Here is a 144,179-nt window from a genome sequence, read left to right on the forward strand (position 1 = left end):
AAAAAAATAATGCAGTCTTGGTACAAAACTATGATTTTCATTTAAGCTTTATAAATTTGCTATTTATGAAAAGTATTTACAAATGTGGATTCTCAGTCTCATGCCCCCAGAAGAAAAGTAACATTGCAATTTTTTTCAGCTGTTCTCTTTGTACCTCTTCCTTGATCCTACGTCGTAAAGTGAATCTCTATTTTACACCTTTTGCAAATATTTAAAAGCAACTTAATTCCTAGTTACAGGTCCTCCCCAGTTTGCAAACATCTGATTTACTGTATGTACAGCCCATACATAGGAACAAGTGTTTGGGAGACTAGTGGGATGGATTTGCCATATGGTACAGGGCTGCAGGTGACTGGTCTGAACACTAGCTGGAACTTTACCATATTGAACCCAAGAAGAATACATTCTAGTTAACACATTGATGTCCATTTTACAAAGCTTATCGAGAGACACGCCATCCGAGCCACCTTTTTTAAAACATCAATAGCATTTAAAAATATGTCTGCATTAAAATCTTTTAAAAGAATATCATTAGCTTCAGGCTAAATTTGTTAGTATAAGCTTTATTGTTAAGAATGGCAAAATGATATTTAAAATGCTTCTCCAGACTATCTATTCCTATGGGACAACCCATCTCCGCAGGCATCTTCTGCTGTATGGGAACTTAGTTTGCAGATGCATTTCTGACTTGCTGAATTACGAACAGTTCTCAGGAATGAACCCTGCTGTAACCTGGGAAGGACCTGTAGTTGGTTTCATACTTAACTCAGCTGACTGTGTCTCCCAGCATTTCTCAGTAAGGATTATTCGTCGTGATTGATTGAACGACTTCCCTGCTGCTTGATCAGTTCACAGATGCCTCAGATCCCTTTGTAGAGAGTGCTTAATGCATACAGATGCTATAAGAGTGGAAATTTCTACAAGCAAACTTGTAGCTGCTGAAGCCATCGATACAAATCTTGCATCTTTGTTACTCATCAAGCCATAACTGTACTAATCAGACACATGGTTGTGCTTGAAATATGCAACTGAATTTCACAATCAAGCATACTTTCATGGCAATGTATACATTTAGTTTTCCCGTGGACACTTTTCTAACGGCATCTGATCTTTAAGCTCCTTATTTACTGTGACTGGATCACTCCAAGCCAATCTTGAGGTGGTGATCAAAGATCCTATTATTAAATGATAGAAACTTCTCTCCTGCTTCAATATTTCAAATGGAAATGTTTGTAGAAATACGGTGAATCTGTTAGATTCAGAAAATTACCATTCTGACTGGATGCTTTCAAAGCCCAGAATCGATATGCAAATTAATCTAATCCAACTTCATCTACCCCATACCCATACAATGAACTTCTCTGAGATGTGCTTGTTCCAGTTGTCAGTCCATATGGTGTATGCCTGGCACACACACACACACACTCTCACACACACACACACACACATACACAGAGCTTTGTCTCAAGGGATCAGATTGTGAACCTTGAATATTGGCAGGAAGTGAATGCTTTGAGATCTGAGAATCCTTCTTTCTGATAATGTTTTTGTTTTATGTTGGCAATGTGTGCACTGAAACCTGAATTTAATATTTATTCAAAGTTGCCCAAAGATGTTGATGTTGCCCTTCTAAATGACTGGCTAACTTGACTACTCTGGTTGGCATTACAAGTCAACTACATAATATAAGGGTAAAACACGATCTAAATAAGAAACAGTTGACAATCATTTTCATTTTCTCTGGTGACTGCCCATAATTTAATGGACTCATTAACTTTCTGAGCAATGACAAAGCAAAATTTGCACATGATCTCTGGGCCAGCAAAAGTAATCTGGCAATAGAAACTGAGAGTAAAACTAAGGAATGGAATATTATATAGCTAAGTGGGAGTTGTTTATGACTGTTAACTTTGATAATGTAGCAGGACACATATATGCAAAAAACAGAGAAGTTGCTGCAAAAGTACTTTATTATATCCTGACACTTCAATTTTCACATAGATCGGGAGAAGCAGAGCAGGTTGAGTTTCAAAGGTGGCAACTTTTATTTGATAATATACTTGACAGTTTTCTGGAACATTGCGTCCTTGGACCAGTATGATTTAATTATAATTTATGAGCCTGAATATTCAAGAAAATGACTTTAGGGGAAATCCAGCTAAAAGTGACATTAATGCAGCTGAATTCAAAATTAGTTTTAAATATAGATGAGCTTCACTTCGAAGCAATGAGCCAAAAATGGACCAGGGTCATCTTAATAAAAATACAAAATAAGCAATGTGTTCAACGCAATAAAAGGAAATACTGGGAACAGAACTATTGGCATTAATATGAATTAAAATAAAAAAAACACACAACCTATCTTCAATTGCCTCTTCCATCCACATCAGGGGAGTCACACTACATATACCAGCCATAAAGCAGAGGGGCAAATATATCTGGCTCCTCAGCTCAGTATGACTAAACTCTCTAAGCTCCGTTCCTGCAGTCCAGCAGAAGGTCAGAAGATCTCCATCTCCAGCTCATTCCCAATTCCTGTGCTGCAATGTACAGACACAGATGTCAGGAATGCACTGACTTGTGAAGAGAACCACTGCCTAAATCTACGTGCATTTCAACCCATTGACTCTGTTTCCCTTTATACAGATGCTGCCTGATCTACCGAGTGTTTCCAGCATCTTCTGCTTTTATTTCAGATTTCTAGTATCTGTAGTTTTTTGTTGATTTTCAAGACAGAGGTGAGGCTATTTTTTTCTCTCAGAGGGTTACGAGTCTTTGCAAATCTCTTCCTCAAAGGATGGTGGCAGCAGTTTTTGATTTTTTTTAAGGCAGAGATGGAGAGGTACTTGATAAGCAAGGGTGGGGAGGAGGAATGTTATTATACGTAGGTAAGAATGCAGAGTTAAGGTTGTAATCAGATCAGCTATGATCTTATTAACTGGTGAAGACAGCTTGATGGGTGAAGTGGTCTCCCCCATTCCTAATTTTGCAAGTTCATAATCTAGAATTTCCATGTTAAACCAGTAGTTTAGCAATCATTGTGATCGCAATACTGAGTCAATGTCAGTTAACTGAAAAATTGGTAAGTATGGCAAAGATCTTTTTTACTGTCTTAGAGAAATAGTGGATTGACAGCCTTGCTATTGTTACTTTTACATTTGCTGCCACTATTTGTTCAATAAAGGTAACATTTTATATTCTGATTGTTCCAAATACAGTAAAATATTGATAGTCCACTTTCCAATTATTTGAAAATCCTGATGGTCTTTGGCTTACTAGCCAATGTTTCCTAGTATTCCCTTTAAACAACACTTGGGCCAAATTTCCTCTCCTCTCTTTAAACTCCCCTGCACCATCATCTGTTCTATTTCCCATGTTCCCCTTAAACACAGTAGTGCTCCATTTACCATACTATAACCTCACTGGGACCATCTTCTCTTGAAACTCATCAAGTTCACTGGAACAATTTATTATACTACTACAATTACAACAACTATTACAATGCAACATCTAAAAAATCTAAATGAAAGCATTTATTTACAGGAATAACATCCAACAGTCTGATCTTGCTTTCTCTTCAGAAACTCAAATAAAAGATTAGTAGCTGGGAAATTTAAACAATGGTTTGGTTAAGAAATGGCATTATCAGAAGTGGTGAGTTTGCCTCTAGTGTTACAATTCTTCATGTTATCACAATTTCTAAATAATTTCTGTTATGTATTTGTATAGGCAGTACATGACAATGTATGGGATAAAATGAAGATACAATAATTTCACCAGCAGGAAACAAGTTTTTCAGTGGTGGTTAATCAATATTAAGAGTGCCTCATCATTGACAGGGGTACTGATGACAAAGGCAGAAAATACTAATTCAAAACCAGCAACAATGGAGTTGAAGTAATTAACTCCATTGCTACTATAAACAAAACAGCTCAGATGAAAGGTCATCAACCTGAAACATAAAGGTTCCAGTTTCACATATGATCTGCTTTCCAGTACTTTCTGCTTTAATTGCAGAATCCAGTATCTGGAGTATTTTGTTTTTGAATTTATTGGTAGCATTTAATTGCTAAACCCACAAGTCATACATGATATATGAATAGCCTACCATAAGTTCACCATACTACGTAGCATATAATAATCTTATGGCACTAATACATTTTCATCAGTTTCTACTGCAGACTGAAATTGGCACTGGGTCACTGGGATATTCAAAATGCCACTTTCAGCCACAGGATGAGATAGAGTCTCCACTATGGCCTCTTGACAAAATGGAACAAGAGAAAGATTAAGGTCGATCTCAAAATGTTCCCTGGCTTCCCCATCGTCTTTTTCAAGATAGAACTGGAATTCACTGAACTGTAAAATACACTTCTTTGGTAAATCAATCCTATTGAGGTGATCCAAAACTGCACCATTGACATTTAGTCGCGTCTTCAAGCTTATATTTTTGATTTCAAAACAGAGCTCTGAGCTGTCGTTGTGTCGGAAAGATTGTATTTCAAACTGAATTCGTGAAGCACGTTTGTCCAACAGAGGAAAATGGCATACTCTGGAGTCACGGCCAAACTTTATCGATTCTTCTGCTCGGTACTTCTGCTTCTCATTGAAATTCAGGGACTTAAACACGGACGCCTGTGGATGGTAGACTTTTATATGAAGAGAAGTTATCATCTCTTCTGTTTCAGTAGTTTCAAAGGACATACTTTTGTTAGTTTATGTTTCTGTGGAAATAATAACTATCATTAGTATTTCCTTCCCCTACAGCAATGGTTGCATCACAAAAATACATTAATAGGTATGAAAATACATCAACTGCTATCAGTCTTTGGGAACTCCCGAAGTTTTGAAATGTAAATATAAATAGCTTAATTGATATTGTAAGAACAATGAACAAACTATTCATCCAAGTGATCGAATGTTTGGTATTTGAATTTATTAAATGAGCTCTTCATTTTTAATACATTCTGAATAGAACAACTAATGTTCAAGTTAAAGCTTTTATTTTGTTTGAGCTCCTAAGCAAATTCTAGACTCTTACTCCCACTTTTGCAAGTTCCCAAATTAAAGGAATAAATGGTCTTCTTAAAATAGAGGTTGCAAAGAAAGAGAATTTTAAAATTGAATGTACATGCCTCTTCACATTGGAATTGGGGCAGCATGGTAGCGCAGCGGTTAGTGCGACGCTATTACAGCACCAGCGATCGGTGTTCGATTCCCGTCGCTGTCTGTAAGGAGTTTGTACATTCTCCCGTGTCTGCGTGGGTTTCCTCCGGGTGCTCCGGTTTCCTCCCACATTGCAAAGACGTACGGGTAGGTTAATTTGGGTTTAAAATGGGCGGCACGGACTCCTTGGGCCGGAAGGGCCTGTTACCACACTGTAAATAAAAATTTTTTTAAATTACAAAAAAATTTAATTACTGCACAAAATGCAACCACACAACTATAACAACGTAATTCAGCTAGCTGCCACATTTCAGAAAGGATATCAAGGATTCTCAGAGAAAGCAGAAGGTATTTGCTAGACTGGTACTAGGAAGGCTGGGGGAGGGGGGCGGCTTTAGCTTTGCGGAGAGACTGCAGGAATTGACGATGATCACCTTAGATGTGCTTAACTTCATTAATGGTTCTGATATACTAAACAGATAGAAACTATTTCTCCTAGAAGAAGGTTCATTAACCGGAGGGCACAGATTTAAGTTGACTGGCATAAGTATTAAAATTGAAAAGGAAGAAAGCTTCTCTTTTACATTATGAATTATTGTGATCCATAACCATCTTCTGAATAGGTGGTGGAAAGTGACTCAGAGCAGCTTTCAAAAGGGAACTGGATAAATACTTGAAGGGTAATCATTTATAGTGCAGGTATAGTGCAGAGAAGAATTCATTGATCCAGCTCAGGCACAATGGGCTTCATCATTTATTAATTCTGAATTCTCTATTTAGAATACAGCACAGAGTTTAGATAAAGCAAGTCTAGATCAATCCTGTACAGGTTATAAAAGGTATTTTTGGCACTAGAAATTGTAATGGACAATATCACAGTGCAATTAAACCTTTTGATCATTCTACTGTAGAAAGATGTCTTTTGTTTTCTGTGAATCAATATCCAATCAGACTATGGAGCAATCATTTTTTTCAGCAATGAAAAATTCAGCATTATTTTCAGATCTGAATTGCCTGTTATCCTAATGTTCAGTGTCAACCACAGAACTTGTGGATTAAATCAAAATGCTCCCATAGTAAGCACTACTAAAAATTCCTGAAGGCTCATAATTTGCAGCTGTAACAACAGCAAAGCTGTCAATGAAAACCATCCTTTTTCTTCAGTAGTTCCTCAAGATAGTTCTCCAGTTTTGTGGAGACTGTTGAGGTTAGTGTGGGAAGTGCAGACTGCTTCACAGATGAGGCAAGAAATGCCTCACAGGGCTGGCAGATGGGTAGTTCCTTAAGGTCCTCTTTTACACAGGGCTTCTGTCTACACTAGATGCATGGACTCAATTCTCAATACCATCCAAATGCTCCTTCTCCAATTTGAACAGACAAGAGCCAGAAATTCCAAGAGTCAGTAGGGATATTGTATTTTAATGAGGAGGCTTTGAGAACATCCTTACAATTTTTTCCTCTGTCCACCTGGTAATCTCTTCCCATGACAGAATGCAGAAAAGAATATCTGTTTAAGGAATATAGTGTTGGGCATGAAGCAATGTGGCTGATCCAATGTAACTAAACTGAATGTAAGCAGGTCCTCAATGCCAGGGATATTGGACCAGGAGAGGGCATTGACATTGGTTTGCTTATCTTTCCAGTGAATTTGGAGGATTTTGCTGAGACAGCATTGGTATATCTTTCATCTGCCTGTGTAGGTAGTCAGGGTCTTAGAAGCATAAAGGCAGGTAGGGATTACTATGGCCCAGTTGACCATGAGTTTTGTGCCAGGTCTTGATCTTCAAACACCTTTTTCCTCAATGAAAAGCAATGTTGATGCCTTGAAGGCAATAGTGAATTTCACCAATAATATTTATTGTCAGAGGGCAGAGTTGTACAGCAGAGGCAGGCTGGCAGATGACCTTGCCTGTGGATGTTGTGTGCAAGGCCCCTCCTCTTGTATACTTTAATGAAGAAGTTGAGGACAGCTTCGAGTGCAACCTGCAACCAATATACTGCAACTTAACTATTGAAGTGTGCGTAATCTTGATTTTGGACTGTAGTCATTGTAGGGTGAACAGTTACTCATTAGCTCTGAAGATTAGCTCCACTCCTGCAGAAAATGTATTAGAAGTGAGGTGCAACACTACAACAAGAAAAATAGAAAAAAAATTTTTGGGGCAATAATGCAGCCTTCACTGAGATTGGCTCTAACCAGTGGTTAGAACCAGTTGCATGCCATCATGAAGCAAACACAAAATAATGACAAAATTCTGTGGGAGTCAAATTTGAGGGCATTCTGTAGTTCTTTTTGATTGATGTGGTCAAAAGCTTTAGAGAAAGTGTTAAAAAGTCAGATATAGTGATTCGTGCTGCTCCTCAAATTAGTATTGGGTGATGATCCTGCCACTAGTTGGACACATTCCATGCTGTAATTTATGGAACAGTTCTTCAGTGGGAGGAGGCAGTTGAGGAGAATCCTGGCAAAGACTTTCCCCATGGCAGACACCAGAAAGGCCTCCATATAATTACCACAGTTGTGCTCATCTCCTTGTTTGATGATGGTCACAATTACAGCATCCAAGGTTCATTGAAAATATCCTCTTCTTCCCGAATGTGGACAATTGTGGATTTGTGACTGAAGCTCATACCAACCAAGTTTTAGAACTTCAGCAAGCATATTATCTGCTCCTGAAGTCTTGTTTCTTTTGGTTGGAAAGTAGCCCTTTTGACTACTCATTGGTCCGACTTTATCCAAGTTCTCAGAGGGAGTGTTAGCCAATGTAGATAGAATGAAACTAGTAAATGCAGTATATTTGGATTTTCAAATTGCATTCAACAACATATCACATGAAAGGTTACTTCACATGAAAGGTTACTTCACATGAAAGGTTACTTCACATGAAAGGTTACTTCACATAAGAGCTTATGGTGTTGGAGGTAATATGTTAGCATGGATAGGGGATTGGCTAAATAGCAGGAAGCAGCAAGTTGGGATAAGAGAGTCATTTTCAGGTTGGAAATCTGTGATCACAGAGTTGCCGTGGGGTTGGTGCTAGAAGCACAGTGTTTACAACATATTAATGATTTAGAAGGAGGATTAAGTATACTGGAGCCACATTTGGCAAATGATACAAATGGGGGCAAGGGAAAAAGGCAAGTTGAGAGGAGGATACAAACAGTTTACAGAGAGATATTCATCAGTTAATTAAGTGTGCAAAAAGTGAGTAGTAGGAGTATAATGTGAAATTGTTCGCTTTGGAAGGAAGAATGATAAAATTTAAATGGAGAAAGACTGTAGAAAGCTGCAGCACAGAAATCTGCAGGTTCTAGTAATGAAATAGCAAGTTAACATACAGGTGCAGTGGGTAAATGGCAAGGCTGGTAGAATGCAGAATTTTATTTTGTAGGTTGTAGTCCTACAAGGCATGCAAAAGACCATACTGCAAGCATGTGTACCATTTTGGTTCCTTTAGTCAAGAGAAAAAAATCATGAGGTCACAGGTACAAACAAAGGGAAAGAGAATCAAAACTGGAATGAGGAAAATCTTCTATGCCGTTTGTTGGAATCTGGAATGCACAGCCTGCATGTGACAGAAGCAGGCTCCATTATGGCCTTCAAGAGGAAATGGGATAAATACATGGTTTAAGAAAAGCAAGCCAGAGAAACAGCCTATGCAGATATGATGGGCCAAATGGCCTCCTTCTGAGCTGCAAGCATTGATTGATTCAATGGAGGCAGATAAGGAAGGTTCACAAGGTTGATCAAGGATAGAGGGAACACGAGTCTGCAGATGACGGAATCCAGAGTAAAAGAAAACTGCTATCAGAACAGCAGGTCAAGCAGCATCTATGCAGGCAAAGGGATGGTTGGTGTTTCCGACCTTGCATCACATCTGGGAGCATAGAGGGAAGGTAGCCAGTTTAAAGAGGAGAGGGGGAGGGGCAAGGCAGAGGCTGGCAGGCAAAAGATGGAACCAGGTGAGATGGGGTTGATGGGCAGATGCAGCCAGCTGGAGGAAGGAGATGAGGAAAGGGAGGTCAAGGGAGAAGTAACACAGGCAGATAGACATGTGGGTGATGGGAAGATAGAACCAGCTGGGGGAGGGCAGCGAGAGAGCACACCAGGTGGGTGGGGGGAGCTGGTGGTGGGAGTGGGTTACCTGAAATTGGAAAGTTCAATTTTCATACCATAGGAGGCACTGTTCTTCCAGTTTGTATTTGGCTTCACTGTGGCAAATGGAGAAGGCCGAGGACAAACAGGTCAATGTAGGAATGGGAAGCTGGGGAAGGAGTTGAAATGACATGCAACCGAAAGCTCGAGGTGGCCAGACAGAACGCAGGTGCCCTGCAAAATGGTTGTCTAGACTACACTTGGTCTCGCAGAGGCAGAGGAGGCCACATCAAGAGCACCAAATGCAATAGACGAGGTTGGAGGAGGTGCACACAAATCTCTGCCGCATCTTCTGAAAGGTCTGCTTAGGTCCCTGGATAGAGGCGAGGAAGGTAGTGTAGGGACAAGCGTTGCACCTTCTACAGTTAGAGGAGAAAGTTCCAGGAGACAGGGAGGGATGAGCAAGTGATCCTGGCAGAAGGCCAGAGGGTGGGGGTGGGGTGGTTGGAAAAAGAGGGCTGTGACTGGTGGTGAGATCCCATTGCAACTGCCAGAGTCCAAGGATATGTTTGATGTGATGGCTGGTATGATGAAAGGGAACTATCTCTGTTCTGTCTGGGGTGGATGGGTGGTAGAGCAGACATCCTGGAAATGGACGAATGTGAGTGAGGCTCCATTAACTACAGCAGAGAAACCATGCTTCCGGAAAAAGGAGAACAGTTCAGAAGGCCAGGAATAGAAAGCCTCATTTTGAGAGCAGATGCAGCAGAGAAGCTGAGAGAAAGTTTACTGAGCAAATACAAAATCGTGAGGGGGGGAGGGGAGGTGGGGGTAGGTAGGGTGAATGCAAACAGTCTTCTCCCCGCCCCCATCCCCCCCCAGGGATAGGGAATCAAAAACTAGAGGGCACAGGTTTAAGGTGAGAGGAAAAATTTAAAAGGAACCCAAGGGGCAACTTCTTCAGAGGGTGGTGAGTATATGGAATGAGCTACCGGAGGGAGTGGTTGAGGCAGGTACAACAACATTTAGACAGGTACATGGATAGGAAAGGTTTAGTGGGATATAGACCAAACAAGACTACCTTAGATGGGCACCTTGGTCAGCATGGATGAGCTGGGTTAAAAGGCCTGCTTCCATGCTGCATTAATACATGATTCTAAAAAGTTATGGCATCCTTACAGGAGACAGGGTGGGAGGCAGCGTCGTTGAGGTAGCTGAAGGAATCTGTTAGTTTGTCTCTCTAGATGGGGAGACATCCAGAAAAGGGAGAGAGGTGTCAGAAATGGTTCAAGTGAATTTGAGGGTAGGGTGGAAGTTAGTAGCAAACGTGATAAAATTGCTTTTTATTGGTTTTATTGTTCTATGTAGCTAACAACAGGACATGTGTATCTGGGGCTCATGCAGCTGTCCATGGCTATATCTTTGATTTGTAGAAAGTGGGAGGAATCAAAAGCAAAGTTGTTCAGGGTAAGAACATTCTGTCAAACAGAGGAGACTCTTTCTCCGCTAACCACAACTGCATTGGTGCTACTTCCTCACCCCCAGAGGAAACAGATGTAGACTTCCCTTGGGCTTCACCACACTAGCCTCTGCATCCAACATATTGCGATTTCTGCTAACTGCAACAGGATCCCACCACCAATCACATTTTCCCCTTTTCTTCCCACAACCCCTTTCCTGCAGGGACCATTCTCCATGACTCCCACCTCCTCTCATTCCTCCCCACCTACCTCTCCGTGTCTTCTGGCACTTTCACCTTTAATTACAGGAGGTGCAACATTTGTCCCTACACCACTTCCCTCACCACCATCCAGGGACCTAAACAGGTGAGTCAGTGGTTCACAATGCATCTCCTCCATCCTCATCTATTGCATTTAGTGCTCTTGACGAGGCCTCCTCTGCATCTGCGAAACCAAGTGTAGACAGTGCAACAGTTTTGCAGAGCACCTGCGCTCTGTCTGGCCACCGAGCTTCTGGTTGCACGTCACTTCAACTCCCCTTCCCATACCAACCAGTCTGTCCTCAGCCTTCTCCACAGGAAAACACAATTTAGAAGAACAACAACATCTCATAGTCCACTTGGGTAGCCTACAACCCAATGGTATGATCATTGAACTTTCTAATTTCAGGTAACACACACCCCCCACATTCTTTTTTCCACTCCCATCAGTCCACTTAAGTTCTCTCTCCCCCTTTGTTCACCTTTTCCATTCCCCCCTACCTAGATTTGTTATCCTCCTCCACCTGCCCATCACCCACACACCTGTCCACCTGGGTTTCTTCTGCCCTGGCCTATCTTTGGTACCGACTCCCTCATCTGGTGCCATATACCCAATATCCCTCCCCTATCTGCTTCCACTTACCACCTTCCAGCCTGTCTCTAAACTCCCCCAACCTGGCTCCTTCTGCCCACCTCACTTGCTTCCACCTATCGGTCCCTACGTCACCTCTTTATATTGGCCACCTCCACTCAATGAGGTCCTGATGCAGAGACTCAACAAAAAAAAAGTCACCTCTTCCCCCACCCCAAGAATCTCCAGCAGTTAAGTTTTTGTTGGCAATGCAGGGATTGCTTGAGGTCTCTATACCCATTGGAGTCAAGAGAATATCTTATAGTGATACAAGATTCTTTGGGCTGAACAGGAGAAACGTTGAGGTGGTTTCTTCTCAAAGTGTCTAGGACCAGAAGGCATGGTCTTAGAATAAAGGGGCATCAACTTGGGCTGCTGGTGATGCTCCAGGTCGCATCTGCATACCCAGCCCTGGCTATAAACGTGGCCCCTATTACCAAACCCAACTCCATCCACACCCCTCCAATTACTGCGCCCCCCCCACCCCCCCCCCTCAGATTCCAGCCATATTGCAGGCCCTGGTCCCAGCTCTGGCTGTGGCCCTAGCCTATGTTCTCAACCCTAGTTCTTCATTGCTCTCCAAACCGAGCAGCAACTTTGGACTCTGCACTTACAGTTAATGGAGAAATCCAGAAGTTGCCAACTCCAACAACTTGCTCCTCCACTGGGTACCCTGTTGTAGCAGACACAAGCCACACAGAAGCTGTGATTTAAAAAGAAAAGCAATCACCCACAAGCAAGATAAAACTAAGTTTTTAAAAAACAAAATTACTATTAAACAACTTCTCTGGCTGACACACTAATTTTATACCATTCACTCTATTCTTAAATTTTAAAATATTACAAATGTTTTTGAAGTTTGATTTAGTAGCTTATACCCCATGTATTTTTTTTATTTGTCCAACATACAGCACCAAAACAGAAATTTCACTAAAATATTGGCGAGACCAACAAAGAATTGAGAGGGAACTGTATTTGTCATTAGCCCCATTCCTCTCAGTCAACTGTCCAAAACTAAGCCAAACTATTCAAAGCTGCTGTTACATCCCAAACTAGGATGAATTATGGACCCTATTTCCCTTCCACCACAAACATAGCCTATTTACCCCTCCACTACATCAGCAATTGCAGGCTCTGCCTCAGCTCATCTTCTATTGTCTGTGTTACCTTCTAGATTTCACTATTACAATGCAGTCCTGGTTGGTCACACTTGCTCTACCTTCTTTAAATCCATCATCCAAATTTTCACTGCTCATTCAAACTTCCAATAAATCCCACTGTCAACCTCATGTTTCACAGGTAACTCAATTATTCCCAGTTAAAACCATTTTAAAAATGCTCATCTTTTCTCCCCCTCCCATCTCCCTATCACCTCCAGCCCTGCAAGTCTCCTAGGTTCCTATACTCTTCAAATTAGAGCTTTTAGATTCTCAATGTGATTGCTCAACCATTGCCAGTCAAGCTTTCCACTGCCAACACCCCAGACTCAACAATTTCAATTTAAACGTCTTTCAGTTTCTTTTAAAAACTTTGATCAAATTACAAGGCAGCAGCCCCAATACAGTCCATCCTTCTGCCTCAGTGTCTAATAACATTTGCTAAATAAATGCAGACGTTTGTTGTTTATCATACCGGAAAAGAACCTGTTAAGCCAGACCAATATTTTCATATGGGCACATCAAATCTTGCATAACAAATACTTCCCAATAACAATAGCATTGCCATCTGCCGCTATCACACCCGCAGAAGATTTATTGCATGGGGTATTGTTCGGCAACCGCCATGTGATGACTGGCACAGTGGGCATTTGCTAGTAAACAAGGCGGCAGGGCAACAACGGAACCGTTGCGTTTGACCTCAGTGTCCCCAAGGACAGGGGAAGAGTCGTCAACCAAACTCATCCTCACAAATCTGAAAGCAAAACTGCGTGCGAGCGAGCAGGTAAAGCAGCAGCGCGACACTGCACCACCAGTTTGGCGGGGAGTGGGCTGCGAGTTAAATTCTTATCGGGTCTGGAAAAGAAAACAAAATTAAGAAGTCGCAAGTGTTAAGGTTTGATGAAACATCCAAAAATCGATCTTCATTGGAAACCTCGGAGTCTGTCAACTGAACCGATAATATATACTTAAAGTAAAATCACTACAAAGTGCAAAAGTATCTATTAATCACAAGACCCGACGAATGCAACACCATCAAAAGAACGAGCGACCTGAACCAGCGCCCCCATCCTCCCACCCTAACCACAGAACCCCATCGGATAACGTTCAGCTACTCCCTCCGTTAGTTTCGGTTATCAGCACCAACCTGCCGCAAGTCGCAGACCTGTTCAGATCGCCTCCACGATGGAAACACGCACCAACGCCTCACCAGCAATATCACTACTCCGAAAGCTCGTCCCCAGCTCTTTAACTAATACTCCAAGATCGAGGGCAGGCCTCTTTTGATTGACGCCGGAAATATCCAACCAGAACAAAGTTTGCCTCTGATTGGCACTTCCCATTGTTCCTCGCTCTGGGTGTGATACTTTCTGACTAAAACTGCTGGTGCTGGAAATCTGAAATAAAAACTGGCACCCTGCCATTAGTCATTTCTTAAACCTTACAAATTGTCTCGGACTCAGTTTGCAATTTGTTTGGGAAATCTTGAAATGTTAGCTCTGTTTCTATTTCTACAGTGTTGCAAGCATTGTAATGGCCATGCCATCTTCGCGCAGCTACCATCGGGCAGGAGTTACAGAAACCTGAAGTCCCACACAACCAGGTCCAAGAACAGCTACTTCACTCCAACTGTTCGGTTCTTGAACCAACCATCGCAACCTTAATCACTACAGATCAGCAACACTATAACCATTTTGATCACTTTGCGCTAAAATGGACATTTTTTGTTCTAATTGTGTTCTTTCTTGTAAAGATTGTGTATAATTCATGTTTATGTTTTTCTTGTGAATGCTGCTTACATGACGCTATGTGCCTGTGATGCTGCAGCAAGTAAGTTTTTCATTGCACCTGTGCACACATGTACTTGTGCATATGACACTAAACTCTACTTTGACCTTGACTTCATACTTTCTTGCTGTCCTTTTCCTCAAGCCCTTTGTTCCCTAGAAAAAAGGGTGTGTGTGTGGGTGGGGGGGAGGGGGGGTGGAATTCTGCAAGTCATATGAATTTATACTAAAAATAAAGTTTTTTTGTGTGCAGTTGGCACTCAGTAGTTTGTAATGCAGTGAGAGGCCTCTTCTATCCTGGACATTGACTTAGCATAGAGAAACAGAAAACTTGGAGCTGGTGAAGTCAATATAGCCCGTTGAGCCTACTCTGCCATTCAGTATGATCGTGGCTGATCCTCTATCTGAATAACACGTTCCCATTCTCTCCCCATATCACTTGATGCCTTTTGTGTTTTGATATCTATCTCTGTCTTAAATATATTCAGTGACTTGGCCTCTACATCGTTCTGTGGTAGAGAACTCAACAGGTTCGCCATCCTCTAAGTGAAGACATTTCTCCTCATCTTTGTCCTAAACATCTTACTTTGTATCCTGACTGTGACTTCTGGTTCTAGAACCCAGAGCCAGGGGAAAATCCTCCCTGCATTAAGCCTGTGGAGCCCCGTCAGAACTTTGTACAATTCAATGATATCTCCTCTCACTCTCTTCTGAATACAGCCCTTGTCAATCCAATCTCTCCTCATGTGAGGTCCTGTAATCCCAGTAATTGGTCTAGTGAACCTCAAATGCATTCCTGCTATAGTAAATATGTCCTTTCTTAGGAAAGGACACCTAAACTGTGCACAATCGTCCAGGTGTGGTCTCACCAGGGCCATGTATAATTGTAGTAAGACATCCTTGCACCTGTACTCAAAACTTCTTGCAACAAAGGTCCACATAACATTTGCTTTTTTACCTGCTTGCCTGCTTGCCATACCTGAATGTTTACAGAGGGGCCTGAGAGGGATTGAAATCCCTGGGATTTCAATCTACTTGATACATGCCTAGGCTCTGCTCTCTCCTCGTAATGGCTTCCCTCTTCCAGCTCAGCTTTCCTAAATCTTGACAGGATTTTCTTGGTAATGGCCTTTGGCATCCTGCACATTTCTTTTTGTAAAATCGGAACATGAATATTAGTGAAGAGACAAAGCTCCTATTTCATGCCCAAGTGACCTTATGTTTCTCAGATGGAGTGGAGAGGCACAATGTGGCTAGCAAATTCCCAGCAAACCATTAGACATATGGACATCAGCTATTTCTTAAGCCAAATGCAGTGGCTCAGCTTCAGTTTGTAACTTCTTTAGGACAGGATGGAAGCCAAACATACAGTGCAAAAATGAGCCCCAGTGCTGGTTTCAGCTCCATACCTCCTATGATCAACACACTCTGTTAAATTAGCTCTCTTTGATTTCGAGATTGACTTGTCAAGTTCTGATCGTCCTCTGTGACAATTACAAATTTTAGTTCAAGAATGTTAATGATTTTGATACATGCTGTGTAAATTTCATGTTAGTCATTAATTTCCCTGATGCCAATAGAAGAAGAGAGGGAAGTGGGAGGGAGAATTCAGAGAAGGCTGGAGGGTGGGAGAGACAGGTGGAGCAAAGAGGAAGATGGAGGGGAGAGGGAACAGGAGTGAGATGATGTGAATGTAAAGGATGAGAGGGATAAAGGGAGAGTGGGGAAGGGAAAGCAAGACATTAAAAAAGTAAGGAGAAGAAAAGGAGAGTGGAGAAGAAGGGGAAACAAAAGACTTATATTTTTATTGGAGCCTTCATTCGCTTTCTGGATAGCACTAGGCACTTTACAGTCAATGACGTGGTTTTAAAATGTGGTAACATAATACAGGAGATATAACAACCTAATTATCTATAACAGTTCCAACATCTGTAATCTGATAATGATCAGATGATCAGTTTTGCAATATTTGGTGAGGCTTAAACATTGACCAGATCTCAGGAGATAACGACCCTACTCTTCAAAATCGAAGTTAAAATCAAAGTCCAGTTTGTTGTCAGATGCACAAGTACATGTATGCACAGGTGCAATGAAAAACTTACTTGCAGCAGCATCACAGGCACATAGCATCAGATACACAACATTCACAAGAAAGACACAAATTAAACATAATCACAGTTTTTACAAAAAAGAACACAATTTGAACAATAAAAAACAAAGTCAGTTGTAATGCAAAGTGGTCATAGTGTTGCTATACTGTGGTAAATATTTAAGGTTGTGCAGGTTGGTTCAAGAATTGAATGGTTAAAGGGAAGTAGCTGTTCTTGAACCTCGTGGTGTGGGACTTCCAGGCTTCTGTACCTCCTGCCAGATGGTAACTGCAAGAAGATAGCATGGCCCAGATGGTGGGGATCTCTGATGATAGATGTTGCCTTCCTGAGGCAGCGCCTCATGCAGATACTACTGATGGCGGGGAGGGATATGCCTATGATGTATTGGGCTGAGTCCATTACTCTTTGCAACTTCTAACATTCCTGAGCATTCAAATTGCCATACCAGACCATGATGCAACCAATCAGGATACTTTCAACAGAAGTTTGCTGGAGTGTTTGGTGACAAGCTGAACCTCCTTAACCTTCTAAGAAGGTAAAGACACTGGGGCACTTTCCTTGTGATTGCATTTATGTGCTGGGTCCAGTACGGGTCAACCGATAGGTTAACGCCCAGGAATTTAAAGCTGCTGATCCTCTCCACCAATGTAGATTGGCACATGTTTGCCCTCCTTCCCCTTCTTTAGTTTTACTGACATTAAGCAAGAGGTTATTGTTGTGGCATCACTCAGCCAGGTGTCCTATCTCATTCCTGTACACTGACATGTGATTCGTCCAACAGCAGTGGTGTCGTTGTTGAACTTCTATCTGGCATTGGAGCTGTGCATAGCCACACAATCATGTGTGTATAGGGAGTAGAGCAGGAGGTTAAGCACATAGCTTTGAGGTGCACCTGTGTTGAAAATGATGAGGGATTTTTATCTCTATGTGAGAAAAACAAAAGGTTGGCACCCCACCCTCCTCCCCTAGTCAGCCTGGGATCTTGTGCTTGTCTCAGAAGTGAAAATTAAGCACAGCCTTCAAACTCTTAGGCAAATGTTCCACGGCTGTTATAGGGAAGGGGGGGGAGAGGAGGATAAAGGTGAGGGGGAGCTATGGAGGAGGGTAAAGAGAATGAGCTAGAAAGAGTGGTGCAATGAGAGGAAACTAGGCAGAGGGACAAAGAGAGAGATTTGGGAGGGAGAAGGGAAAGTGATGAGGATGAGGAGAAGAGACAAAGCGAGTGGGAGATAGGGAAGAGAGAAAAGATAGTGATAGTGAGCAAGGTAGAAAGAGAGGGGGGACAGAGGAAGGGGGTTGGAATGGTAGGTTGGGGGTTGGAAGGGGAGTTGGGGCAGGTTGGAAGGGGAGGTTGGACGGAGAGGTAGATGGGGGGGGGGTTGGAAGGAGAGGTAGGTGGTGGGGTTGGAAGGGGAGGTGGGTGGGGTTGGAAGGGGAAAGGTGGAAGTAGAGAGAGCGGCTGGAAAGGGGAGATCTGCTGGTAGAGGGTTAAGATGTGGTGTGGGAGGAGGCAGTGAGGTGACAGCCACTGCCGCTGATGTGGTGAAACACAGAGAAGCGGGAAATCCCCGGCCTGTGTCACTGTCAGCGACCGGTGGGGAAAGCTTCCGAAGGCTCTGCTCCAGCCGTTGACTGCAACGCCTCTGGCGGAGCCAGGGACCTTCCGCTTGAGTTCGCGAATCCACAATAACCCCAAATAAAACCATTGTGTTCACGTTAAAAAAAAATCCAGCAAGAATGATCCATCGTCTTGTTTCGAGAGCCGGAAGGGAAGTATGTGAGACTGACAGGAAGTCTTAAAAGAAGACGCTTGGAATCCAGGAAAGGTACGGCCCATAGTCTCGTCTCAGGAGTGTTTATACTGAGCAATGGTTGAGAAAGAAACGTAAAATTCATGACAGGTCTTAAATAAATTAAATGCTGTAGTGCTCGTAGTATTTTGCAATATTGTGTGGAAATTCCTACCGTGCATTTCAATTTTAAGTCACCACTACAGATGAGAGCAGCGGCTGGTGAGTCACCCACTGCTCACCTGGCCAGACGTCCTTCCTCAGCGGTGTGCCCAAAATTATGCTGCATTTGACAAATGTTGCTCTGCCCAGGGATTTGAATAATTTTAGCAAAACGTTTTCTCTTTCTCATTCTTCAAATTCTGTCAGCTAAAATTACCTTTGGGAATTAGAAAACAATGCTGGAAACACCCAGCAGGTCAGCCATCTGCAGTTTTTTTTCATTGACCTTATGGATCACGTTTTTAACCATTGCATGTGTACCAGTACTCAAAAGCACTAAAACAATGATGTGGTATGATCTTTTATGGTGTATTCCCCCCAACCCTGCTCTGTCTAATTTTTCACAGAATGCTTATCAGATTTTTCCTTCTACTAGGAACTGGACAGCTTTGATGAAAAGAGTGAAAGGTGTGATAAAAAGAGTTCGTGCTGGAGATATTCAGCAGGTCAGGTGGGATCTGTGTAGACAGTCATGTAGTAGTAGAGCTGTACAGCCTTTTGGCTCACCATGTCCATGCCAACCATCATGTACTATCTATACTAATCCCATTTACCAGCATTTGGTCCACAGTTTACTATGCCTTGGCAATTCAAGTGCTTGTTTAGATATTTCTTAAATGGTGTAAAAGTACCTGTGTCCACTAATCCCTCAGGTAGTGCACAACAGATTCCAACCACCTCTAGGTGGAAATATTCTCCCTCAGATCCCCTCTAAACCTCTACCTTTGGCCTAAACCTCTAGTTTTAGACACCTCTGCCATGGGGAAAAAGTTTTCTAATATTTACCCAATCTGAGCCGCTCATAATTTTATATACCTCCATCAGGTCCCACCCCTCAGCCTCCTCTGCCCCAAGTAAAACAAACCCAGGCAATCTAGTCTCTCCTTGTAACTACACCATCCCAAACACTCCATCCCAGACAACATCCTGGTGAAACTTATTTGCACTATCTCCAGAGCAATCATATCTTTCCTGTAGTGTGGAGACCAGAACTGCACACAGTACTTAAGCTGTGGCCTAACCAATGTTTTATAAAGTTGTACTATAATGTTCCTGCTCTTATGCACTGGCTAATGAAGGCAAGTATCCCATAAATCTTCTTCATCACTATGTCTACCTGTGCTGCCACATTCAATGATCCTTGGATTTGTACACCAAAGTCCCTCTGTTTCTCAGGATTGCATAGAGCCCTATAAGAAACAAAACAGAGTCAAGGGCCAAACTTACTGGCCTGCCCCCAGCACCTGGGATTACCAACCATGTTTCTGTATTGCCCGTACTGACCAGATACAGATACAGAGGGCATGAAGAGCTCCTCAATTCAAACCTGTGCACAAAGGTAAGGTCAGAATCAATAATTGTGCATTCAACAGCATATAAAAGCCCACCCCAACTATGCTGATTGTGAACCATTTGAATGTTGTTAAATAGTTTTTAAATGTTCTTGAATATAGGATCTACTTAAAAGGTAGAAAAAAATGAAGTAAATAATTTTTGAAAGTGCGAACAATTACTGAAATATTTTTTAAGATAAACAGAACTAAGACTATGTAAAATAAGTAAATAGTTGACCACATTAAACCAAATTAAACTAATATTGGAAAAGGTACCTAGAACCTCCATAGATACTATTAGGGTCTTGGATCCTGCTGCGGAATTGGAGAAGTGATTCCCTGAGTAAGTGTTTAGGAATCTCATCAAGGTGGAGTTCCACCACTGAAGTCCCCAGCTCCAAATCTGTCATCAAATTCTGGACTTCACCTCGGGAGATGCATGTACAGAGTTCTAAGACTTGCTTCCAATTAAATGGGTAAACACTTGTAGTTCCATTTGGAGCTGCTGCCATTCACCAGCAAAGTCTGGGCTAATATTTTTGATCTGGTTTCTTGCTCCAGGAAGGCTTTCATACCTGCTGATTATATTTTAGTAGTTCTCACTTCACCTTTCAGTTTTCATCCATGTAAAGACATTCTGGAAAGGATCCAGATCTTGGCATGAAAGAACATAGAATATTACAGCACAGGAACAGGCCCTTTGGCCCCATGATGTTGTGCCAAACTAATTAAACTAGTAATTAAATGCCTAACTCAGATCCATATCCCTCCAATCCCTGCATATTCATGTGCCTATCTAAGAGCCTCTTAAACAACTCTATCATATTTGTCTCCACTACCACCCCTGGCAGTGCATTCCAGGCACCCACCATTCTTTGTGTAATACAGGAAACATCATATCAGTCATGTCAAAATTGGCACAGATCACCTGGCAGCAATCAGCTGGAGGTTTCCATGCTTCTATTTTAATTGATGTCCGAAGACTTCAAGGGGTCCAGAATCAATAATGAGGAAACATAGTTCACTTCATTCCTGGTGAGTCTGCCCTTTTGGTTTTACTGGGTACACCTGATGGAAGAGTGATATGCTGGCTGATAGGTATGATTCTGTGTATAACTGTGTCAGGCTTGACTAGTTTGTGGGACAACTCTCTCAATTCAGGCATGAAGCTCAGTGAGGACTTAGCAGGGCTGAAAGATCTGGTTGTACCTTGGTTGTTTTTGGATCTGATGCCTATCTGGATATTGAGGGGCCAGTCTGTTATACACTAATTAATTTTTTTGGTATAAGTAGCCATATGCTGCCAGCATAGATATTTTCCATCAGTGAAGTAGATTCATAAAGTTATGTAAAGTGTCTATGTAGAAAGATGTGCCAGTGATCACTGACCTGACGCCAGTGTTCTGCAATATAACAAGGAGCAGACCAACCAAAAAGCAAGCTTCATGAAAGTAAGGTTGCAGTTTTTGCAAATTGATTGCAAAAACTGTGGTTTCCCTTTTACTAATGTTGCAATGATGATAAATTAAGTACAAAACAGGAAGCCTCAATGTTCTAATCTAAGCAGAAAGTAAAGCTTCCAGTTGTTGACAACAAGACAATACAACCAACATCAAATCATGAGGACCAGTGCAGGAGCTTGCAGGAGGACAGAGGCAAGTTAGCAGAAGGAGCAGATTCCTGGCAGATGCAGTTTAGGGAAGGAACCTTCTGCACTCAGTTGTTTTGTGCTTCACCAACCCTGCCAATTGATTCTTAATGTCCAAGAGGAAACAAGAATGAAGAGTAAAGGTGGCCTTGCCAGTTACATCTACATCCTGAGAATAAACTTCCATTTTCAAGAGTCAGCTTCTTATCAGAATACAGAAGGAGAAAGATCTTGGAGTGTATACATCGATTGTTAGGGATGACCCTGCATACAAAGGTTATAAAGAGGCAAATGGGATTCTGAGTTTTATACAATGGATGACTGAATGTTAAAATGAGCTTATATGTAGTTCTGTGCCCTCTAGATGATGCCATGAATAAGAAATTATAGCTTTGTAACTATTAGAGTAACAGATTTAAGGGGCGAGAGCTTTCTGCCTGTGTTGAGCCTCCTGCACTTACCCACGTACCTCTGACATACATATCAACCAAAAACTTGTGCTGGCTGCTTGACATGATTCTACTGTGGCAGGGCCGTACCGAATGCAATGCTGTTGGGGAAAGGGGGGGCGGATGGGGTGGGGTGGTGGAGGTGAGCATATGAAGTCTCACTGATGAACTGGCTGATAAATACAATAACAATTGGCTAAGCCATGACCCTGGGACTTTGAATGTTCCTGAGCATCCCATTTCAGAAACTATTAAAAATCAATTCCACAATTTAAAAAATTGTTAAAATTAAAAATTAACACTTAAAAACACTGCAGGCACTTTTACACAGGTAAAAATATTTGAGAAATCCCAATTAATTCAAATATAAATTACATCAACTTATCCTCCTTCATTGTCATTTCCCTCCTTCAAATGAGCTGGCTTCATATGACTATGATACATCTATCTGGTGTAGGTTTTCAGTGGGTAGTCTTTACAGTGTAATTGCTGGGAAATTACAGTGAACTTGTGCTCCGCTGTTAGCCTCCATGTGGAATTAATTGCAGACTGCTGGAATTTCCCAGCAAGTTCTATCCAAGAAATATATGCAGAAAATACTGGAAATATTCATCAGGCTATTCTGCATCTGTGGAGAGAGAAATAAATGTTAACATTTCAGGCCAGGGACCTTTTGCCAGAACTGGAAAATGTTACAGATGTGTCAGGTTGAAAGCAAAGACAAAGGCAGAGAAATGGGATGGTGGTGGAGGAAAGACAAAAGTGAATGCCTGATACAGTGTGAAAGACAATAAATTAAACAAGCAACAGAGCCATCACTAACATCTCCTATAAAGAAAAACAGTGAAAGCATTTGCTATGATCCAAAACTTTGCGCTGGGTGTTGTCCAGAAGGTTGTAAGTGTAAGATGAGAATCTGTTTGTTGACATCCTGTTGACCTTTATTGGTCCACTGTTGAAAAATGAGGCCAGAGGGGTCGTGATGGGAGCAGGATGGCTCTCAATGGAAAGCAATTGAGGTTCAAGGTCAGTCATTCACAAGAACACAAGAAAATAGGAGTAGGCCACCTGGCCCCTCAAGCCTGCCCCACCATTCAATATGATCATGGCTGATCTATGCTGCCCTAAACTCCTCTTCTGTGCTTTTCATTGGATCATTATGTAAGTTCTGCCTCCTTATCTAAGACTGCATTTGAGATGTTGTAACATGGGAGAAGGGCAATTCCACATGCTCAAGGTAAATGTATGGTGGTGGAATCAAGAATTCTAGGGATATTCATTGCCCCAAAATCAACAACTTGTATTTTTGCAGCATATTGAATGACAAGTGGATTATGCAAAACCATCAGCTCCTTTAAGAAAGAACTCGTCCACTGTTGAAATCCTAACTGTGCCCTTGTTACCTTTTGAACTGACTATTCCAATGTACTTTTAAGCTGGCCTCCCTGATTCTATTCTCCGCAAAGAAATCATCCAAAGACCAAGGGCTGAATCGAGCTTTAGAAAATGGTCCTGTGGGCTAGAAGAAGAGAGGTGAGATAGAGGGTGATCAGAGGTGGGCAGCACCAGAGTCAATTGACTGAGTGGTCTCGAGTCATAGAGAGATACAGCATAGGACCTTTGGCCCACCAGGTCTGCGCTGACCATCAACCACCCATTTAACTAATCTTACATTAATTCCATTCTTTTTACTTCTCCCCACATTCTCATCCCAGATTCTATGACTCACCTACACAACAGGGACAATTTATAGTGACCAATTACTCTACCAAGCTGGTCTACCAGCGAACAGCTGAATCTGATATCTGCCAAAACTGTCCAGTTTTGCAAGCCTTGAATACTGCTTATATTATGCTATGTGCCTGTGATGCTGCTGCAAGTAAGCTTTTCATTGCACCTGTGCATACATGTACTTGTGTATATGACAATAAACTCAACTTTGACTTTGACTTAATACTGGGTAACGAACAGGTTACGAGTTTACAGACATCTGTAAGTCAATTTTGTCTGTATGTTGGAAAATACACTAAAATCACTTGATATGGCAACCACACCTCCACAGTATTGTAATGGATGGCATCAAAAGCACATAAGACTGATAAGAAGGAACAATTACCAGAAGTGGGGAGAGAGAGAGAGAGAAGAAAGTAGCCCTGCCACTTGTAGGAATGGACGTATATATGTATGTGTGTGGGACTCGTGAATTTAATAATGTTACAGGAGCTCATTTGTATGTCGAGGTGTCTATAAGTCAGGTGTTCATAACCAGGGATAGGCTGTAGTGCTGAGATGAGGATTGTACTGGTGTAGACTCAATGGGTTAAATGGCTGCCTTGTGTGTCATAAGAAAATATGAAAAGATATGAAGTTACATATGAAAAATGTATCCATGCCTAGTTGGCCCTCTTGGATACACTCCTCGTCTCCAGATTGTCGTGTATATGGATTTCTAAAGGGCTTTTGATAAGGTGCAACATAAAAGATCAGTGCACAAGGAGCTTCTGGAAAAACATATCAGCATGAAGAGAGGATTGTTCCCCAAATAGAAATTTGGGATAAATGAGTCATTTTATAAAATGGGTGGTTGATGGTCAGCATGGACTCAGAGGGCTGAAAGGCCTGTTTCCACGCTGTATTTCTCTATGACTATGTATGACTATTTTCAGGATGACAGGTGTACTTTGTTGGGTGCCACAGGGTTCAGTGCTGGGATCTCAGATCAATCTATACAAATGAGTCTGATTGATCATATAAATGAATAGACAAAAATTTGGTTCATGGAGTATAATATAGGGAAATAGAAGGCTGTTCATTTTGGTAAGAATAGAAAAGCAGAATTTTGTTTACATGGAGAGAATATAGAATGCAGAGAGAAGTGAGTGTCCTTGTACATTGAACAAAGCACAATTAAAAACAGAAATTGCTAGAAATACTCATTGGGTTGGGCAGCATCTGTGGAGAGAGAAGCTGTTAATATTTCAGGTCAATGACCTTTCAGCAGGGCATGTAACACTGTAAGCTAAGTGACAGCTCATTGAAGTGAAATGTTAACTGTTTCTCTCTCTGATGCTTTCTGAACTGCTGAGTATTTCCTGTATTTTATGGTTTTATTTCTGATTTCCCATACTTCAATTTCTGCTTTTCAATTACTTACTAAAAGTTAGCCTGTAGATATAGCATTTTTTAGGAAGGAAAATTAGATGTTGGTTTCTTTTTACAAGTCAGGGGAAGGGGCAGCTACATGCTGGAGTATAAAAGAATGGAAGTCTTGTTACAACTCTGTAGAGTGTTGGTGAGATCACACATGGAGTACTGCATTCCATTTTGCCCCCTTATTGAAAGAGGGATATATTTACTCTGGGGACATTCAGAGGAGGTTCATTGGGTTGGTTCCTAGGATGAAGGGGTTGTCGTTTGAAGAAAAGGTGAACAGATTGCCCCTATACTCAATGGTGTTTAGAAGAATAAAATTTGATCTTATTGAAACATACAAATGATGTGGGGGGGGGGGGAGCGCAGGGCTTCACTTTGTAGAGGATAAGTTGTACCCCTCCTGAGGGTACCTAGAAAGAGAAGCCCAATGAAGATTAGGAGGAATTTCTTCTTTCAGAGGATTGTGAACCTTCTTTACCTATGGAGGGCTATGGAAGCTGAGTCACTGAATATATTCTAGGGTGAGATTTTTGAATTAGCGTGGAGTTAAGGGTTGTGGGGATTAGGCAGGAATGTGCTCAGTCAAGATGGTTCAGAAGATGTGACTATAAGTGAGGCAGGCAGGAGGATCCAAAAAGTAGCTTCGGAGGAACATCAGCCCATGTGCTTGTCCAACAGACACACAATCCTTGCACCCTGTGTGGACAAAAGCAGAAACTGCATGAAGGATGAGCAAACAGACCACTTTTAAGTTGGTCCCAGTTAAGTTGGGAGAGTGAAAGAGAATGTAGTAGTAACAGGGGATGGTATGGTTAGGGCGATGGATACTGTTCTCTGCAGCCTTGAGCCCAAGTCATGAAGGCCATAGTACCTGCCTGCTGACAGGGTTTAGGAGATTTCCTCAAAATTGGAGGGGATTTAGAGTGGGAGGGCCAGTTGTTATGGTCTGTGTAGGAACCAACAACATAGAAAGGACAAAGAATGCTCAGCTGAAGGAATATAAGTAGCTAGGGTCTGAATCAGAAAGCAGAACCACAAAGGTAACAATATTTGGTTTACTACTTGAGCAACATGCAAATTAGCATGGGGTCAATAAGATCAGAGAGTTTAATGCATGCCTCAGAGGTTGGTGTGGAAGAAATGGATTTCAATTCATGAGGTACTGGCACTAATATTGGAGAAAAAGGGAAGAGTTTCATTGGGATGGGCTTCATATCCCTTGGGCTGGGTTCAGTGTCCAAATGAATCAAATAACTAGGGACATAGATGAGGCTTTAAACTAAGTAGAGATAGTGCGACTGATGGGGGTTAGGTGGGTAAGCGGGGGCTGGATTCTGATTCTGATGAGGGGAAAATTTAGAATGTTTAGAAGGGTAATACAATGATCATTTAAGTCTGGGCAAAACAAGGCAGCAGTAATAGCATGGAGGATGAATTCATGGAAAGTATGAGAAAGGGTTTCGCAATGAGAAAGGGTTAGTGAATAGCTTGGTAGTTAAGAGGATTATAGTGAAGTGTGATCATAACATAGAATATTATATCAGGATTGAAATTTATTTAGTTCAATCTGAAACTGCAGTCTTAAGTCTACACCAAGCAACCTGTGAAAATATGAAGCATGAACTGGCAGTTATAGATTGAGAAAGGTATGGATAACATTTAAAGTATGAGTATATAGTTTACAACAAATATATGTCCCTTTGGGACCACAAAAACACAACAGCAAAAGTAATCCAGCTGAGGCTAACAATAGGTAAAGATAGAATTTGGTATTGGTTTATTATTGTCACTTGTACCGAGGTACAGTGCAAAACTTGTCTTGATCAAAGGAAAAGACATAATGTTGCCAAAAAGAGTAATAAGCCTGAGAATTTCAGAAATTAGCAAAGAAGGACTTAGAAAATGATAAAGAAAGGGAAAGTAGAATAGATGAGTGTAAGCTTTTGAGAAACATAAAACCAGACTGTAAAGGATATATAAAAAAAGGATTGGTGAAGTTAGCTGAAGTTAATGTGGGCCCATTACAGATTGAGACAGGAGAAGTTATTTTGGGGAATAAGGGAAAGGCAGAGGAATTCAACAAATATTTTGTATCTGTCTTCATTGAAGAAGGTACAGAAAATCTATTCGAAATAGTGAACAGTGGGTCTGGAGTGAATGAGGAGCTGAAAGGAATAAGCATGAGTAAAAAAAAATGAAGAAATTAATGGCACTGAAAGGAAATAAATCACCAAGACCTGATCTGCACCTAAATTGGTAAATAAATTGGTTTATTATTGTCACATGTACCGAGCTTCAGTGAAATACTTTGCTTTGCAAGCCATCCATACAGATCATTTCATTGCATCAGAGCATTGAGGTAGTACTTGGGAATGCAATAACAGAATGCAAAATAATTGTGTTACAGTTACAGAGAAAATGCAGTGCAGGCAGACAATAAGGTGCAAGGCCATAACCAGATAGATTGTGAGGTCAAGAGTCCATCTTATTGTACTAGGGAACCATTCAATAGTCTCGTAACAATGGGATAGAAGCTGTCCTTGAGCCTGGTGGTACATGCTTTCAGGCTTTTGTATCTTCTGCCCAATGGGAGGGGAGAGAATAGAGAATGTCCCGGGTTTGATTATGCTGGCTGCTTTACTGAGGCAGTGAGAAGTGTAGACAGAATCCATAGAGGGGAGGTTGTGTCCACAACTCTGCAGTTTCTTGCAGTCTTGGACAGAGCAGTTGCCATACCAAGCTGTGATGCACCCAGATAGGATGCTTTCTATAGTGCATCGATAAAAATTGGTGAGGTCAAAGGGGATATGCCAAATTTCTTTAGCCTCCTGAGGAAGTAAAGGCGCTGGTGCACTTTCTTGGCTGTTGCGTCTACATGGTTGAACCAGGACAGGCTGTTGGTGATGTTCACTCCTGGGAACTAGAAGCTTTCAACCCTCTCAACCTCAGCACTGAAGTCAATGAACAGCTCTTGTGTTTTGCTGACATTGAGGGAATGATTGTTGTCATGACACCATCCAATACACTATCTCCTTCCAATACTCCATTTCGTCATTATTTGAGATTTGGCCCACTATGGTGGTGTTGTCTGCAAACATTTAGATGGAGTTAGAGCAGAATCTGGTCACACAGTCGTGAATGTATAGGGAGTAGTGTAGGGGGCTGAGGATGCAGCCTTGTGGAGCATCAGTGTTGAAGATAATCGTGGCAGAGGTGTTGCTGCTTATCCTCACTGATTGCGGCCTGTTGGTCAGGAAGGCAAGGTTCCAGTTGCAAAGGGAGATGTTGAGTCCCAGGTTTAGGAGTTTGGAGATGATTTTTCTTGGAATTATAATATTGAAGGCGGAGCTGTAGTCAATGAACAATAGTCTGACATAGGTGTCTTTACTGTCCAGATGCTCCAGAGATCAGTGTAGGGTCAGGGAGATAGCATCCGCTGTGGACCTGTTTCGGCGGTAGGCGAATTGCAGTGGGTTGAGGTTGTCTGGGAGGCTGGAGTTGATGTGTGCCATGACCAGCTTCTCAAAGCACTTCATGGTGGTGGATGTCAGAGCCACTGGGCAGTAGTCATTAAGGCATGTTACCTTATTTTTCTTAGGTACTGTGATGACAGTGGTCTTCTTAAAGATGTGGAAACCTCAGATTGAAGCAGGGAGAGGTTAAAAATTTCTGCCAATGCCCCTGCCAGCGGATCTGCACAGGATCTAAGGACATGGCCGGGGGTTCCATCCAGGTCAGATTCTTTCCACAGGTTCACTCTCTGGAAAACTGTTCTGACATCTGCAACGGTGACTGGAGTTCAGGTGCATTGGAGGCTGTCAGGGCAGGTGATGACATTCCTTTCCCCTTTTGTTCAAGACGTGCACAGAATTCATTAAGCTCATCAGGAAGGTTGTAAAGAGAGTTGGTTATGGAGATAAGGCATGCACTGTTTGATATCTTCCAGATTCCATAGATTCTTGAGTGCTTCCCATAGATTGGAAGGTAGCAAATGCAACTCACTATTTAAGAAAAGTGGGAAAGAGAAAATAATGTACAACAGATCAGTTAGTCTGACATCAATATTAGATAAAATGCTAGAATCAATTACTAAGCAAGTGGTAGCAGGGCAGTTAGTTAGAATTGGTTTATTATTGTCACTTGTACTGAGGTACAGTGAAAAACTTGTCTTGCATGCTGTTCATACAGATCAATTCATTACACAGTGCACAGAGGCAGCAAAGGCAAAATAATACTGAATGCAGAGTAAAGTGTCATAGCTACAGAGAAAGTGCAGTGCAGGTAGACAATAAGGTGCAACATCATAACGAGGTAGATTGTGAGGTCAAGAGTCTATGTTATGCTAAGGAACAGTTCAGTAGTCTTATAGCAGTGGGATAGAAGCTGTCCTTGAGCCTGGTGGTATATGCTTTCAGGTTTTTGTATCTTCTGCCTGATGGAAGAGAGGAGAAGAGAGAATGTCTGGGGTGGGTGGGGTCTTTGATTATGTTGGCTGCTTTACCGATGTAGCAAGAAGTATAGACAGAGTCCAAGGAGGGGAGGCGGCTTTCCGTGATGCGCTGAGCTGTGTCCACAACTCTCTGCAGTTTCTTGTGGTCTCGGGCGGACCAGTTGCCATACCAAGCCGTGATGCATCCTGATAGAATGCTTTCTATGGTGCATTGATAAAAGTTGGTGAGTGTCAAAGGGGACGTGCCAAATTTCTTTAGTCTCCTGAGGAAGCAGAGGCGCTGGTGAGCTTTCTTGGCGATGGCGTCTAAGTGGTTGGACCAGGACAGGCTATTGGTGATGTTCACCCCACCCCCCAACCCCCAGCTACCGAAGTCAATAACCAGCTCTTTTGTTTTGCTGATATTGAGGGAAAGGTTGTTGTCATGACACCATGTCACTAGCCTCTCTATCTTTTCCAGTACTCCGACTCACCATTATTTGAGATACGGCCTACTACGGTGGTATAATCTTCAATCTTTTAAATGGAGTTAGAGCAGAATCTGGCCATACAGTCATGAGTGTATAGGGAGTAGAGGAGGGGGTTGAGGACGCAGCCTTGTGGGGCATCAGTGTTGAGAATAATCATGCTGGAGCTGTTGCTGCCTATCCTTAATGATTGCAGTCTGTTCAGAAAACAATAATAAAATTGGGCAGAGTCGACGTAGATCTATGGAAGGAAACTTGTGTTTGACAAATTTGTTAGAGTTTTTTGAGGTTGTATTTAGCAGAATATATAAAGGGGAACCAATGGGTCTGGTGTCTTTGGACTTTCAGTGGTCAGAGTTTGGTAAGGTGGCATGCAAGAGGTTATTAAAAATACTTGCAGCATATGGGATTGGTGGTAATACGTTGGCATGGACTGAGGATTAGTTAACAGACACAAAACAGTGATTCAGAGTAAATGTTTCATTTCAGATTAGGAGCCTGTGCCTAGTGGGATGCCACAGGGGTTGGAGCTGAGACTCCACCTGTCTATATGAGTGATTTGGATGAGGGGACCAAGTATAATATATTCAAGCTTGCTGATGATACAATCTTGGTTGCAATGTGACTCATGAGGAATATGCAGAGAAACCTCAGGGAAATATAGACAGACAGAGTGAATGGGCAATAGCGTGGACTATGGAATACAAGGCGGAACAATGTGGGGTCATGCTCATTGGTAGAAAGGTGAAATATTTTTAAATCGTGAGGGATTGAATGGTGTTCATGTTCCAAAGAACCTGGGTGTCCCTGTATATTAATCACTGAAAGTTAATGTGCAAATACAGCAAACAATTAGGGAGGCAAATGATACATTGGCCTTTATTGTAAGGCAGTTTGAGAATAAGAGTGAAGTTGTATAACTGTAATTATAGGGCTCTGGTGAGAATACAGCTGGAATATTTTCTATAGATCCCCCTACCTGAGCTTCACCAGATTGACTGCTGACATGGGGAATTTGTCCTATGAGGATAGATTAAGCAGATTGGCCTTATATTCCATTGATTTTAGCAGAATGAGAGGTGATCTCATTAAAACATACAAAATTCTAAAAGGCTAGATGTAGAGATGATATTTCCCCTGGGTGAAGTATCCAAAACAATATCAAAGTAAGAGGTTGGCCATGGATTGATGAGGGCAGGGCAATGGACGTTGTCTATGTGGACTTTATCAAGGCCTTTGACAAGGACCCACATGGAAGGCTAGTCTGGAAGGTTAGGTCACATGGGATCCAGAGATACGTAGCAAAGTGAATACAATCTGTGTGGAGCATTGATGAATTGTCCAGTGTGGTGTGTACGTACAGTCCAGAAGCTGTTTGTAGAGTGCAACAGTTGACATGTTTCATGGGATTTAAAATCCAGGGATATTCAGCATCTGTTGTGGAGCAGAATGAAGAAAACTATTAGGCTTTTCCCAATAGGGCGTGTTCACAAGTGAATCAACCTTCTGGATGGAGATATGGAGGAGTCAAGAGCAAGGGTGATGGAAGACCCACCAGCAGAGCTCAGGGTGTTCAGTGTCCTCTGAGGTTTGTGTGGTAGAAGGAGGACACCAGTGAGGATTTTTTTAAAATCGATCCTCAAGGTGGTACAAGTTAGAAAAGTGTTCTAGCAGTAGAGGGAAGAGGGTGAAGAAGGACATTCACAGGGAATGTTCTGAAAGCAAAAGAAGGCACTCCTGGTGATGGATCAGTAGCATAATACTGAAGGCATAGTAGAGGATTACATGGATAGCATTGCTTTTAAAAACATACAGCAAACATGCCACATTGATGGCTTGATGTATTTCAAACTTCTGGACAGGGCAATAACAGCCCATATTGATAGAAATAGGTGAAGTTATCAAAAAACATAAAGAAATGTGTCTGCAGACGATGCCACTGAGAGCCGCCAGGGTAAACAGCAAAAGACTAAGGAAGAAGTGGATGATTGGGAAGATGGATTGCTTAAGCTGGTGTGACTTCTTCAGTACAGCCAGGCATGCAGCAATGAGAGAACCATCCTGTGGAGAAGGTTGTGGTCACTGTCATTTTCAGTTACCGTTTGTTGGTGGGGCTGGGCTTATGGGCCAGTCTATAGTTCCCCTAAGAAGCTGGAGGTGCCCTTTGCCTTGAACAGCTTCAGTTCTGTGCCAATGGGAATCCGACCGTGTCAGGAAGTTGATTTTAGAGTAGATAAGGTGAAAAGGAGATTTGATAAGGATGTCCAAAGTCCTAAAGGAGATGGTGGAGTAAAGGTGGACGAATTTTTTTCCATTGGCATCAGTATCGATAATCAGTGAACACTGGTTTACGACAATTAGCAGGAGAACCAGGGGCAGCTGGAGGAGCAAAAAAGTGAGTGAACTGGGATCTAGAATGCACTGCCTGAAATGCTAATGAAAAATAATTCAGTAACAACATTGAAATAGGAACTGAAAGCATCTTTAAAAAGGAAATACTAGGTTAAAGGGAAAGAGTATGGAAGGGAAATGAATTGTAAATCTTGCTCAAAGACCTTGATGACTTTCTTCTGTGCTCCATCTCACACCTGGAGTTCAGCTCTAGTCCATGTTCAGATTAAGGCTCTTTTGATGTCTGGAGCCATGTGATCCTGGCTAAGCCCAAATTGGACAACGGTGGGAAAATTATTGATAAATGACTGCCACTTGATAGTACTGTCAAAGACATCTTCAGTTTGCTGATAATTCAGAATAGAGTGACTGGGTAGAAATTAGCTGGATTGGATTTATCCTGCTTTTTTGTGAACAGGACCTGCCTGGGCAATTTGCTGGGCAGAATACAGTGTTGTAAATATGTTGGAACAGATTGACTAGAGCCATACCTTTCTGGAGCACGGATCTGTGGTACTACATTCCAGATGTTGTCTTGTCCCGTAGCCATCACTATATCCTGTACTTTCATCAGCAGTGAGTAAATCAAATTGGCTGATGATTGGTTTCTGTGATGGTGGGGATCTCAGGACGAAGCAGAGATGGATCATCCACTCCATACTTCTGGCTTAGTTAGGTTGTGAGTGCTTCAGCCTTGTCTCTAGCATAGACATGGTGGGTGCTGTCAAAGTTGAGAATGGGAATGTTCTTGGCGCCTCCTACTATAATTATCTATTTAATTGCCCACCATAATTCACAACTAGATGTGACAGAATTCATAGAGTCATATAGCATGGAAACAGGCCATTCAACCCACTGAGTCAGCATCAACCATCTAGCACCCATTTACATTAATCCCATTTTTATTCTCCCCAAATTTCCATCAGCTCCCCCAGATTCTACCATTGACATTACACTCACCTACAAATTATGGGCAATTTACAGTGGGTGATTAATCTACCAACACGCATATCTTGGCATGTGGGAGGAAACCCAAGTGGTCAAAGGGAGAATATTTAAGCTCCTCACAGATAGCATCGGAGGTCAGGATTGAATCTAGGTGACTCTACTAGTTGTGCCACACAACACAGTAGAAGCTGTCCTCAGTGTGAATATACAACCCTGTCTCCACGGGGACTGTACAGTGTCCCAATTCTTGGGAGATTGCTTAGCTCTGCCTATTGTATGCAGTTTAAGAAGTCAGCCCACCGCCACCTTCTTAAGGGCATTTAAGAATGGACAATAGATACTGTCTTGTCAGCTCTGCATACTTTCCAGTAATTAATATAATAACAATGGGGCTGGTAGTTTCCACGGATATGTTCATAGTGTGCCTGATTGCTTCCTCTTGTGCATGATTTTAGAAACAAAATCTGTCAGCACAGTTTTAGTTTCAAGTCCTCTAAGCAGTACAGTGCTCTGCCAGAAAGCAGATCTTGTGACCTGGAAGGACAAGACGTCAGCCGGAAACCTGTGACAGGATTTTCTTCAGCCTACTGAGGCATGATCATGGTAGGGACAAGTATCAAATATCGCTAAAGTTTATTGGATTTGTACCTGAAATTACAAGATTGCTGTGAAATGTAATATTAACAGGAGAAAAAAAAATGCTCATGTATTCCTAGAACAAGAATGAGGCAGATCAATCACCAAATGCATCAGTAATATCAGCTGATCTGTGAGTATAAACATCTGAGGCATATGTTTTCAGATTATGAGGGTCAGAAAACTGTGGGCATCTGTGGAATTTCCAAACAGGTTGGAATGCCTCTGTTGCAGACGATCCATTTTCAGATAGTGAGCACATGAACGTACTTTATGTAACTGTGTTTATAGTCCAGGTTTGAAAAATATGAGAACTTGAGATTGAGAGATGGGCAGGAATGGCAGCTCAGTATTCTGGGGTGCAGTTGCTCCCGGCATAGTAGAGGTGGAGATAAGAGAGGAAGGGAGTTTCACTATTGATTAAGGAGATCACCACAGCAATACTTAGGGTATCCTGGGGCGAATGTCCAGCAAGGCCACATGGGTAGAATTTAGAAATAAAAAAGGAGAGATCACTTTGATGGGATTATACTGTAGCACCCCCCCCCCCCCCCCCCCAATTGTCAACGGGAATTAGAGGAGCAAATATGTCGGGTGATTGCAGATAGGCATAGGATAAGAGGGTTGTAATTGTAAATGATTTTAACTTGCTTAATATTGATTGCCAAGGGATTAGATGGAGCAGAATTTGTTTAGTGTGTCCAGGAAAGTTTTCTGAAGCAATATGCAGATGGCCTATGAGAGAAGGGGGTACACTTGACTTCCTGTTCAGAAGTGAGGCTGGACGAGTGGCTGATGCATCAATGGGAAGCACTTTGGGACCAGTAACTATAATTCTATTAGTTTCAACACAATTATTTTTAAAAAATAGGACTGGTCCACAAGTTAAAGTTATAAATTCACAAGGCGAATTTTGATGGCGTTAGACAGGAACTTACAAATGTTGGTTGGGACAGGCTGTTTGCAGCTTAAAGAGGTGTCTGGCAAGGGGGAGGCTTTTAGAAGTGAGATAGGAAGAGTTCATGGCCATCATGTTCCTGTTAGAGTGAAGGGCAAGGCTGACAGGAATAGGAACCTTGGTTGATGAGAGACATTCAGGCTCTGTGGTCAGGAAGAAGGAAGCTTATGTCAGGTATACGCAGCTGGGATCAAGTGAGTCCCTTGAAAAGTACATTTAACTAGAATGTACATTTAAATAGGACATTAAGAGGGCAAAAAAGGGATCTGAGATTTCCCTGGCAGATAAGGTAAAGGAGAATCCTAAGGGATTCTATAAGTATAATTATAAGATCATTATAAGAAGGATGAAAGAGCATTGGAAAGGGTGCCAAGGAGATTTACCAGGATGCTGCCTGGTTTAGAGAGTATGCATTATGAGGAGAGACTAAGGGAGCTAGGGCTTTACTCTTTGGAGAGAAGGAGGATGAGAGGAGACATGATAGAAGTATACAAAATATTAAGAGGAATAGATAGAGTAGACAACCAGTACCTCTTTCCCAGCACACCAATACTCAATGCAAGAGGACATGGCTTTAAAGTAATGGGTGGGAAGTTCAAGGGAGATATCAGAGGAAGGTTTTTTACCCAGAGAGTGGTTGGGGCATGGAGTGTGCTGCCTGGGGTGGTGGTGGAGGCAGGTACATTGGTCAAATTCAAGAGATTGCTAGGTAAGCATATGGAGGAATTTAAAATAGAGGGATATGTGGGAGGTAGAGGTTAGATAGTCTTAGGCGAGGTTTAAAGGTCGGCACAACATTGCGGGCGGAAGGGCCTGTATTGAGCTGTACTGTTCTATGATTCTATGATTCTATAATAAGAGAAAAAGGGTAACTAGGGAGAGAGTAAGTCTCTCCTGAAGGTTCAGTATGTTAATCTATGTATGAACCTATGAGATATGGCAAAGACTTAAATGAATACTTCTTATCTGTATTTACCATGGAGAAGGACATGAAAGCTAATGAATTCAGGGAAGAGTATTGTGATATTCTGAAGCATATCGACATTAGGAAGAAGGAGGTATTGGTGGTCTTGAAGTGAATACAGGTGGATAAATCCCCGGGGCCTGTCCTAGTGTATTCATAGGACATTGTGGGAAGCAAGGAGGAAGATTGCTAGAGCCCTAGCAGAGATTTTTAGATCTTTGTTAGCCATGAGTGAGGTACTGGAAGATTGGTAGATGGCTAGTCTTGTGCCTTTATTTAAGAAGGGCTGCAGGGACAAGCCAGGGAACTACAGGCTGGTGAGCCTTGCATCAGTGGTGGGAGATTTACTGGAAGGTATTCTGAGAGACAAGATTTATTTGCATTTGGAAAGGCAAGGACTGGTTAGCGATAGTCAGCATGGCTTTGTTCGTGGGAGATCATGCCTCACGAATTTGATTGAGTTTTTTGAGGAGGCCAAGATGATTGATGAGGACAGGGCAGTAGATGTTGTCTACATGGACTTTAGCAAGGCCTTTGACAAGGTCCTGCATGGTAGGTTGGTCCAGAAGGTTAGAATACATAGGATCCAAAGTGAGATAACAAATTGGATACAAAATTGGCTTGGTGGGAGGCAGAGGGTGGTAGTAGAGGATTGCTTTTCAGATTGGAGACCAGTAATCAGTCGTGTGCCACAGGGATTGGTGCTGTGTCCTTTATTGTTCACCATATATATGAATGACTTGGAAGAGAGTGTTGGTGGCATGATTAGTAAGTTGGAAGATGACAACAAAATTGGTGATATAGTGGATAGTGAAGAAAGTTGTCTAAGGTTACAACAGGACCTCGATCAACCGGGAAACTGGGCAAGGGAATGTCTGATGGAATTTAACTCAGACAAATGCGGAGTCACGCATTTTGGGAAGACAAACCAGGCCAGGACATCTTTAGAGAATGGCAGGGCCCTGGTGGGCGTTGTTGAACAGAGAGACCTAGGGGTACAATACACAGTTCCATGAAAGTGGCAACACAGGTAGACAGAGTGGTGAAGAAGGCAGACAACAAGCTTGCCTTTATCAGCTTAGACATTGAGTCTAGGAACTGGGATGAAATGTTACAGTTTTACAAGTTGTTGGTTAGGCTGCACTTGAAGTATTGTGTGCAGTTCTGGTCACCACGCTATAGGAAAGACGTGATTAAGCGAGAGAGTTGGAGAAAAGATTCACAAGAATGTTGCCTGGACTGGAGTGTTTGAGTTACAAGGAGAGAATGGATAGGCTGGGACTGTTTTACCTGGAGTAAAAGAGGCTGAGGGGTGACCTTATGGAGGTTTATAAAATTATGAGGGGCATAGATGGGGTAGATAGTCACAGTTTTTTTCCCATGGTTGGGGTGTCTAAAACTAGGGGGCATAGGTTTAACATGAGAGGGGAAAGATTTAAAGGGGATCTGAGGGGCAAGTTTTCCACACAGAGGGTGGTGGGTATATGGAATGAGCTGCCAGAGGAGATGGTAGAGGTACAACTGGTACAACTGCAATGTTTAAAAGAAACTTGGCCAGGTACATGGATAAGAAAGGTTTAGAGGGACGTGGACCAATGAAGGCAAATGGAGTTAAACGTAGATCGGCACCTTGGTCAGCATGGACAGTTTGGGCTGAAGGGCCTGTTTCCATGCTGTGTAATTCAGTGAATCTGTATGAACCTGCTCAGCTTGCTAAACTTTGGAAATTTTCTCATGAATAACTTGTTAAAGAGTAAGGTCAGGCACAGTTGCAACAGGTACATTGGTCACATTTCCTCCTGTGCTTTTGTTATGTCAATTCTATGGGTGCAGCTTCAAACTTCTTCAGTGACATACTGCTGAACTTTCAGGTTTTAGTTCTTGCTTTATCTGATCAGTGGTTAGATGTGCTTCGGCTTGACTTTTCTCTTTTAAAAAAATTACTTTTTTTAATCCTGACCCTTCCTCTTTGGATCTTTGGCTCCATTAAAAGATAACTTGCTCTAACTGTTGTCTGATCCACTGATCAGAATGTATGCTTCTTGCAGATTTTAGATTGTGTTTCACACCTGGTAAAACCTCTGTCCACCACAGGAACATTTCCCTGATAGTTTCATGGCCTGGGGTTTTCCTGCAAAAGACCTCAGAGGCAAAGAAAAAATCAATCTCCAAACAGCCTGTAAAACCAAAACTTAAAATAAAACGTTTAATTTGCTGGTTTGGCCACAGTCTACTGAAGTTCACTCCCCAACACATACACAAGCTATTACAATGCCAGTCACCAAGTGTCAAAAAATGTTGCTGCCATTTAATCCTAACCAAGGTATTCAGATCTGAAACCTTAACCCTGTTTCTCTTTCCACAGATGCTGCCTGATCTGCTGAGAGTATTTCAACCACTTTGTTTTTATTTCATTTTCTAAGTATGTTGGAATTTGTTTTTATCATTTGTACATTGCTCAGCATAAGTAGATTGGGAGGTTCATCACTGCATATTAATTGCATTGAATATTAACATGGGTGCCAGTAAGATACTTTTGCAGTTTACCCGAGCAACACACATAAAATGCTGGAGGAACTCAGCAGGTCAGGCAGCATCTATGGAGGAATCCAGGTGAGGGGGGGAAGATAAGTAGGCTGCCTGACCCGCTGAATTCCTCCAGCATTTTGTGTGTGTTGCTCCAGATTTCCAGCATCTGCAGTCTCTCTTGCGTCTATAGTCTACCTGAGTTCATAAAGTCTACGATTCCACTGCCCTCATCAATTGTTTACTCAAGATGAGCCAACAGCTCACTACGCCTTTGATCCAATCAAAATGCATAAAATCTAAAGCTATTGGAAACCTGAAATAAAAGCAGAAAATGCTAGAAACAGATTAAACAACATCTTTGAAGAGAGAATGGAGTTAACTTTTCAGGTTGATAACCTTTCAATTGAACTAGAAATCCAACATGCAGAGAAGGGAGAATGTCTGTGATAGCTGGAGATCAGGAGAGACTGAATAAAACAAAAGGTATTGGTGCTAGCTGAGAGAGGGAGATGTTAATCACAACTGATCCATCTGGAGGAGATGCAAATAGAGGGAGATAAATGAGAAATAGAGGAGAGAGGGAAAATTGCTGGATGTGAGTTACAAAACATTGCAGTTGCTTGAAACCTGATATAAAAGAAAATGCTGCAAATACTCAGCAGCTCAGAAAACAAATTTGGATGAAGAAACAAAGTTAATGTTGCAAACTGATAACTTTTCATTGGAACTGGCCACTTGGATATAAACTGGAGAGTCTAGTTATCTGATATTGTTGGATTCAATTCTGGAGGTGTGTAACAAACCTAGTTGAAAGATGAAATGCAATTCCTTAAAGCTTGGAACAGTATAAGAGGCCAAATACAGAAACGACGGAGTGGGATTTGGATGGAGAAAAGGCCAAGCAACTGGAAGCTCAGGGACACCCTTGTGGACTGATAGAAAGTGCTCTGCAAAGTATTTACCTAATTTGTGTTTGCCTTCTCCATTGCAGAGGAGACCACATTGTGAGCACAAAGTGCGGTACAATAAATTGGGAAAAGTGCACGTGGCTTAGAAGGAGTTTTTGTGTTCCTGGAAGGAGGAAAGGAGAGGTAAAGGAGCCAGTGTTCCATTTCCATGGGAAAATGCAGTAAGAGGGGATGGAACGGTCCCTTTCAGAGTTCTGAAAGGAGATAGAGGGGAATGTGTGCCTGGTAGCAGCAAGTCATAAAGAGACACAGCATGGAAACAGGCCCTCTGGCCCACCAAGTCCACTCTGAACATCAAACACCCATTTATACTAATCCTACCTTAATTCTAATTATCTTTATTCTTCCCATTATCTTACCAACTATCCCAGATTCTACCACTCACCCACAGGCACGAAGGGAAATCTACAATGGCCACTTAACCTACCAATCCGCATAAAGTCATGGAGTAATATAGCATGGAAACAGGCCCATTGGCCCAGCTTGTCCATGATGCCCACCAAGCCAGTCTGCGCTTGGCCCATATCTCCCTAAACCACCCCCCCCCCAACCCCCCATCCATGTATTTATCCAAATGTCTTTTAAATGTTGTTATTGTACCTGTCTCAACCACTTCCTCTGGCAGCTCATTCCATATACACACCACCCTCCGTGTGAAGAAGTTACCCCTCGGGTCCCTTTTAAGTCTTTTACCTCTCACCTTAAACCTATACCCTCTAGTTTTTAGTTCCCCTTCCCTGGGAAAAAGACGATGTATGTTCACCATACCTATACCCCTCATGATTTTATACATCTCTATAAGGTCACCCTTCAGTCTCCTATGTCCCAAGGAATAAAGTCCTAGTCTGCCCAACTTCTCCTTGAAACTCAGGCCCTCAAGTCCTGGATGCATCCTCTTAAATCTTCTCTGCACTCTTTCCAGTTTAATGATGTCTTTCCTATAACAGGGCAACCAAAAATGTACACAATACTCCAAGTGTGGTCTCACCAACATCTTGTACAACTGCAACATAACATCGCAGCTCCTATACCCAATGCCCTGACTGATGAAGGCCAGCATGCCAAACGTCTTCTTTACCACCCTATCTACCTGTGACGTTGCTTTCAGCAAACTGCGTATTTGTAGTCTTAGGTCCCTCTGTTCCACAACGCTCCCCAGGGCCCAACCATTCACTGTATAAGGCCTACGCCGGTTTGACATCCCAAAGTGCAACACTTTGCACTTATCTGAATTGAAAGCCATTTGCCAGTCCTTGGCCCACTTACCTAGCTGATCAAGATTCCCCTGTAATTTTTGATGATGTTCTTCACTGTCCATGATACCACCTATTTTAGTATCATCCACAAACTTACCAACCATGCCTTGTATAGTCACATCCAAATCATTTATATAAATAACAGAGGTCCAGCACCGACCGCTGTGGGACACCACTAGTCATAAGCCTCCCGTCCAAGCCTACAGGCCCGCGTGTGTTTGGGATATGGGAGGAAACCAGAGCACCCGGAGTAAGCTCACACATTCATGGGGAAAACATGCAAACTCCACACAGACAGCTCCTGGGGTCAGGATTGAACCCGGGTCTCTGGTGGTGTGAGACAGTGACTGTACCAGCTGTGTCGCTATGTCGCCCACTAGCAGAGGATGATCTATTGAATGTGGTGACTGGTTGAATGGAAGGAGAGGAAAAGTGAAACTACCCTTGCTCTGGACGGGAGGAGGTGGGTGAAGGAACAGTGTGGGAGATTGAACAGAAGGGGCTGAGACTCCTGTCACTCATGGTGGAGGGAAACTACTATTAAGGAGAAATGAAGCATCTCTGACGAACTGGTATGGAAGGTGCCATCATCAGAACAGATATGACGGAGCAGGAGAAACTGGGAAAACGGAATAGAGTCCCTACAAGAAGCAGGGTGCAAAGTGGTAGTTTATAACTGTGGGGCCTGTGTACTTGCAGTGGATCTTTGCTAGCCTATTCCCTGACCTGGAGATAGAGAATTGAAAAGGGAAGAACCAGAGGTTAACCATGTGAAAGTTAGATCAGGTTGGAAAGTAGTCATCTATGGACACAGTTCCCGGTAAAATCTCAAATATAATAAGGTTTTCCTGTTTCTGTGCTTAGAATTATATTGTATTGCCAATCCATAGTCTTTAGAAAATTGGTCAGGGAGAATTGGATGCCTCCTTTTAACATACTCTTGGCCATGCAGTGCAAGAAGGTGATCCTCCACAATCAAGGGAGGGAACTAGAAAATTGTCCCCATTGCAGTCTGAAAATCTAATACTTGGGAGCCATTGTTGGTTCAGAGCTCATTCTGGATATGTACAGATAGTAGACCCAAAATCCTCCAATATGTACTCTCGTGGACTCGGGAATCCTCTTCTGTCATTGAGGCATAAATTTAACAAAGCTAAGAACTGTCTGTGTGCCTGTCGTACTTTCTTCCTGCCACAAGAGGGCATATTTTACCCACCATAGAATCTGCCTCATTTTTTTCCAAACTATGTAGTCAGGATAATCTAAGAAATGGATTCTCAACTGCAGCAGCAGATGGTCTGGGGGTTGGGGAAGGAGGATAACTGTGAATGATTACAGAATTCAAAAGTTACTGGTTTCAAAAGGTCTGTCAAAAGTACTGACCTCTGGTGGCCTCAATCATTGGAAGCAGTTTCCTCCACTCGCTTCATTGTGGGAAAAACATTAAGATGCACACTTCTCCCAAGGTCAGGTTCAGAAGGTTGGCCGCAGGCTGATCAGGTTTTTGGTTCAGAGCAAGGGATGAGGAGTCAGAGTACAGCCTATGGTTGGGTGGGTTGGGATCAGGCCAAGATTGGTCGAGGGGGTCAGCCAGCATTAGGAGAGGGGGAGTCAAGAAGTTGGGAAAGATGAGAACCAGGATAAGGAATACTGACATCAGTGTGGGTGTGTGGTTAGAAATGGCAGGAGGGAAAGAAAAAAGAGGGAATTCTTAGAGGTTGGCCAGCAGGTGGGTGATTGGAGGTGTTGGGGACTGTTCATTGTTGTGGGAGGGGCAGCAACTTAGCTAAATTTACCACTTGCTTGCAGGGCTCCCAGGTCAGTATAAGACCGTGCTCTCCTGGGTCTGTCCTATGCCCTGGGAAAATGCAGCCCAGGTTCCCCCTGCCAAATGTGCGCAAGGATCATTGTACAAGAAATGGCTTCATCATGTGTCTCTTTGACACAAAAGCACCACTGAATTTTACAATATACAGTCATAGTCATAGAGCTATACAGTATGGAAACAGGCCCTTTGGCCCAACTCGTCCATGCCGAACAAGTTGCCTGCCTGAGTGAGTCCCATTTGCCTGTGCTTGGCCCACATCCTTCTAAACCCTCCCTATCCATGTCACTGTCCAGATGCCTTTTAAATGTCGTAATTGTACTCGTCTTTACCACTTCCTCTGGCAGCTCATTCCATAGACTTGCCACACTCTGTAAAAAGTTGCTTCTCAGGTCCCTCTTAAATCTTTCCCCCCTTACTTTAAACCTATAACTTCTAATTTTGGACTCCCCTATCCTGGGGAAGAGAGTTTGCCTATTCACCTACTCTATGCCCCTCGTGATTTCATAAACCTTGGTAAGTTCTCCGCTCAGCCTTCTACGCTCCAGGGAAAAATGTCCTAGCCTATCCAGCCTTTCCTTATAACCCAAGCCAATATTTGTGATTTGATTAGAAATGGTTATGAAGGCAGTTTACTTTGGGTTAAACCAATTTTCCATCACATGGTGAAAAACAAACTGCTGGAGGAACTCAGCAGGTTAAGCAGCATCTGTGGAGGCAAAGGGATGGTCGATATTTCAGGTCGAGACCTTGCATCAGGACTTTCAATCACATAGCACTCTCTGTGCTAATCAAAGAACATCTCCGGCTGCACAATTTTTTTTCATTGCATGTGGGTTTACTCTCTACCCATAGCTTCTGTGTGTGTGTCTACAAATGTAATCTGAATGCAGAATAAACTTGACCTGATGCACATGGGAGTCTGACCCACCTTCATTTTGGAATAAACTTGAGTCTTATCATCCGATGAATTTAACATGACATGAAGATAACACTTCTTTAAACAATGCTAACCTTATGACTAGTAACCAAATTCTTTTTGAGGTTTTCACTTAGTATTAGTTTTGTACAGTGGTCTATCGCCACCCCCCCCCCAGGAAAACTGGATTGAGATTGCAAAAAACAGGAATCAAAGGATTCCTCTTGCAGCCAAGTAAGACTATCATTCTACTATTTTGGCTTGGATTTGGTTGCAAGTGATAATGGAACTTGGATTTGGATGGATTGATTAAAGAGCAGTGTCTATTTGACAGCGCACCCTAGCTTCGCATTCACATCAGATTATTCCCTTTCCCTTTAGGCACTAAGCTTTTTTTTAATTTGGCAGTCCAACAAGCAATTTCAGACTGCATGTCTGTGAAAAAAATTTCCTATATGGATAAAATATACATAGCAAGTGGAGGCAAGTTGAGATAAATTATAGTTTAATTTGAAAGAGTGTGGCAGCAAATAGAAGTGTGGAGTTTCAATTTGTATTGTGTGTAGATTGCTGGATGGAAGTTTAAGTTGTGTAAGCTCAGTTTCCGTCACATCAATGAGGAAGGAAGATTTTCTGATGTAATGCTAACTACTTACTGGAAATTAATTGGGTGCAGTATCGTGTTGTGGCCACAAGGTGATGTCAGATGTCAATTTGTTTCCTGCATGACGGAGGAAATTGTTTTCTGTTTGCAAATTATTTAAAATATCTCCTTTCAGTGTAGTCAAGTTGAATTATTAATAAGCTTCCATGAAGTCCTAAGTGCTTCTTCACATAGCAACAAAAAAACTCCAGATGGGATTATTGCTTAAGTAGCAAGAACATAATGTGGGAAATGAAAGTGATCTGAGGGTCTTTGCATGATTGATGCAAATTGAAGTTATCACAACAATAAGACTGGGTAAAACAAATTAGCTGCTTCGAAAGGTTAGTACTGAGCAAAAATAGAGAGGAAACTGTATAATGTTAGATATCACTGGGAGTCACTGCACTTCTAATGCTGTGTACAATTCTAAATAACCAGAACAAGAGGCAAGAGTTTAAGGAGCGGTTATGTTTCTGGACAGATTCTCAGCAAAGAAAAGTTGGTGAAGGTCCCGATTACTTCAAAATTTAGGGGGATGGGTTCTGAAGCAGCCAGGGGAGGAACAGATATAGTGAGGAAGCTTAACTATGGTTTATTTGAAAATGATGGTGTGGAAGTTTTTTCTATTCCTTGGGAGACTGCCTGGATCTCAGACTGATTGACAGGGTGAGCCAAGGCTGTGCAGTGTTACTAGAGTGATAGTGGATGATTGGAGAGTTCTGAACAGCAAATGTGGAGGGTGATTATGGGTCTGGGGTAATGGCAGAGAGTGCTGGGTAGCTGGTAGATTGCATGGGGAGATGTGAGAGTCAGGTGATTACAGGGCAGTTAGATAAAAATGGGGGGGGGAGGTTGGGAGATAGTGTGCTGGTTAGTGTTTGTAGAGTATTGGTGAGGGACTATGTAAATTGAATGGAATTATCAAATAAGCCTCTAGCGTCTACAATTCCTGCCCCATCCACCCCACAAATTACACATGGGGTCTGCTCTTCTCGATCCCTTTTCCTTACCAGGGTTCTCAGAGAGCAAAGAAATATGGATGAAAATATTAATAAATACAACTCTTGCTAAAATGGATGCAAGCAGCATCCTCAATGATCTATCTGCCTCCTGAGAGGAATTCGATTACCCAGCTCCACTAAAACCAGAACAGAGAATGTTCATGATGGTCTATGTTTCTCTTTGAAGTTTTTAAAATTTTTACTTCCCAAATGACCTACATCCATCCACCTTGGGGGAGTAAAATTCTATACATATCATAACAAGAAGTTTCATCTTGCCCTGCACATAGCTTTAATAGAGGAGATTAAATTCAAGTTGGATCAGTTGATGTCTTGGTCCTGGGATGAACTCAGGAGGTAAGGAAAGTTGGGAGGTGAGGGGGAACCTGGTTACAGACGATGAAGTTGGAAAATGGAGATTGTGCTTATTTTAGCGGCAGGTCCTCATTTGAATAGTTTTGGGCAAACTCCTGCCTGACAGTTGGCCAGGTTTACAGGTCACCAATAAATAAGAGCAGAAACTAAGCCATCAATGGATTTTGTGGGAATGATCATCGTCAGCCCATGCTGGCATGCATGAGGTGTAGATCGAGAAGATGGAATCAGATTTACCAGTACAATCATTCTGTCAATTAAGGGATTGCTTGGAATGTACAGGACATGTAATTCTTTTGGTGCTATGTTTACATTATGGAACTGATCTCATAGAAATTGCTGCTGATAAGTTTGTATTGAGAAATAAATCAAATTAAAGATAGCTTCAAAGAATTGCTGAGCAACCCTGGGATCATATACTGATGCAACTTAGATGTTAAACTGCAGATGGTTATAAAACCTCAAGTGTGACTTCCTCATTGCTGTTATTGGTACAGTACGTCTTACACTGTGGAATACAGTGCGTGTCTCCCATCTGCTGGCATTATAAAACCCAATCTGTATTCCAGAGCAAATTAGGTTAAGTATTTTGGATTATGGTATCAGATTGCTACACCTGTGGTTTTGCTCAATCATAGGCAAATTTCCCAAAGTTTTATCTCCCCAGAAGGTTTCCTTGTGGCGAGTCATCTTTTTCAAGAGAATGATTAAACCAGGAAAAGTCTGACATGATGCATTGAACAGCATTTACAGGAAACCATGTTGTAAATCTACATTACCTTAGTTGGCTAATTTTTAAAAGGAGTCCTTTTTTAAATATATCTAACTTTTGCCCAACCTTGCACTTCTGGTACTAGGTTCCACCTTCTTATCACACTTGAGTAAAATATTGTCTCCTGAATTCCATGTTGGATTTATTATTTGATATCTCATACTATGACCTCTAGTTTAGGGAATAATTCCCTTTACGTCTAGCTTTGACCTTGCTTGAGCCTTGTCCTGGAAGAAGGCAGGGAGAAGCTTTATTTCAGTGCAATATGATGAAGCCTGATGACTTCATTGTTGCTAATGACACTTGCGTTCTGGAAGTTTGCCCAAGGGCCGTTCCCAATAATATGACATGCAGAGAGCCCCAGTGAAGCCACGATAAGCTTAAAACAATTCACTTTGATGTGGAATCCTTGTGGACCAGGAGAAGCACAGGAGTTCCCTGGGAACAAATTATAGGTCCATTGCCTTCAACTGCCCCAGACTTGTCCTTTACTTCATTCCTTCATAAGATATGAACTTTTTTGGCAAGATCAGCAGTTCATGCCCTTCCCCAATTGCCCTTGAGAAGATGTCAGCTTGGCAAATCCACAACCTCTCCTGGTATATAACTGATTCCAAGACAACTCCCTCAGATTCTCTTTGCCACTCGCCAGCTTCAAGTGAGGATCAAAATTAAAAACAATATCAGTGAGGCCTTATTAAAATCAGCCTGGCTCCTGTTCCTTCTTGACTCCCTGGTGTGCTACCCAGTTTGGTTGCTCTAAGTACCAATTTAACATCAATCCAACATTAGACCCACCAAATTCAAAACCCTAAACAAGAGTAGCCATGCTGCAATTAATCCTAACTGCAGATTCCGCTATGGCTAGAGCCAAAACCATTCTCATTTCTGAGCAAGCTTAATGCTAATGATACTTCTTGAGTTGTGAAAATACTTCTTTTTATACTGTACCTGTCCTCTGTTTCCTATATAATGCAAAGTATCATTGCCTGGAAATCCATTCCCTATCAATGGTTCTAAATGCAGCAGCACCTTGTTTTTTGCTTCCAAAATTCATTCATTGAAGTCAGTAGATCTGAATAACAGAGGCAGAGAACAGCTACTACTATATAGTTCAGTGTTGCTGATTAGGAAGAATTTCAGGACAATCTGCTGCAGCTCCCCAATATTTTAAAGCAAGCAAAGAAAAACGTACAGGGCTATTAAAGTGCCTCTGATGCTTTAACATCTTGCAAGTGTTTTTCTATTTTCTCACAGCTGGGAAAAGCCTGCTGCAGTGTAGGAATTCTAATTCAAAGCAAAAAACAAACTCCTGGAGGAACTCAGCAGGCCAGGCAGCATCTGATGAGACAGGCAGATGGTCGGCATCTCGGGTTGAGACCCTGTATCAAGAGTGTAGAGGGGAGATAGCCAGTATAAAGAGGTGAGAGGGAGAGGTAAAGCAGGGGCTAGCAGGCGATAGGTGGAAACAGGGGAGGAGGGGGATGATGGGCGGATGGAATCAGTGGGGAAGGGGGAGGGTGGTGGTGGGTGAGAGAAATAGAAAAACAAGGGGGGAGGGCAAATGGAGCCAGGTGGGAGGAGGGGTGGGAATCCCTGGTGGTCTGATTGGACCACATGGCTCACTTAACCTCAGTACAGTAAATATCTAATTATCGTTTGTCTGCTGCAGTGTCTTTATGGTTTTGTGCCATTAATAGATATTTCAGCAACCAAGAAGCTGACTGAGAACAGGTGAGGAGGGCAAACCAAAGGTGTGGGAGTAATTTGGAGAGAGTTAACATGAGGCAGGAGAAACTTTGATTACACCAGTAACTAATGGTATCCAGGTATTTACGTGGATGACCAAAAGCAATGCCAGTGTCTTTCAGATTCTACTTGTAACCAACATCCATAAACCCATTCCTCATTCTTGGTTTCCCTTCACTCCAGCTCTCATTTTATTGTCACCATCTATCCTCTCACTATCATTGCCAGTGCCCTCCATTCCTAGTCACTGTCTCCCACCCTACGACCTCTGTTCCCCAGACCCCCATGGATTCCCCCATTCACTGGTTTCCATCTCTTTCCCATGGGCACTATTCCCCAATCTCCATTACTTTCTCATGGAAATTCCATTATAGAGTCTCCACCTCTCTCCCTGATGCCAGTCTCAAACAATTTCTGTCTCCCCTCTTCCCGTACCACACACTCGCCCCATGACATATCGGCCAATATCTTCCATCCATCAATTCCTTCTACACCAGTTGATGGCGACGCTCTACCATGTGGCAAGATGACATCAGATAGTATTGGTATTGGTTTATTATTGTCACTTGTATCGAGGTACAGTGAAAAGCTTGTCTTGCATATCGATCGTACAGGTCAATTCATTACACAGTGCAGTTACATTGGTTTGGTACAGAGTGCATTGATATAGTACAGGTAAAAACAATAACAGTACAGTGTCACAGCTACAGAGAAAGTGCAGTGCAATAAGGTGCAAGGTCACAACAAGGTAGATCGTGAGGTCATAGTCCATCTCATCATATAATCTCATCGTTCAATAGTCTTATCACAGTGGGGTAGAAACTGTCCTTAAGTCTGGTGTACGTACCCTCAGGGTCCTGTATCTTCTACCTGATGGAAGAAGAGAGAATGACCCGGGTGGGTGGGGTCTTTGATTATGCTGGCTGCTTCACCAATGCAGCGAGAGGTAAAGACAGAGTCCAAGGAGGGGAGGCTGGTTTCTGTGATGCACTGGGCTGTGTCCACAACTCTCTGCTGTTCCTTGCAGTCCTGGGTAGAGCAGTTGCTGTAGCAGGTTTCTCTGAGCAGCAGCAGTAACAGTGCTGCTGTTGATAATGATGATAATGCAGAGAAGTCGTGAGGTAGGATAAGAACAAATGAAGGAGTAGATCTCTGTTCTGATAAATTTAAAGCACTGAACTGCTGGGAGCTGCTTCACGGAGAGGAGTTCATTATAGCATGAGACTCCTGGTTAAAGTAAGATGATGTGAAACTTCAAACAGGAGAATTTGATTTGGAGCAGTCAAAAGTTCTGGGTCACTTTCTCGGAGGAAAAAGAATGGTCTTGGACTTAAGAGTGGCGCTTTATCACAAGCTTGCAATTTAATGTAAAAAGATGATATTATAAGGTTCTACCACATTTTCAACAGCTTTTTAAAGTCCAGGTCTCAATTTTGTGTTATTTGGTTCTGGTTGAATAAAATGATGGTATCTGTATTATTCCTGTACCACTGTTGCGTCACTGTGTAGATGCGTAAGATTTTGACATATGCATTTACTCTGGTAAGGAATGCCTCAAACTATATAGAAATAAAATAAATCTTCTTTAGTTATAGAATTCTAATTGTAGTTTCTGTTTTGTTACTAAAAGGACTTTTCCTCTTTGTATTTTAATAAAGGTATCATTTTAGGACCAAGCTTTTATTAGTTAGTAGCATTTCAGCACGTTCAGTGGCTTTATTTCTTACACTTCCATGAGTTTGTCACAGAAAACGTCTAAAGATCATACATATGTATGAGAGGAGAAGCTCTTCTTGATCTCATTAACATTGAAAAAGAATACCTCGAACTGTGGGTGTTAGCAACTCCACACAGCCGGGCAAATGGAATTGTATTGAGGCATCATCAGATTAGCTGAGGCACTGAGTTTATTCCTTGCTCCCTGGACCTCTCCTTCCTCATAATTATCACTTGCAGCAACATTATTATTTGCTAATGCTTTTTTTTCAAAAAATCCAATTAGATAAAGACAGGTTCCTTCTTTTATTAAAGAGCAAATGATGGGAAATGAGAGACTGGAGAAATACAATTTATGGATTAAATTTCCCTCATAGAAGGAGTTTTAAAAAAAAAGAAAAATCCGATTTAGCATGTTGAATATCTCCATTATAGCTCTTTCAGTGCCCCTTTGCAGCTCTGTGGATTTTTTTTGTGATTAATCCTCATTTTACCCATGCCCGGCTCAGTTTCAATAATGTGCGTGCTGGTGCTTCGACTGGATGGATGCAGAGGCCTCCTTTTCTTTCCCGTTAATTGGTTGAGACCACCAGAATTCGGAGGCTACAGATGTCGCTGATAGTTTGCCTAGGGAGCACATTCAGGCCCATCTGTTGCAGTCTAGAAGCCTGTTCTTGTGTCCAAAAGGCCCTAATTTGATTCTTGTCAGAAACTAATGTAAATGCAGTTTACCTCTTGGGTCACTGCTAGGTTTTATGCCACTGGGGTCCTCCCCCTCCTCCCCCATTTTTGTACGGTGCTCGAAAAGCATTTCAATGTAAAGTGAAGAATCCCTTCATGTTAGTACACTTTAAAACCACAATGTCTCCCCAGCAATAGGGTTTGAATTTTATTTTGCATATAATTAATTGAATCCTTATAAGATTGTTAAAGGAAATAAAAAGTACTGCAATTAATAGTGAGAACTGTTGAAAATAAGCATCTGAAGTTAAAGTTGATTTCAGTAATTCAGAGAAGCTCATTTGCAGTTTGAGATGGAAATCAATAATTTGCAATTGAAATATATTCTTGCCCTTTTAATCTGCAACACCTCTGTTCTTTGACAGTATTCAATGGCTTTGTATATAGCTGATAATAAATCATTTACTAAAAATCCATCTTCCAATAGACCTAGCACAAGTAATATTGATCCATGGGGGCTATGCAGGCTTTCAAAAACAATCTTGATAGTCAGGCTTCCTTTCTTGCGTTTGGCCTGTTTTGCAGTTATTTGGCTGCGGACTAACCTGTGCTTTGGTTGGGGCATGAAAATCATCAATTATACTTTCCTTTCTGCCTGAGCTTCCTGGTGTAGATGGCTCCTATATTTTTTCAACAAATCATTTTAAGAATTAGGTTTATTTTATTGACTCTTCCTCCTCCCTTTTCTTCCATCCCTTCTTTTAACCAGAGGGTCAAGTAGATTGGGATTGAAAAACTGCATGTGGCCAGAGAATGGAATGTACAAGTACCAATGTCAATCACTCTGTGATTGAAGCTCAGGCAATTTAGCATTATAATTACCTTAACCATCCTGCATGACTCACCTGTTTCCACCTGCACCTCTCCCCGCGCCCAACCACAACCCTACAATCCCACAACCACCTCTGTCTTTAGCTCTCATTCTAAATCCATCACAGATAAAATTGGAGATGATTTAAGCTATGGAAAAGGGATTTCAAGATCCTAAACAGCTACAGGTGGCCACAACACCAGGCTCTTGGAATCCAAATTAGAAACAGCTCCAACAAATAAATAATTTGAGAACTTCAGGATGTCTGAAAGCACTTCAATACCAAGAAAGTGCTTGTGAAGTTAACTCTGTATGGTAATATGGAGAGAAATAGCAGCCAATTATGCACTGTAAAGCCCACAAAAGATAAGATACTCAGCTCGATTATCTGTTTATTGTTGGCAATGGCTGATGGTGAACTGAACTGCTCCATCCCAGGCAACATTCTGGTTACTAGAAACGACACCCTTAGAGGATCGTCCAGTGAGGCCATATAGGTAGAACTTAGGAACAAGAAGGGGAGGGTCAGTCTGGTGGGCTATATTATAGTCAGTGGGAACTTGAGGAGCAGGTGTGTAGAAAAAATTGTTCACAGTTGTAAGAATAACAGGGTTGTATTAGTGGGAGATTTTAATTTCCCCGGTATTGACTGGGCCACACAGAGTGTTAAGGGCCTAGACAGGGTGGAATTTGTGAAATTTGTCCAGGAAAGTTTCCTGAGTCAATATATAGAGGCACCTACTTGGGAGGGTGCAATACTGGACCTCCTCTTGGGGAATGATGCGGGGCAAGTAACTGAGGTGGCATTTTGGCTCTAGTGACCATAATTCTATTAGTCTTAAGATAGTGATGGAAAAGGATAGGACAGGTCAACAGGTTAGGGTCCTAAACTGGAGCAGGGCTAATTTTGAGGGAATTAGGCAGGATCAAGCAGAGGTTGATTGGGAGAGCCTGTTTGAAGGGAAAGGAACGAATGGCAAGTGGGAGGCTTCTAAGAGTGAGATGTCAAAAGTCCAGGGGCAGCATGTTCCTGTTAGGTTGAAGGGTGAACCTGGAAAGTTCAGGGAACCTTGGCTGATGAGAGATATTAGAACTCTGGTCAAGAAAAAGAAAGAAGCATGCATTGTGTTTAAGAGGTCGGGGACGAGTGAATCCCTTGAGGACTATAAAAAGATTAAGAATACACTTAAGAGGGAAATTAGCAGGCAAAGAGAGGTTATGAAATGCATCTGGCAGATATAGTTAAGAAAATACCAAGATGTTCTATAAATATATTAAGAGTAAAAGAGTGGCCAGGGAGAGAGCAGGTCAGCAGAACTGCCTATGTCTCGAGCCACAGGAGATGGATGGGATTTTTAACGAATATTTCAGTGTTTACTGAGGAGAAAATCATGGTTGCTCAAGAGATAAGAGAAACAAGTGGAGGTGTTTAGGAGAACATTCATATTACCAGTGAGGAGGTATTTGCAGACTTACAGCACAGTAAGGTAGTTAAATCCCCAGAGCTTGACCAAGTGCATCCTCGGACTTTGTGGGAGGCTATAGAAGAAATTACAGAGACCCTTTTGGAGATATTTGCTTCATTGTTGTCCACTGGTGAAGATCCTGAAGACTGGAAGGTGGCTAATGTCATTCTATTGTTTAAGAAGGGTAGCAAGGAGAAGCCAGGGAACTACAGGCCAGTCATCCTGATGTCAGTAGTGGGGAAGGAACTGGAAGGAATTCTGATGGACAGGAACTACCAGCATTTGGATAGACAGAGTCTGATCGGGATGAGTCAGCATGGCTTTGTGTGTGGGAAGTCGTGCTTTATGCATCTTTTAGAGTTATTTGAAGAGGTAAGCAAAAGGGTAGGTGAGGGTAGAGCAGTGGATGTTGTCTATTTGGACTTTAGCAAGGTCTTCGACAAGGTCCTGCATGCATAGGTCCCATGGAATCCAGGGAGAGCTAATTGGGTGGATTCAAAATTGGCTCAGAGGTAGGCAGCAGAGACTAGTGGTTCAAGGTTGTTTCTTGGAATGGAGACTGGTGATTGGTGGTGTGCCACAGGGGTCGGTTTTGGGACCCTTGTTATTCGTTATTGATATAAATGATTTGGATGTGAATGCACAAAGCTTGATCAAGTTTGCAGAGATACAAAATTAGGAGGTGTTGTTGGTAGTGAACAAGGTTATCATAGATAACAGGGAGATCTTGATCAGTTAGGGAAGTGGGCCGAAGAGTGGCAAATGGATTTCAATACAGATAAGTGTGAGGTGATGCATTTTGGAAAGTCAAACCAGAGTAGGACTTGTACTATGAATAGTAGGGCACTAGGGAGTGTAATGGAACAGAGGGACCTAGGAGAACAAGTGCATAGTTTATTGAAAGTGGTGTCACAGGTAGACAGGGTGGTGAAAAACTTTCCAGAATAACACATACTTCCTATGGCTTGGTGACAGAACTGCATGCAGTACTCCAGCTGAGGTCTGAACAAGGTGTTATAAAGTTGCAGCATAACCTCACTACTTCTATATTCAATGCTCTAGCTAATGAGGACCAGTATCCCATATACCTTCCTAACAATGTTATTTACCTGTGTTGCCACCTTCAAGGATCTACTCCAAGGCCCCCCAGTCACTCACTTCTCCCTAAGACCCTAACAGTCATGGTGTGTGCCCTAGTCTCATTAGTACTCCCAAAATGTATCACCTCACATTTATCTGGATTAAATTCCATCTGCCACTTTTCAGCCCATTTCACCAACACATTGATATCTCTCGGCAGCCTAAGACTACCTTCCACATGATCAGCAACTCCACCATCTTCATGTCATCCATGAACTTACTGATTATGCCTCCCACATCCACATCCTAGTCATTCATGTATATGTCAAACAACAACGGTCCCAGCACTGGTCCTTGTGAGACACCATTAGTCACAGGTATCCAATCACAAAAACAATTCTCTCTCTCTCTCTTCTTTCCCCCCCCCCCCCCCCCCACCCCTCACCCCTCTCCTGTTGCTAAGCCAGTTCTGGATTCATTTTGCCAACTTGGCCTGGATCCCATGGGCTCTAACCTTTTGAACCAGTCTCCCATGTGTTTGGCAAAGGGAAATGAATGGGCTTGCTCTGAGTGCCAGCATAGAGTCAATGGGCCAAGTGGCTTCCATGTTGTAAGGAAATATGAAAAATACAGGATAAATATTAGGAGCCTGGGTGAAAGTAGGAGGCAAAGGAAGGTCATTTGCAATGAGAATGATCTGAGGAAAATTCATGTCTGAGCAAAAAAGACAACATTTATAAGTGTCATTCATTACCTCAGAGTGTCCTAATTAAAAATCCTCAAAGCCTGTTAGTTGCTTTTGTGGAGAATTGAATAGAATGGAGAAGCCTGGTTTATTCTCCTTGGAACAGGTGAGGTTGTGTGGGGATCTGATGGAGGTATTTAAAATCATGAGGGAGTTACAGATTATTGATGGAAGAGTCAAGAACCATGCAAGGTAGAATGAAGGTGATTGGCAAAAGAACCAAAAGTGACACAAGGAGAAACTTTTTTCTGCAACGGGTGGTTAAAGTTCAGAATATACTGCCAGTGTTAGTCATGGAGGCAGAATGACTCAAAAGGGAGCTGGATAAGTATCTGAAGGAAAAGAACGTGCATAGCTCTGGGGAGAAGGTGAAGGAGTGGGATTAGCTGGAGTGCTTCTTATGTAAGAGCTGGAATGGACTCAGTAGGCTGAATGAATGGATGGCCCAGTCGTGCAGCTGCTACCTCACAGCACCAGAGACCTACATTCAATCCTAACCTCAGGTGCTGTCTGTGTGGAGTTTGCACATTTTCCCAGTTAACGGTATTGGCTTCCTCTGGGTGCAACATTCTAAAGAAGTTCAGGTTGGTAGGTTAATTGACATTAGTAAATTACTCCTAGTGTGTAGGTGAGTGGTAGTATCTGGAGTTAATTGATGAGAATGTGGGGTGAATAAAATATAGAATTAATGTAGGGTTAATATAAATAGGTCTGTTTCCATGCTGTAACCCTCTATGACTCTATGACTCCCTTTTGTGCAATAACCACTCTCTGATTCTGTGAAACGAAAGGTTCTGGGCACAAATGAGAGTGAGTGTCAGTCAGCCTCATCAGAGAGGGCAGAATTTTATTTTGTGTGCTCATTCTTGCAATATTCAGTGTTGTGCTTGTGTCATGTCGCATTACTGCTTTAATAACTCAGACTATAGTTCCAAATCAAATCATGCCAAAAGGATAAATTGAATTCAGTTTTTCAAAAAAAGGACTAAAATTCAACTCATTCACTATTGTTTTTCAGGGAAGGAAATCCACCCTCTTTACTTGATTAGCCCTGCATGTGACTCACTAGATGATTTTTGACTCCCCTTTGAAGAGGGCCAACAAGCCCTCAGTTATAAAATGAATGCACACTTACATTGTTATGGTACAAAAAGAAGACAATTCAGCAACAACAGGGCCCCTGCATCCAGAGTACAAGTAAGGTATGGTGCAGATTTAAGGAGCGAGAGGTTGAATCTTAGTTGTTACATGGAGTAACATAAGGATGTCTGGTTTGTGAGTGAAGACCATTACTGCAGTATGAAGGTACTGAAAGCCTGAGTTGTGGGCCGTCACCAAATTAACACCAAGAAGTGTTGCCTGATGCTTGCTCAGTTTTTGCTTTCCCTCTACAGCTCCTTTGCCATTCAGTGTGATCAGTTGACTGTGTGACATCCTAGTTTGGGCCATGGTTTTCAGTAAGGTTTATCCTTCCAGTTGGCTCTTGGGATATGGGCCACTAGTTTCCTGAGGATGTTAAAAGTTCACCATATTCTATGGGATTGGAGCATGCCTGGCTAGGTAGGGGTGGCAACTTCCCAATTGTCATCAATTAAACTTTTATGACAGTCCAGAAGCCTTAGTAGAATCTTTCCTTATGCCACCCACAAATTTCATTAACAACTTCTGGTGTATACACACCATTACCAGAAGATTTCTAGTCCATTAAATGGTGTATATCCAGAGTTAAATCTCAATGAGAGAAACTGGATTCAATATAAATTAATTTTGACCTAAAAGAATGAAGTAGAATAGGCTTCAAAATCTAGAAAACACATGAAGTAAAGTTTAAGAACGTAAATATCTTTGGTGGCAAACTGTAAAATATAATTCTCACATATTCTGTTTTTGCATCCCTCATGGGAAAGGACTGTACAAACCAATGCTTCAGAATATTCTGCCACAGGGCCTTTTGCTTTCCTCAACTTGTGCTTCAGGTGTGGATCCTCAGGCAATGGGAACACTAGACAGGAACACGGTGAGCAATCACCGTGATTCCCCATCTATTGTGACCCAATTATTTCTTTCCTCCAACACATGTTTGAACGTTGGTGCATGTGTGGTTTAAAGCTGCATCAACATTAATATCAGTGGGAAATTTGTGTCACTGTGTTCCAGAATGCTGGTCTTTCTGGATGGTAATCTTAGTAAATCTGGAAGGTTTACTTACATGTTGGTGTAAGCTGCACCTTTTCTATTATTTGGCAAGTGATAGAAATACCTCAGTAACATTTAGAGCAAACCATCTAACAGGAATATTACCAAAAAAAATTGTAAAATAGCGACTTAAATAAAAATTGTAAAATAGCAACATAAAGCAGATATTACGTCAAATGATTCAAAGTTTATTAAAAGATGTAGGTTTTAAGGAGCATCTTAAAGAAACAGAGAAAGGCTGAGGTGCATAAAGTTGTAGAGAGGAAATTCTGGAGCCTGGAGTATTCACAACTGCGGGCACATTTGCGAATAGAGGAGTTATTAACTATGGGAGATGATTAAAGGACTGGAACTGGAGGTGGCTGGTGAAAATTAGAGGGAAACAGATCAACAAAACCATGGAGGGATTTGCAAACAAGGATGAAAACTTTAAAATTCAGGCATTTGTGATCTGAGAGTCAAGACTATGTTTTGCTTTAGTTTTTCCAAGTCATTTATTTAGAAGCTTTCACAGAATCCAGTTGGCCAAGTTTTGCAGGTTTCAAGACTAGGATATACAGATTCAGTGCAGCCAATAGCACTAGCAACTTTTGTTCGTGGGAAACAGAAGGTGGATCTGTGCCACGCTGATTGTTTCTCTCAGATACGCCTGAGCAGTAAAGGGGGCAGATGGTAGTAATCCTTTACCTTGACCTAGGATACACTCAGGGTTCTACCAGCAAGGGTTAACACATCTGCTCCTTACAATAACACTTGTTTCATTACAAGCCCAGTTGTCAGGTGTCAGTGTTACTGACAGAGTGCTTGGCAGTCATACAAGACAATCGGTGTAGTTTTAGGCAACTGCTTAAGCAATTGGATGTGTTTTTTTTCTCTAAGATTGACAGGTGACCAATCATAGACCCTGAATTATCTGGACAACAATATGGCTCCACTGAGGAAAACAAGATACTTGAGGAGGTTTCCTCTGTGCTCTGTGTGATTAAACATGAGATTAAGTCATATTCCCTTTCATACGATGAGTTTCTGCATCCTGTTAGGATATTTGCAAAAGGCATTTCTCTCCTGGCCTTGGTAGCTTTATGTTTAATGGCATGGACATAATATAAATTACTTGAAGGGAAAAATAGCTTTGGAAATAAATCTTGGATCAGATCGCACCGGACCCAGCCCACCCCACCTTTGGGTTCATACTTCTGTGGCCACATAGTTTCCCACACACTGTCAGCATCACTGCCATGGCTATTCAGCAAGGCCGAGTGGGCAACAAGTGGTAACTAGGCTGTGGACAACAGAAAGCAAGGCCCTACTCACGAATCGCCCAATGGCCTTCTGACGACATGATATTGGAAGGCCCTTTCACTGTTTCTATATGTCTCTGATGATTAGAAGTATTTTAAATCAGCTGAAAAAAAGCAAATTAATTTTTAAAAATTTAACACTATTAACAAAACAGTAAAAACAAATTCATTTAAAGATATATTTAACAGCTGAATAATGAAAAATTCCTTAAAATAAAATATAGAAAACAGGATACAGGTCCTCCACAGGTTACAACATGGTTCTGTTCCTGAGAACTGTTCATAAACCCAGACAGTTCGCATCTATATAAAAACATAGGACACCCAAGGGCAACGTGTAGTTAAACCAGGGCATTTAAGTCAACCATTCAGATATTGCTATAAACCGAGTTCCCAATGGCGGAAGATGCCTGTAGCCCTGCAGCAGCCAACAAATTCATCCTGCTGCTCTCTCAAGCACTCACTTGTATGTATTGGGCTGTCCATAAGTTGAGCATTCGTGACCTGAGGAGGACGTGTACCTACCTTCCCTTTCCTTTGTAATGAAGGTTGCCAACCCAATTCAAGTGAATGGACCTGTGTGAGATGTGCTGACTGTGGCTGGCATCGTGCTGAGGGGCAGGTATGAAGCGTGTGGTAAATCCAGGGATAGAACAAGAGGTCAGGTGCACCCCACTGACTACCTTCAGCACAGTCCATCCCATTAGCTGACAACCAGCAGCTGACACTGGACTTCAGCATTTTTGTGGGGCCAGGAGAAGCATTCCTGTTCCCTTCAGCCCCACAAAAAATCCCTTCAAAATCAGTTCTTCTGCTAAGAGCATTCTCCAAAGGTCCCTATAAGGACGGCTGGTTCGTCTGTTCTTTACAAGTGGTTGGAGCAGGTTCTGTACTTTGTGGATTAAAATGAGAACCTGTGTAGAGCACCTCTTGTACCCAGCCACCTACTTGCTTCAGGCGAGTATGGCGTGTGCCCATTTACATTCCTGTCTGAAGATTAAATCAAGTGGTCCATGTTGTCTCTGATATACAAAGATGGACTCCTCCCTGATAGCTACTTTTCAGGCACAAAACAGTCAGGTGGCAATTGAAATTTACTCTGGGTTCCAGGACAACACTAATTGTCCAAAATTGGAGGAATCAGTGTCACTGTAGCTGGAAGTGAAAAAATCCGGGGCAATATTCAAAGAAGATCATGAGAGTTCTCCAGAGTCCTGGAAACATCACTTCCTCAACCAACAACAGCAAAAATAGCCATTCCTTCATTTGCTGCCACAGTGAAAAGAAGTGACTATAGGATACTTTAAGATGCTGGCAAGGCTTGAAACGCCCCTATCAATATAATTTATAACAATTATATGACATATAACATTCTTATAAGATAGTATGTTAAACCGATACTGCCAATACTAGTTTTGTTTCAATTATGATATTTGCTTTGATCTCTTGTACTTATAACTGTGTGTTGAAATATGGATGATTATTCATTGTGCACATCAATTCTTGGTGAAGTCAAATAATAAATCGGACTATCAATTTGTTACACTGTGCATAGTTCCCTGAAAGTAGCAACACAGGTAGACAAAGTGGTGAAGAAGGTGAATGGCATTTTGCCTTCATCGGTCGGGACATTGAGTACAAGAGTTGGGATGTGTTACGAGTATATAGGATGTTGATGAGACCGCAGCTGGAATATTATGTGCATCTCTGGTCGCCATACGAGAGCAGGTGCAGAAAACATTCACAAGGCCGTTGCCAGGACTGGAGGGCTTGAGGGTTTGAGTTATACAGAGAGACTGCATCGGCTGGAACTGTTTTCCCTGGAGCGATAGAGGCTGAAGGGTGACCTCAGGGGCCCAGACAAGGTGGATGGTCACAGTGTTTTTCCAAGGGTAGGGGAGTCTGAAACTAGAGGGCATAGATTTAAGGTGAGAGGGGAGAGATTTAAAGGGGCCCTGAGAGGCATGTTTTTCAGACAGAGGGTGGTGGTTATATGGAACAAGCTCCCAGAGGAAGTGGTTGAGGTGGGTACAATTACAAGGTTTAAAAGACATTTGGACAGGTACATGGATAGGAAAGGTTTAGAGGAATATGGGCAAAACGTAGGCTGATGGGACTAGCTCAGCAAGGCACCTTGGTCAGCATGGACAGTTTGGGCAGAAGGGCCTGTTTCTGTACACTCATGGACTCTATGACTCTATGTTCTGCTTAAAGGAAATCTTTGCCCAATTTCTATTGATCACAACTTACAAAGATTCTCAAGATAAAATTTTATCATTTTTGCTCAACTTCCAACCCCCTACCACATACACCTCAGGGACTTGGGGCAAGAAATTTCCTCCCCTTTTTGCTAGCTCTGGGTGCTTTAGGAAGCTGGCCCATCACTGGCATGAAACAGAAAATGCCAGCTGGGCCTAGGCAGGCACAAAACCCTTCAGCTGCATGTTTCCTAGCCCTCCCCATTTTCATTCAATAAACTCTCCAAGAGTTGGGAGCTTTGTGATCCATTGATAATTGACCTTTTATGTTTTCTAAGGAAGTTCTGCCGAGGGAGTTCTCTGCCATCATCCTGTTGGCAGTGTACATTCCACCCCTGGCAAATGTCAAGCTGTAAATGGAGGAACTGAGCACTGTGATCAGCAGTCACGAGACAGTGCACCCTGATGCCTTCCCAATCATCGCAGGAGACTTCAACCAGGCCAGTTTGAAGAAGTCTCTGACACACTACCACCAATATGTCACCCGTGGAGCTAGAGGAGCCAACACACTCGATCACTGTTACACCACCATCAAGAACGCATCGTGCCATCCCGCACTCGCACTTTGGCAAGTCCGATCACCTGGCTGTACTTCTACTCCCAGCATATAGGCAGAGACTGAGGACCACAGCACCAGTGGTGAGGACGGTGAAGGTATGGTCAAGGGAGGCAGAGGAGCGTTCCCAGGACGGCTTTGAAACAGTGGACTAGACCATATTCAGGGATTCATCTTTGGATCTGAATCAATATACCACGGCCATCACCGACTTCATTAAGACCTGTGTGGATGAGTGTGTGCTGTCAAGAACATACTGAGTTTTCCCAAACCAGAAGCCCTGGATGAACCAGGAGATTTGCAGTCTGCTGGGGGCTAGATCTGTGGCGTTCAAGACCAGTGATCCAGAACCCCACAAGAAGTCCAGGTACAACATACAGAAGGCGAAAAGGCAATTCCATGTGAAATTAGAGACACAATCGGACGCACAACAGCTGTGGCAGGGTTTGCATGCCATTACTTCCTATAAGGCAAAACCTAACAGCATAAATGGCAGCGATGCTTCTCTCCCTGATGAGCTCAACGCCTTCTATGCACGCTTTGAAAGGGAGAATAACACTACACCTGTGCAAATCCCCACAGCATCAGGAGACCCTGTGATCTCTGTCTCGGAGGCCAACGTCAGAACATCCTTCAAGGGGGTGAACCCTCACAACGTGTCGGGCTCCAATGGTGTGCCTGGCAGGGGACTGAAAACCTGTGCCAACCAACTGGCTGGAGTGTTCAAGGACATCTTCACGCTCGAAATACTGCAGTTGGAGGTTCCCACCTGCTTCAAAAGGACATGAATCATACCTGTGCCCAAGGGTGAGCTGCCTCAATAACTATTGCCCGGTAGCACTCACACCTACCTTGATGAAGTGCTTTGAGAGGTTGGTCATGGCTAGCATTAACTCCTGCCTGATTAAGGACCTGCAACTTTCCTACCGCCGAACAGGTCTACAGCCAGCGTGATCTCATTGGCTCTCCACTCAGCTTTGGAGCACCTAGACAACTGCAAAACAAACGTCAGGCTGCTATTTATCAATTACAGCTCGGCATTCAACACCCCAGTACTAATCAACAAGCTTGAAAACCTGGGCCTCTGTACCTCCCTCTGCAACTGGATCCTCAACTTCCTTATCGGGAGACTACAGTTAGTGCGGATCAGTGGGCAGGCATGGTAGTGTAGCGGTTAATGTAACGCTTTACAGCGCCAACGACCCGGGTTCAATTCCAGCCGCTGTCTGTAAGAAGTTTGTACATTCTCCCCGTGTCTGCGTGGGTTTCCTCCAGATGCTCTGGTTTCCTCCCATGTTCCAAAGACGTACAGGTTAGGAAGTTGTGGATAGGCTATGTTGGCGCCAGCAGCGTGATGACACTTGCGTGCTGCCTCCAGAACACTCTATGCAGAAGGTGTATTTCACTGTGTGTTTTGATGTATATGTGACTAATAAAGATATCTTATCAGTAGTAACATCTCTTCCTCACTTTGTTGATGATAGAAAGGTGGACAACATGTGGGATCTCACAGTGCTTCCACATGTCAATATTACCAGGGACTCCCATTTAGCTGACACTATTTAAAGTTGGGCAGGTAGGCGAAAGAAGGTTCAGTGCCAAATGCAGGAATTAATAATTTGCTTCTGTGTTATATGAATCAGTGATTCATTGGCCTCCTATATTTCCCTTTGAGACTTTTAGCATTTATGGAGAAGATGCACAAGTCAATCAAGATGTACAGGTAAATCAAGTCAAAATTGATATCTTTAAGCAAGGCGGCACGTGCACACTTGTTTAACTGTTGCTGTCGGAATGCGGAAATCTGCAAATGGGGCCAGATTTCAGAGCACCAGCAGCTGAGACAAACAAGCCGGCTTCCATTTGAAGTACTGCGTACTAGGCTCAAACAAATGGCCCTGTTTGATGGATGTACACTGTGGCCTGGAGAGTCAATCATTGAATGCATCTTAAAAGAAAGCAGTGGTGTAGGTGCTGGGAAGTGGGTGCAATGTGTCTATATGTGTGTGAGAAGAGTGTCGCAGCTGTTAACGTCCCAGCACCAAACTCAGTCAGGAACTTTGAAACTGACAGATAATGTCCACGGAGGCTGGCGTGTATTTTGATGTTACTCAAGCATTATCTTGCCCTGCTTGAGACTTGCAGATAATTGATGACGGTTTAGTTAATCATTTCTCCCCTTTGTTCACCAGGTAGTTCGCCTGAAGGATCTTTTATTTGCCTTTTGTGTCTTCCCATAGGTAATTGATCATTCCACACCCGGGGAAGTTCAATTCATAGTCGAGTGAGTGGTCATGAATAACCAAGAGGTGGTAGCACTCCTACAGGAGTGCAAGCAGGCCCTTGATGCACCCCCATCGGAACCGTCAGAAGAAGACAAGACAGAGTACCAGCAGTGCGAAGGTGAGAGATTTAGAGAAGCCAAGCAAAGGAGTGACAACAGCACCCACCAGCATGGTCCGCACTACACAGGCATGATGCTCTGTAATTTCTGCCTCATCATTTTTTTGGCAGACAAGTGTTGAGAAGTAACAGTATTTACAGCGTAGGAATAGGATTAGGCACTGAGAAGGGAAGGAGGCACACTTTGTTTTTGTGAATTGCTGTCAGTTCTCATTTTAAGCTCCAATAAACACAAGGAGTGAGTGATTACTGCAACAGAACAGTCGGCAAACTTTTGCTGCAAACAAGTTCTCAGTACACTGTCATAAATCCTAGTGTTAAAGGGCATTACCCCTTCTATGACTGGTTTGCCTGCATATGTGAGCCTGCATACTTCTAAACTGCTTTGCATTATTCTTATATTTGCAGTGTATATCTGCGTCTTTAATAAGAGGTCAAATTTCAATACATTTGTATAAGCATTGCCAACCTAAAGGAAACAAAAGTTTTTTCACACCACACTAGCCATGTTGCCTGTTAATATGACTGCATACAGGGGTTTGAGAAAACCTTTCACTAAGCCGCTGCTCAGACTCATCTGCTCTGCAATAGACAGAATCATTCGGCAAATGGCAGTGAGCAATCTGCTGCATGGATTCATCACACCTATCCACAAATCCCAGCTGCACCGATGAAGACATTGTACCTAGAGTTAAGGCTGTGTGCATAATTGCATTTTCAGGCAGTTTTGAGGGGGTTAACAGTGCAAACAGTGCACTTTCCTTCGAGTAGTTTTGACTTAAGAGCCCAAGCAGCTTCATTTGGTGAAAACTCTCAACTTGGTGCGAAGTGCGGCTAGCATCTTACCAGCTTTTTCTCCCTGCCCTCTTTATTCCACTTGAAACTCAAGGCAGACTGGACTTAAGTGTTCGCTTCATCCCAATTTCTTCCAGAAGGGAACAATCCTGTCTTAATATACCTGTTGAATAAAGCATGTTGAAGGAAGAGTTTGCAGTGCAAGTTATGGATTTGTTTAAAACAATTATCCACACACTTTTGAAACATTGATCCACGCAAACAAGGCAGTAGTTACAAATCACTTGTTTTAATTACCTTCTAAATAGTTCCTAGTGCTTCAGTAATACAATCCATCCAGCGTCAACGAGCAGTTATGTATGTTCTTTGTAAACCACACATACTTTCCGTCACACCAGCTCTCAAGAAATCTGTGGTTAGCATGTTGGAAAAATTGTCTATGAGAAAAGTGTAAACAACATGAACAATCATGGGGTGTCCTCAATTTCAAAGTACCTTGGGGTAATGCTGGATCATTCAGCTCATAGTGTGGCAAGTTCCAACAACAGCAACTTCCATTTATATCATCCTTAAATGTACCAAAACATCCCAAGCAGTGTTCTCAGATAAAATTTGATGCCCAAGGCACACAAGGAGATCTTAGGGCGGCTGACCAAAAGCTTGGTAAAAGCGGTAGTTCATTAAGCAGCACCTTAAAGGGGTGAGAAAGAGATAGAAAGATGGAGGGGTTTAAGAAGGAACTGTCAGAGCTTAGATCTTAGCAAGTAAAGGCTCATCAACCTACAAATTAATGTAGGATTATTGTAAATGGGTTGTTGATGGTCAGTGCAGATTCAGTGGGCCAAAAGGCCTGTTTATCTGACTCAATGACTCTATGACTCAACATGGGGCAGACTGATTAAAGAGGGAATACAAATGGAGCAGCTGGGAAATTGATGTTGTAGGGCTAAATGAGATTTTATATATTACAGATTTTCTTGAATCTCTGCCAGCTTTCAGAGCAATCCCATCAATCCCTTTCCGTCATTTATTTCCCTGTAACCTATACTCTCTCACATGCCCATCGATTCCACTCTGATTCTCTTCCCACCCACCTTCACCAGGGGTGACAGAGTAGCCAATTAGCCTACAAATTACCATGACTTTGGGATGAGGGAGAAAACCAGAACAGCTCAGGAAAACCCACATGTTCAGAGGGAGAATGTGCAATCTCCACATTGACACCAGGGGTGGGGATCAATCCGGGACATTGTAGCTCTGAGGCAACAGCTCTACCTCGTACACAACTGTGCCACTCAAAAGATAGGGATGGCAGAGGTCGTGGAGGGGTTTGAAAAGAGGGTTGAAAGAAAAAAGAGTACGCAAAATGGGGTGTTGGGTTAATGTGATGGTGCAGGTCAGGACACAGGCAGTAGAATTTGGATGACCTTGAGATCATGGAGGATAGGACAAGGGAGGCCAGTGGGAGTACACAAGAAAAGTCAAATCCAGGGTAACACAGTTCATTAGGTTCTGAACAATGAGAGTCAACATGTCTTTTGCTTTGCAGTTGCTTCAGTATAAAAACAGGAGCTGATAAGATATGGACAAAGATCGATTGACATATAAAATGATGCTGTTCCACTTAACAATCTTCTTCAGACCTGCAGGTTATGTCAACAAATGGACAATCCTGTCTGAAATCAATAGAAGTATCCCATCTTACTAATCATTTCAGTTTTGGTCAATGCTCGGGCTCAGGGCCATCAGTTATGAAACAGCCTAGATGATGCCAAATAGACTGTAGCACTCCCAAGTTCCAGTGATGGATACTGACATGGTTCTGGCAATGTTACACAATTGTGCTATTAATAGCATAGCATTCAGATCACATTTTACTTTTTAAAAAGACTAGTGAAGAGCACCAATTCATACAAGGATGAATCATCTGAAATTGACATTTCTTGGAATATTTTAAAGTGCAGCTTTAAGTAAAAGTGGAATGAGCATCATTAACACAATCAGAAAAGGATGGGTGGCAATGTATTTACAGAATCTGATATTACGGTGTGACATGCTAAACACTCATGACATTGCTACCAGTCTCATTGTGACCTGAGGTGCAGGTAGTTAATCACAACATACAAATGGAATATTGTTTCTTAATGAAGGTCTGCCTGAAATCATGGAAATCCTATTAATCTTTAAGCTGGGCCCCTTCAACTTTCTCACTGGGTAGAACTTCTTTTCACTCTCTAGATTGTATCTTCTAGAGGACGTAATCAATTTTGTTCCAGTCAGAGTAGTATAAGAGCCTCCAATAATCGCCAATGATATGGTGCAGGCCTCCAAAATGAAAATGGGATAAGATCTCTGGAACCTCCTCCTCAGGCCATTGGGGTGAAACAACAAACTAATTAAAAAACGGGGTGTATTTTCAGAACGTGAATGCCTGATAGGAGATCAAACCGGGATATCACAAACCACTTTATCCTGAATTTCCAGTTGTTTGTTTCAATGCATTGAAGACCGCTGCCAGAACACCCATCATTTCTTGATGTACACTCCCAAAATTTGTAAAATCTTTCCTTTGGAGTTATGTTTTTTTCTCTAAAAGTGACATCCATTTAAACAGAGTAAATTTCAAAATCACCCTGAATATTTTCACTCTTGACAGCTCTGAAACAACCTTTGCTACAAGTTGCCTCACTTTTTCACAACACCAATTAAAATGTTATGGGGAATGAAAGCTCCTAAATATTTACCAGCAATGTAGCTAATATAATGTTATGTTCCTTTCCTCTGTTCAAAAGGTATCGTTACTGTTTTTAGTTTATTAAAGGAATATTATATTTTTAGATGTTTTTCCAGTTCTGCTCAGTTACAGCTAGATGGTTGCCTAACTTAAATCATGTTTGGAATTGTCATCTGATAACAAAAAGTAGATAAAAAGAGGAAGATTATTCATCTTATTCCTGATCCATTGTACAGTCCCACATGAGAATATCCAACTCCCAAATGTCTGTACATATTAATAAATCTGCATGCTTATGTAATTCCATATAGGTTCGAGTGGTCTGTTGCTGTAATCTTTGCAGGAGACCAGAGGACCCTCTGGATCAGGCTGTAAAACAGGACCAATAAAGGAAAACACAAAGGGAAATTTCTTTTGGACTCATTCACCTAATCTAAGCCAATCCAAGAACTCATTGTTAACGTTATAAGGCATTTAGGGGTAAAAATTAATCCTCATTCACTTGTTCTAAACATGCAGTATACTGACTGCATGCGGCATTCTGCTTGTGAAAACTGGAACCATTGAAGTCAATGGAATTTCAGAAACAGAGTACAATACACTGTCACTACTACATTTTTTTTATTTCAAAGACTTTATTCATATTAAAAATATATACAAAGGAAGAAACAGTGCAAAAAAACTTTTACATTCATGGTCATTACATTTAGTAGTATAAACTTTTAAAGAAAAAAACAGAGAGAGCACCATTGCCACTTACGTGGCTTCCTGAGGTGAGGCCCCTTTCATTGTTCGAGGGACTTCCCCACCCTACTCTGCCCCTCCATGTGCGGTAGCAGAAGGAGCTATACTGTGGTCCTTCCCCACAGAGCCTTAGCATTGGCTGCACTGAGCTTCTGTACATCCCTCAGTACGTGCTCTTGCAGCCTGGACTGTGCCAGTCTGTAGCATTCTCTTCCAGACATCTCACTGTGCTGGAAGATCAACAAGTTTCGGGCAGACCAAAGGGCGTCCTTCACCGAATTGATGATCTTCCAGCAGCAGTTGATGTCTGTCTCGGTGTGTGTCCCTGGGAACAGCCCATAGATCAGAGTCCTCTGTTACACAGCTGCTGGGAATGAACCAGGACAGGGATCCTTGCATCTTTCTCCACACCCTCTTTGCAAATCCACAGTCTGCAAAGAGGTGGGTGACTATCTCTTCCCCACCGCAGCAGTCCCGAGGGCAGCATACATTGGGGGTGATATGTCGTCAGTACAGGAAGGCTCTGACAGGGAGGGCCCCTTCACCGCCATCCAGGCGAGGTCTTGATACTTGTTGGTGAGATCTGGCAATGAGGTGTTCTGCCAGATGGTTTGGACAGTTTGCTCAGGGAACCACATAGTGTCCGTGTCCCACAGTATCTGCAGGATGTTCCACGCTGACCACTGCCTGATGGACTTGTGGTCAAAAGTGTTTACTAGGAGGAACTCTTCCAGAAAGGACAGGTAATGTGGCAACATGCAGCTGACTGGGACGTTGCGCAGTAACAGAGCCAGGCCTATCTTCCACAATGCCAGGGATAAGTAAAACCTTAGCACGTGGTGACACTTGGTGCCCACATACTTTGGATCTGCACACTGCCTGATACAGCCACACATGAAGATGGTCATCAGGATGAGGACAACATTAGGTACACTTTTGGCCCCATTCTCTGAGAACGTGCAGCGTGACCTGTCAGACTTGCTCCATCTTGGACCTCCAGATAAACTGAGACGTCCCAGGCAATTACTGAGGCAGAGGAGCCGGGAACAGGCCACACCTGTGCCAAGTACAGAAACCCTGAGAGTATATCACACCTGATGACCCAGTTCTTCCCAGTTATTGACAGAGAATGCCATTTCCACAGACTCAATTTTTGTTTTATTTCCTAATCCACTCCAGCCAATTCTTGTTACATGCTTCAGCCCCTCTGAACCAGATCTCTAGCACCTTCAGTTAGTCAGGCCTTATGGTGAATGGGACATTGGATCAGCCAGGGCAGTTACCTAAGAGCATGACCTCGTTCTTCCTGCGGTTGACTCTGGCCCCCGAAACCAACTCAAACTGGTCACAGATGCTGATCAATCTGCGAACTGACCATGGATCCGAGCACTACTACATTGTGCATTCAGCACACATAACAGTAAACAAATTATTCTTTCTGTATGATGCCATCTCTGTCCTAATCAGGAAATGTTTCCTCTTCTTCATGAAGGTGTGCAGAAAACAATCATCCACTGTACCAAATAGAGATCAACTTCAGTGGCTTTACTCTCTGGAATATAACATGCAGTCTGTTTTTATCTTTGCGTTTTTTAAATTCTGGTTCCCTGGTCTTCCTTGTCATAGTCATCAGGGGTAGTTTTTAACTTTCGTTGTTGGATGAAGAACAAATAGCAAATTGTAACAGATAACGAATTGGCATTCTACTGGGAAAGAAGTGCAAGTGAGCCCTAAACAAACTGGCAATTGCCTTGAAATTGCCCATTATAGACTAGAGATAAAAATTAAAATGAGCCCTTTTGTGTAAAGTAGAACCCTCTATGCTTGATATTCATTTGTCTTTAAAAGTTTGAATTTTACCCTTCCTGTTCCGCTGCTAAAACTGAGCTCCATGTATTATGTCAGATTTAATATCCACCATTTACTGCCTTCTGTATATCTATGGTCACCTCTCTGTCCTTTCTTTCAAAAGTTGAAAAAAAGCCCAATTTCTGTCAGCACTCTTCAGAACTCAATTCTCTGACAGGAGGGATCAGTCTTGTGGCTTTCTTCCTCCATCTCCTTAAGTTTACGTCCAAAAACTATAGAAGTCATTCAGTGCTCAAAGTTTTTTTAAAAAAAGGAAAGAAGCTTAGCTTGACATCACTCAGAATTTAGCTTTGTTAATCCGTCTTTATTCATTAACACAAGGGTTGAAGCATAAAGCAAAGAAATAATGAGTAGGTAGGTGGATGTTATTGATGAGTACTGCATGGATGGAATAACTTAGCCATGAGATAAAATCAGATGTCCAGGCACTAATTTATATGTTTTAACCTATAAGGTATAGTTTCTGAAGTTTGACTGACATCCAAAAAAAAGTCAATTGCTTCAGAAGATGGTTGCGAAAATCCATTTTTTTCCAATCTCCTATCATAACTCCATCAAGAGTCCAGGGAAAAGACCATGGAATTTCAGGAACAAATATCCTTTTTTTTAAGCAAAGTCATCAGCTATGCAGAGTTCACAAAATGGCCCTAGAAAATTCTGCTTAAAACAAATCCCAGGCACTTTGCTACAGTGTGCATTACTAAGTGTTTTGATGACCATTTTGTCTCATTCCATTCCTGCTATGGTTCTTCATGCATAGAGTGTCATTGAAAGGATTTACTTCCTTTAAAAACATTTTTAAGAGCTGATTGAGTTTGTTTACCTGCAGGGCATGGTATAGTAAAGCACCCAGTGACAGACATACCATCATTATGAGTCTTTTGTAAGGATTGAGCAGCTTGTAGTTACTCTCAAGTGGATGTGCTTTCACAACTTCAGATGCCATATCTTAGCATTTGCAATTGAGGTGTCTTTTATTTCTTTGAGATTTCCTTACATGAACTTTGACCTTCCTAGCTTCACTCTCTGCTGATCTGAGGACCCTGCTGGAACAGGCAAAGGAAATGAAGTGGCCCTTTGTACCAGAGAGGTGGCAATACAAACAAGAAGTATGCCCAGAAGACAAAACAAACCTAAAAGATATCATCAGCGAGAAGCTGCCCGATCTGTTGGTATGAATAATGCACCTGTTACTCAAAAAAGCATTTCCTTTTTAAAAAAAATCATAAGTGAAAGCAAAATAGTTTCTCACTTAAACTGCGCACTATTGTAATATGTCTAAAACTATTTCCAAGATCTTATATAAGGGGATACATTTCTAGTTTTATAAAATTATTTTGTTGCTTTCCTACTGTACTGAATTAAACCAAACATATCCTGTTAGTTGAGTAAAAGTGATTTCTCTCACATGAATGGAGATGAGCCAATATTCCAAGCATTTTGAAAGCTACAGACGTGCGGGTCATTATAAAAGAGGAAGCTTCTCTTCCCCACCCCCAACACCCACTTTTTTAAACAAACAAAACAAAAACAACCCATTCTGTCTGAGGAATTCAATTCGAAGTTTTCATATGTTATTTCTGTTTCTCTGAATACACAAATTAAGATAGCGTCCCCCAAAAAATGGATCTTTGGACTTTTTATTTTTTGTTACAAAGCCACAGACAAATACTTTCTCTTTATGTTCCTGCAAACTTTAAGTCCAAAAACAAATTTCAAGTAAATGCGCTGGAGTGTTTTAAGTTTTACCATGTTGTGCTTCATGTTTTGTGCATTTTTTTTGGAGGGGGTAGGGAAGGAGGTTGTCTATAAAAGTAGTAAAGCTGTTTTTGTTCCTCCAAGACAGGAATTTATAGCTCTCCCTGACCTTCGTTATCCCACACAAAAGCTTTATAACTTTAGAGAGTTTGCCTGCATCAGAAGGCTTTCTCACAGAAGAAACACCTGCAGTAAACTCCCCAAGAAACCTGTGTATATGAGAGATTAATGCAGCAGTAATAGCGACCCCGTGTTTTTTGTATTATGCCTTCTCCCCAGGTAGACGGCTCTTTTCTGAGATGATACCAATTATTTATTGCCGAAACATCTGTTGATAACCGCAGCTGCCATCGCTAAACAAAGCAAATCATGGGGTCACACACTATTCAGGCCCAAAATCCAACCACATGCCAGTTCAAACCATTCACTGATACTTGAGCCCATAGGTTAATGTCTCTTCTTGAAATGTTTCATCATGCTGCTTAAAAAATACTTTGTAAACACCACAGACCTTGCGATCGGCTTTGAACTATTATTTAATCACCATTGGTAATTTATATTCCAGTGCTATTGTGTATTTCTGAAAGAGAAAGAGATGGAAAGAAAGAATTTCCAAACTGGAAAAAACAGCAGAAAGCATGGCACTTTGACCTGTGATATTATTTAGATTTAGAGATACCAATTGTTTTATTAAGAAAGCACTGAGTATTTGCTTTGGTCATGTAGGTATTCTGTGGAGCTCTTTTAGAAGAAGCGTGAGTATAAAGTTAGGAAACATACTGCAGAGTTTAAACAACTATTTCAGGATAAAATACCTTCTCTTTTAATCATACTTTTTAATTTTTACTAAACCACATAATGTTTAATAATCAACTGTGCTAATTATTCACAAATGCAGAAATGTGGAGCTTCAAATACTAACGATGTTTGCTTAACATTTTAACACTGTAGTACCAACTATAATTTTTATTAAGGTAACAAGAAAGCTATGCATGAAATTTTTATCCAGTTCACTGTGTAGAAAACCCACAGAAGACAGTGGAACACTGGTTTCACGGTCTGATTAATATTATTGACTTCATTGGAAACTAATAGTAAGGGTGGTGTAAAATCGGTGATAGTGTTTCCAGCAGATCTTCCTTAGTTCCTTACAAAGGGCAATGAAGCTGCACATTTGAAAATTGGTGAGACCAATGTTTTTTTTTCTCTCACCCCTCTGTTTTCCTTCATCTCTCTCTATTCACACCTCCTTCAGACAGATTATCTCCAATTAACAAACCTTCCCCAGGCTCTCTCAGCCAGCACCATCTGTGTCATCCAGTTTCTCTTTGTTTCTATCCTATCACGTACATTCTATTTGTTCTGTCCACTTCTCTCTCTTCCCCATAACTTGAACGTACTTGCTTGTTTTCTGACATTTCATAGCTCTGATGACAGGCAGTTGACCTAAATCATTATCTCTGTTCTCTGTACACCGATGGTCCTGACTGCTTAGTATCACCAGCATTTTCTATTTTTGTTTCAGATTTCTTGCATCTGTTTTTTGTTACTTTTCAGTCTGCTAGGGGACTGATTAAAGTTAAAATTGATCCTGTTTCCTAGCCAATTCTTGTGCCACCAAACTCTTCATTAAATATAAGTGTACACTATTAGTTGGTGCAGCACAGTGGCACAGCTTGTAGAGCTGCTGCCTCACAGTGCCAGATACCCTGCTTTAATCCTGTCCTCAGATGCTGTCTGTGTGGAGTTTGCAAATTCTCCCTGTAACCACGTGGGTTTTCTCTGGGTTCTCCAGTTTCCTTCCTTTATCCCAAAGACATGCGAGTTGGTAGTTGACTTGGCCATTATGAATTGTATAAGTGAGTGGAAGAATCTGGGGGTGAAAGGGATGCGTTGATGAGAATGTAGGGAGAATAAGAAATGGGATTAATATAGGATTACTGTAAATGGGTGGTTGAAGGGCCTGTTTCTGTGCTTTCTCTAAACTGTGACTCATCCGATGGCTTCTGTTAATAACAGTGAAGGAGATTCGCTATCAGGCAGTACACTCCCTGAAAGTGATTAGCATTGAACAATTGGCTTTATAGCATCTTTCTAATGTAATTTTATTGAATTGTTTTATGAAAAAGCTCCCTGGCATTTATTTCTCAAGCAACTGCAACTCTGAGGTTTGCCTGAGAGACTCACTCCAGGCAACTGCAAAAAAGTCGTGCCGTTTTCATGTTTTAACTGGACCTTTCCCAATGATCAGTGGCCACACACATTGGCACAGTGTGAAGGCAACTTCAAATAGTTTTAACAGTATCTTCTCTCTTGGCTGTAAGGTGCCTGCATAAAGTGACTCAGACAACTTCAGTCCAGTTGCTCACATATAGTTTAGATTTCTCTGGAGATTTTCTCATTCTTTGGCAGACTTCAAAACATGGGCTTTGGAATCCTTGGAAGATTGCCATTTTTCTGAGATTTCCACAGCTCTTCTGCCCAAGATATGTTGATTGATAGAACCTCCATCACAAATGCCCTCCCCCCTCCCACCCCTTCTCAAGCCAGCAGTGTCGCTCAGAGAGTATGTCAGAAGCAACTGTGATAGGAAAGAGACAATTAATTGTGCAGCAAGTAGGTGCCTTTATCAGATTGGGAATTATGGTAAAATGTTCTTTGACAGCACTTACTAAATCCATAATCTGTGGCATTTACGCATGGGAACACCACCACCTCAAAATTCTCCTTCACTACTCGGCTTTTAACATATATTGCTTATCCTCCATTGTCATCATGTCTAAATTCCAGAATTCCCTGATTCACAGCACATGGATTGCAGTGGTACCAGGTTGGCAGCTCTTCACCACCTTCTCAAAGGCAACCAAGGGTGGGTATTGTACAGTTCTGACAATGGGTCTTCAACCTGAAACACTAACTGTTTCTCATTCCACTGATGCTGTCTGACCTGCTGAATATTTCCAGCATTTTTTATTTTTTTTATTTTAGATTTCCAGTATCTGCAGTTTTTAGATTTTCACAAATTTCACATGTGATTTTAAGAACTTCACATGTCAGAGCATTCATTCAACAGAATGCAGTTAGATAAAAAGCTGAAACATTGAATAACAGTATGATGATCAAAGCAGAAACGGGTAGCACAAATATTGGGCTGAATCATGCTGGCTATGAGGGGTGGTCAGTGTCTTTCTGTCTCTCACTACTATAGACTGCCATTGTGTTTTTAACTGTCGCTGCCTGTGCGGGTGTTTATTGACTCAGTGCACCCTTGAAAACTTTGATAGGTGAACCATTTTACTCCAGCTGCAGAGCTTTGAGATCCCATATCCAGTGCCATCCATCAGCAGTACTCAGTAGATACTTTGAACATCTCCTTCAAAGTGAGTTGGTTATCTTGACTATCCTCAATGTGAGTTGCAGGATATCGGGAGGGGATGTGTGAGACACTATGACAAAGCTGACATGTATTGTATCAGTAATAATCTTATGGAGACACCCAGAGCTTCAGACCAAACGTTATTGCAGACTAACCCTTGTGCATATGAATAATGGAATCATGATATCACATGCACTAGTGCCTTATTTACATATTTACATACAAATATGCTACATCTAGCACTGTTAAATGCAACAGAGACATGGCCACTGTAGAGCACTGAAGGGAGACCGAACTGATGGAAGTAGAGAGAGACAATATGGGAATATTTACATCTTAACATCAGTGAATGTGGTGGAGAAATTCAAGATCGTGTAAGAGAGAAGACTGGCAAAGGATAGGCAAGTTCAAGGGAGAGCAGGTGAATGCCTGGGAAAAGAATCTTCCAAAATAGCCCCACCAGGGAGAAGAAGAAGATGAAAATTAAAGCTAGAGGAGAAGAGAAAGAAGATATCTATGTCTGAAGTTGGTGAAGAAGCCAGGATCTGCAATAGCAATAATATAGAGAATGTTGAAAATACTCAGCAGGTCAGGCAGCATCTGGGAAGAGGGAAATTGGGCTAATGCTTCAGATCAGTGGCCTTTCTGTTTCAGAACACAGAACATAGAACAGTACAACACAGGAACAGGCCCTTTGGCCCACGATGTTGTGCCAAACTAATTAAACTAGTAATCAAATGAATTTCATAGAGGTGTTTTAATTTCATATTTCCAGCATTTGCAGGTTTTTTTTTGTCTTCTGCAATAACAGCCAAGTTTAGACCGGATAAAGAAAAGAAGAATAGCATGGCCCCAATACAATTACAGGAACCATCACCCAGAGAGTCTGGAGGCAATGTTCCTTATTCAGGTTATCCTAATGATGCTTGGCTGCTTTAGTGAGGAGGAAACCATGTAGTAGTTTAACATTGAAAAATGTATTGAGTCATTTCACAGAGGGATGAAGAAAATATTAGCTGATCTAAAATAAAGAAATTATTAGAAGATGAGATCCAAGGTGTGGTCATGGGGAGGATTTAGTGTGATTCTTTTTTTTTCTGATGTCTCTTATAATTAAAGAATTCTCTAATGGCACATTAAAATTAATATGATTCCCAGAATGCCACAGAGGGCAGCTGCATTCATGGAACCAGCCTAACAAGAAATGTTATTTTCTCTCTCTCGCTCTCTCTCTCTCTTTCTTTTGTTCTCTCTCTCTCATTCTCTCACAGTCTCTCACTCTCTTGCTCTCTCTCTCCCAGGAATGTCACTGCTTTTCTTTGAAATAATGCAACTAACGCGAGAACTTCAACCTTCAAAATGGGATATGACAGAGGATTCAGGTGCAAGTATTATTCACAGAGCTGTACCAACTAGCCCTGTGGAGACAGTTGACTGTTCCTGACTGAGAGAGTTGGTCAAAGACTTTTTTTGGTAAATCTTACTAAACAAGCATTCAGGACACATGCAGAGCCTGATCCTCGTCTCTGGGGCCTCCCCTGTCCTTGACCAAGACTGTAGGCTTTATTTCACTCAATATTCCAACAGACTGGGATCACATCCAAGACCTGAGTGAGATCTCTCAATTTAGGGAAATCCAAGCCTAAAAATTCATGAGCATAACACCTTTTTTTCAGCTCTATTGGTATTGGTATTGGTTTATTATTGTCACTTCTACCAAGGTACGGTGAAAAGCTTGTCTTACAAACCAATCGTACAGGTGAATTCATTACACAGTGCAGTTACATTGAGTTAGTACAAAGTGCATTGATGTAGTACAGGTAAAAACAATAACAGTACAGAATAAAGTGTCACAGCTACAGAGAAAGTGCAGTGCAATAAGGTGCAAGGTCACAACAAGGTAGATCATGAGGTCATAGTCCATCTCATTGTATAAAGGAACTGTTCAATAGTCTTATCACAGTGGGGTAGAAGCTGTCCTTAAGTCTGGTGGTACGTGCCCTCAGGCACCTGTATCTTCTACCCAATGGAAGAGGAGAGAAGAGAGAATGTCCCGGGTGGGTGGGGTCTTTGATTATGCTGGTTGCTTCACCAAGACAACGAGAGGTAAAGACAGAGTCCAAGGAGGGGAGGCTGGTGTCTGTGATGCGCTGGGCTGTGTCCACAACTCTCTGCAATTTCTTGCAGTCCTGGGCAGAGTAGTTGCCGTACCAAGCCATGATACATCCAGATAGGATGCTTTCTATGGTGCATCGGTAAAAGTTGGTGAGACTGAAAATTCAACTGAAAATGGGGTGAAGTACATTAATAACCATTTCCAGGTCATTTTAGAAATTGAACAGGGCACATTCCCAGAGTGATTCACACTGGGCACAATTATTGGAAGATGCCATTCCTCGTGAAATGTGCCTTTAAATCATTGCAGGGGACATAAGACAAAGTTGCATGGGGAGTCGCCAATGTAGGCTGCCCTGGGGAAACTACATCCTCACAAAGCAGCATTGGGTGGGAGCCCTGTAAGGTTAGTCCCATACTTACCATTCATCCTTCGGCCTTCCTCTGCCACAACCCCAACCTACCCTGCCCTCCAATTTTGCTCCCAGTTCCCTGAGGCTCAGTCTCCCATCCCTTATTCCCACTCCCAAATGTTGTGATTGGTCAAGGCCCACCATACAGGCCTCAAACATTGACCCCCCCACCACCACCCCACAAACCCCCTATCCCGCTCATTTACTTTGCTATTCTACTGGATACCAGGTTCTAATCCTCCACACTTGGCCACTAGACCTCTTGCCCCAGTAGCAACCCCCCAGATCTAGCTTTGACAATGAAATGCTCTTTCAGTAACACCCAAACACTAAAGAAATTAGCAGAGTTGAGCTATCGAAATGGCCATAGATGTGGCTTTGCTAAGACCATCCAATGCTTGAGGACACTAGACTTTCTATTTCCAACTTCTAGCTCCAATCCCAGTCCACTGTTTCACAAATACCAGTCTGTGACCATGTGGGTTTCCTCTGGGTCTCCAGCTTCTACCAAAATCCCAAAGGTGTGCAAGTTGGTAGGTTAAATGGCCACTGCTAGTGTGTGGGTGAGTGTTAGAGTCTGGGGAATTGATGGGGATGTGGGACATTAATGTAGGACCAGTGTAAATAGGCACTTAATTGTTGGTGTAGATATGGTAGGCCAAAGACCGTTTCCTTGCTGTTAGACATAAGACTCTGTGACAACATGAGGTAGATGGGTGGAGACCTGGTCATTGTTCCCTAGGGATAAAGATCACAAAAATCAGCCCTAATATCCCAGAAATACATGAACAAATGCAGATTGGTTCAGATTTTTGACCTCACTGTTTACTTGCCTCAAGTCAAAAGCATTCTCTTGGATAAGAAAATCCAAAATACTAAATTTCAAAGAGATTTGGGAGCGAGTTTTTAGGACTGCAGAACTAATCTAAATATAGTAAATGGGGAATTCGTGTTCCCATCAAAGAAGAGAAATCAGGATAAGAGTAGAAAGATAAAGAAAATGTACCCTTTCTAAAATTCCAGACATTAGAGCAAGAAATTAAATCATACTACTTTACTAGTTCCCTCAGTGGCAGGTGACCCAGTTACTTTCTTCCCTTCCATTTGGTAACCATTCAGGTATTTTCAAGTTGTGTTAAAGGATTCATTTTCCCTTTCATAATTTGGAGAGCTGCTGTGTTTGAAATGGTAATGCTTGCTGAGGAAGGGTTCATTAATTTCTGCCTCTCTTCATGATCTCACAAGGCTGCAAACAATGCCAACTTTCAAAATGCCGTTGAACTACTTACTTTACTTTGCGGAGACACAAACAGATGTAAACTTTTGCAAACACTTTAGAAAGCAATTCAGTAAGTTTGTCCTTACTGCAGCAATGAATAGTTGACAGGGAAAATGTCTAATTAGTGTAAGTGCAAATAATAGAGCCACTTGGATATTTTCACCCTCTTTGAGGGTTACTTTCCCTGCAGATTCAAAGCCCTTTTGTTGGCGAAGTCACTTGCTTTCACTCTTTTGTTTAGGGACTGATAATAAATAGAAGAAGACTGAGGGAATAACTAAATTCCACTTGTATTTAAAGTTTTGCAAATTCCTTGATAATCAGCAATGCTTCTATTGGGCAGTCTGGTTGTGTGTGTGTTTGTGTGTGTGTGTGTGTGTGTGTGTGTGTGTGTGTGTGTGTGTGTGTGTGTGTGTGTGTGTGTGTGTGTGTGTGTGTGTGTGTGTGTGTGTGTGTGTGTGTGTGAACAAATGTGCTACCACTGGCCTTTCAAAATTGAACACATCCAGTTGATCAAAAAGTCAGAACTGCAGATCTGAAAATCTGAAATAAAAACAGAAAATTCTGGAGTTAATTGAGATACTTAACAGGTTGGTCGGCGTCTGTGAAGAAAGAAACAGTTAATGTTTCTGAACTGGAAACAACTGTGATTTAAGTTGCAGAGAGGGGCAGGGACTGAAGAGAACAACTGAAATGACTGTGATAGGGATAGAGATCAAGTTGTCTAAGCAACACAAATGCTGTTATTGCCATCTAGGTGATAAATGATTGAGGGCAGTTGGAGAGAGAATAAAAACAAAATAAAATGCCGTGGCTGGGAGATACAGAACACAGCAGTTGCTGGGAATCTGAGACGAAAGGGAACGCTGGAGGGACCCAACAAATCAAACAGCATCTGGGAGAGAGAAAAAACTGAGTTAAAATAGATGGCCTTGTACCTGGAACACACAGATCAAAATTGACAAAGAGGCTTTGACCCAAAACATTAGTTCTCTTTCTCTTTCCACTGATTCTACCTGACCTGCAGAGAGTTTCCTGCATTTTCTGTTTATATTTCAGATTTCCAGTATCTACAGTTTTTTGACTTTCATCAGAACAGGCCAATTCTGACATTAACAGCAAAAGCCAGTTTTCTGAAATTGTTGAAATAAGATTGAGTCCTAAGTGCTGCAGCACGTCTAGACAGAAGATCAGGTGCTGTTCCTTGTTCTTTGTTAGCCAGGGATCTGAGTGGAATTCAAAGTGACAGGTGGGTCGCCCTTGGAGACTGAACAGAGATGTTCTGCAAAGCAGGCACCAACCTACTTTTGGGTTCTCCAGTGCAGAGGAGACCATATTGTAGGCATTGGTCATAGTACACTAGCTTGGAAGAAGTTCTCGTGAATCAGTAGAAGGACTGCTTGGATCCCTTGCTGGTGGGATGGGAAGAGGTGAAAGGGCCAATGTTGCATCTACCACAATTGCATGGGAAAATCCAATGGAATGGGGAGTGATTGGTAGAGATGGAAAGCCAGGAAATCACAAAGGGAATATTCTCTTCAAAATGCTGAAAGGGGAGTGTAAGATGTGTCTGTTCATGGCATCACATTGAAGCTGGTGGAAATTACAGAGATGATCCCCTGAATGTGGAGGTTGATGGGATGGAAGGTGGGAGGAGAGGAAGTGAGGGTAGAAGTGCAAAATTGAGGGGACATAGTCGAGAGCCCTGTCATCTACGATAGAAGGGCAGCCATGACTAAGAAGAAAGGAAGACATCTCAGAAGCAGTATCACAGAAAATCTCGTCATCAGAACAGATAGAATGGAGGCAGGGAGATTGGGAGAATGAAAAGGAATCCTTACAGGAAGCAGAGTGGGTGGAGTTACAGTTGTGGGAATCCATGAACTTTTAATGGATATTTGTTGTGAGCTCATGCGGTGAAATGGAGAGAAGTCAAGAAAGGGAAGAATCAGAGATGGAACTTGTGAAAGTGACAGCAGAAGTAGTGGCATCTCCTTGTTCAATGTGAATACAGGAAGCAACACTACACAGAAGGAGAGAAAGAGCTGAGGTAAGTTGCCTGAATAGGACTGAACCAAGGACTGTTCCACTGTTTCCAGCAACTACTGTGTTCTGCCTCTCAATGTTCCAAAATACTTTTTGTTTTTTTTTAAATTTTCTCTCTAACTGCCCTCATTCAAAAAGCACTGTGTCACCTGGAGAACCTTGGTCCTACCCTGCCACAGACATTCCCTTCGATCTCTTCACCCCTCACTCTCTCTGCAACTTAAAACTACTTGTTTTCTCACTTCTCCAATCCTGATCAAGGGTCATTGACCTGAAATGTTAACTCTGATTCTCTCTCCACAGATGCTGCATGACCTGCTGAGTATTTGCAGAACCTTCTGCTGTTATTTCGAAGTTCCAGCATCTGCAGTTTTTTTAAAATTTCAATCATGTTTGTGTAGCACAATTTCTATTCAACCATTGGCACTGGTTTGTAGGTAAATATTTAATTAACCATAGAACAGTGCAATACAGGACTAGGCCCTTCGGCTCACAAAGTATGTGCTGAACACAATGACAAATTATACTAATTCTCTTCTGCCTGGACTTGATCCATATCCCAGTTGGCAGATTTTTTTGAGTACCTTTTCAGTAGCACCCTGCTTTGCAACAAAATGGCTGCCACATTTATCTTTGTAACAATAAGACATCATGGGTGTAAAACTTGGCTCCCTAGAGCAAACTTTATCGGTGCCCTTTCAGGTCCAGAGTAATGTCTGTTACACACACTCATGTGGGTGAAAGCATGGCCACTGTATTCAGATTGTGACAGAATCATCAAAAATTTAAGACAGAAGAGAAGGCCATTCAGCCCATCATGTCCATTCCAGTTGAAAAAGACTAACTTGGCTTTCCATTACTAGGTGTTATAGTAACAGAAATGTTGGAAGAATTCAGCCAGACAAGCAGCATCTATGGAAAGAGAAACTAGTCAATTTTTTTGGGTCAGTGACCTGAGTTCTGACCTGACCCGAAAGGTTGACTGATATCTCTTTCATCTTCCATCATCTACAGTTTTATTTGTTTTCTGTGTGTTATAGTGTTAAGTGCAAATCCAAGTACTATTTATATCAGATGAGGCCTTCTGCCTCTATCACCCTTTCAGGAAGTGAGTTCCAGAACCCAATTACCCTAAGTGAAAAAGAAATTCTTCACTTTTCCTTTAATATTTCTATTTTAAGTCTGTGCCCTAGTTTTTTTACTCTTCTGCTAAGGAAAATACAATCTTCCAGTTTACATTACCTAGGCTTTTTATAATTTTATACATTTAAAATTAAGTCTCTCCTCAACCTCCTCTGTTTCAGAGAAAGCAATGTCAGCTTCTCCAAATGTTCTCTACAGCTATAGTTTTCCAGTCCTAGCAACACGAATCCCTGCACCCTCTCCAGTTCATTCATATCTTTCCATTCAAACATGAGCAGAACTGAATGCAGTCAGGGTTAGGGTACAAAATTGATTTGAACCTGATGCTGCCATTTCAGATTTCAATGCTCCAGCTAACATTCTCTCTTAATCTTGCAAGGCTGAACATGCTGCAGGAAGGACTGCTGTATCTAAAGGGATCGTCAATTAGGTTAGATTGGTTGCTGGTTGATTTCTATGGCTTTTTGTATATTTGGTGCTTAAGTAATTCAAAGTTGGTGAAGTCAGTGGGGATTAATAAACAAATTTGATCTGATATCAGGACCTACACAAGCCCGTTGTTCCCAGATATGGGTGCATTAGTAGCACTCTCCTTGGAAATGTAGCATGACCGGTGGAAGTGCAAGAGGCAAGCAGGACAGGACAGAACAAACTTTTAGAAGAGGGAGGAAGAGGCGGTGGAGGAAGAAGAGAAAGGCCTTCAGCAGAATGCCTCGTCCTCCAAGGGAATAATTCAAACTGAGCCTCAGCAAGAAATAGGGTGTGAGGAATAGGTGTAAGGACTTAAGTAAGGATGTTCTTTGTAACCTACCACCTACTACATCCATAACTCCAACCCCAGAGCACGAGGAGGACACAATTACTGTGACTGTCAAGGTGACTGTGACCATGAACTTGACACCGGAGCCAGGAGTGTTTCCAGCACCTCTCAGCCTACTATTCACTTTTGCTTAAGGAGGGTCCCTGATGCTTTCTGTTCATTGAGAGCTAACTACATCTCCAGTGCTCTTGCCAGGGACCAGCAAGTGGGGCAAGCATATGGCTTAATGAGGATCACAGACTTCCTCAGGGTGTGAATTCTTATTGACTGTATGGGTGCCATTCTGCATTATCAGGTACATCAGCCTTCTGGTGTACATCAGTCAAAGGAGATTCCACTTAGTGTCTTGCAGTGCCATCTGCATTTAACCAACGTGACTAAAGAAGCTATGGTTACTGGTGACAAGGGCTACCTACTGGATGCACAGCAAAGCAACTCCCATCCATGAACCTCCATCAGACTTGTTCATCTAATCTCAACCCACAAACTAATTGCTTCTCCAATGCCCCAGCCCCTTAATGGATTGTCGACCATCACCCCAACTCCTTTAAGGATTCTAACTTTTACACTGACTTCCGGTCCATGTTTCCAATCCTGAACCCTGCCACAAACCTCTTGCCCCACCCCCCAACCCATTGGCACTTATTGACTGCAGACTTCACTCAACCCACTGCACTAACACCCACAACTGGCCCTGATCAGGCTTCCAACCTCTGGCTTCTGGGTCTTATTCTTTGGAATTTAAAAGAATAAGGGGTGATCTTTCTGAAACTTATCAGATCCTAGGGAGGCATGACAGGGAAGATCTCAAGATGTTTTCACTAGTGGGAGAGTCTTGAACAAGATGACATAGTTTCAAGATAAGATGCTGATCCTTTAAAACTGAGGTACATAAAAATTTCTTCTGGCGGAGGGTACTGAATCTCTGGAATCCTCTACCCCGGACAGTTGTGGAGACTAGCTCATTAGAGTGGAGCTAGTTAAATATTTGAAAGATTGGGGGAATGGGGGCCATGGGGATCTGGCAGAGAGGAGGAGTTGAAACCTGGGAGAGATCAGCCATGATCATGTGTTCTTTATGCAACTCCACTCCCGGAATCAGGCAGAATGTTTTGTTTGTGAGAAAGTGCAATGTCTGTTCAGTAGAGGCACCTCGCAAATTTGTAGTGACATGTTGATGGCTGAAAAGTCCATTGGTGCACATTGCAACAACTGCATCCTATGCCCATTAGGATGCACAACAGTTTCAGGGCAACAGTCTTTTAAATCTTAAACCTCTGACTGATCCACTCAGCAGATTGTAAAAGCTAAAATAGTCTCAAAGTGACTGCACTCACACTGCAGCACAGGAGGGGAAAATCTGTAATCAGGGATCAGGGCAAGTCAGATGGGCACTTGTCAAATTGCCAGTGGCAAGTAGGAAGTGCAGTATTGATGGCAATCTGCAGACATCTGAAAGAAAAATGCTGCAGATGCTGGAAATGCTTAGCAAGTCAGGCAGTATCTGTGAAGAGAGAAATAGCAGTAATGTGTTAGGTCAATGGCCTTTCATCAGAGATGCAAGGCGACTGAAAGGGATTCCAATCCTTCAACATCCAGCTGGTATGAGACCATAAGCAGCAATTCAACAGTGTCAGTCTGTCTTCACGGATGCTGCCTGATCTGCTGTATCTCTCCAGCATTTTCTGAATACTTACATAGCTCTCCCCACTTTTAAAGAAAACAATAATGAAAAATGAAAAGAATGATTAAAATAAAAACAGAGATCTTTGACCTGAAATGTTGACACATTTTCTCTCTTCACAGTTGTTGCCTGACCCACTGAGTATTTCTAGCATTCTCTGTTTTTTTTTCCAGTTTCCAGCATCTATGTTTTTGCTTTTCAGAAGAATTGATTACACTTATTTTGCCTCTTGAGTCACAAAATCATAATTTTGAAAGAGTGCCACTTTCTGGAGGTACTGCCTTTTCAATAAGATGTTAACCAGAGCCATGCCTGCTCCCTCAGTCAATCTTTGTTAATGCAAAGCTTAAGATTGTTAATGCACTTGTGTATTGTACCCCTCTCCAGAAACTCAGACTTTCAGAAGTAAGTTACAATGCACAGTTGCTTTTATAGCAAAATCATTAAGGTTAAAAAAATCCATGCCCAGAATCTCTGCATGCAGGAATTTTAGCAGTGAGGAGAGATTTCCTTTAATAGTGGGCTTGCATGTGACTGATTAACTCTACTTGGAAATCCCACTTTACCAACTGGAACACTCACGTAAGTAGGAGTCTGTTTGTTTGAATTCCTCCATATTTGTCAGCACACAGCAATCTTCCCTCCTCGTTCAAAATTCTTGTGATATGATCCCTTTACTTTGTAAATAGAAGAACCAAGGGAAGGCCCAAGGGGAATTATTTTAGGCATCTACCATATACTGACACCTGAAATGGGTCTTTTCATGTATCTTCAAGAAAATTCTATCTGATAATATTTATGATCCCTTCCAGTGGCATAGATGGGATGAAATGCTTGGCCACTCTTGGATCATATTGTAAAGTCCCATTTGGTTCACTGATGCCATTCTGAGGAATCTGACTGGCCAGTCTGGCCTGTTTGTGACACCAGATCCAGTGGGATTGACTCCTCAACCCAGAGCACTTTATGGCTAATGCAATAACTTTTTAAAGTTTAACTAGTGTTGTGATGTAAGAAATTTGTCACCCACTTTGGTTATAGCAAGTTCCACAAAAAAGTAATGTGATAATGGCTAGGTAATCTTAATTTACTTGGTGATGTTGACTGAGTGATAACCATTAACTATCATAAACATTGATAAACACTAATGCACTGTGCATTACTTTTCTTCAAAATAACTTTGTGATATTTTACATCCACTCTGTGAGATAAGATGGGACTTCAATTTAGTGTGTCCTCCAACAATACAAGCCTCCGTTAGTAATGAGCAGTTACATCAGCCTAGATTTTGCACTCAGATCTCCAGAGCTGAAGTGCAGCTTGAACTCACGATATTCTGACTTAGGTAAGAGTTCTGCTAATTGAGTCAAAGCTAACACTGAAGAGACAGGATAAATTGAGAAAGCAAAGAAGTGGAATTAAATGTTTGCAATTTTTATTTTTAATTACATTTTTATTTTTAATTTAGAAATATTGGAATGCTGGGCTATGTTGAAAGAATTTGCAATTTTGATGAGTTTTATTAGTATAGTTCTTACTTGATTGTTTGTGTATTGCAATATTCTAGCCCTAGGCAATTAGGCGTTTTATTTTCTCTGCCAGCACCTTAGGAGTTAAATTGTTGGTTGCCAAGTTGGTATTCCAAGTAATTACTTTGTACTCCATTAACCATAGACCATTTGCAACTAGTCCAATGAATAAATTGATCTATCAGCAGATAGACCATTGACAGCACTGGGAAAAATTAAATGTGAGAATTTCTCATAAGATATGTGTCAAGTTTTAAGATTCAGGTAAACAAATGAGAAACAATTTGTTATTGAGAGCAACTTTACTGCAATTAGAAACGTTCCCAATATCATCTATTTATTAATACCTACAGTACAACTCCAGCATAGACAAAACATTAAAAAATGTTTACTTAACAAATTAAACCAAATCAGGCATCATTTCTTTGGACAAATCATTCAAATAACATTATAGCTTTTGAAGAATAGTATATTACTTTAAATAATATCATGTTCAATTCACAATTTTAGAAATTCTATAATCAATATACAAATGGTAGATAAGACGTTTGTGGGAGCCATGCACAATGTAAAATTCATGTTCAAAGGTTTTCAGCAATCATGAATTCTCCGCTAAAATTAGTAATTGAGCTAAAGGGTATCTGCCAGTGGTGGAAAGTAGCTTGAAGAGAGAGGTTATTCACATGGACCAAAAGAAGGGGGAATGAGTTGCCACCGACACAATAGCTTAAAAGAGACAGGCATGGGGCGCAGTGAACAAAGTAGGAACAACACGTTTCCAAATAATTCAATGCAGATATAAAGCAATTATCGTATTTACTGTGTGGAGTTTAATTTTGTCACAGGCAGCTGATTTTAGAAGGCTATTATATTATTATTTATGTCTTGTATTGTTTGTCTGCTTTTTAACTAATTTAGAAAAGCATGTATATTTCAAACCTCGATCAAATAAGGATGTTAATCTTTCACTGCCAATTTCACACCTAATTCTGCATTATTCTTCTTAATGGCTGCTTCAACTCTTAACCCGTGTAGCATTAGGATTGCCTTTGACTTTATTTCATTGACTGAGCTGTTAAACATTTTATTAGAGAATGTTTAAAAGAAAAAAGGGTAGCAAGTGAGAAACATTATACACTGTTAAACAAAGCTGGACAATAGCTTTCTAACAAATCATTTTTGTATAGAATTCCAGTTACGTGGCATCAATTACCATGTAAAGGTTAATGTTGATGTTTCTGTAACCTAAATATAACCCCAAAGCAGCGTTCTCCAAATGACAGCATCTAGTGTTATCATCCTTCCTGCTCAATGATAAATAAATTTCTTGTGAAACGCTACCACATAAAAACTCAGACAATTTGTTACTTTAGCTCCTTGTTGTACCAAGTAGAGGCCAATATAAGTAAATGTCATAGTATAAAATGCTGAATAAGTGGGATTCACTGAGGCAGATTTGCACGTTAACCAGATGTGCAGTAATCTGGTCAGATAACTCATGTGAACAGAACTCTCCTGTTTCCACTTCATGGTGTTATATCTTCACACTCTTCCCCACACAAGATTACCCATGTTTTGATGTTATTTTTGAATTTAGTATGACAAGAGGACATAGACAAGATCTGGCAGTGGAGCAGATGGTCCATCCATTCCATCTTGTCACCATGGTCATGCTTCATTGACTTATTGTCATTGTAACCTCACTCCCCCACTTTTAATTTTGATTGACTATCCTGCAGCGTGACTGGTTGAGATATTGCATGAAGGCCACAGTTCAGAGTCTCCTGCTAGAAGATACCAATCCAGGCCATGTCCAGACAATGAGCCTGATTCAATAGATGTGTTATCTAGGTGGTAGTTCTCCACTGTTTCACATGGGACAATACAGGAAGTTGTATCTCACCCACACATCTTTGAGTCGGATGGTGCTGGGACAATGGAGAGCGGGGATTGGTGTTTTGTTTGTTACTTTCAGCTCTGGTTATGGCTTCTTTCTATGCTGCAATATATAGATGAGGGTAAAAGTCATCTTCCTCTGTAGGTTTAAAGCAGTCATTAATATGATGCCAGTAAGCATTAAATTTGACCTGTAATCTTGACAGTATTTGGACTTGTGCTCTATGGCCCCAGCCAGATTTTGTAGAGTGAAGTTTTAGTTTTGGTCTTGAAGATATATTTCTTCTAATTCAAAGAACACCATGATAGGAAAGATTGAAACATGATCAGGTCTTTCTCCATACCATACTATATATATTTCCCATTTAGTTTCACTGCTCTTGAAATGGACTGTACAGAACCCTATCTTATTTGGATTTGTCCTCTAGTATTGCATCAGACTGACTGATTAGAGTTAATTGGATCTTAGCAAAAGTCTAGCATTGAATGTCAACACAAAGATCATCTGTTATGCTAGCATGGATGGTTTGACTTATGTATCTGTATATTCACACCAAGTGTAAAATTGACTTTGGATGATAGTGTGACATGAGCCATATTAGATCAGCCAGCTGTGGTACATCCCTCAAAGGAAGCAAGAATAGAAGTGTGAGGGGCAACTCTTCCAATATTGCCTGGGTTACACTATCACCTAAAGATATAATGATCATGATTATAACTTTCATTGGTCTTTCTACTCCTATTGGTAAATTCCAATTATTGATGGTGCATTTTATTCTTTTGAGAGAGCTGAGAGTGGGGGTGTTGGTGTCGAGATGGAATTTCACCAGGCTTAGTATTAGGTTGTTTTCCATATAACACATGTTTCATTAATCTTCTCCAACTGTGACAGAAACTTTTGTGCTTTAAAAGCTTTTTCAAGGAGTTGTTTATTATTATATAATCAGGACAAGTCATCCAGCCACTTAAGTATAACTGAAGTTCATTATAAACACAGGGGGAAAGTCTTACCTTCTCGTGTAAATAGAGATGAAGACTGGATTTTTTTCCTGCTAAGTATCTATACTGCAGAGAATTTTCAGTTAAGGAAAAATTTCTCTCCACAGGTCCTTTTGAAAGCTTCTGTCTCAGTTGGTGACTACGCTTCAGCAGCTGCCACAGTCTTCTTGATTGACAGGTTTCTATACTGGGTCGATGCATCCAGCAAACTTCTGCAGGTTGCCAAGGGCTTGCACAAGCGTCGCATGGAAATACCAATCGCGCCACAGGTGGTTATTCGCCAGGCCCGAGTCTCTGTAAATTCAGGTGACGTAACTCCTGTTGATCTTTCTCTGTTTTCGTGGCTAAACTCCAATTAACAAGTACTTGACTAATCAAGAGGACATTTTGTTCTATTTGAGATGTGGAGGGGAGAGGGAAAGAGAGAATGACATTCCACTGAGCATAGTGCCATCTTTTCAAACCCACTGCTGACCCTTTGAAGAGACACAAAGGCGCAGAAAGAAAAGGATTTGGAGCTAAAAGGGTAGAGTGATTGTGAATGGGTGTGGAAAATACTAATTGGTGTCTTTGTTGCCTCATAAATGTACCCTGGCGATTTCAAACGAGATGTCTGAATTGCTATACTTCTGATCAAGAGTTTAATAAAACAGATTAGTTTTCTGTCAGATTTTCCCTATCTCTTTCATCACATTCACTTATTTTTCAGCATGGCCACTTGACTATACAAACAATACAGCTGCTGGCTGATTGAAGTAACTCAATATGTTTTATCACACTCCTGTAGTTACCTGAATTGGAGAAAGTGCCCACTGCTTTGTTGTCTTTACCAAAATGAGAAGTGTATGGTGTCATTATTAAACACACTCATTCTGATTTTTAGACAGCTTTTGTTGATCTATAGTTAGGTAAAAGGCTACATAAATCATATGTTGAAAGGTGGTTGCACAGAAGCTATTCAATTTGCATTAATTTATTAGTTAAAACAGGCAAATAAGGAAACACAACTAATTAAAGTACTGAAAAATAAAACAAAAATGGGTAATAGCAAACTTTCATTTATCAACGTATTGACCTAGAATTCCTGTAAAGCTCGCTATTCGTTACTACTGGTCGTTTACCCACTAAACCTGCTCTTACCTGGAGTGGATTTTTTTGGCACAAGTATCTGCAAAGAAGACATCTCCAATGTGATTGGCAAGGCCATGAGCAGCAAAGGGCCTTCCATTTGTCAATCCCCTTGAAATACTTTGAGGGCTAGTCAAGACTGAGCTGGCTGTCAACGAGTTAGAGTTGTACAGCACAGGAGCACCACCATGTCAACACTGATCTTTTTGCCCATCTGCACTAACGCTATTTGCCTGCATTAGGACTGTATCCTTCTATAACTTTGCTATTTAAGCATCTATCTAAATGCCTCTTAAACGTAGTATTGGTATATTATTGTCACAAGTACCGAGAAACAGTGAAAAACTTAGTTTTGCAAGCCATCCATACAGATCATTTCATAAACATAAGTACTTTGAGGTAGTACAAGGGAAAAGCAGTAACAGAGTGCAGAATATAGTGTTACGATTACAGTTACAGAGAAAGTGCAGTACAGGTAGACAATAAGGAGCAAGGGCCATGATGAGGTAGATTGTGAGGTCAAGAATTCATCTTTGAGTACAAGAGCTCCATTTGAGAATCCTATGACAGCGGATAGAAGCTGTCCTTGAGCATGGCGGTGCGTATTTTGAGCATTGGTGCCCGATGGAAGGGGGGGGAGAAGAGAGAATGGCTGGGGTGGGAGGGGTCTTTAATTATGCTGGCATCTTTTCCGAGGCAGCGATGTGTAGACAGAGTCCATGGAGGGGAGGCTGATTTTTACTTTCTGTGTAAAAACTTTCCCCTCAGTTCCTCTTTAAAATTCCATCCTCTCACCATAAAAGTATGCCCTCTTGCTTTTGATACCCCTACCACAGGAAGAAGATTTTGACAATCTTATCTATAATAATCTTATCCTGTCATAATCTTATCTAATTTTATCATTTCACTGCCTCAGCATCCTTTGCTCCAGGGAAAGCAAGCCCAGCCTATCTCATATCTCCCCATAACTGAAGAAAACCAGGTAATATCCTGGTGTATCTCGTCTGCACTCTCTCCAGTGTAATCATGTTCTTCCTACATTTTGGCAACCAGAACTGCACACAATACTCCAAGTGCAGCCTAACAGTGTTTTGTAAAGTTGCAGCATGACAGTCCCAACTCTTATACTCTTTGCCCCAATCTATGAAGGCAAGTATGCCATATGTCACCTTCACCACCCTATCCACCTGTGTTGCCACTTCCAGGGAACTGTGGACTTGGATACCTAGGTTTCCCTGTTCATCAATATTCCTTAGTGCTCTGCCATTTACTGTATATATTCTACCCCTATCTGACTTCCCAAAATGAATCAACTCACACTTATCGGGATTAAATTCCATCTGCCAACGCTCCAACCAACTTTCCAACTGTAACTATATCCTGCTGTAGCATTGGACAACTTTCCTCACTATCCAAAAGAACACTAATTTTCATGCTATTTGCAAACTTACTAATCATAACCCCTACATTTGAACCAAGTCATTAATATATATCACCAACAGCAAAAGTCCAAGCAACAATCCCTGTGTCACAGACTTCCAATCAAAGGAACATCCTTCCACCACTACCACCTGCTTCCTATCACTAAGCTAACTTTGGATCCAATTAGCCATCTCGCCCTGGATTCCATGCTTTCTCCGGCAGTCTACTATGTGGGACCTTATCAGATGCCTTACTAAAGTCCATAAAGACAAGGTCTACTGCTTTGAATTTTTGTGAATTTTATAGATGGTCAAAAAATTGAAGAATAATTAAAATTAAACATACTTTTTAATATTAGGAAAAACTAAAAATTAAAACATAAAAACATTAGCAAATACGTAAAATAATTAAATTAATTTATTTAGATTAAAACATTCAAATTACCTGTCTCCCTCACAACCAGTCCTCCCCATTGAACTTGCACAGGTTTAGTGTTCATGCTTGGAAATCCATGTAAGTCTGTCCTCCATTCTTGGACTCCAGGAATTGTCCAACCCAGCCAGAAAATTGCTGGCAATCAGCTGTTTAGCAGTTTAGTACTTCCACATTTGCACACACTTGTGCAGGTATTCTGAACATATACAAAACTTAAAAACAGCTGGAACTGTTGACTTTTTGGCAGAAATTTTAGTCCAGTGTGTGTGGAATTCTGACATATTTTTCCAGCTCTATTAGTTGGGTATGGTTGCACTGTATGATATTAATATTTGAATGTGCTAATAATTCATTTTACAGTAAACCAATACAGCATCTGGTTTACTAGGTGTTGATCTCTGTACTCCTAACACACCCTCTAACACACTAGAGCCCCAGTTCCTACACACCTTCTAACACACCAGGACCCTAGTACCCATGTTCCCCGTAAAACACCAGGGCCTTTGTTCTCACACTCCCTCTAACTCACTGGGGTTGCAGTTCCTGCGTTCCCTCTATTACACCAGGCCCTTGGTTCCCATACACCCTTTAAGATGCCATAGCCCCGGTTCCCATACTCATTTAACATACATGTGTCCCAGTTCCCGGCCATCATTTAACCTCAAAGAGGCCCTGACTCTTGCACTCCCTTTATCTTCATTGGGGACCCAATTCCTGTGGTTCCTTTAAACTCACCAGGGCCCTTGTTCTCATGCCCCTTTTAAACTCACTTCGTTCTTTTTCCCACACTCTCTTGAAACTTAGTGAGTTTACTGGAAAACTTATACTACTTCTGTACTGTATAACACTTAAAAAGAATGAATTAAAAGTGTGTTGCAGTATTAATTGGAATAACATCCAGTTGTCCAGAAAATCTGCCACGATCCTGAGTGTGCTGGATTATTGGAGTTTTACTATATTTATCTATTTTCTCTTTTAATAGATATATTCAGGCATTCTTAAAATAAAACACCTTATCTTTATCAAAGATCCAATGCATTTACTTGATATTCCTTATTAATATCATGCCATGTGACTTCATTTCACAGAAATGTTGTTTTGCACCATTGCTTACAACTTGTGTAGATTTACCTGTTCAAAATAAGATATCAATTGGATTTTATATAGCTCTTTCATGACCATGGGATGTTATATATTGCAGCCAATCAAGTACATTTGATGTGTAATTACTGCTAAAGTAGAAGACTGGCAGCCAATTTGTGCATAGCTAGGACTCACATGCAGCAAAATGATAATGTGATACTTGAGGCTAAATATTATCCAAAACATTGGGAAATACAATGGTTTTCTTCAAACTAATGCCAGGAGATGTTTTACATCCACCTGTGTGAACAGACAGTGTTCACCATCTCAGAAGACAATGCAGCATTCCCAATAGAATGAGAAGGCTGAATCTTAACAATCAAGAAAGGGTGGATTGGGGTTGGTTTGGGTTAAAACCAATATTAACTCCCTTCTAACATATACTGAGACTAGCAGCTTTGATCTTACCTCTTTTATGGGTTTAATTTTCGTCAACTAGGTTTCCCAGACCTCAAGTAGTGAAAGCAGCCTTGGGGAGAATGTATGAAGATTGGAAACCCTTCCCACATTCCCCCTCACCTCAAACCTCCACCTGGATCAAGCTCCCCCCAAGAGGTCAGAAACCCTTGAGAAACACTCTCAATCGAACACAAACAGCAGGCCTCCTTTGAGCTATTTCCACCCGACTAGAAGGCATTCCCGCAGAGCCTACACAAATACTAGAGAATGAAAATACCAGCTTGCCAGCAGAAATAGGGACCGGCCTCCTTTGCAGCCCACTCCTATCAAGATTCAGTTCAGAGCACCAATCTAAATTTTGTTCTCAAATCACTGGAAAGGGTCTTGAACTCCACTGGAATGAAAAATGCTGACACTGAACTATCAATCCACACCTACTTTGTTCAATTAATCAGGTCCTAATCCTCTGAGAGCCACGACACTGTAGAAATAGCAAGCTGCAGGGAATGACAGACTGGGATATGTTTATATCTTCAAGTAGCTGGGTAAGGAGCAATCTAGTAGAGGCTTGTGGTAGTTTCTTCATTCCTTTCTCAGACAGTGAGTGGTGCTTGGAGATAACTAAAAAAATTTTGTCAACAATCCACACTTCAAAAGTAATTCACTGGGTGAAGGGCTTTGGGACATTTCAGTATATCAAGATTTTGCATATTATTAAAGAAACAACAATTTATTTTTAAGGCAATGCAGAACCTTTCAGCACATTGCAAAATGCATTTGAGGCAAAGAAGCCTTGTAGTAGTGTCAGAAATACAGCAGACAATTTCAGTTCAGCAAGATTCTTTAACTGACAATGAGGTAAATGATCAGATCAACTGTTTTAGATCTGATGTTAAGTGAACACTGGGCAGGACAATGGGAAGACTTCCCTGCTGCTATTCAGAATAATGCCGAGAAAGAAGGCCAAGTTTTAGTTCAACACCTCACCCAAAAGACTGCACCTCTGTCAGTGCAGCATTCCCTCGGTCCTGCACTGGAAAGTCAATCTGGATTATGTGTTAGGTTTTCGGAGAAGATCTTTGACCCATTCCTGACTCAGAGACAAGACTACACTTGAGCCACAGCTGACACCATTTTAACAATAAAGCGGAAAACCTTTGAAAGTAGAATAATGCAATGGCAAAAATTTAAAAAGTCATCAAATGATCATCATTTCATCATCAAGTGAAATCCATTCCATAATCCATCATTATAAATCCATCATAAATAAATGTTTCCAGGTGCATTTATTTATGCCGAATCAGCTGATCTCAAAAGGGCATTGGCAGGGTTCTGTAATCAGGAATTAAGGAACCAGAATACCATATTTATCATATTTAGTATCTGTATTGTTATCATATATTCAGATGTCTTCAGATGTAGAAAGAGGCCATTTGGCCCATTAGGTCTATGCTGGCTCTCAAGGCAGTCTCATAAATTCCACTTCCTCACTTATTTCCCTCTTTCACTTGCCCATCAACTCAACCCTGATTTTCCAGCCACTCAAATGCATGCTAATTGGTATTCTGAATTACCCCTTTCTACAGTAGTGGTATTTCAGAATAACCAATTAATCTACCAATTAGCATGCATTTGGGATGTGAGAGGAAACTGGAGCACCCAAAGGAAACGCATATAGTCATAGGGAGATCAAGCAAACTCAACACATAGGGCACTGGAGGTCAGGATCAAACCCAGGTCACTGGAGCTGTGAGGCAGTTGCATGACCTCCTGCAGCACTGTGCCACCTGGTGCATGCCTGTGCCACCCACCTTATACACCAGTCCTGTTCCTTTTCTCAGGACTATTGTCTGCAGAAGAAATTTTGTAAAACCAATTGCACTTTTATTAAATGATTGTTATTTTTTAAAATTATTGACAGGTAAACTTCTGAAAGCTGAATATATCCTGAGCAGCCTGATAAATAATGTTGGGGCAACAGGTTAGTGACACTTTCATAACTATGTCTTATTTATGCTTTCCACAGATATACAACATGAATTGTTTTGCTATTTTGGTTTTAGGAGTGTATAGTAGTCCTTCCAGGTGTTTCTGACTTGCAGCTTCAGCTTTCTAATGATTTCCACAGGAGTGCTAAGGAAACAATTGCAAACAGGGATAAGTTTTATTTTTAAAAAAAGGAAACCGAGGAAACTCCATTCGTCGCATAAATATACCAATAGAGCAATCAGTCTTATGCTAGAGAAAATTATCGTCTCAGTCTCCAGAAAGCATACTTCACAAGGTTCCTTCTTCCAACTTCCCAAGGCTTTTTTCCTTGATTCTGTTTGATATCCTGGATCAGAAGTCTCACCTCGACAGCTCCCAATGAAAATCTTTCCTCATTTATCTCTAGGCTTCTTTTATTCCTCATGGTAGTATAGATAATTTACTTTTATTTTCATGCACATGGTACATAAGTGCAGTTTATATGTGGAGGTGACTTTTCAGAGTTTTGTATCTTCCACCTCTCACCAATGCCCACCACCACCCCAACCCTCATCTCTTGCAATATCTAGGGCAGGCTTCACTTGTGACTCAGCCCTCTGGCACTTCATGCACCACTGTGTGTTTCTGGTGCACTGCCCTCAGGTGTGTTCCAAACCTCCTATCAAACTCCATCCATCCAAAATGAACCCCAAATTTAACCTCTCTCATAAAGGCAGTGTATTGGTTTGTTAAGTGCAGAACTGCTAATGCAAAGTTAACCAACTACATAGCAGGACTGATTCATGGATATTGTGCTTGGTTTTGCTGTTGATTTTTTTTCACTGCTCATTGTGACATTCAGGTACTTGGGTCTATGAGAAAAAGAGCGATCGTACACTGGTACAAGCTGTCAGCGTTCAAATAAGGGGACAGATTCTACAAAAGCTTGGTAAGAGTTAAAGAACTTGACACTGGGTTTAATACTCTTGTGACGTTGTTGAATTGGATCAGTGTATCATGGTCAGGGTTTGTGGGAGAAGTATGAGTTGATGCATCCATTTTGCACCTTTAGCTGAATGCTTCTATCTAGTCTCTTGCAATCGTGTTGGCCTGAGCCATAATTGAAGATGGTGTTCTTTATACATTCTCCTTGTTAAATACCTGATTGGCTCCACCATCCTGATTGGATGTAATGGTGTTTTCATTCCAAATATGAGGCCACACTAAAAGCCAATATATGTATCATTTCCACTGAACTACAAAAAGAATTCCACATTCAGGGAGAGGAGCTCTAAACCTTGTTGGATTTTCTTCTGACACATTTTAGGGCTGTGGTATGAAGCTGCGGAGTTGATCTGGGCTTCCATTCTGGGATTTTATGAGCTTCCTCAACCAGATAAAAAGGTTTGTTTTTTATTTTTTTTCCTCATCTAATTTACTCTGAAGATTTACTCTGATCCTCCTCTCTTTGGTATGCTTTTGACACATTGGCCTTCATCAGTCAGGACATTGAGCATAGAAGTTGGAATGTTATGTTGCAGTTGTGCAAAACATTGGTGAGGCAATATTTTGAATATTGTGTTCAGTTTTGGTCACCCTGCTATAGGAAAGATGCCATTAAGCTGGAAAGGGTGCAGAAGAGATTTATGAGGATGTTGCCAGGACATGAGGGACTGAGTTATGGAGAGAGGTTGAGCAGGCGGGGTCTTTACTTATTGGAGTGTAGGAGAATGAGGGGTGTATAAAATCATGAGGGGCAGAGAAAGGGTAAATGCACACTGTCTTTTTCCCAGGGTTGGGGAATCAAGAGCTGGAGGACATAGGTTTAGGTGAGAGGGCAGAAATTTAATAGGAACCTGAGAAGCAACCTTTTGACCCAGAAGGAGATCCGTATGTGGAATAAGCTGCCAGAGGAAGTGGTTGAGGCAGGTACTTTAACAACATTTAAAAGACACTTGGACAGGTACATGGATAGGAAAGGTTTAGAAGTACAGTATATGGGCCAGATGCGGGCAAATGGGACTTAGAGGGGAATCTAGGTCGGTATGGACCAGTTGGGCTGAAGGGCCTATTTCTGTGCTGTATGACTCTATGACTCTCCTGCTGCAGGGACCTTTACTGTAATAATGCATCTGGACTGAATGGCCATTTTACCTGCTGGTCTCAGCACTGAGTAAAATTACCATTCTTTTCAAACTTGCTCCTATTCCACAGGGAAGGAGCTCCCTTTCCCTTGGCTCCGTGAATAATATCAAGGCCCTTGACACCTCACACGTGATCATTCATTATGTATCAGTCTTGACAGTGCCAGTGTCTGCGGCTGCTTAGCCATAAAAGACATCTTGCCCAATGGTCAGTGAGTCATTGGATAGCAGAAACACAGGATCCATAATAGGCAAGGTTCATCGTATTCTTCCACTGCATTCCTTCTCCCCAAGTCAGATAAACAAAGGGTTCAGATAAACAAAGGGTCCCAGCCCTTTCCATCCACCACACCTGACTACTTGTGTCAGTACAGTAGATCATGCAAACTGATCAACCAGCCAACCTGCCACCTGACAATGCTGCTGGAGGGTCCACTTCATAGGACAGGCGAAACATGCTTATTAAATGGATGCCCAGCTACGATTCGCTGGCTCCAGAGTGCTGCAGTATCAAGTTCACTGAAGGTTCAGCAGTCAGTAGCAATGTAATTCCAATGGGAGGTTGACACTCCTGGTGGAGACAACCAAGCAAGCCAGTGAACTGTAGTCTACTTGAACCATATGAAGCCTAAAGCAGCTGCTCCTTCTAACCCCAAAAAAGTAATTTCATACTTACCTTTTAGATCCACTAAAAGCAGTCCTACCTTATATAATGATCAGTTGTTTCCTAAAATGGCAGTCAGGGCTCCTGTACTTCACAGGACCTCAGTTTGCATATCGAATAGGCCTAACTCTTGCAATAGATAGGTGCCCCTACAAGAAAAGTCAACTAAGGAGCAACTCCTTAAGTTGTTGTAATTGGTGAATGGAAAGCAATATTACCTGAACTCTTTGGTGCTGGAAATTGAATCCTCTTTCAACAATATAAGATAAGGTAAGACAAGATATTTAAAATTGCCAGTATAATCGGGTGTAAATAAGTCATACTCCCTATTGGAGATATTAATTTTAGGGGAAAAAAACCTTTCTTGAAAATTCCCAGGCATCATTTCACAAAGAATTCTCAGTCTCAGTAAATAGGAGCTGCTCACTTTACAAACAGTACACAATACAGAAAAATTGCTACCCAGATGGCAAGGTCTGCAAAGACAGGCAAGCAAAACTTGTAACTTGCAGCCTCATTCAGAATCCATGGCTGGCTGAGCAAAATGCAAGTGCTATCGAGGCCAGGGGGTTGATGTTGGAGATGAAGCCCTAGGGTCGTTGTGGACAGACCAGTCCAGCGGTGGGAGAGACCAGTCCGGCGGTGGGGGAGACCAGTTCACCAGTGGGAAAGGGCAGTCTGAGGCAGGAGGGAGATATCAAAGACAGCATGTTGCATCGAATATTGCAACCCAAAGATTAGGAAGACTCTGTGATATACACGCTGGTGTATAAGTTGTACCGGTGAATATGTCACCTCCTCCCCTTTCTGATTCCTAGAAAATCAACTTGCACACTAAATTTTACCATAATTGGAGCTAATATCAATAATGCTAAATACTTATAATTTATAGGGAATTTCCACATCATTGGGCATTTTGGCTGACCTGCTGGTTTCAATGAGTGATGAGGATTACTACCGCTTTAAGAAGGACCCTCAGATGGACCTGGTAAAGTATATCTAACTGTTAATCCTTCTGCTAGTTTATGTCCACATATCTCTGAGTTATGAGAGGCAGCTAAAGAACCCTGCACATGTTAGTCTGGAGATTGCTGGATTAAGTGTTATTTCATCTGGGAGTTGCTAAGGGTGCTGATTAATCTCTCATATTATTGTTTCTTAGAGGACACATTTTGAAGTGACAGAATCAGTAAATTGACAAGCAGTTGAAACTTAAAATTAGGCATTTTAACCAGCGCAATGTAACCAAGGAGGCCAGGGAGCCTGTTAACTGAACTACATTGGTGAAGAATGAAAAAAAGATTGAGGAAAGCCATATTTACTAATCAGGACCAGATGACCCCACTGAAAAATTAGGAAGAGAATCCACAAACTCTACGGAGATCAAATCTCCATTGTAAAATTATACATTTTGAAGTGGACAACGCAGTGATGCAGCTGGTCGAGGTAATGCCTCATGATGCCAGGGTCCCAGGTTCAATCCTGACCTCGGATACTGTTGATACAAAATTTGCACATTCTTCCTGTGACTGTGTGGGTTTCCCCCAGGTGCATCCCAAAGACATGTGGATTGGTAGGTTAATTGGGCACCGTAACTTGCCCCTAATGTGAGTGGTAGAATTAGGGGGGAGTTGCTGGGAACGTGGGGAGAATAAACAATGGAATTATTGTAGGATTAGTGTAAATCGTGGTTGAGGATTGCCATGAACTCCATGAGCCAAAAGGCATATTTCTGTGCTGTATCTCTCTATGACAATACAGAGTCAGCGATGTAACTGAGGACATGCTGTAGACAATTAAACAACAATTTACTTTGGAGCAGATTATCTTTTTTTCTGGTGATGTCCATTGTAAGATAACATTAGCCAGTGTATCAGGGCTAACTTTGCTGCTCTTCTCCAAACTGTGCCAAAAAATTCTTTACACACACCTCAGATAGGACCTCAATTTATCACCTCAGCTGAATTAAACTGCCTCCTACTGTGTGATGCACCTTCAGTGCGGCACAATGATCAGCCTAGATTTTGGAGCTTATCCTTTTGTTTGGACTTGAACCAAATCTTCTGACTCAAGGCAAGAATGCCAACATTTGAGCTACAGCTACTGTACACTATGCATAGTTTTCGGTAAATAACATAGTCACCGATAAACCCAATGGGTAATTCAGTTGAAAAATCTTTCCCCAAAAGAAGAATTTGAAATTCTCTGTCCAAGGAAGAGTTACGTATGAGCATAAGAAATAGGAGCAAAAATAGACCATTCAGCCTTTCAAAACTGCCCTGCCATTCAACAATGTCATGGCGGATCTTCTACCTCAACACCATTTTCCTGCTTTATCCCCACTAATATTCAGAAATCTATCAATTTCTGTTTGAATATATTCAGTAACTAAGCCTCCACAACCCTCTGTGGTAGAGAATGCAAAGATTCATGACCCTGTGAATGAAAAAACTATTCCTCACTTCAGTCCTAAATAGCCTACCCCCTTTTTTTGAGACTGTGATCCCTGATTCTGGATTCTTCAGCCAGGGGAAACATCCTACCTGCATTTACCCTATCAAGTCCTCTTAAGAATTTTCTACCTTTCAATGAGATCCACTTTCATTCTTCTAAACACTAGAGGGTAGAGGCCTATCCTACTCAATCTCTGCTCATATGACAAACCAGCCATCCCAGGAACCAGTCTGGTGAATCTTCACTGCACTCCCTCTATAACAAGTACATCCTTTTCTCGGTTGCTTTAGTTGAAGCAAAGAGCATAGATGTATTAAAAGGGAGACTGAGTAACCACATGAAAGAGGAATAGAAAAGATTATCTGATAGAGCTGGATCGAGAGGGGTGTGAGGGGGCTCATGGGGAGCAAAAGTCCAGCACAGACCATTTATGCTAAATGCCATGTTCCCTGCTGTAGACACTAGGCAATTCCTAGAGAAAGAATATTGCAAAGGTGGTTTGCATGTACAGCTGCAGTGCAGCTCTACGAGGTAAAAATGTCAGGCACAAATATATTTTTGACATCAATGTGGTATTCTTCTACTTATAAGGTTGATGGCAATTTTTACAAACAGACCCATAGGTGATCCAAAGAAACTTAACACATCTGAATCACTTTCAGGGACTATTCTTGAAATCTTTGACTGAAAGCAGCATGTGAGTTGAAGTTGAACCTCCTCCACGTGCAACATTCTAGTCATGTAGCCATTGGCTGATACACACTAAAATAGGTTGAAGTCTCCGGCAATGGAAGTAGTCCTTGAAGATGGTCATTGTACTTAGAAGTAAAAGCACAGGAAATGTCCTCATTGAATCTGCATCATGTAATGGCCTCTGTCACTGCTGCCACTTTTGTCATGAACCACAATAGATACGCATGCTCTAAGCATTGTGAAGAACAAGGCTAAAGAGGTACTGCAAAGTGAATTATGCTAAAAGGGTTAGCAACAGAAGTGGTGGCTACTACCAAAGCAGTGAGTGATCGAATATAGTTGATGCTCCACTGCAGTGAGACAGACCTCAAATGACTTGATTACAAATGGAGATTAGTGACCTGGCAGGATTATCATGTTGTATTTAGTGAGGAAATGAATGCAGCCTGATGTTCTGATTGTCTCTCAGATCCTGGTTGAGGAATGCACTGATCGACTCTTGTCAGCTGCTGAAGCAGGCAAACTGGCAGCTGTGCTCAGTCAATACAACCCACTCTTCGTGCTGACAAACCTGGTGAGTATGGAACATGAAGCAGGTTTGGAGAAATATGTTAAGTTACTCCCCAATCAGAGATAAGGACATTATTTTGTTTAAGTCTACCTTCATTGCATTTATGTGACAAGCTTGTAAACTATAACCAAACAAAATGAACCCTTTGGGAAAACACAGCTTGGGTACGGATAGGAATTTATTGAATATCCAAACTCTCTAAGAGCTTGAAAACTGTTGCTTAATGATGTAAGTGAGCAGTGAACTGACATAGGTCAGCAACAGCAGCCTGAAATAATTCTGAGCCTGGGATGTTGATATTGACTTCCATTGTGGCAGCAATCCGCTCACCTGTGCGTATCTGTATCTGAGGTTTCGGGAAGTCACAGTTTCCGGCATCTGCAATGTTTTGCTTTAAGTCTATTGAAAACATTCTGATAGGGAAGATGTGCATTTACCACCAAAACAGTTTGATGTTAATAGTATTAACTGAAGCCCTTTATTTCTTCCTCCCCAGAACATCTATGGAACATGTCTCCTTTCTTATAGTTTTAAGGGGAAAGATTCAAAGAACGAAAGTCAGTTCTACCTTTTACAAGCAAAAGAGGCTTTTGAAATAGGGCTCCTTACGAAGGGAGATTGTGACGTTATAACAAGTAAACAGGAACTGCATGGATTTGTTAAAGCAGCATTCTCTCTTACAACTGTGCACAAGTGGCTCACAGGTAACAATGAAATCCTTATGAAGGCAAGACAATTGTGTAAAGAAGCAATGAAAAAATTATACCTGTACAGTACTCAGAACCAGGAAACTTTGGCTCAGGAAATCATGGAGCTGATCAGCCAAATCAAAGTTTCTTTGCAAATAAAAGATCTCTGCAATTCTGATAGTAAGTCTTATGTCCCAGACCACTATAAACATTACTGGGATAAGCCAATAGTGAAAGGAAGGATGGCCTTTGATAAAATCCTAGAAAGGCACAAACAATATCACAGAACAATATGCACAGTGTTTGAAGGTAGTTGTAGAAGACAACAAAATAGCAGTGGGGTCTCAAAATATAGCTGTATAACTGCTTTTAAGACGGAAACCAAAGAGCTTGATACTGCTGATGCCAAAGCAAGCATCCCTCATCAATGTGATCTTGATTTCCCTCATCATTCTGTACCTAAAGAGACAAAAGCAATGCAAAAGAATCAAGAGTTGCGGAACAGGAGCGATGAATTAGCGAATGTGACCAAATTAGAGAACCAATATGCAGGCCCTTTGAAAGACAACAGGGTGTTGCATGTAAACTCAAGGAATGACCAACCACACGTTGTAACAGCCACTGATAAAAACTTGGATGATGTAACCTCTGAGGGCAAGGGCAATGCCAATAAAAGATGCACGGACCATCTGAGTGACAGCCATGGCTCCAGCTCCTCCTCAAAATCCTGGCTGAAAACATCTGGGTCAGGATTATCCGACAGCTGGGAGGAAGTGATCAGCAGCAAAGGCAGTGGATTCCCCCAGAGCAGAAGTAAACACTGTTTGCTGTCCATGGACACGGAATGCTCAACAGTTTTAACTGATGAAATCAGAGAGCATCAGCAGGGTGATCACAATACAGAGAATGAAGATTGTAAGAACAGTACTGCACCATCTGCCATTCCATCAGAACATCCATTGTCTCAAACATATAAACAGCTTAGAGATTCAGATATTAATTGTACTCCAGGTAATATGGGGACAAAAATTCCTTCAGCTTTATCTTCAGAGGAACACGGGTCTTTCAAGATGGCTGGCCCTGATAGAAAGACTGTTGATGACAGTGCAGAGGACCACAAACCAGATACTTGTATAGAGACCCGCAGGCATGATCAGACTTGTAGAGCTACTTGCCAAACCTCGACAACTCATTCAGATTCAGTGAACATTAGGAAAGTTGCCAGGTCCTCTTCAGTAGAGAGTGGCTCATTTGAGATGATTGACACTGAGGCAGATACTGTTGATGACAATGAAAAGGATAATAAGACAAACAATTTTATAGGGTCCCCTGGATGTGCCCAAAATCCTCATTCTTCCTCAGATCCTACTTGTAAAACCGTAATAACTCATTCAGATTCACTGAACATTAGGAAAGTTACCTCAGCTTCTTCAGGAGAGAGTAACTCGTTTGAGATGATTGACATTGATGCAGAAACTGTTGATGACATTCAGAATGATATGGATGATTTTCATCTGGGCACAAGTGAAAATAGCCTTGGAAAATCCTGTTATTCTCAGCCACATTCAAATGCTGCGAAGCCTGTCGTAATTGACAGCGATAATTCAGGGAACTTTATAAAGACAAGCCCGTCTTTATCAGAAAAAAAGGAATCAATTGAATTGATATTAGTTGACCCGACAGCGGAGACGGCTGATGGAACAGAAGAAAGTAATTATTTTCCAATTCCTAAAGGAGTTTCTGAAAGTCTGCATGCAGATGAAAACAAGAAACATGAGACACATCATCATGACGCAATGCAAGTGAAGAATTGCTCTGCTCAATCTGTGTTACCTATCAAGGGATCGGACAAAGACTACAGCAAGGCATCACCAACAGCCGGTGAAAATGCTGACAGCGTCACAAGTAACCAGACTCTGAACAACAGCCTCAACTCCAGCTCTTCCTTCAGATCGTGGTGCAAGTCACTTATTCCAAGCAGTGGTTCCAACCTTAATTACATAAGTTCATCGCTGACTTCAAGCAGCAGTTCCTTTGTGCTACTTTCCAAAAAGAGGCAGACCTTTAACAGACGTGTTATAACTGATGAAGATTATAAGATGTTGTTTGCAGGTGTAACCCACGAGTGGCTTCTGGAGAGAATTACTGGCACTGGAGTATTTTACCCTCACAAACTAAAAGACACTTGTAGTAAGTTTTTCTTTTACTTTAGAGGTATTATTAGTGTTATTTGATAAATTAAGGTATTTATCATTTAATTATCACTCCAATTTCTTTACCTGTTGCAAACCTCAGTCTCGCATTTTATTTCAGAAAGTGCTTTTTCATCTAATGGGTCTCTTTAAGGAAGAAAGATCTAGAGTTACATTGCATCTTTTACAACCTCTGGACCTCACAAAGCAGTTTATAAGTATAATCACTCTTGCAGGAATAGATTGATTTATAAATATCGGCCAAGATAGCAAGTTGATCTTAAGTTCCTTAGTTTGCTGAGTGCCTAATCGGAACAAAAAGAATATGGCAATTAATATTTAATATACCCTATGCATATCCTCCCTATTATTTTAAGGTTTTGCATCCTTTTTATATAAAATAGTAATTTTTGCATTTCCACCTCTTATAGAATAAGATGCTTCCCAAAGTTCCTGATATAAATGGCTTCAACACTGCCTTCGTTGGTCACAGAGGCCGAGAATTCCTCGCCCCCTGCAGTTAAACAATTGTGCAGTGCACCAACAATTGTATTGGTCCTGGACCAGTTGCTTCGAAAATAAATAGCACGAGCTGCATCTGAATTTGAGTTTACATGGAATAGTACTCTTCCTAGCACTCTGCACCAGTGCAGAGAGTGCTTAACGAAATCAGTAAATCTGTGGCCAGGTGTGGGGCTGGGGATATGGCATCTCAGAGGTCCTGGGGATTTGGGGATGATCCAGGATAGGAAAGGAATGAGGGACGAGGGTTGGGAGTGCAGAAACTTGTAATCGCCAGTTTGCGATGGTTGCAGGATGGGGAGGGTGGCTCTTGGTAGTTGGGGTACTTCTCATCAGAAGTTGGGGTAGAGGTCTGCAGTCAGGAGCTGTTGGGAGAGGGGTTGGATGAGGTTGGTTTAGGCAGGAGATTGGCAGGTGGGCAAACTTCGGACAACAGCTGGAGGGAGTCACTGCTAGGGGAGAAGGAGGGCCTGAAGGGAACCCTGGGATACCCACTCTGGTAAGGTTCCAGGTACTAGCCTGGGACCTACTCAAGAAGGTCCCCTTTAAGGTATACAGGAGCCGGCTTCGCAGGACCATTGCAAGTCTGCTATTGCCAGAGTGGCCAGCAGACTGTGTGGGCTCCTCCATTGAGAATAGAATTGCAGGAGAGGCATCGAAATGTGCACTGAATGTTACTGGACACCACAGCACAGAGTATTCCTTGCAAAACATGGCATATGCATGGAGAAGCTCATAACACAAATTGTTGGCAATGAACTGTACTGTGGACCCCTGGTTTCCATTCATATTTTGCTTTCCACAGCACTTGAATCACATGGCACACAGAAACATGGAGCTACCCGAACTAATTTCCAAACAATTATGTTTCTGATCATTGCTCCACATGCTGAAAATGTTAACTCCCATCCTACAATTTTGTTGTTCTCCTATTCCTGTAACTCTGACTTTTCTACTGCCGGTAGTTCAGAGATCTTATTTCTAATGCTTATGAAAATTTGTTTTCTTTCATGATTTTGGTCTCTCCCGTGTTAACCTTTTAGCATTACCAAGTTTGTTTTAGTTCCTCTCTCTTTCTATCCAGCTCTTGGCCACTTCCTGTTTCATTTCAGTCTCTCCTGGAAACTGGTTTCATCCTGCCCTCCACCATTTCTCAGTTCAAATGACTTTTGATTGTTGTCTTGATGTCCCTAGCAAGTCTCTTTGTTTCTCTTTGGTTTCTGTGTAGCCTATTTCTCCTTTCCAGAGTGAACTGGAGATGCAAACAACTCAAAATATCTGCAAGAATTACAGATGAGGTCAGATTCATGCATTTCGACCTTACCTGCTCACTGGAAATCCTGTTGGGATTGGCTACCCATTCTACACATGAACCAACTTTAATTTCTACCTGAGGTAAAACTAGATGCAGTACAAAGCAGGTGGACAATCCAATCCTGTCACTTTCCAGCTGGACTGGTTAAGTTAAAATTGCACTTTGACTGTTTGCACCGCTGTGAAATGGATAGACTGGAATAAGCCAGAGGACAATCCTTCAATTATCCTGGGAATAAACATAGGTCTTAATGATCCCTTAATTACCAGTTTTATAATAGAGTAGCAAAGAGCTAAATGCGAAAAGCTAGCATGAGGTAAAGACGTTAATTCAGCATATATATGCTAGCAAAAGGGTTCAGTCATTTTTATCAGTGTCTTAGCCTTACAACACTCAAGAGCACTGAAAATTATCATGAAACTGATCACACTAACTGAAAGATCCTGCTTTCTGAAGCTTGTAGTAGAATCATACAAATGGTGCATTCATCATGACATTTCATGCATTCAGGTAACTCGCATTCGTCTATGCACGATGTTTGTTTTTTATAGTGGTGTGAGAGAATCTACACTTTCATACCACTCTTCTGTAATATTTTCCCCTGCAGCACAAGTTGAGACAATCTTGTGGACCTTATTTCCACATGTGCCATTTTTCACAAAAATATTGTGCATGTTTCTCAAGGTGTTGAGGCCAAAGAAGGTCAAGCACTAACCGAAGGCCAAACAGATGGTATTGGTATTGGTTTACTATTGTCACTTGTACCGAGGTACAGTGAAAAGCTTGTCTTACAAACCGATCATACAGGTCAATTCATTACACAGTGCGGTTACATTGAGTTAGTACAGAGTGCATTGATATAGTACAGGTAAAAACAATAACAGTACAGAGTAAAGTGTCACAGCTGCAGAGAAAGTGCCGTGCAATAAGGTGCAAGGTCACAACAAGGTAGATCGTGAGGTCATAGTCCATCTCATTGTGTAAGGGAACTGTTCAATAGTCTTATCACAGTGGGTTAGAAGCTGTCCTTAAGTCTGGTGGTACGTGCCCTCAGGCACCTGTATCTTCTACCCAATGGAAGAGGAGAGAAGAGAGAATGTCCCGGGTGGGTGGGGTCTTTGATTATGCTGGCTGCTTCACCAAGACAGTGAGAGGTAAAGACAGAGTCCAAGGAGGGGAGGCTGGTGTCCGTGATGCGCTGGGCTGTGTCCGCAACTCTCTGCAGCTTCTCTGCAGATTTATGTATATTAAACAGTAAAAACAGGGCTGCATAAGAATTCACAATATGTTTGATAGGTTGTGGTTCATTGAAAGCATATGGAGACTTTTGGAAGTGGAAGTGGGGGCAGGAATCACTTACATCAAGTCACTGTTGTGCAGGATTTTACAACCCCCACCATCCAACACCTTGCAAATATTGGAAATGTGCACATGACGGAATTTACTGGACCCACTCCTGACAGACTGTACACTTGCAGGAAGGAAACAATACCTCACAAGACTGTTCCTGGCTTAAAAGAAATGGAGGGACAAGAAACTGCAGATGCTGGAATGGCGGTAAAGACAAGTACTGAGGAAGACTGCCTCCATCTTCTGGTGTCGTCATCTATCACCCACCTGTCTCTGTCTCCGTTTCCCAACTCCACCACTCCTCCTCCCCTACCTGGCTCAATCTGCCCATCATCCTTCACCCCTCCTCAGTCCACCAATCACTTCTGGGCCCTATCTCACCACTCCCCCTCTCCACTCTTTGTCCTGATACAGGGTTTCGACTCAAAACATCGACAGTCCCTTCTGAGATACTGCTCCACCTGCTGAGTTCTTCCAGTAGGTTGTTTATAAAAGGAAACGGAGATGGCTCATACAAGAAGTATAAGGTACACTGATTCTTAAAACTTGCACATATCTTCAGTTTAGCCCACAGACTCTGGCACCATGCAGCTGACCATAGCCCAACTGATCTCCAACAGGTCATCACTGTGTCTACATTGATAATGACACAGAACCTACTAATGTTATGTAAACATACTTATTCTAGGAAACATGCCATAGGCCTTCATCAGCTCCATTCGTCCTAGGTACTTTGAAAGTCCGACTGAACCATTGGATAAGTAAGATAGGATTCGATATCTTTATTAGTCACATGTACATTGAAACACGCAATGAAATGCACCTTTTGCGTAGGGTGTTCTGGGGGCAGCCTGCAAGTGTCTCCACGCTTCTGGAGCCAACATAGCATACCCACAACTTCCTAATCTGTACGTCTTTGGAATGTGGGAGGAAACCGGAGCACCTGGAGGAAACCTACGCAGGCACGGGGAGAACGTACAAACTCCTTACAGACAGTGGCCAGAATTGAACCCAAGTCGCTGACGCTGTAATAGCGTTACGCTAACCGCTACACGATCAAGCCCGTGTTATACTACTTTGCTTGTCTGTTCTGTGGAAATGAAAAATGTAGTTTACGCATATTTTTTTACAGGTGGTCTACAATTTAAATATAACAAAAAAACTAACACTTGGACAGCCCAAGAAACTCTGGTTTATATTGGGAAGCCTTTAGCTGTGGAAAAGGCAGGTGCCCAGAGGACTGCTTTGGAGATCCGCTTTCTGCATCAGGAAGAAATATTGGGCAGGTACTGGAGAACTCTATCTCCTCTGAAACCACACTGTCATCTCACTTTCTCCTCTGGCAATGTTGTCTTAACTGATTCCTGCTCGGGATATGGGTGTTGCTAATGGATTCTCATCAGTTGAGTCAATAAATCTCATATACTTACTTATCATATATGTAAAGGAAGAATTTATTGCCTATTCTTCCCTGTGGCTGCAATGTAGCTTTTTTTCATTCGTTTGCAGAATGTGGGCTACGCTGTCAAGGACAGTCTTTATTGTCCATCCATAGTTTCTCTTAAGAAGGTGGTGCTGAGCCCTTTCTTGAATCCCTGCCGTCCTTCTGGTGTAGGTAGGTTTTTTGTGTAGGGAGGTATGAACATAGAAATATACAAATTAGGAGCAGGAGTTAACTATTCAGCCACACGAGTTCCAGGATTTAGACCCAGTGACGAAAATGGAAAACAAGTGAAAGTGCTCCCACAATTCTGTAGATTAGCACGTTCCAGGATTTTGATTCAGCAACAATGAAGCAACAACAATTAGAAATCTGCCAAGGAGTACGTACCAGATTCTAAGCTCTTATCCTAACTTGGGTTCTGTTTCATAAGTTCTCCCTTTACATTCATCACCTGCTTTAATAACTGCATTCCCCTACTGGCTCAGTTGCTGAGAATGTCATCCCAGACTTTCTAAATTTGGTCATTACCTCCATTCAGTTAGCCAATCGGCAAGTGGAACACAAAAGACTGTGGAGAATAGCAGCCAGGCAGGGTAGGCCGTGTATTGGATTACAGTGGATAGATTGGGGAGAGAGGGGAACATTCCACTGAAGATGTTTTTGTTTTCCAACCTAGATATGTTGCCAATATATATAATTATTCTTTAGTGACAAAAAGCAAAATCAAAGATACATAAATGGATTCCCAACAAGTCCAAAAAGATACTGTTTTTTTTTACTAAGAAGTGCAAAAATCAGTGCCTTAACAGATTCCTTCCTTGCTATCACAGATATGTTGGAAAACAGTATAAAAGAACAAAAGAGCTTTCCTACCACTTCAATGATGTTGAGCGGCAAATGACTGCACAACACTACGTGACAGAATTCAACAAAAGGTTATACGAGCAGCAAGTTCCAACACAAATATATTATATTCCAGCCTCAGTTCTCTTGGTAAGTTGAAGTAACGGATAAAAATTGTAAGCTCCCATAAGCAAAAATATCTCAGAAGACTGAAGTGTTGTAGACAGAGGGGAGGGGTTACCAGAAGTTAGAGAAATCACCTCTGTCCCTTTCTTTCCCCTTATCCCACCGGCCCCATCGCCCTATCTCTTTACCCTCTCGATCTGCCCATCCTCCCACCAGTTCCCCTCCTCACCTCCTTCCCTTTATTCTATGGTCCACTGTCCTCCCCTATCAGAATCCATCTTCCTTGTCAACTCCACCTATCACCATCCGGCTTCTTACATCGTTCCCACTCCCACCCCTCCCTCACCAGCCTATCATCCCCCTCACCTTGATCCACCTATCACCCGCCAGCTCTTGCTCCACCCCGTCCCCCCCCCCTCCTTTTTACCTCACCTCTTCCCTTCCAGTCCTGATGAAGGGTCCCGATCCAAAACGTTGACTGTCCATTTCCCTCCATAGATGCTGCCTGACCTTCTGAGTTCCTCCAGCTTTTTGTGTGTTGCTCCAGATTTCCAGCATTTGCAGTCTCCTCAAGTGCATTCCAGCAATTATTGCCCCATCAAACTGCTCACAAAACAATGGAAGTGGTGCTATTTGAGCACCTTGCCACCAATAACCTGCATGCTAATGCTCAGGTTAAGTTTCAATAGGAGTGCTTGACGCCACAGTCTATTATAGCCTCGTCCAAATATGTACAAAAGAGGTGAGCAAAATTAACTATCCTGAACATCAAGGCAGCTTTTAACTGAGTGTGGTAACAATAGGCCCTTGTGGAATTGAGTCCAAAAAGTCAAGGGGAAGACGCCCCACTGACTTGTGTCCACTGGAATATATTTGTCCTGTTTTTGTGGACAGCATATAACTCAGCAATTTTCCATATTGCCAGTAACATTGTTGTACTGGAATAGCTTGGCCAGAGGCATGGTTAGTTCTGGAGTGATCATCTTGCTCAAAGGAAGATGCCAGTGGTCATTGAAAGTAAGTCATTCCAGCCCTAGGACATAATTGCAGAAGTTCCTCAGGCAATATCCAGGATTTAGACTCATTGAGGAGATTAATTTTAAATCAGGATAGTGTATATCTTGAAGGAGATCTTGCAAATCCCCACATGTGTGTTGCCTTTGTCCCTCTGAATGGCAGATGTCACAGGTTTGCAAAGTGGTGTCACAGCAGCCTTGCTGAATAAGAGCCGTATTCAGCTGCTTCATCAACAACCACCATTAAGTCAGAAGTGGGGATACTCACTGATGTTTGCACGATGTTCAGTCCTTTTTGAAACTCCTCAGAAAATGAAACTGCTCATGCCTGCAGAGCACAAACCACGTTCACTCACAGGCAGATCAGTAGCATTAGTCCTGGGGAATAACCATCTCAAATAAAACTCCCTTCCCTTGATATTCAACCACAATGTCATCACCAAGTCACCCACCATCAACATCTTGGAAGTTACAATTGACCAGAAACATAATTGGATCGGACACATCTATACTGTGACTACATGAGAAGGTTAGAGTCTGGGTGTCCAGTGAAGTAAGGCTCAAGTGAGGAGCATGATCGAATCCTCACCACTTAACTGGATAAGTGCAGCTCCAAAAATACTCAAGAAATTCAATACCATCCAGGTCAAAGCAGCCCATTTGCTTGGTACCATATCCACCCTCCTAAACGTTCAACAGCACTCCCCCGCCCCCACCCCCAACACTGTGGCTGCAATGTGTACTGTCAACAAAGTGCAATTATTGGCCTAGGCTACTCCAATACCACTTTGCAGACCTGTGACTTCTACCATATAGAGAGAGAAATGCAACAAGTATGTGGGAATGCCACCCCTTGCAAGACCTTTTCCAAATAGTATACTGTCCTGACTTAGGACCATCTATTCAATGGGTCTAAATCCTGGAGCTCCCTACCCAATAGTATTCTGGGACTACCGTCACCAGATTGACTGCAGTGGTTCAAACAGATGACTAAACACCTTCTCAAGGAAAGTTTGAATTGGGCATTTAATGATGTCCAAGAGTTTAAAAAATAATATAAAATAGAATCAAAAATATGAAACTCATGGATGTGGTGAATCACATTTGAAATGTGTCATGGATAGTAATGTGGAAACAGCAGAGGAAGTATCTTGTGGAAATGAGGTAGGGGGTTCACTTGGTCCTAGAATAATTTTCTGAGTACATGCAACCAGTAAATGCTAAAAGCACATACTCCCAAAGGACAGATAGTGAGCTACCAGTGGGCACATTTTTCCCCACGTAGTGTATTCTCAAGTATTAATTTTCAAAATATATGAGATGCTTTGCAAATCCAATAATGGGTCAAACCAGAGGGGTGAATTTTGGAAACATGAACTAAGTAGAAACGATTGTTTCTGAAATATAATCTGCGTAGGAGTAGTTACTTCAAATATATTCAAGGGGATGCAATCAAAAAGAAGGAGATGGAAGGGTAGAAGGATAAAGGCTTAAATAGAAGATGATCAGAGATATGAATGGATGCATCAGTCCAGGAACATGGAGCAGGTAAGATCTGAAAAATGGAAAATGATTGGAGAGGAACAGTTTGGGATTGAAATTAATAGAAACAAATCATGTATCACAATGGATTTGTTTCTTTCAGAATTTACTGAAAAACAGAAATGCTGAAAGAACCCAGCCATTCAGGCAGCACCTGTGGGAAGAGGAACCAGTTAACCTTTTGGGTCATGGACCCCTTTTACTGCTATCATTTATTTAAAGCCAAATTGGAGCTGGTATAATTGAAAACTTGTAAGATTGAATCACTCCTTAGTGATGTATTTGTATCAAAATAGCCTAAGATTTACTCCCAGAGATGATCTATGATTTCTGTTTCCTCAGCTTTTAGAAGATGACCAAATTGTGGGCTGTGTAAGCGTAGAGCCGTACATGCTTGGAAAATTCATAAAACTAACCAACAACACAAAGGCTGTTCACAAAGAATATGAAGCAACAATGTATGGACTTGCATTTGGACATTTTACCTACGAGTTTTCAAACCAAGAAGAAATAGTAGTTGATTTACAAGGTAAATAATTTAACTGTCACTCAATAGATGACAGCAGTCCTCAAAATCCACATGCAAGTGATTTTAATGGTTACACCAGGATCAACACCTTCTTAAGATGTCCAACATGACCCAAGCCACAGTTCACAGGGTCAAGGAGAGGCCTCTCATTTGCTCAATAATGGCAGGAGCTATCACCAAGGAAAGCCCCCATGTTGGCAAAAGTGACAAGTTCCTTCTGGTTTTAGAGTTGGTACTGTCAAAGTTTCCCAGGAAGAAATACAGTTTCCTCATCACCTTCCTTAGGAAGGGACCATGTTAAAAAGTGTTTATAGATATTTTTCCTCACCTCATCATTCAGTTCGAATGTAAGTTTTCCATATTTGCTGATGATATGAAAGTGGGTGGATGGACATGTTGTGATGAGGACATCATGATTCTGCAATGGAGTGTAGATAGATTTATTGACTGGCTGAAAACCTGGCAAGTGGAGATTAATGTGAGGAAGTGTGAGGTCATGCATTTCAGTGAAAGGAATGAAAAGGTGGACTGTTATCTAAATGGAGTGAGACTGCAAATTAGTGAAATTCAGCGGGCTTTAAATGTTCTAGCGCATGAATCACAAAACGTTAGCAGCCAGGTCCAACAAGTAGTTACAAAGCAAATGGCATTTTGGCCCTTTGGCCTTTATTGCAAAGGGGTTGGAGCTTAAGAATAGGAAGATTTTGTTACATTTGTACAGGGTGTTGGTGAGGCCACACCTGGAATAGTGTGCACAGTTTTGGTACCCTTACCTAAAAAAAACAGATTGAGTAGCATTGGAGGCATTAGAAAGGAGATTTATCAGGCTAATTCCTGGAATGAAAGGATTGTCTTGTCAAGAGGGTCTAAACAGTTTGGGTCTGTATTCCTTGGAGTTTAGTAGAATGAGAGGTCACCTTATTCAAAAATATAAGATCTAAAGGAGGCTCGTCAGGGTAAATGTTGAGATATTCTCACTAGTGGGAGAGTTACGAACAAGAGGACGTACCTACAAAATAAGGGGCCAATCATTTAAAAGCAAGGTGCGTAGAAATATCTTCTCTCAGAGGAACTCTCTGCCCCAGAAGGTGGTGGAGGCCAGATCATTAGATATATTTAAGGTGGTGATAGATATTTGAAAGATCGAGGAAGTATGGGGAACTGGCACAGAAGAGGAGTTGAGGCCAGCATCGATCAGTCATGATCACCTTGAATGGTGTGGCAGGTTTGAGGAGCCTGGAGGCCCACTCCTGCTCCTATTTTCTTGTGGCATGTTCACCTCCCTTCTCTGCCGTGGGTCTGCCAAGGCTCAGAGGCTGGGAACATGTGGATTCCATGGTTTAGGAGTTCTCTCCATGATATTATCCTTCTCTTACTGGTGTTGGTATTGGTTTATTACTGTCACTTGTACCGAGGTACAGTGAAAAACTTGTCTTGCATACCAATCGTACAGGTCAATTCATTACACAGTGCAATTACATTGGGTTAGTGCAGAGTGCATTGATGTAGTACGGGTAAAAACAATAACAGTACAGAGTAAAGTGTCACAGCTACAGAGGAAGTGCAGTGCAATAAGGTGCAAGGTCATAACAAGGTAGATCGTGAGGTCATAGTCCATCTCATTGTGTAAGGGAACCGTTCAATAGGCTTATCACAGTGGGGTAGAAGCTGTCCTTAAGTCTAGTGGTACGTGCCCTCAGGCTCCTGTATCTTCTACCTGATGGAAGAGGAGAGGAGAGAAGAGAGAATGTCCCTGGTGGGTGGGGTCTTTGATTATGCTGGCTGCTTCACCAAGACAACGAGAGGTAAAGACAGAGTCCAAGGAGGAGAAGCTGGTGTCTGTGATGCACTGGGCTGTGTCCACAACTCTCTGCAGTTTCTTGCGGTCCTGGGCAGAGCAGTTGCCGTACCAAGCCATGATGCATCCAGATAGGATGCTTTCTATGGTGCATCGATAAAAGTTGGTGAGTGCCAAAGGGGACAAACTGAATTTCTTTAGCCTCCTAAGGAAGTAGAGGCGCTGGTGAGCTTTCTTGGCTGTGGCATCTACGTGATTTGACCAGGACAGGTCGTTGGTGATGTTCACTCCCAGGAACTTGAAGCTCTCAACCCTCTCGACCTCAGCACCATTGAGGTAGACAGGTGCATGTACACCGCCCCCTTTCCTGAAGTCAATGACCAGCTCTTTTGTTGACATTGAGGGAAAGGTTGTTGTCATGACACCATTCCACTAAGCTATCTATCTCCTTCCTGTACTCTGACTCATTGCTGTTTGAGATACGTCCTACAATGGTGGTATCATCTGCAAACTTGTAGCTGGAGTTAGAGCAGAATCTGGCCACACAGTCTCGAGTGTATAGGGAATAGAGTAGAGGGCTGAGGATGCAGCCTTGTGGGGCACCGGTCTTGAGAATAATCGTGCCGGAGGTATTACTGTCTATCTTCACTGATTGTGGTCTATTGGTTAGAAAGTTAAGGATCCAGTTACAGAGGGAGGTGTTGAGTCCTAGGTCTTGGCCTCATCTGTTAACCACTCCACCTCTGAAGTAGCGAGAGGCTCGCTTAAGACAGTTTTTTTAAATTCATTTTCAGGATCTACATATTGATGAAAAGGTCAGCATTTATTGCCCATCCCTAATTGCCCTTGAGAAGATGGCAGTGGGCTGCCATCTTGATCATGCAGTTGTTCTGGTGAAATGAAGGAGGCAGGGGCAGGAATTCAATTATCTATTAGAATGTTGTTCAAGGTATTTCCCATGTTGAATCAGAGATACTACTCTCATGGAATGATGTTGGAATTTAGGAAAAGAATGGACACATTGCTGAACCAGAAGGATTTGGAAAAAGTTTATAAGATTTCTCCTTCAAGCCTAGAATTTCCCTTGCACCTACAGCCCCACATTTAGTGGCTAATGACTGTTTTGATGTGGGACCATTGCTTGGAAAATCATCAGCACCTGAGCCCTATGGCATCAGGTGTAACTGACTTGGCCTTCCATGAGCTAAGGCTGCTCCTTCAGGGCGGTATCAGCACAGCGCCTGCAAAGGAAATTAGGGAAGACCATGGCTGGAGACAAGTGTAATTGTGGAGGGAGAGAGACCCAGTGGCAAGAAGCCCACCCCTGCCCCCAAGTGGTGGGGGGGGGGCTTTGATCCTTGGCAATCACTGGTCAAGGGATGGGATGGGGTGGGGTGGAATTGGAAGAGCATTGGGAGGTTGAAGGGAGTTGGCAAACAGAGTATGGGTCCCACAGATGAAATGGTAGGCAAGGAAAATCTCATTGTTGGATTCCACAACACATGCCTGGGAACTGTTCATGTATTACATAGTGGAGACTCAGAGACCCAGAGTAAAATTTAAAACATTGAAATCCACACTGTTAGTTTCCAATTTTCCTACATGTTTTAATTTCATAGAAATTGTATCATGTATTGTTAGGATTAGGTATAGTTTCTTTGCTTTGATAATCTTTTTTAACTTATTGAAAGTAAATAAAAATTAGTTCCCTGCTTAGAGCACAGTTACATAAATAAGAAGGTGATGCAGCTGCTCAGGCCAAAGGGTTCACAGCAGGGTTCAAGAAACATGTAAATCAGAAGATGCCCTGATACACAGGTGACATGCATCTAAAATTTATTGAAACAAAAACACCAAGCCATATCAGCAAAACTAGACAGAATAACTAGTTACAGGTTCAAAATGACATTTTGCCAGTACATCACCACATAATGTCCAAGATAAATGTAGTACATGACATACTTAATAAGTTAAAATTCTAGGAATGGTACTTCCTAGGAAAGTACAGGAACAAGAGCAGTTTGGTTCTTCACCTGAATTTATGAGAGCCAGAATGAATTGCCAATTTCTCTCTTTGTTTCTGTCTCAAGAGAACTTTCCCATCTAACTTTTCCACCAACTTCTTCCACAGGCTGGATCACTGGAGATGGCAAAGGTATTATATACCTAACAGATCCTCAGATTCACTCAGTGAAAAAGCACCGAGGGGGATCTAACTTTGCAGACAAAGGCATCGGATACTTCCTCAACTGCCAGCACAGGGAATGCAATGAGATTTGCCACATCCTCACTTTGAAGAATCCAGTCAGGGAGAGCCTGGAAGAAATATCTTCAGCATAGTTTTGTGATCTTGAGAAGTATATTTGCATTTGTCAGGATCGTTTCTCGTCCTTATTGGTGCAGAAGATGATCATTACACAGCTCTGGTAACCCACATAGCATTATTCCAGCAATAGCATCAAGATTATCCTTGTTGGTAGCTGCTGGTGCTGACCCTGACTCAGGATGTGGGGTGTAGCTGGTGAACGTCTGTGAAGGCAAGGCCATATTATACCAAATTACGGCAGGGAAAAGTTCAACTTTCATTGCTTGCACTACACACAGTCAAGACTATGGAAAGGTACTGAATGCTCTCCATATCTTGCTGCATTTGGGTATGGAAAATATTTTTATTTGAGATTTCACTTCCCTCTTTCTCCATCTCTTCCCTTTTTCTCCACATTCCCGATTCTTTCCCTTTCCTCTCTTTTTCTCCTCTTACCCTCTCACCATGTTTCTTTCTGTCTCTCCCTCTTTCTTTCTTATTCTCTCTCTATCTCTCCCACTCCTGTTTTTTGCTCTCTCTCATATTTCTTTCATTTACCCTCTTCTTCCTCTTGTCCTTTCTCTGACCCCTCTCCCTCTTATAAGGACATACAAAATAGGAGGAAGCCATTCTGCCCCTCAGACCTACTCTATCCAGCAACATCATGGTGTTGAAATCGAACACCATTTTCCTGCTCTATCCCCATATCCCTTCATTCCTCTAATATCCAGAAATCTATCAATCTCTGTATCAAATACAATCAATGACAGAGCCTTGAGGTAGAAAATTCTTAGCTGAGTGATGAAATTTCTCCTCATTTCAGTTCTATGTGACCTACCTCTTATTTTCAGATTGGTTCTAGCCTCTTCAGTCAGAAGAAAAATTCTCTCCATATCCTTTTCCATCTCCCTAACCGTTTTCTATGTTCCAATTAGGTCACCTCTCATTTGTCTCAACTGTAGAGAATAAAGGCCTAGTCTACTGAATTTTTCTTCATATGACACAGCAGCCATCCCAAGAACCAGTCTGATGAATCTTCACTCTACCCCCTCTATTGCAAGCATATCCTCTTTTCTTTCAATAGGTAAAGAGATCAAAATTGCACATAATATGTCCGCTATCATCTCAAGAAAGCCCGACGTAATTTTAGTAAGACATCCTGACTTTTGTACTGAAACCCTCTTGCAATAAAGAACAACATTCTATTTGCCCTTCAAACTGCCTGCTGTACTTACATGTTAGCTTACATTGGGTCTTGTACAAAGACATCCAGGCCCCTTTGAACATCAATATTTTCAGATCTCTCACCATTTAGAAAATAATAAGCGCTTCTATAGTTTTCTACCAAAGTTGAATACCTCATGTTTTTTTCACATTGTACTCCATCTGCCATGATGTTGCCCCCTCAAGCAACTTGTCTCTATCCTCTTGCATCCTCATCACTGCTCACATCCCCATCATCGGCAAACCTGGAACTGTTACTCAAACAATACATCTATATAGATCGTGAATACAGTAATTAGGGTCCAAGTACTGATTCTTGTGGTACCCCACCAGTCACAGCTTGTGACGGACCCATTTATTCCTACTCTTTGTTTTCTATCTGTTAACCAATTGTCAATCTACATCAATATATTACTTCTAGATGTATGTACTCTTAACTTTCTTCACCAACCTCTTGTTTGGGACGATATTGAATGTCTTCAGAAAATCCAAGAACACCATACCACTGGTTCCCCCTCCATCTACTGTACTGGATACAGCCTCAAAATTTTCCAATAGATTAAAGAGTATTATGATTTCCTTTTCATAAACCCATGTTGATTCACTTCAATCACATAGGTTGTGTGTCTTATATCAAATCTTTTATGATACATTATGGTCCGCACAAAGTCTCTCCTCTTCATCATCTCTCTTTCAAACCTAGACCAAGCCTGGATCCCTTACTCCTCTCTCCTTGCAACATCTCACTCAAGATAGGGTCATACAGCATGGAAACAGACCCTTTGGCCCAACTCATCCATGCCAACTGTGTTGCCCATTGAGCTAGTCCCATCTGCCCATGTTTGGCCCATAACCCTCTAAACCTCTTCTATCCATGGACTTACCTAAATGGCTTTTAAATGTTGCTAATGTGCCTGCCGCAAGTACTATTTCTGGCAGCTCATTCCAAATACGCACCACCCTTTGCTTGAAGAAGCTGCCCCTGATGTCCCTTTTAAATCTCTCATCTCTGATCTTAGACCTATGTCCTCTTGTTTTTACCTTCCCCTCCCTGGGAAAAAGACTATGCGCTTTCACCCTGTCTATACCCCTCATGATCTTATATACCTCTGTCAGGTCACCCCTCAATCTCCTATGATCCAGGAAATAAAGTCCTAGTCTATGCATCCACTCCTTGTAACTCAGGCTCTCAAGTCCAGGCAACATCCTGGTAAACCTTTTCTGTACACCTTCTAGTTTAATAACATCAAGATGTTACTAACATTGAGCAAATGAAATCAAGGATAGGCAAGAGACCGAATACAGAGCTCTGAGGAGTGGAGGTGGTTGCGGAAATGGATATAGAGATGGATTCCAGCCACATATGAACACAATGAGGATTTTGAATTATCAAGGCAAAGCATTTTCCATTGAAAATTAAAAGAGAAATATTTTCAGTTGGATCATCCATTGGACATTGGTTCTCTATTATTGTTTAACTGTATAAATGAAACCCCGACTTACCCATGATTAATTGCAATTATCTCCTCTCACTCAGCAGCCCAAATTACAGTATATTAGATTATGTTGTTATGTTCTAATATTAAATATGTCAATGAACACTGTTATTCATTAAAGTTTTTGCTGCAAAGTTAATTTAATAAATTTTTCAAAGTTCTGCATTTTTTTGTTTTTTGAATCATGACTGTGCAATATTGTTATATTTCAAAATTTTCTTTCTCTATCACTGCTGAATTTCTTCCGGGTTATAGCAATCCTTCATGATTTGAAAATTCAAACACAAGTTGATCTCAAAACAAGTTAACAGAAAGTAATTGCTCAGATTTTTTTTGTGGAGAAGACATTTTCCACATTGTCTTATACATGTCACTGTTGTAATTATACTGGAACAACTTAACTAGAGATATGTCTGTTTCTGGAGCATAGATCTTTAGCACTTCACCTGGGATATTTGCAAGGCCTGGAGCTTTTGCTGTATTTATTGCACTCAGCTATTTCCAGACATAGGCTGACAGCTCGCTCTTGTGTTGGTGTGGACTTTATGCAGAGGCTGAGATGGACCATCCACTCAGCACTTTTGATTGAGGACTTTCGCTAATGCTTCAACCATTTTGTAAGTCAAGAGGCTCTGGTCCACCTTCACCAAAGACGGGATGCTCCTGGAGCATTCTGGTGTCTGCCACGAATCACAAGTGGATGTGGCAGCACCTCAGACTGACTGGCTAGGCTACAGTTAGACTAACTGGGAAATTTCAACACCATTCACCCAGTAGAAGCTACCTAGCTTATTACCGGTCAGAAAGCCAGCAGCACACCCATCTCCTGTATTTTAACCTATATTACGGACAGACAATGATGCCAAAGGGAGCTGATGGTGACCTCAGTCGAAAGTTAAGCCAGGCCAGAAGAGTCCCAAACAAGCTCCTTCTTTTGTTTCTCTTCCTTTTAGGATCAGAAAGATGCTCCTTCAAGATTCAGAAAGGAAAACGAGGTTTGCCCTCTGACAAATCCCCAACCCCAGCACTCCATCCCAAGTGTGATACCCTTACAAGATAGCCCCAGAAGCCAAACCTGCAGCCTATTTTGTGTCATTGCACTGAATCTGGGTCAGTTTTCCAGGTTGTATATTAGATAACATGGATTAAGTGAGGTCATGGAGGCATTCCAGTAATAGAAAAGGGGGGAAAATGTCCTTCTTTGAAGTCAGAGCACAGTGGCCAAAAATATTCACGTGTGCCATGTTCACCAGGAAAATGCAGACCGCAGCAGCTGGCAAGCCAAAATACTTGCCTTTCAAAATCAAACCTATTGTGCTTTGGCATTAGCCCAGTTGTAGTATATCTGCCTGTGTATATGAGTGAATAATTTGTCAGTCACGTGAAACGCCTTTCTCTCCTACTTGGCCAACATGTTGCTTTGGATTACAGGAAAAATGCCAGACATAATGCAGTATACTGGAAACTACTGCAAGTGTAATACTCATCAGACATATCTAAACCCCATACCAAATTCCAAGTTATTGTAAGACACACCCTACAACACTACATCAATCCTTAATGGATTTTCAACAGTGCAATATGGGGGTGGCACACAGCTGTATAATGGGAAAGTGTTCTGCAATCGAGCAGGATTACCCAAAGGAGTAATCCTCCTTTTCAGAGACTGTTGGCAGCTCCTTGACAACTCAGGCTCTGCCAGGTGAGCTGGAAGCAGGCTCCGATTACACTCTCAATCTCATTGCACAGTCTGTCCATCAGCCATAGGCATTTGGCATATTGACCATTGTGAAGGGAAAAGCCATTTCAGCTGCTTCCAAACTGAAGGGTCATTCTTCCTCCCCTGAATACTTTACACTGGACACTGTTACAATTTTCTTTCTGCCTTTTTTTTCACAAGCAATGGCAAACAGTGGACGCCCTTCACTTATTTGAGATTTGTAGAAATATTTGTTTTAACCAGGAATGTCAGTACAAAGCAATCCGAATATATCAAAAGGTCCTTTTTGTAGCTAATTTAGTATTAGGAAACTGAATGGTATTAATGGTTCCATCAAGGAGCTGGGTGTGTAATGAGATTTCCATTTGTCTTTCTAACGGTTGTTGGGGCTGGATGGAAACCCCGCGACACTGCAGCCGTTTTGTCCGCATGAGCTAATGATACCTGTCACGCACATGGGCATTAAGAAAGGCTTGGAGAGAAAGAACAAAAAGTGTAATTCATCGGATAACATACGGCACGCACATGAATGAGGGCGACAAGAAAGCCCGCGGCCAAATCCAGACTATAATGGCTATTCTGTGCAGCCCTGTCCTCCAGTCTGAAGAAAGTCACAGAGCAGTTCCACCTCGAACAATTCCCACCAACACTATCGTTTCCTCTACAAATTGGTTTTAGTCTCATGCATATTCATATCGTTCGGTGCCGGTGTTTTCTCCTCCTGGTGGAGCTGGAACTGGTGTTAGCTCGTGTTGCTGTTGGGAAAATCCTACTGACGCTGTTCCCTAAAGAGCACCAAAGCATTTCAAAGTGACCGACGCACCGACAGCCCGGGTGTGTCACACACCTACAGTAGGCTGCAGGGACGGCCGTTTAGCTCTTACGTCCCACTTATTATTACAGGAATAAAAAAAACCAGCCAATCTTAAGCACAGCTCGTTTCTCTGGTATCTCCCAAAGGAGGTGAAATGGATTTCCAAGGAAACGACAGCTAAGCTGCAAATCGGCTGTCTTTCGAGCATCAAGCCAGGCTCAGGTACTTTTTTTTTCAATTAAATGCACCAGGGTACAGGACTGATCTCAGTCCTCATTTCATCGCAATTTCTACCCTTTTTAACGATGTTATTTTCCTTTCCCATTTTTTCCACCATTTTTTATCACATTCGTTACACTTGACAATCCAGAAGCTCCTTCCCTTCTTGTGTGTTGTGTGCCTGTTTATATGCAGACTCAATATTTGTTTCGACGTGAAGTATCAAGTAGAAAAGTGGAACAACCAAAAACCAGAAATGTATCTACTGGTCAGCGTTCAATCGAAGGCTAGAGCGGGTTCTGATCTCCAGTGACAAACTGAAGTGATTAACAGTCAGTCCTGCCTTAATTTCTAGTCATTAGCAAACTCTTCACACGTACAGGCTAATTGTATTCTGTCACACCAGTTCTTTATAAATGTGCATCTCGTTCTTTTTAAGGGTTTACCTAATCTGTGAAGTTATTTCAGTAGACAAATGCAAGGAAACAGCGTATAGCAACAGTGGCTAACATCAAGTCTGGTTTCACTAGACGGAGGAAGCATCTAAACGGAACGATATGAATGTGCACCCAAAAATCATTTCTACAGAGGAAACGCTGGTATCGGTGCGAACGACCAGAGGTCTGGCCGGGCTGCGTCTCAGACTCCAGCAGACGGCTGCACAGAAGAGGCCAAACCAGTGCAAAACGAAACAAAGCATTTCAGAGGCAAATCAAAAGTTCCTGTGATCTTGGGAGGAAATTTTAAAAATATCGGGCTGGAAGCAAACACAAAACAAACAGCGGGTTTCCGCTATTTGCTTAAAATTAAGACTGGTTTTCAGGAAGCACAGACGCATTTTTAATATGGTGAAATATTAAAAAGAGTTTTTTGTGAAACCCCCTGAGGTATATCAATGAAACAAGTTCTGTATTACATTTTAAAGTCATTGTCAGTCATGCTAAACTCGGTTATTCACGTATGGGGGACTAAGCAAGGACCGAGAATGTGTTATCCAACACAAGGGGCTGGAGGAACACAACGGCTCAGGCAGTTTCCATGTAGGCAAACGGACAGTCGATATTTCTGGTCGAGACCCTTCGTCTGGACTGAAAGATAGAGGGAGGTAGTCAGTGTAAAAAGGTGGAGGGAAGGGCTGGAGCCAGAACTGGCAGGCGATGGGTGGATCCGGGTGCGGAAGGATCATAGATGGAGGAGGGAAGAGTGGAGATAGCGGCAGAGGCTGAGAGGTGATCGGTGGAGGTGACAGAGGGCCGCAGATGACGGAGCCTGACAGAAAAGAAAGGTGGAGCATGGAACCAAATAAGGGAGGTGGGGAGGGCAGATGTGAACAGTGGAGGGAGGGAATCCAGTGCAAAGAGTGTGTGGGTAATGGGCAGATAGAGTGGGTGGAGGCGGGGAAATAAGCAGGGTGATGGGGAGAAACTGGGTGATGGGTGAGTGCAGGAAGAATTGGGTAGATCAGGAGGAGAGAGAAATGGGACATAGTGGGAGTAGTTACTCAAAGTTGGAGAATTCAATGTTCATGCTGTTGGGATACGAGGTGCTGTTCCCCCGGGAGGACGGCGCTGGGAACGAGACGGTCACCCACCTTTTTGCGGGCTGTGGGTTTGCGAGGAGGGTGTGGCGAAAGATGCAAGGGTCCTTGTCACGGTTCATCCCCAGCAGCTGTGTAACAGAGGATTTTCTGATCTACGGGCTGTTCCCGGGGACACACACAGAGACGGACATCCATTGTTGCTGGAAGGTCATCAACTCGGTGAAAGACGCCCTTTGGTCTGCCCGAAACTTGTTGGTCTTCAGCACTGCGAGATGTCCGTAGGGGACAGCTGCCGACTGGCACATTCCAGGCTGCAGGAGTACGTGCTGAGGGACGCACTGAAGCTGGGCGCAGCCAACGCAGGGGCTCGGTGAGGAAGGACGACAGTTTAGGGTTCTTCTGCCACTGGAGAGGGAGGGGCGGGGTCAGGCGGGGAAGCCCCTTAAAGGTTGTAAATGTGGGATTGGGGTATCACCCTAGGGAGCCACATGGGTGGCATCGGTACTGTGGTTTTTATAAAACGTAACACTAATGATTGATCTGTACACGAATTTGCACTGTTTTAATATTGTACGTAGTTTGTCTTATATTATGAATAAAGTTTATTTTGGAAGGAAGAGTTTGTGTTTAGCTTCATCCTGGCAGTGGAGGAGGAAGAGGACAGATCTGCTTCTTTCCTCCCCCTCCATCCACACCATCTGCCCGTCACCCACACACTCCTCCCACCGGTTCCCCTCCCCCACTGTTCCCATCTGCTCTCCCCAGCTCCCTCAATTGATTCCATGCTCCACCTTCCTCACCTATCAGGTTCCATCAGCTGCAGCCCTTTGTCACTTCCACCTATCATCTCGCAGCTTCTGTCACGATTTCCACTCTTCCCTCATCCATCTGCCTATCACCCTCCCTCACCTGGATCCACCAATCACCTGCCAGCTCTTGCTGCACCCCTTTCCTCCACCAGTTTTTTTCCTGGCTATCTCCCCTCTTTCAGCCCAGATGAAGAGTCTCGACCCAAAACGTCGACTATCCATTTCCCTCCGTAGATGCTGCCTGACCTACTGAGTTCGTCCAGCATGTGCAGCCTCTTATGTCAATGAAGATGCTATTCTTCTTCAGTAAAAAATGCAAGAAAATAAAATTTACGTTCTGCAGTTGAGTGTGCCAAATCCTGGAAATTTTATGTCTGTGAGTATGGAAATCAATTTGCGTAGGAACAGGAATTCTGACTTCAATTTGGAAAACCAGGGCAATTTTACATTCAATTTGTGTTCAGGTTGGCAACTAAAGCATCTAAAGCAATAGCCCTGTCCACTTAGTTCACAGACAAGGTTAACAAAAGTAACACTGTAAGGCCATGAACATTTTGGTTTGCTATCCCCTCACCAGAAGCAATCTGGGGTCATCATGGACCAGAAGCATAACTGGATCAGTCATACAATGGCTGCCAGAGTTAAAATACGACAGTTTTTACTGTGGTAAGTAATTCAATTCCTGATTTTCTGAATTCTCTCTACTAAAGCAACCCAATTAATTGGCACCCCATCCCCCACCTTAAAGATTCATTCCCTTCACAGCTGGTGTACCTTGGGCTGCAGTATTGTCTATAAGATACAATGCAGCAACTCAAAGGCCCAGACTACAAATTTTAACCCGCATGCAAACCAAATTAATTGCAAGTTTCCACTATTTACAAGCTTTCAAGGAAACTTTTAAATTTCTGATTATACTGGATTCAATCGGTTAGGCTGATATAGATAATTACAAACAAAGCTCTAATGTTTGATAACGCCTCTAAAACTGGTTAACTTTATTGCTGAGAAGGTCAAGTGCAGCATGTACAAGGCAACACAGATACCTGCAAGTCCCCCTCCCCATCACACATTCAGACTTGGAAATTTATCGCCATTCTTTCACAACCATTGGGTCAAAATCAATGACCTAGCAACACTGATACCTCCACCACAAGGACTCTGTGCTTCACGAATCATCAGTCTCTTCTCAAGGCCATTTAGAGATGGGCAATAAATTCTTCCCTAGTCCAGCAATTCCCACATTCTAAGGAGGAATAATTTAAAAGCAGCAAAATCTTGACTTGAAAATTCTTTTTATTCCCCAGATTTCTCCCATGACCTCACCCCTCTCTATCAGTTCTACAACTCTCCAAGATATCTGCCCTCTTGTAATACTGACTTCTAAGACATATTAAATGTCTGGGATTCCTTCCTCAGCCATTGCATCTCTGACCTCTCTTTTTTCAAGCAGCACCTTAAAATCTATTCACCAAGCATTTGATAATCTAAGCTAATAACTGCTTACCTGGCTCAGTGTCAAATTTTGTTTGGAACCATTCTGGTGAAGTACCTTGGAATATTTTATTGCATTAAAAACAAGAATATTAGAACATAAGAAACAGAAGCAGTGATAAGCCAAATGGCCCCTTGAATCTGCTCCACCATTCAATAAGATAGTGGTTGTTCTGATCATGGTTTTAGCTCTACTTTTCTGTGCTGTTTTATTAACTAGCATAATTGGAGAGTAGCTCATCCCTGACTTTTGCATTTCAATGTAAAGGCATGGAATCAGACGTGAGCTGATCAATGGGGAGACATAGCCAAAGGTCCACACTATATTGATGTGATACAATACTAAAACAGATCACGAGGTCAATGTTCAGAGTGGTATTATTATATATTATTGCCATAAAACAATTTTTGTAACTACTTTTATACTTTTCATACACTGGACAGACTATTTGGAGTACAGTGCCCAATTATAGCCCCTGGCATGGTGAATAATACAAAGGTCTTGGACAAGCCATTATTTCCACTTGATAGGTATTTGTCTATTTAAAATATATACTCAAACTTGACAAACCAGACTATAAAAGAGCCATTTCAGTGTGTTCATTGGCAGTACATGCATAGCCTTGATACTTCGATGTAGCTGTTGAATTTGCTGATTACCATCTACCTATTCTAGTTTGCAAATTGTAGAGCATTTCTCTAGAGTTAGTCAAATGTGATGATCAAATTCAGCACCTGTAAACTATGAACCTGTGTATTCATAGAAGAAATAAGCTCCAGGTTTCCATGTGATACATAGCAAATCATTTTTAAATAGTCTTTCATATCAAAATAACTTTGATTCAAATTTAAATTCCAAGCAATGGCAGACTGATAAAAGTATAACTTGACTATAAAAAGTGAATATATTGTTAGGTCTTGGAGACCTTTGTTTACAATGACAGCATTTTATTTTCTTTTATTTCGCATTGTTTTAATGTTACAGATTCCAACTGAGGTTAGTGACAGTAATCTTGCAGCTTCTACATTACCATGTTATTTCTACAGCATAAATTATGAAGTTACATTTATTGGTTTAACACACAATATTCCATTTATGTATGTTAAACAATTTTTGAAAAGACACAAAGTAAATATCCTTAATGTAGCAATTAATCTAAACTAAGCACCTTTTGCAATAAAGTCCCATGTGGATTTCAGTAGACATTTGATTGGACTTTGTAGCAGGGATCTTCCATTATTCTGTTAAAACAGAGCCTTCTTTCACTGTTGATGATTAACTAAGCCAGAATCCAAAGAGTATTTTAACTTGAAGCATTCGTATTTATTTCCCCATCATTAACCTCATAACCCAAACTTTTAATTTCATTATGAGCTTTTGAACTTCAATCAATAGGAGTAGCTTACCTGATTCAAGCTAATCATTTAAACTGCATTGAAGTGGACAATAATTCTTTTTCACCATGCGTTTCTTTCTTCAAACTATCAAAGATCTTGTTGGTTCTCCTAAATTTATTGGAGTGTCATAAATACTTTGGTTGAAAGGCTGGAGGTTTTGGAGCCCGCAGGGGACTAAACCCAAATTTAGAATGACAGTGGTGGAGGTAACATTCACTTTAAGGAGGTTTTGTTAAATCTAAAAGTAGCCTGTGTACGCCTGTTTCATGGTTGAGGAGGTCATTGTAAGTGCACTGACCACAACCGTCAACTGAAATTGTCCTCTTCCATCCAGTGCAAGAGATAAGAAAGCTCTGTGGCGGTTATTGTGACCACTTTGCTGCATGGAGAAAAAGCCTAGCAAAACTACATAGGGATCAAGAACGAAATGCTGTTTGAGATTTGTCATTTAAGGGAGATAAAGACAACAGCAATGTCTTAGATTTAAGTAGCACCTTTAAATGTACAATATACCAAGATACTCCAGAGGCTTAATCAGAAAAGTTATTTGAAAAAAAACAGAAGACGACATTGGGAGTGGTTACTTAAAGATTGGCCAAAGGGTTGGGTTTTAAGGAAGCTTTTACAAGGAGGCGGGGAGCCAAAGGGAAGAGGAAATTCTGGAGCATTGAGTTTGGCGGCTGAAGGCCTGGCCATCAATAAAAAAAACAAAGGGAGTTATGACTACACAAAAAGCCTAAGTAATGGGAATGATAGGGGCGTTGGGTATGGAGGACAATATTATAGAGCTGGAAGAGATTAATGGTCAGGAGAAATTTAAACTGAAGAATGAGAATTTTTAAATTGGAATTGTTGAAGGACTGGGAAGGGACAGACATTGGCAAGATCCAAAGATCCTGACATGTGCAGTAGCAAGTGCAAGGATTTAAATTAGATCAGTTTGGGAGGAGTATATTAAACAGACAAAAAAAACCTAATGCGTGTGTCCTTAATGTGCTGAAGGTTAATGGGGAATGTCTTTCCCCCTTGTAAACAACACCTCCCTAACCCTCCACACATCTCTGCAGCTGCAAGTAAGTTACCAGATGAACCAATAAGGACATAAGAAATAGAAGCAGAAGTGGGCAATAGGCCCTTTGTGTCTGCTCTGCCATTCACTAAGATCACAACTGATCTTTTACCTCAGCATCATTGGCCAGCACTAATCCCAAATCTCTTGATTCCCAAAATATCTAAACATCTACCAATCTCTGTCTTGGGTACAGAGTATTGAGAATGAGAAGCCAGTATAGATGGCAATAGAGGGGCTGGTTTGTAGGTGAATGAGAATTTCAGTGGCAGGTAACAGAGACTTTGGCAAAGACTGTTTTTTGTTGATCATTTTAAAGACTTTATAATGAAAAACAGGTTGGGATAATGGACGATGGCTCCATTTGCATCTTTAGTCAGTTTCATTTCTAGTCATCAGAGGGATCTAGCACAGAAACAGGCCCTTCGGCCCACTGAATCTATGCCAATCATTGTTGGTGCTGTGGCACAGACAGGAGCCAAGCTGTTGAAATTCAACTGTGGGAGAGGTGAGAGGAAAAGAATGGGACCATGTTAGAGATAAGAGATCAGAAATCTTTATTAGTCACATGTACATCGAAACACACAGTGAAGTGCACCTTTTGCGTAGTGTTCTGGGGGCAGCCCGCAAGTGTCGCCACGCTTGCAGTGTCAACATAGCATGCCCACAACTTCCTAACCTGTACATCTTTGGAATGGGGGAGGAAACCGGAGCACCCGGAGGAAACCCACGCAGACACGGGGAGAACGTACAAACTGCTTACGGAGAGTGGCGGGGATTGAACCTGGGTCGCTGGCGCTGTAACACCGTGCCTGCCAGAAATGTTCAGAAAGCAACAACCTATTGAAGAGGAAAGAAAGCTTGAAGGAGAACAGTAATTTCAAAGCCATGGATTTGATTGCATTTTAGTTTTGAGGATGGAAGTGTGGTTTTGAAAAAGATTTGGGAAATGCTCAAGGATAGGAAATTATTTACACATCAACCACCAAGGGAATCTAAAAAGTCAGGTAATTAGCAGTTTAGTGGGGTATGGACACAATGTGGGAGGAGGGTGTTTGCATGGACATGGTGAGCTTCAAACTATTACTACATTACTGTGGTAGTTGGTTTTGGCGAGGCTAAAATGGGGCAAACAAATTATTGTGGCAGATATTTGTCATCTCTGCAGCTGTAGAAACATAATTGTATAGTATAAAGCCATTTATAGAACTTCATTTAACTTTTTTAATGCCAAAGGATGGAACATTTGCTGTGGATAAGTCACCAAATGATATTTGCAATAAAACACCCAATCATCCAACTTTAAAGGGGCCTCTGCAGAATAGCTAAAAAAGCAGCAAAACTTCTACATACTTATTTTTTGGTATCATGAATGTAATCGGTCAGCTCCACAAAAATCTTCCCATTATCTGCTGGTTTTCCTGCACTGTAATCCATATTGATTCCCGTTAGCTCTTCACCCCTTCACCCCCCCCCCCTCCACTCCCACCCCCACACACTCAATTCCTCCTTGTCAAGTTAGAACATTCAGTTTGTTTCTGCCTTTGAGCATTGGTTCCATGCTCAAGGTCACAGCTCCCCATTATTATGGAGATGAGATCTGACCAATGTATCGCCCATCCAAAATGAAAACCAGCTCATTATATCCTCCTCTGCACACAAATCTTTGATCAGCATCAATTTTCCTTCTTGGAGTAAAGAGCATACTCATGGATAGTTTAATTAACACCAACAACAAGCAGGCAGACTCAAAGAGAAAAATCAATTCCCCATTTCACCAGTGCCAAGAAAGAATGTTTGGTGCTGTAGAAGGAGAGATAAGAAACTGAAAGGCATAAATATATAAATCACCATTCACCATGTGCCCATGCACTTCAGAGTTATTGAAATACTTTAGTATTGTGGTCCCAGATGCAAAAGGAAGCAGCAGTCCATTTGCCCGTGGCAAGCTCCTATAAGCAATGATGAGATAATGAATAAAGTCTGTTGGAGAGTTTTGGTTGAGGGATAAATATTGATCAAGTGTAATTCCCCTACTCTTGTTCAAAGTCAGGGCAAGGGATATATTGTCTAACTCGACAGAGCAGACCTGGCTCCAGTTTAATATCCTCTCTGACCAACATTTGCTTTGTAAATGTAGCATTCCTTGCTGCTGCATTGGTGCACCAGTCTAGGTTTTGTTTAAAAAGTCTCCGATTCATGCACAGATCCACAGCTGGAAGTATGATGGAGGTAGGAAAAGAAAAGTCTGCCGCATACAATAGCAAGTCAAACAGGCCAAGGGAGGAGAGGAAAGTAGTGAAATAAAAAATGACTGAGAACAGGGGAGGTGTAATATTCAAAACACAAGGGGCATTCATTTGGGGAAGGGAGGGGAGAAAACAGAAGTACCAGACTCACTCCATCCCCACTGATCGTTGAAAATTAAGGGCACAAGACTACGGTTAACATATCTTCTAAAAGCAGTCAAATTTAAATTCTTGTGTACATCCCTACTAAACTGATTTCATGATGGATTAAGTAATTCTCATACCAACTACCCAAGCTATACATTGACTCAGATGAAAATAACTGGCCACTATCATAGCATTCCTGGTTTCCAGTGAATCCGCATACACCCTCATCAGGCACACTTATTAAGGTATCTTTAGACATCAGCATGAGACTCTTAGATCCTCTCCCGTTTGTGACACAGTTACAAAACCAAACTTCAATCCAGATTGAGTTGGACACTCGTGGTCTGGTAAGGCAGCACATTTCATGATTAAATATTCACTTTGACCAAAGAAGGATCAGCTGCTTGAAGTAAAGTCTCTATTGATTAAATTCTGTTGTAGATGTGCTTCAGCTCCCAGTCCAGATGCCCAGCTAATTAACATCCAGATTCCATAAGATTAAAAGAAAGCGCTTAATAATCTTTTGAAGAGGTCATCCTGAGGGGATCATGTCCAAAAATCAGCTGCTGGCCAAATGGCTTTAATTGTATCTCACGGGCTCCTCAGCTGCAAGGCAAAATTAGAAACTTTGTGTTTAGTATCTCCTGGAATACACAAATTCTTTTGTGTTGTATTTTTGACAGAAAGATTACCCAATTTGATTATTGCAACCAATGTCTAGAAATTACTGTTGTCAATACAATAGCAGATGAAAGTATAGTGGTCAAAATGACATTCATCTATCTGCTATTTTTTTAAATAAAAGAGCTTTAAAGTATCAAACTGAGGAATGTTATACATATAGTTGCTATTACTGCCAACGGTAATTTCTAATGTCATGTCTTGTATCAAATGTTAATGTTCTTAAAAGAAAGTGCACATATAAATACTGACTCAATGTCACACTCCACAGAATGCACTACAGCTGATAACTCTGTACCTAGCTTGAAATACAGGCAGCCGAACTGATCAGATACTCCAATGTCAGAGTTTCAGCTGCAGTCCACTGCAAAGTAACATAGCACAACTGAGGAGTGAAGTTGCCAGATCAAATAGTAACATGTCATGCAAGTCCACCTCACAGGGGATTCACACAAGATACAATGTAGTTTACTTGTTGTAATAGTAACTAATTGTACCTATATTAACAGGCCTTGGAGGCTGTATGGCAGAGGCAGTTGATGGCCTATAAATCCAGAAATTAATCAAAAGTAAAATATTCCATCATTCCCTAAAATAATCAAGGTTCTTTTCAAGCTGGAGAACAGAGAGACACGGAGGGACCTGGTATCCTCATGCAAAATTTGCAAAAGCTAGTAAGCAGGTACTGTAAGCAAGCAGGAAAGCTAACAGAATGCTGTTGTTCATTGCTAAAGGAATCAAATACAAAAGCAAGTGCATCTGGAGCACGGTGTCCATAAAGCTGTAATCTTTACAATTCTGATCTTGTGTCCAAGTTCCATCCCCAGAAACATTTTGAAATGCTAACTCGCAGGATTTATTTATTTACAACTGGAATTTCATGTCAATGTGCAGTTAGCTTAATATGAACAAAGAGCAGATGTTGAGAAGTTTTATGGTTTGTACGTCCTCACTTGGAATGTAATCCCACTGTGGATATGCAATTCCATTGAAACCATTTTCCCCCCACTTGAAATCCTATTGAAGTGAAAAAATATATCGTAACTACTGAAATTGTGTTTGACCAACCAAAATGTAATTCAGAATTGACTCTCTAACACAGTAAATATTGTATGAAACAGCTAACAACAGACCCCCGACGGAAGAGGGAAAGGTACCCAAGCCACGTTTACTCAGATCAAGAAGGGAGTGTGAAAATTGGGTGTCTGATCAAAAGGGAAGCTGCAATTACAATTGTTTATGGCAAGGGGATGTTTTACCTTGAAAGTAATATCTCTTAACAACAATCAGGAAAGGTCATTACATGTTTTTTTTATTCCAAAATAAACTTTATTCATAATAAAAGACAAACTATATACAATTATAAAACAGTGCAAGCCTTTACATTCTTGTACAGATCATTCATTAGTGTTACCTTTTTATATAAAAAACAGCACCGATGCCACACGTGTGGCTCCCTGGGGGCTACCCAGTTCCGTATTTACAATATTTAGGGGCTTTCTCGCCTGACCCCACCCCTCCCTCTCCAGTGGCAGAAGAACACTAAACTGTAGTCCTTCACCACCGAGCCTTGTGTTGGCTGCACCCAGCTTCAGTGCGTCCCTCAGCACGTACTCCTGCAGCCTGGAATGTGCCAGTCGGCAGCATTCCCCTACGGACATCTCGCAGTGCTGGGAGACCAACAAGTTTCGGGCAGACCAAAGGGTGTCATTCACCGAGTTGATGACCTCCAGCGGCAGTTGATGTCCGTCTCTGTGTGTGTCCCCGGGAACAGCCTGTAGATCAGAAAATCCTCTGTTACACAGCTGCTGGGGATGAACCGTGACAAGGACCCTTGCATCTTTCGTCACACCCTCCTCGCAAACCCACAGCCCGCAAAGAGGTGGGTGACCGTCTCGTCTCCAGCACAGTCCTCCCGGGGGCAGCGCGCACTGGGAGTGAGGTTCCAACCATGCCCCTCTCACTGCCAGCCAAGTGAGGTCTTGGTGCTTGTTGGTGAGTTCTGGCAATGAGGCATCTGCCAGATGGTCTGGACAGTCTGCTCAGGGAACCACCCCACAGTATCCATCAAGTCCTTCTCCTGCAGTGTCTGCAGGTTGTTCCATGCTGACCACTGCCTGATGGACTTGAGGTCAAAGGTGTTGGTCTGGAAGAACTTCTCCACGAGGGACAGGTAGTGCAGCAGTGTCCAGCTGACTTGAACGTTGTGTGGCCATGGGGCCAGGCCCATCCTTCACAACATCAGGGACAGGTAGAACCTCGGTACGTAGTGACACTTGGTGCCCACGTCCTTTGGTTCCACGCACAGCCTGATGCAGCCACAGATGAAGGTGGTCATCAGGATGAGGGTGACATTGGGGACACCTTTACCCCCACTGTCCAGGGACTTGTGCATGGTGACCCATCGGACCTGCTCCATCTTGGATCCCCAGATGAACCGGAAGACGGCACGGGTGATTTCCAAGCCAGAGGAGCGAGGAACAGACCTCACCTGCGCCAAGTACAGCAGCCCTGAGAGCACCTCACATCTGATGACCAAGTTCCTGCTAGTTATCGATAGGGAGCGCCGCTCCCACAGTCCCAGTTTCTGCTTCACCTTCTCAATCCGCTCCCGCCAGTTTTTGTTGTACACCCCAGCTCCTCCGCACCAGATCCCCAGCACCTGATGGTGAGGGGGACGTTGGATCTGTCGGGCCAGTTGCCGAAGAGCATGGCCTCACTCTTCGCGCAGTTAACTCTGGCCCCTGATGCCAACTCAAACTGGTCGCAGGTGCTGATCAGTCTGCGAACTGACCCTGCGTCTGAGCAGAAGATGGCGACGTCGTCCATGTACAGGGAGGTTTTCACCTGGGTGACCTCACTGCCTGGCAACGTCACCCGTCTGATGCTCTCGTCCTTCCTAATGGATTCGGCAAAGGGTTCTATACAGTACACAAACAAGACAGGGGAGAGAGGGCAGCCCTGCCTGACTCCAGACTTAATGGGGAAGCTGTCTGTTTCCCACCCATTGATTTGGACTGCACTACTGATGTCTGTGTAGAGCAGTTGGATCCAATTCCTGATTCCCTCCCCAAATCCCATTTTGGAGAGCACGTCCAAAATGTACGTGTGTGATATCCTGTCGAAGGCCTTCTCCTGGTCCAAGCTGACCAGGCAGGTGTTCGTTCATCTGTCCTGCACGTAGACAATGGTATCCCTGAGCAGCACGGGGCTGTCAAAGATCTTCCTGCCAGGTACAGCACAGGTTTGGTCCGGGTGGATCACCTGTCCCAGAACAGACTTGACCCTGTTGGCGATGGCCTTGGACAGGATCTCATAATCCACATTCAACAGTGAGATGGGTCTCCAATTTCTGATGTCCGCCCTCTTCCCCCTTCTGCCGGTAGATGAGGGTAATGGTGCCCTTCCTCATGGATTCTGACATGCTGCCAGACAGAAGCATAGCACTGTACACTTCCAGCAGGTCCGGGCCCACAGAGCCGAGTACAACTCCACCGGTAAGCCGTCGCTTCCGGGAGTTTTATTCGAATCAAAGGAAAGGACGGAGCCAGTCAGCTCCTCCAGGGTCAGTGGTTGGTCCAGACTCTCCCGCTTACTGTCATCTAAGACCTTCATGATAGAGGACAGGAAGTTCTGGGAGGTGGTGCTGTCTGTGGCCTTTTTGTCGTACAGACTGGCATAGAAGGATCTGCAGATCCTTAATATGTTCGTCTGCAAGGATGTTATTGAACCATCCTCTTCCTTAAGGCTGTGGATCACAGAGCTCACCCTGTGAACCTTTTGGAAGAAGAAACGTGAGTACGTCTCATCCTGCTCCACAGTGCGAACCCTGGATCGGAAGATAATATTGGAGGATTCGGAGGCGTGAAGCTGGGCTTGCCGGCCCTTTGCCTCTCAGAGTTCCTCCCTCACATCCAACCCCCTCAACTGCAGAAGGACGAGTTACTGCAGGTCTGTCTGGAGTTGGCACAGTTCCCTCTGACTCTGTCTTGCTTTCTGGACCCCTCTGCGGATGAAGGACCTCTTGATATTCTCCTTTGTCGCTTCCCACCAGTGCACAGGGGAGTCAAAGAGGGGCTTCACGGTTCTCCAACCTGCATAATCCCTCTTTAGTTCCTCAGTACTCTCCAGGGTCAGCAGCTTGACATTCAACTTCCACGTCCCCCTGCCTGTCTTCTGGTCCTCCTGTAGGTGACAGGAGGCCCGAAGGAGATGGTGGTCAGAGAAGAACACCGGCGTGACATCGGTGGATCTGACCGTGATTGGCTCTGACACGAAGAGGAAGTCGATCCGGGACCAGGCTGAGCTGTCCAAACTTGACCAGGTGTTCTGCGGCTGTGGTCCACCTGCAGGGGGTGCTGAAGGCGTCGCGCAACTTGGCATCTTTGACTGTTTCCACCCGGAGTCTGGAGGTGCCGTCCAGTCTGCTGTCAGCGTTGCCGGATCATCCAGCCGCATTGATGATGCGGTTGAAGTCACCAGCCAGAACAATTGGCTGGGACGTCGCCAGCGGTGGTGGGAGCTGCTGGAGGATGGCCAGCCGCTCGCTCTGCACGGGCGAGGGGTACATATTAATTAACCAGAGCGGAGTGTTCCGGTACATCACATCTGCCACGAGGAGCCGCCCCGCCCCCCACCCCCCCCACACCACCTCTCTGACCTCGGTGATTGAGAAGTTGCCCCCCCCGCGTCAGAATCCCCAGGCCAGAAGCGCGACGATCATTGCCCCCCGACCACACCGACAGTCCGTGGGACCACCATCGCAACCACTTCCGATAGCTGTGGAGGTGTGGCAGCCCGCACTCTTGCAAGAAAGTCACACCTACCTTTACCTTGGCGAGGAACTGCAAGGAATTAACACATTGCGCAGTGCTCTTCACACTGCGCACATTTAGAGATGCCAGTTTTATCTCCATGGCTCTTTTGGAGTTCAGTACCACTCCAGCAGTCCATTTTCATTTGTCCTGGGCCCTCATGCCCACAGCTTTGGTGAACTGCCTCATCAATTCTGGGCTCAGATATTGGGAGTGGTCTCCCCTTGGGTGTGGGACACCTTGTGGAGAAGCTGGTGGTGCTGCTTGGAGGGGGGGGGGTCTGTCTGTGCCCCTGTTCCTTTCGCTGGTGGTCCAGTTTCTTTCCTCTCCCAGTGCTGGCTTGCCTCGGATGCAGTGCTGCTCCCGGTCTCCCGGAGCTGGTGGGGGGGGGGGGGGGGGGGCGACGGCCTCTGCGCTGCTCCCAGTCTCCCGGAGCTGGGGTTCGGGGGGGCAGGGTTGTTCCCTCGCTTGTTCCTGTCTGTTGGTTCTCCTCCATGCTCTCTCCTCTATTTTGCCGCTTCCTCTGCCTCCATCATCGGCTTCTGCTGCTTGCTTTCATCCTCCGACGAGGAAAGGTTGCTGGTGTCCGTCTGTTGCATTACTCTTTTCTTTCCAGTACCCTTGTTTTCTGTGGCCTGTTGTCTCTTGGGTGGTGTCTTTTGCGCCATCTTCCTCGTCACCACCTGCCATTCCCTTCCTCCTCCCTCCTCCACTCCCTCTTCCATCGACTCCTCCTCTTGGGGAGGGGGCTGGGAGTTCATGGCTGGGGGGTTGGGAGCTCGAGGTGGTCGGGCTGTCCTCCCTCCCCCTGGTCTTGGACACACCCCCCACCACTGTGCTGGTGGGGGTTGTGTTGGTGTTCCTTGGGGTGTTGTTGATGCTGACACCCCCTCTTATTGCCTGTGCGTAGGTACAGGCCTGTTCTGGGCAGGCCTTGTAGAGGTGGCCTGCTTCCCCGCACAGGTTGCAACATTTGCTTTCCCGACAGTCCGTTGTTTGGTGACCTTCCTGCTTGCAGTTCTTGCAGATGACTGCACTGCACTGGGCCGCCACGTGTCCGGGTTTGTCGCCGTTGCGACACATCCTTGGTTGTCCCGTGTACACCATGTATCCACGGTTCCCTCCAATGGCAAACACTGAGGGGGGGTTGGATGATGGATCCATTTGCGTCAACTCTCAACTTGACCTTCACCTGGTGCTTGCTTGTCAAGATCCCAAACAGGTCCTTGATGTCGGTGCAGCTTCCCGCTCCCTCAACGTATCAAGCCAGGAAGGTGAGGACATCCACCACGGGCACATGTGGGTTAAACGTGTGCACCATTACCGCACGTTCCTTCTGGGTGGGGAGGGTGAAAAGAGTGGTTGCACCTTCAGCAGTGACAGCGGAGCTTCATTCGCCTTCTCCCGAAAGTCCTGCAGCAGCTTCTGCCATCCCGCCGGGTGCTTGAAGGTAACGTCGAAGTATCCGTTACCCGTGAAGTCCTGGAGGCAGTAGATGTCCTTCGCCTCAAAATTCCATGTATCCAGCAAGACCTTCCTGATGAAGAGGTCCCTTGTGAAAGGGTTCCCATCACTGAGATCCTTCACCGTCACTCTGACGGTATTGCGGATCCCTCCTCCCGAGGTGCTCGTCGCTGCCGCTATCCTGATGTGGTTGCTGAACAGAGGAGTTAGACTGGTTTCCTAATCAGCATTAGGATCCTCCTTTGTGTCAGCTCTCATCGGGCAGCTGCTTGATTACAAAGAGTCCTCGATATCTTCCCTTCAATGCCGATGTCTGCAGAGATCTGCCACGATCCACCACGAATCCGTCCTGGGAGAACTGCCTTTCTGATCACGGTCTCTCCCCTGCCAGGTCATTAGATTGTTGTGGCTCATTGAATTGATCCCTTCACCTGATAGCATGGAAAGGTAGGGAGAAAAGCAAGTATATTCTAGTGTCAACTGTTACACTAAAGTTATTGTAATCTCTCCACCTCAGGTAAAGATTTTTTTTCTTGTTATTTACTAAAAATCTCCGGTCTGAACTTCTGCACGGTCAGTGATAATTCAGTTTCCACCCTATTGTAAATGTGAGCGAGCAGGGGTAAAACACCAATTCTGCAAAATTTAATTCACATGTGACTTGCATGGAAGTACATTCTTTCTCTATCTTCGTACATTCTGTGCTAACATAGCATAGCTTAAGAAATGGGGAAACTGAGCATAGCCATACATACATATGGAATTTCCATTTTCTATACCCAACAAGCAATGTACTTCACATTATTGTACAATTCATCATTGCAAGCTCTGCATGACTTTGTGCAGCTCAAGTGTGAACTTGCACCTGTAGTAAAGTAACACAGGTAAATGAAGAGGTAGTGATCAAATAATCAGTTTTTTCCCGTTAGCTTCAGCAGATATGTAGATATAACAGGGATTTATGTCACTATGTACTCACATATACCCCTTCACGAAATGTAACAACAGCAATCTTACATATTGACAAGAGGTCAAAGAGATTAACAAAAGGTCAGCTGAAAGCAAGGGTGAGAAAGAAAAATTCAGATAATACATTAATCAGAATATTATTTTGAAATGTGAAATTCGGAGACATTTCAATAATATGATGTTCAATAAATTGTGAAAAAAACTTGAATATTAGATCAAATTCATTATTAATCAATAAACTAAAGCTTCAGTTTATGAGACATGATGTAGCTCCCACATTTTTAAATAAACACAGTGGGCCAGAGCAATTAATAGAGTAAAGTTTTTTTTTGCTTGCTGAGTGCATTACAGGCTCACTTAAATGGAATCTGTTAATATAACTTTCATTGTGCTCCCCTTCCAGCTCTGAACAACACTGCTTTATAGTCATGTGATGCAACAATTACAGTGTTTAAAAGACATTTGGACAGGTGGATGGATAGGAATGGTTTAGATGGATGTGGGCCAAACACAGGCAAATGGGACCTGCTCGGGTAGGCAACTTGGTTGACATGGATGAGTTGGGCTGAAAGGCCTGTTTCCATGCTGTCTAACTATGATTCAATTTAGTCTTAGCTGTACCCAACCATCCACCTGTCAGTAAACAGTTAATAGAATAAATGCTGATACTTACCATTGATCTGGTCAAAAGGTAGCTGGAGGAGTGCAGTGGCTTACTGATTACTGAACTGCTCACTGTCTGACCAACTGCTCCCCAGCAAGACCAGTCTTTCACGACCTTGTTGTGAGCTGGCATCTCCCAACTGTCTAAGTTGGTAGACAAGCCCTGTCACTGAGCAATCCAGTTCCATCAAGATTTTTGAGCAGAAATGGACTGCTGAGTGGCAAAACCCTGGTCACTCCCAGGTCTCAGTCAGTGGGAGTAACAGTTTTTTTAATATAAGTGTGCACCCACATAGTACAACCATTTAATTGTTTGCCCAAAATACCAGCCAAAGGTTGAGATATTTGGGGTAAACATTTAAATGGAGACAGAAGTTAGACCTCGTTTCTCTAAATATTTTTTTTTCAAATTCTTGCATCCTCCAAGATAACGTTATTAGCCTTATTCATTTTCTGTGGGTTATGAGGCTACTTTCCATTCCCCAAAACAAGGGCACAGCCAACAGACCACAAAGGGCTTCCTTGTCAATCATCTGTGAAGTGAAGGAAATGATATCATCAGCAAGACTGAGGGAAGGTCACCTTCTAAGCTGTGATCCCAGCTGATGGACTCACTACTAAATCCAAATATACAACCAATAAAACTTTTCTTCTTGTGGATTGGTCCAGAACACTGATGTGTATTGCAATATTCAACACTGGGAAAAAACTGTTAAGATCACATGCATTTTTATATACAAATACTATTCTGCCACTTTTGCCTGTTGCTGCACTGTCAGTTAAACACGTCACAATTCCCTTCCTTTCCAACTCTGTGTCATTCACTCCTCTAAATCCCTACCGACCTTGGTTGCCATGGACTTTGCTAATCTAAATATGCTTAATGAGTCTGGTGTCCCCACAACATCTGAATCAAAGTCACTGTCCTACATGACCCTACCTGGGATTTTTTGATGGAATTTGATGACAACACCACCTAGTTAGTTTAAAATCTAATGATCCCTGGTACATCTGAAACTAAATATCTTCATAAATGATTTTGTACGACTTTAAGGGCCAGATTTTATTCAAACCCACAATCACATGACACCAGTTTTGGACTGCAACTTGGAGATTGAGGTGGTGAGGCCCCACTCACAGGTAGCCCAAGGTCACTGTGAACCAAAGAAGCAGTTGTGACAACCTTAACAATCAAGAGTGGAGTATTGATATCAAGCAACACAGAGTCTGAACCAGGATCAGGAGTTAGAAAACAAGTTTCCATGGCAAGTCAAGAACAGAAAATTAAACAAGGAGGAAAAAAAGATTGGATTGAGAAAGAGAGACAGCAAAGAATAGTTTAAAAAGTCATAATTTATATATAATTTATGCTTTATGTGTCGTTCAAACCACGTGCCTGTGATGCCAGTGCAAACAAGTATTTCATTTTACCTGTACCTCACTGTACTTGTGCATGACCATAAACTCAACTTGACATAACAGGTAAAATCAGAAGGAATGAGATTGTGCCTTTTATAATTCATTTTCAGTAACAAGGCAGCTGGTGGTAATAAATATATCGTGGCATCCTAAGAGTAGTTGTACAGCCACTGAGAGTTGAGTTTCATAAAAATGTACAATATTTGTTCAGGGACTTCACGTTGTTCGATGCATTTGAGTGGGAGTCAATTGCCGTAATTTTTCAGCAATTTACAAAGGGAAGGCACGTCTCGGATCAGAAATTCTGTTTTACTGCTTTTAACCTTGCATCCTGGAAGTGGATTTGAGGTTAGATAAAAAATTATGGGGAAAGGGGGGAGAGAATTGGGAATAAGCAGGTGTAGGGAAGGATCGGTTGATGGAGGACTGACACCTAGTTGGGGAGTCTGTGGGGGATAGTCTAAAAGAGATTTGGGACCTGGGAAAAGACAAGTCCAGAGAGGTCTGGAGTTGGGGGTGGATGTGGTGTGGGTTGCCTGAAGACATCAGCAACAAGGGGTGGGAATTGATCTTCAAGGGAAAAGTGTTAAGCAAGACGAGGAAGATGGACTCTTTGAACTCCCTAGTACAGCCCAAGTATAATCAGGCCCTTTAACAAATGCCAAGCAGGCCTCAAAGCTCCAGTTAATGCTTGCTTCAACATTCAAGACCCATGTCATTCATGGACTTTATGTGAATGGAAGAGCTTTTTTGCAAGTGTTGTCAACCAAGAGTTACATGCCCTTTGATGTGACTGCACATGCTCACCAGTCTTAAGGCCCAGGAGACAACTTCAGCCCACAGCCTTCTGCTCCAGTTGAAGATGATTTTCAAAGCACAAAAGTTTGGGCACACCTGATTTACCATATGCTGAGAGTGTGGAATGGCAAAACAAATTAAGACTCAATCTGAGCACAACCCCATACTGAACATATGTACAAGGTAAGATTGCAATGATGTCCATCCAGAAGTGCCAAGTAGATGATCCACCCCAGCTTCCTTGTAAGACTTCCATCACAGAGCTCGGTCTGCAGCCAATTGGATTCACAGCATGCAGTATCAAGAAATGCTGAGAGATACATCGGAGGGTAGGGAGCAGACAATATCCTGCAGCACAAAAACTTTACTCCAGAACTAAATGCACCTCCAGTCAAGCGATTGCATAGAATTTCAGCATGGATATCTCTGACACAAGGTGGAAAATTACCCAGGTATGTCCTGTCCGAATAAAGCAGGACAATTTAATGCAGCTACTTATTATCCAATCAGTATACCCCCAATCAGCAAACAAAGTGATGAAGCTGTCATCAACAGTGCTATCAAATGATTCCTACTCACCATAACCAGGTCAAAAATTTCCAGCATTGGTTTCGTCAGGATTGGCTCAGCTCCAGACTTCATCACAGACTTAATCCAAACAAGCAAAATTCCAGAGAGGAGGCGAGAGTGGCTGCCCTTGACATCAAGGTGGCACTTGACTACATGTGGTATCAGGGAGCTGAAGTAAATGGGCACCAAGGGAAAAAAAATCATACTTCACACAAAAGGAATGTGGTTGTAGTTGTTGGAAGTCAATCATCTCAGTTGGAGGAATTCCTCAGGGCATCATTCTAGGCCCAACCATCTTCAGCCGATTCTTTAATGACCTTCCTTCCATCTTGCAAATGTACACAATGATTGTGCAAGGTTTAATGCCATTTGTAACTCCCCACCAAATGAAGCAGTGCACACCCACATGTAGCAAGATCAGACAACATTCAGGTTCGGACTGAAAATTGACAAGTAACATTCACCCCACAAAAGTGTTGGGCAATGACCATCTCAGAGAGAGAGAGTCTAACAACCTACCCTTGACATTTAAATGTATAACCATCACCAAGTCCCCCACCATCACCATCCTGAGGTTCATCAGTGACCGGAAACACAACTGGACTAGCCATATAAAAATAGCAGCTACAAGAGCAAATTATAGGCTGGGTATCCTACAGCAGGCAATTCACCTTGTGACACCCATTAACCACTCCTCCAGATACACATCAGGAGTGTGACAGAATACACCTCACCTGCCTGATTGAGCATTGGTTCCAGCAGTTTTTAAGAATTTCAATAGCTGCTTGATTGGCATCCTATCTACCACCTTAAAAATGGTTACAGCATCCATCAGGTACAACATGCACTGCAGTTTCTCACCTAGCCTATTCCAAAAGCATCTTCCAAACCCACCACCTCCTCTACCAAGAAAAACAGGGGCAGCTAGTGCATGGGAACACAACCACCCACAGATTCCCCAAGTTACCCGCTGCCCTGACTTGGAAATGCATCACCTTTATGACTGCATCCAAGTTCCAGTACTCCTTACCCAACAGCACTGTTGTTCTACCTTCATCAGAAGGCCTGCAGCAGTTCAAGAAGGTGGCTCACCATTACCTTCTGAAGGGCAATAAATGCAGGCCTGAAAAAAATTTAAGAGAAGAAAATCACTTAATTATCTCAAAGTTTGAACAGAGAATGATTCTACAATTCAATCATAGCATCTTGATATTTAAACAACCAGAAGAATTACTTTTCTTCCTGAGAGTACAAAACAGTCAAAGTACTTCAATAATAAACTAGCTTTTCAATTGCAAAATTTTACATTGCTCTTCAATCTATACTTATGTTCTCTTCT

General features: G+C 42.2%; 2 protein-coding genes across 11 annotated transcripts; one reads left to right on the forward strand and one right to left on the reverse strand.

The window, feature by feature from the left end:
* Positions 1–1,952: 1,952 nt before the first annotated feature.
* Positions 1,953–14,165, reverse strand: tifa (TRAF interacting protein with forkhead associated domain). 3 transcript variants are annotated; one of them, XM_052041789.1, is made up of 4 exons: positions 13,918–14,164; positions 12,228–12,316; positions 5,136–5,378; positions 1,953–4,724 (listed from the first exon to the last, which is right to left on the reverse strand). In XM_052041789.1, exon 4 carries the CDS (start codon positions 4,702–4,704, stop codon positions 4,144–4,146), a length of 561 nt encoding a protein of 186 aa, XP_051897749.1. In that variant the 5' UTR covers positions 4,705–4,724; positions 5,136–5,378; positions 12,228–12,316; positions 13,918–14,164; the 3' UTR covers positions 1,953–4,143. The 3 variants fall into 3 exon arrangements, with proteins under 3 accessions (XP_051897749.1, XP_051897740.1, XP_051897754.1); XM_052041780.1 differs by lacking the exon at positions 5,136–5,378 and having other exon boundaries at positions 13,918–14,162; XM_052041794.1 differs by lacking the exons at positions 5,136–5,378; positions 12,228–12,316 and having other exon boundaries at positions 13,918–14,165.
* Positions 14,166–18,216: 4,051 nt separating this feature from the next.
* alpk1 (alpha-kinase 1) lies at positions 18,217–120,158 on the forward strand. 8 transcript variants are annotated; one of them, XM_052010483.1, is made up of 15 exons: positions 18,217–18,494; positions 19,057–19,131; positions 63,229–63,391; positions 70,551–70,705; positions 88,699–88,897; positions 95,040–95,099; positions 95,949–96,035; positions 96,414–96,490; positions 98,787–98,882; positions 101,511–101,615; positions 102,109–104,491; positions 108,813–108,966; positions 109,955–110,117; positions 112,994–113,180; positions 117,110–120,158. In XM_052010483.1, the coding sequence occupies exons 3-15, from the start codon at positions 63,283–63,285 to the stop codon at positions 117,316–117,318; spliced, it is 3,984 nt and encodes a 1,327-aa protein (XP_051866443.1). In that variant the 5' UTR covers positions 18,217–18,494; positions 19,057–19,131; positions 63,229–63,282; the 3' UTR covers positions 117,319–120,158. The 8 variants fall into 8 exon arrangements, with proteins under 8 accessions (XP_051866443.1, XP_051866442.1, XP_051866441.1 ...); XM_052010482.1 differs by lacking the exon at positions 19,057–19,131 and adding an exon at positions 28,863–28,997; XM_052010481.1 differs by lacking the exon at positions 19,057–19,131.
* Positions 120,159–144,179: the final 24,021 nt, after the last annotated feature.

Source organism: Pristis pectinata, chromosome 2 (genome assembly GCF_009764475.1).
Source record: "Pristis pectinata isolate sPriPec2 chromosome 2, sPriPec2.1.pri, whole genome shotgun sequence".
NCBI classification, from domain to species: domain Eukaryota; kingdom Metazoa; phylum Chordata; class Chondrichthyes; order Rhinopristiformes; family Pristidae; genus Pristis; species Pristis pectinata.

Coding starts and splice junctions, on each gene's coding strand:
- tifa (XM_052041794.1), bottom strand. CDS start 4,704: ATGTCCTTTGAAACTACTGAAACAGAAGAGATGATAACTTCTCTTCAT.
- alpk1 (XM_052010483.1), top strand. CDS start 63,283: ATGAATAACCAAGAGGTGGTAGCACTCCTACAGGAGTGCAAGCAGGCC. Junction 70,706..88,698: donor AGAAGCTGCCCGATCTGTTG/GTATGAATAATG, acceptor TTCTCTCCACAG/GTCCTTTTGAAAGCTTCTGT. Junction 104,492..108,812: donor CAAACTAAAAGACACTTGTA/GTAAGTTTTTCT, acceptor ATTTTTTTACAG/GTGGTCTACAATTTAAATAT.